The sequence below is a fragment of the Callorhinchus milii genome, unplaced genomic scaffold (genome assembly GCF_018977255.1).
Source record: "Callorhinchus milii isolate IMCB2004 unplaced genomic scaffold, IMCB_Cmil_1.0 Scaffold7, whole genome shotgun sequence".
NCBI classification, from domain to species: Eukaryota; Metazoa; Chordata; class Chondrichthyes; order Chimaeriformes; family Callorhinchidae; genus Callorhinchus; species Callorhinchus milii.
In genome coordinates, this window is record NW_024704748.1 from 7211285 (window position 1) to 7355463 (window position 144179).

The following is a 144179-nucleotide window of genomic DNA, read 5'->3' on the forward strand; positions in this document are numbered from 1 at the left end:
GGGATAAGAGGGGGGAGGAGTGATGAGGGGGATAAGAGGGGGGATAAGGGGGAGGGGCGATAAGGGGGAACGGTCCTTCAGATAAGACGTTAAACCAAGATCCCTTCTGCCTGTCCAGGCGGATGCCGCCACTCAAAAAGAGGAGGGAGTTTCTCTCTCCTGGCCAGTAATGCCCAGATAAAATTGTTCATTCACTTCACAGCTGTCCTTGGGGAATACTGCTGTGCGCAAATTGTTTGTCCTGCTCACCTACAAAACACACAGTTACTTCTCTTTATAAGTAAACTCCCTGTGAAGTATTCTGAGGCTTCCTGTTATAATAATAATAATAATAATAATAATAATAATAATAATCCTTGCATTTGATATAACGCTTTTCACGTCGGGAGGACGTCCCAAAGCGCTTCACAGAACACACTGTAAAATGAATTGACTGTATATTTGTGGGCGAACGCGGCAGCCAATTGCGCACAGCAATGTCCCACAAACAGTCGTAGATTGAAAATGACCAATTTAATTATCGTTTTTGGTTTTTTGGAGGGATTATTATTAGGCGTGTGGAGTAAGGAAACTTGCCCAAGGTTTCGCCCTGTGCCTGGAATTGAACTCAGGTCTCTCACTTGCAAAGCGAGTGCTCTAACCACTGAGCTACAGGACTCCACAAGCACTGTTAACACAAGCATAGACCCTCTAAAATAACCACAAAATACAATCACTCCACTTTACAGTAATTCTGGTGAAGCGCTTTGAGATGTCTCAATGACGTGATAAGACGCTATATCAAATACAAGGATTATTATATTTATTATCGCTGTTAATCTATGCTAAATTCATGGACTATAGTGAAGACATACATTTCTGCCACAGGGTATTTATTGGTTAGGGTTAGGGTGATTTAGTTGGACACATATGCTTTCATTATCCAAATGCTCAAATTAATTGGCTACTCACTGTTTATGAAATGTTGCTGGTGCAGACCAGCTGCAACATTTGCCTAAATAACAACATTTGATTTAATTTCTAGTCAAGTTTCTTCTGTAAACCCCTTTGAGATGTTTACTTTATGTGAAAGATGTTATATTAATACAAGCTACTGTTATTGTTTGTCCTTGTTTTTTGTTTGGTTTCTATTTTCTTTAGCTGCTACAATTGTTAAAAATTTAACAAGCGTTTTCTCACGCTTTTGCTGCTTGGGCTACATTTCCAGCAGTGGTTTGCTTTGCTACATTACCAACAGTAGTTGGCTTTGAGTCGTTTATGGTTTTCAGACGTTACTGCTGGAAATACTTTAGAACATTTGCATGTGCATCCACTTTTGTCCATTCAGGACCCTCAGGACATGTTTACTAGATAACTCTGTCTCAGCCTGTCTGTCGCATTACACTCTACTGTTTTCTTTTGATCTGTCTGAGTCTTCCTATTTTCTCCCCATCTCTCCTACTGCCTCATCATCACTTCCCATCTTTCACTTGACTTGTACTTTTCTCATAGCTTGCTTATATCTTGTTAACTGCTTCCTCGGTGTCTATCAGTTTCTCAGTTCAGAGTTTCTATCATTTTACCTTGTCTCTCCATCTCGGCTTGTCACTTCTCCAGCTGTGTTTCTTCGTTCCATATGCAGCTCTGCAATCTGAATATGGAGCTCTGTAGTCCGAATAATAATAATAATGTGGAGTCCCATAACAAGCGAGAAGACCCGCGTTCGATTCCCGAGTGGACGAAACCTTAGGCAAATTTCGCATCTGTTTACCTTCCACTAAGTAGGAACCCGGTTGTTAGTCAATTGAAGGATCACTTTCTGGGGGTAATATTCCTTCAAAAAAAAATTGGTTCACTCGATCTGAAACTGTTTGTGGGACACTGATGTGCACAATTGGCTGTTGCTTTTCTCCCACAAAATACATAGTCAATCCACTTGACAATATCAATATATATATTCTACAATATATACTCTGAAGCGCTTTGAGACATCTCAATGACTTGATAAAGCATTATATCGCTATATTATTTTTTATTATAAAAAAGACAACCTGCAGAAGAGTCTTGACAGGATATCAGAAGGCTGAGATTTATTAAACATTTTGGAAGTCTGAACTCTTGGCACTGACCCTTTCTCACACAATGAAAAAACTCTGCTATACTCGCTGCTCAAATCTCTACTGCAGGAAGTAATCAAACTATACTCTATTACAGCCACTACGGAAAAAGTCAAGGTTGTTTGAGGAGAAAAGCTTAGCAAACAAAGGTGGATGAATTTTCAAGTGTTGTGTACACAACATTTTAGGTATCGCACAGCCGTTTGTAGTTACTGTTATGTGACTGACTGCACACAAACCCCTTGCTTTGGATCGACATACGAACACGGCACAGACTTTACAAATTGATCCCATTTATTGCATATGGTGCACAGAAATGATCTGCGTGTTACAATAGGCACAATAACACACTTATTAAAACTGTGCTTTTTCTGGAACTGAGGTCAATTTGCTCCATAATCCGCATTCACATCTCAGCTTTATTCTGTGAAAGTCATCTTATGATGTGGTTATTCCAATTAGAAAATATAAAAGGTTGGTGAACAACAACATTTCATATGACAACAGTGTATTGCACACATGGCTATAAGAGTGGTTGTGCTATCCTTGAATTGGCTATTTTTACTTTACCAGTTTTCACAACTTAGCATCCCGTTTTTGTGCGCCTTATCTTCCAGAATCAGTAGGATATTCGATTGTGGATTAACATTGTGACTGAGTCCAACCCTCTCCACACCCAGTTAAAACATAACACTCACCTCCAGCAAGGATTACTGGACTGCATTTTTGGCTGATTTCTCCATTCCCTTCTTTCCCCAACAGTGGCGCTGAGGCTATTTATTGAAGCCAAACTGAGATGAACTGATTCATTATACACCAGAGATCGAAACTCAGACTTTCTTACTCTGAATGGCTCCACTACCCGTTGAGCATTTGGGGAGTTATTAAGAAGTTGGTATAACAACTTTTACTTTATCACGGATGTACAAAATTACCCGTGAACAGATCGCTACTGTTTCTGGAACTGAAGTCAATTTGCTCCATAATCCACACTCACATCTAAGCTTTATTCTGTGAAAATCATTTTACAATGCGGTTATTCCAACTAAAAAACATAAAAGATTGGTCAAGAGCAACTTCATGTAGAATAATGTATCATTAAGTCGGAATTGCAGTGATTATTATACTGCAAGGACTGACTTGACATTGATAATTCGCTTGAGAGTGCAAACAAGTCATTCCAAATTACAATAACCTGCCCTCTGCTGATTCCAATTAAATCAGAACTCTGCACATTCTGTGTTAAATACATAGATAGTCCATTCCTTAGTAGTTACCAAATGTTAGCAATTCTACTGTCTTGTTGGCTATTTACCAATATTAAATATATAACGGAATATAGCTTACTGCCTAGGAATGTTTTAACATTAAAATTTTAAATCTTAACAGCCAAAGCAGTGTGAGGTGGTCTCACACTGTGAATGCTAACTTTTGCACCAGATTGTTTGCCTTAAGCTGTAGTTAAACTACAATAAAATCCTCAGCATAGCTGGCCCTTTTGATGCTGTGTAGTTGTTACTGGATTCATTTGCTGATGTGAGTAACGAAACTAGATGACTATGTTAGGAAATAATATTATTATCCTTGCATTTGATATGGAACTTAGTCATGTCATTGAAATGTATCAAAGCCCTTCACAGGATTTACTCTAAAGTGTGTATTTGCAGACAAATGCAGCAGCCAATTTGAACACTGAACAGCCCACAAACAGCCATGAAGTGAATGATCAATTTTATCTGGAAGAATGTTGGCCAGGACACTGGGAGAAATTTCCTTCTCTTTTCAAATAGTTGTATGGGATTTTTAATATCCAGCTGAAAAGCCCCCCGACCCCCCAAAAAAATTGCCTGAAGAAAATATAAGCATCTAGGGCCCAGCTCTAAATATGGAATAGTTGTGCAGATATTGGAATTATGAAAATGAATTTGCAAATTTACTTTCCTCAGATTCAGGTAAAAGACATGGTTTTGTTTCTAAATATTGGAACAAATCAAATTTGTATGTGTTCATTTCATCCCAGTTCAGGAAAGGTGAATGTTTTGGAGCACATTGTACGATTCTAGTACTCAGTAAAAATAAAAAGAACAGTTTTGATAATAATCATCTACTATCCATTGAAAATCAGAAGAAATGAAAATCTATTTCCACCAACACTAAATATAAGTAACAATTTCTTCATATGCATATCTGTCTTTCAGTAATACAATAGCAGAATATTCTTTCTCCATCATATGGTTATAAAATTAGGGAACTATATTTGAAATCTTTACCAATTCAAAGAAAAATAATTGAATAAAGAATATAATGATATAACAATAATAATAATAATCCTTGCATTTTGATAGCATCTGATCATATCATTGAGATGTTTCAAAGTGCTTCACAGAATATATTGTAAAGTGTATTTTGTGGGCAAACATTCTGAAGAATAGAAAAATCTAATGTAAGTGTGTAGCAGTCAGGTTATTTAAACACCAAAATAAAAATATGTTTGACAATAGTGTATTGGAAAGCAAGAATTATACAACCATATCTTCCCTCCCACCCCTTTTATAATCCTGCCTACATTCTGCCCTTCAATGATCCATTTAGAACAGTCTGTGCGGTGGTAATGATGATTGATAGCATTCAGCAGAGTCTGGACAAATGAACCAGATGGGGAAAGGAATGAAAATTATGTTGGGAAGAGAGATTATGCAGGATCAAGAAATGGCAGCTGTGTTAAAAGCTTGTTTCACATTGGTCTTCACAAATGAAGACTGGTCTGGAATTTGACCAGTTTTCATTCTAGTCCCAGTCATTCTGGCTCAGTAATCTATATCACACGTAAACATTAGCAAAGTATGCTTTATGAAGAAACTTAAAGAAGCAAAGGTGAGAAATTCTTCTTAGCACTAAGTATTGTGATTGACAATGGCTACTTATAAATGGGATTTTACCATTATAAGTACACATTGGGCAAAGTCGCTAAAATTAGTAGGAAGAGGAATTTCTCACCCTTAATGTCTGCAAGATGCCTGGCCAGATGGGATACACCTTCAAATCCTTAAGAACATTAAAGGTGGAACAACCAAGGTTGAGGTTTTAGAAACTCCAAAAAACTGGAGTTGTGCCTGAGGACAGCAAATATTCAAAAAGGGCGTGAGATACTGTATCAACTTAACAATTAATAGATCGCTTTGCTTCACATCTTTCACTGAAGAACATACTTAAGAGAATTACATAGGATTTTAGAAATGCATATCTAAAGGGCAAGACAGCCATATGTCTTCACTAATAACGTATTTGGATTCTTTGAGAAGGTTATTAAACTCGTGGATGAACGCTATCTACCCTCCTCTTCGAACGCGTCTTCGGTCGACCTCCTACCCTAACCATCCCTGCTCCACCTCTCCTGATCCCAACCCCCAGTTCGCGTCCAAATCCCTGACTGTCCAGTGCCTTGGAACAGTCTCCCGTCGTGAAAGGCGCTATACAAGTGTCATTTGTTGTTGTATCCTGTGAGTATCATTTACATGGTTTGTCAATCATTTACATGGTATTGTATTGCATTGTCAATAGAGAGCTTTCGATAAAATTTCACATGTGAAACTTTTGAAGAAGGTTAAAGTTCAAGGAATTAAAGGCAATTTGGTTAGCCAGATTGATCATTGGTTCAGCAAGACAAGGAATGATGGAAAAGAGGAAAGAGCTGTGATGAACCGGAGATGAGTGGAGCTTTGCAGGTCTGTTCTGGGTCACTTGCTGTTCCAAGTTGAAGTACTTGGAAGAAAGCATTTCTTTTGATATATAAAATCTGTTGGAGCCAAGCTGTGAGGCCAACTGGACGAAAAGGAGAATAATCAGTACTCAATCAAAAGTCGCAACCATTAAACAGATAAACTAAGGATTGATGGATGCCTTTTAATGTAAAATAATAAAAGATAATTGGAACAGGAAAACATACATGTGTGCATGATGAAAGGATGTGTTTTGGCAAAGACGGAGAAGGATTTAGGATGCAACTTTAAATCATTAAAAGTTTCTATTCTAAATATTGAGGCATTTAATTAAATCTTGTATCATTAAATTATTTACACTTTTTACACCATTGTAATCATTGTACGTTTGAATATATATTGAAATGTAGATATATACTGTGGGATCCTGTATCTTAGTTGTTAAAGCACTCGCCTTGCAAGCAAGAGGTCCTAGGTTTGATTCCCGGGCAGAGTGAAACACTGGCCAAGTTTCCTTACTCCACACACCCCTGTAAGTAGGAACGTGGTTATTAGTCGAATGGCAATCACTTTTACGGGGGTAATAAACCCTTCAAAACAAAAATAAATTAAAAAAAAGAAAAATAATAATTTGGTCACTCAATCCATGACTGTGTGTAGGACACTGCTGTGCGTAATTGGCTGCTGCGTTTCACCCACAAAATATACAGTCAATTCATTTTACAGTATATTCTGTGAAGTGTGATGAGGCGCTATATCAAATGCAAAGATTATTATATGTATTATATATTACAGAATGGGTACAATTACACAAAAAATACTCAAGTATTTTAAAGAGGCATTCACTTCACTGGCAGATTTTTGCAGACTCTGCTCTCGTCAAAAGCAGGAATAACCTGCTCAGAAAATTGGTATCATTTTTCAAGAAAAGCTAATGTTACATCTGCCATGTGCTATCTTTTACATTGTTTATTTGTTTTACATTCACCACTAAGTTTAATTATCTCACAAGAATTGTGCCACGATTAGATATGTGTAAAAGGCATGTTTCATTTATATAGCATCCTACTTAATTAAATTTGTCGAGATATTGACTTGCATTACGACTAGAATTAGAACCCTGAATATTATATTGTTAGCAGCTGGTAAACTATTTACAGTATGTGACAGTCAAAAATAATTTTGCCCGTTAACAGAAAGGATGTTTATATAAGTTGGAAACCAAACCAGAGTGAATTATTCCTTAAAACATATCTAAGATGCCTAATTCTATTTCTTTTTTCATAAACTGATCTGTATTTTGAGACCAAGTAAATCAAATCTCTGGCGCTGTTGCCAAACAGCAGCAAACAGTAGCAAATTCATTTCTATATTGCTTTTGAATTCTGTACGGCCCATTAAAACAGTTTGTTATTATCATCTGCTGGGAATCAGTTTATGAGTTCATTCTGTGTTAAGCACTGGGAGATAAGGACTAGGAAATTTTTACTTGCTTGCACGTAAAGCCTTTTAGCTTTGATGGGCAAAAATCAAAGCTATCATAACATTACATTAGGCTATCTGTTCCAGTGTCTCCAGTCCATTATTAATCTTTTTGTGCTATTCTGCTGAATTTGAAATGTTGTAATCTGCTTCAAAGAGCCTTCGTAACCCCATTAAGAAGCCTCTTATCGAAACAAAAGATATATTTAGTGTTTTTTACTAGGATTAATTTCCACTGGTTAAAGTTCAAGCAACAATATTTGATGAGTGAAAAGTTAATTGGGCAAGTTCAAAAATGTTCTATTCAACTATAAAATACTTTTCTACCACAGAACAGAAATAAGTTAAACCCTTACATTTTCTTGAATTTCAACAATGGCTCTCAATCTATTCAATCAGTCAAACAGCAGGTAATAATAATAATCCTTTCATTTCATATAGTGCCTTATATTGTTGAGACGTCTCAAAAGTGCTTCACAGGATATACTATAAAGTGGATTGACTGTGTATTTTGTAGGCAAACACAGCAGTCATTTTGCGCATAGTGATGTCCCGCAAACAGTCATGGAGTTAGTGACCAATTTTATTTGGGGGATTTGTTGGTCAGGACACCAAGAGAAACTCCCTTCTGTTTTTGAATAGTGCCATGGGATTTTTAACATCCACCTGTACAGGCAGACAGGACCTTGGTTTAGCATGTCATCCGAAGGATCTCCGTCAATGCAACACACCCCCAGCACTGCACTGGAGTGCCAACTTAGACTATGTTGATTCCAAGTCCCGATGTGGGGCTTGAACCCACAACCTTCTAATTCATAGGCGAGAGTGGTACCATTGAGCCAGGCTGATATACAAAGTAGTCAAAGGTACAGGACTATATCTTTGAATCTAGCAGTAACTATTATCAGTAGTTACAATCAGTTGTTTGTAAAGCCTGAGAAATATATCTTATATAAATACCTTTTCCATTGAAAACACTGTTCAATATAAAGTGTTATTATTTAGAAATACAAGTTTATTGGAACTAAATAAGTAACATGTAATGGTACACTTATCCTAGGGCATGATTATCTTATCTGCAATATTCCTTGGGATATATTAAAAAATAAAATATGCTCAACAAGCTGTAAAACTCCACCTCCTGCCTTTCACTGATTCCTTCCATTCCCTCTGTCTCAAAAACATATCATACGTAAGTGTGCTCAGTGGTCATAACTATTTCAATCTATCTATTACTCTGTGAAATCTAATAGTTCTACCTGAACATCATCATCGTGGAGTCCTGTAGCTCAGTGGTTAGAGCACTCGCTTTGCAAGCGAGACACTTGGGTTCAATTCCAGGCAGGGCGAAACCTTGGGCAAGTTTCCTTACTCCACACACCTAATAATAATTCCTCCAAAACCAAAACCAATAATAAATTGGTCATTTTCAATCTACGACTGTTTGTGGGACATTGCTGTGCGCAATTGGCTGCCGCGTTCGCCCATAAATATACAGTCAACTCACTTTACAGTGTGTTCTGTGAAGCGCTTTGGGACGTCCTCCCGACGTGAAAAGCGCTATATCAAATGCAAGGATTATTATTATTTATTATCATCATCATAATAATAATAATCAGTGCATTTGATATAGTGCCTTTCAGGTCAAGAGGACATTCCAAAGCGCTTCACAGAGTACCTAGCGAAGTGGAGTGACTGTGTATTTGTGGGCAAACATAAAATGGAGGCGCGCAAAAGAATTTTTCTCCATTACATATGACACTGAACCTGGCCATTATTTGACAATAGATCACTGTGTCAGAACTCGCTACAGAATGTTCAGAAAATTTGCCCCGTTAGCATCCACAGATAAAAAATCATGACCTATCTTAATCCTGCAGTAGGACGCTTAAGACTTTAGTTTTCTGGACATTAAAAATAAAGCTTGTTTAGTAAATAAAGACTTGCTGAAATATTATATTTTGTATTAAAGGTTAACTAGAAATTTTCATTGCCTTACCAACATTACTATTTATTTTCCCCCAACCAAAGTGTTATAGAGTAGCAAGAGGACTTGACCCAATGTCCAATTTTGTTTTACTTTTTGGAGCAACTACCAGACATTTTATGAAGGGTCATAAAATTCTGTCTGCACTGCTCTGTTCTGTGTATTCATGGTCTGCAACTCAGCTTGCTTTAGAGTACACTTAAAGTCACACTCAGAGAGTAACAATCTTTTTTTCCCAGTGATAGCACCAGTACAGTGTTGAAGTTTGGTCAAATAATTTCAAATAATCTTTTACTTCCACCAGCTTTAAATACCAATTTTAAATAATAATTTGTATGATGTAACGGCTATAAGATCAAAACAAAGTATACAGTCAATCCACTTTACAGTATATTCTGTGAAGGCGCTACATCAAGTGCAAGGATTATTATTATTATCTGGAAAATTGTTGGCCAGGATACTGAGAAGACTGCTTTCTCTTTTTGAATTATACCTCAGGATCTGTGACACCCACCTGAATAGGCGGACAGGACCTCAGTTTAACATTTCATTCCGAAGGACACTACCACCTTTGGTATCAGCATAAGCTATGGAATCCTAATTTGGGGCTTGACCTCATAGCTCAGCTGGTACCTAAATAGTGCAATGCAGAACATATTTTGATACAGTAAAGGTACAACAACAACAACAAGATTTCATTTATAGAGCGCCTTTCACGTCGGGAGGACGTCCCAAGGCGCTGGACAGTTGCTACAGCACAATTCTAAGTGCAACACAATCAGAAACTTAGAAACATCACAGATTTAAAATAGAAAACAGCTGACAGATTTGTTGTGCAATATTAGAGTCAAGTTGATTTAATAACAAAACATGGTAATTATTGATGCTGACATCTTGGCATTGATGGGGGAAAATAACGACAAATGGGTTTTGAGACTGAATGTCCCTTGGGATTTCCTCATATTATAGAGGACTATTGTGTCAGTTGTGTAAATGATAATTCATATAACTTGTTTAAATTTCACAATAAATCCCTGCTCACATTTAAGAGATCTAAATTGTGGAAGATGGATGACTTTTGCTTGTCAGTATTGGTTTGAACAAATTTCAGCCTCGGGCAATCTTGTACATTATTACATGTTTAATTGACAAGCATTACATTTTCAAAATTGTTGATATTTGCCCAACCTAAATGTCTTCCAGAGGTCCTTAGCTTGAAGCAGATGGGAAACTATCAGACAAAGACATAACAAAGTTCTGGGGAATCAGTTGGTACCACTTTTCATGGATGCTTTTTTTATATTGCAACCCAGACACTTTGCTGTGATTTTGTAACTGGAATTTCCGATATGATGTTAATTTTATTCTATTTGATTACTCCAAGCATTTTTGCCATTCCATTTCGATTTTGTCCCATGGAAGTAGTTTAATTTACAAATGTTCCTGATGCAGATTTTTCTAGTGTTATTGCAGAATGGAGTAACTCTGGATTATTTTCTGTTCCACAAAATCAAACTGGAAAGGTATGACACCACCAAAATATGTCTCGTTGACAGATACATAGTGGATTGAGTACACAATTCTATTGTTTAGTAAAGCTCACTGTGTTTTACTGTACAATCGAACTGCATGTCGATCAAATGAGCTGAAAACAAGATGATTATTTGCTATTAATAGATTCTCTGTCCATTTTCTGTGGTTCAATCCTGATCTTTAAAGTGCTTATGTCATAAAGAAGGCTTCCACTTTTGCACTAAATCAAATTTGCTCAGATTAGGTATAATATAATACAATAAGAAAAATGTAGATCATGAGATTTTGAATATGAGAAATTTAGCAAATGGTATAGTTTACTCTAAAAAGTTATAGAAATGTTCAGACTAAATTTGTGATTAAAGGAATTTAACATTTCATAGGGCTCTACTAAGAAATTCAGCTTTGGTTCTTACATAAGAAATGCCGACGAAAAAGACCAAGGTCCATCTAGTTCTCCTTCCACCTTCCTGGTGGTCACATGCACATGTGTGCCGAACTACCTATGCACTATATCCCAAAATGTTATATCCTAAAAGAAAAATATCTAATCTGTGTTTGAAAGAATCAACACTTCCTGCTTCAACAGTCTCCTGAGGGAGCCTGTTCCACAGGTTCACTGTTCGCTCACTGAAATAGTGTTTACGTAGATTCGTTCTGAATTTACCCCCCTTCAATCGCAGGCCGTGTCCTCTGGTTTTACTATTCTGGACAAGTTGAAATAGTCTGTTATGATCTATATTATCCAGCCTCTGATTATTATTGTTGTGTGTGGAGAAGCATCAGGGAGGAAAAAATCAACTTTGGATGGATAAGAGCTTGGCTCCACCCAGGGCTTGTAAGATTATTTAAGATACACTATCTAACTAGATTGGAATTTGAAAAAACTCTCTTTTACAAATACAAACATAACCAAATCATATTACAAGGTGGCATGATTGTTTCAGACCACTGTACGCATGATGCTAACAGATTTGAATGAAAGATAGAACTATAGAGATATACAGGACAGAAGAAGGCCATTCAGCCCATAGTGTCTGGGCTAGCTCTTTTAAAGAGCAATCATTTCTGTCCCATTTACCTGCACTTTTCCCATACCTTCTGTATCATGTAATTGGTTTGTTTAGCTGTATGCGTGCTGAAACAGACCTAATGATGTTTTTTGGCACGTGACCAACTTGAATTGATTGATTGCTAAATTAGCTTTTTTTGTGGCTCAGTAAAAGGTTTAATTTTACCTATCTACTGTATGTCTTGCATATCTGAACTGCATTATGTGAACTGATGGCATGTCTTGCATGTCTGAATTTCATTAAGTTACAATAGAATGGACTAGATGCATGATAAACCTATCTCTATTGTCCAACAATTTCTCAAGCTTCTTCTGAAGTCAGTTGTTAATCGAATGTTCGCCAAAAATGTCTGAAATTTTTTGATGGAGACACAACTAATTTTTCCCCAAACAATCCATACTCTCTGCTTTTTCAGCTTTTGGGGTATATGTGCATCCCGACCCTACTGATTGATGTGCAAATTGTAGCTTCATGGATGATCTCTGAAGCTTGCAATAGTGCATAAATGAACTCAGTGCAGGACTTTAGGATATATTCTTGGCATCAGTATTGCTCATTCGTTGCCGGTGGTCTGAGAATTAGCTATTTGAATCATGCAGTGAATGCTGAGAAATGTGCTATTGATCCACCTCAGAGGTGCAGTTGCACAGTATTTGGTGGGTGAAAAAATATTTTAGTAATCCCTAACTATGGGTCTTCACTCCTGCCATTGTGGGATAAAGTAATAATAATTCTTGCATTTGATATAGTGCCTTATCACCTTGTCTCAAAGCGCATCACAGAATATACTGAAAAGTGAATTGACTGTATATTTTGTGGGCAAAATTTGCAGCCGATTGCGCACAGCAGTGTCCCACAAACAGTCATGGATTGAGTGACCAAATTGTTATTATTAGTTTGTTCTGGAGGAATTATTACTCCTGGAAAGTGATCTGCCAATTAAGTTGATTAACAACCAGGTTATTATTATTATTATTATTGTAAAGTAGCTACTTTGAGGTGTTCACAATTTAATATTTTTATGCACTGTATCCCTCTTCCACAACTGCTGGACTCTGCTGCAGAGTGCATTTTGTTCCTTTGTCCTGTAGCTCAGTGGTTAGAGCACTCACCTCACAAGCGAGAGACCTGACTTTGATTCCCGGCAGGGCAAAACCTTGGGCAAGTTTCCTGACTCCACACGCCTTATAAAAATCCCTCAAGAAAAATAATAATAAATTGGTCGCTTCAATCCTCAACCGTTTGTGGGACACTGCTTTGCGCAGTTGGCTGTCGCGTTTTGCCCACAAATGTACAATCAATTCATTTTACAGTCTATTCTGTGAAGCGCTTCGAGACATTTAGAAGACGTGAAAAGCACTATATCAAATGCAAGGATTATTGTTATATTATTATTTCTGGCAGATGTTTTTCTTTGTACATTTACTTACATCAATGCTGCAGTATAGCATATGTAGTACAGTTGTGTACTCTGTTGAAACAAGCACAAAAAACGACATACTTGCTTACTTTTAGTTGTATAAAATCCAATTTATACAAGTTTGCCTGTAACTCATACTTTGCGTAAATTATATTAAATGTTGTGGTCCCGACTGGCATGACTTTGATGAGTTTTATTGTATCAGTTTGCTTCATACCCAAGACCGAGTTTTTAGTTCCACTTTGTGGCAGTGTTCTGAATAATATTAAATCATTCTCAGCTTTGTAGAACAATCAGTCTGGGCACAAGAATATGAATAAACCACGTATCCCATGGTACAAGCCCAGCTGTCATTTTGATCAGAAAAGTGCATGGCAGTTGAGGGAGATTGTGAAAATTGCACAGAGCAACAAAGGCTGCGAACAGATAAGGTGGAGAAACACAGCAAGAAGCTAGGAAAGGGTAAAAACAGTGAAAGATTACAAAACAAACCACTGCAGTTTGACTGGTCTGTCTGGAATGAAATTCAGATCACGAGTATGCATGCTGAGGCACAATACTATTGGGCAACTATACCTGCTCATTCATAGTTTCAGAAGAAAACGGAGCTGTCAAAGTGTGAAAGCAGTATCATCTGACAAGAACAACGAGGAGTGTTGAATAACAGATAGCCTTGGGGGCTTGGACTTGCAGCAACGGGTTAGATATATAACAGCATGAATCATGGATGGGGTAAAGGGGTTAAAGTGTTGCAACTGCAGATTTGTTTACTTTGAAGTATATCATCACTCCAGGTATTGCAATGAGGTTTGACGTTCATATATCTTACATTCTGCCTCATTTTAACCACCGATGTACCCACTTATCTATGCCAACATAAGCAGTTTGATTGAAATATACTAACACTTCTGACCACAGTGTTTTTGGTTAATCCTGCTATTTTCAGTTAATTGTATTATGTGCATAATGCAAAAGTACATTTGAATAGATCAGCGTTTGGGAGAGGGTGTGGGACTAATTCTTAGGCGAGGGTGGGAGAAACACTCAGGCAAGGTTCTTACTCCTGATTGCTTTCCTGTGACCCCTACTGGAAATTGCTCATGTGTGTACATTATGTGAGGACAGAATAGTGATACTGTCAATGATTAACCGACAATATTAACTGTATTCTCACACAGGAATGATACATATTTGGTGGTGTTCCTGAAGGCTACCAATGCCTATGTAACAAACCCAGCATACGTTTACTGCACCTGAAGGAGAAATAAATAGTATAACTACTTATATAAATTCGATAGTCTCTTTTGAACATACACATTATACCAACTAAAATATGTGTTTTCCATTGTAGAAATTGAATTTGACTCACTGGGAATGGATATGAAATATACAATTTCTTTTTGTCTCTGATTATTCATTATACTATGCATGGATGGTGTATAGAGTAATATTTTTCTCAGTTATGTGGATTACACTCTATATACAGTAGTTGCTCCTTTTGCAGTTACCCTCTTATCATATGTATATGCACATATATTAGATGTAAATGTTATATTTATATGTACACACACAATATCTGCAACTTTAATATTTTGGTATCTTAATTTTTTTGTGATGCATTACTGCATTTTTAAAAAATAATTCTCTGACTCCATCGCTCCGTTTGAATCCACTTATGTTGTACATATAATTATTTATGTGGATCCATATTATATGATTTTCCCAACCACTCAGACTTGAGTGCTTGGTTAGTTTTACTTATGGGAAGGGTAATTTCCAGTTGGGGTCACAGGAAAGCAAATTCTTTTTGAGATCTCATAAGTTATTTCTTTGTTAATCTATATATTGGGTACCAACCTGGGGAACTGCCAGTTAGTAATCTAATTTACAGAGAGGGGAATTTATTTCAAAACACAATACAAAAAAACAGTACATTTTCTAAAGAGCAGTGATGCAATGAGAACAAGTCAGCATGGTTTTAGAAACAGTTATAACTTGGGTGCCGTAATTCCTTAATTCCCCCTGGCTTGGTGTTGTGCTCCATCTCTATCAAGTGCTCTGGGACGCCACCCTGCATGAGGGGTGCTATATAAATGCAAGTTGTTGCGGTTGTTATTAATAATAATAATCCTTGCATTTGTTAAGGTACCTTACCACCTCGTTGAGACATCTCAAAGAACTTCACAGAACATATTGTAAAGTGGGTTGACTGAACTTAAAAGTATCCAAACCAAACACCATGTACCATGCACCTCACCTCTACACTGAAATTCCCAAGATATTTATTCGATATTTATTGTGAGCTAGATAAATTGTTACTTTGTAGTCTTCTTTGAAATATATTTGTCAAACCTAGTAAATTGATTATTTGTTGATATTTCCACTTGTAATTGTTTTGCTTTATTTCACTATATTCGATTTTAAAACATGAGAGAAACTTTCAGAAAAAAGCTTAAACATTTAGAATAATATTTGACCTATCACAGTCTTTGATAAAAACAGGCATTGATTGCTAAAGCTTCCCTTTCAATACAGGAAATATAAAAAAGCAGTACAGTATTCTTGTTGTTTCTATACAGTTTCTAATGCCTGATAATTGACATTTTCAGTAAGTTAGACAATACTGGACAAAATATTCAGTGTAAACCAGGTTTGTTCAACATATTAGAAATTGCATGTTATTTCTAAACTTCTGATAGTAATCCATTTCATAATAAGTAAATTAGCTGGATTGGACTCATTATTGATATGCTTGATATATCTGCAACAATTTGAATCTTTTGTTTCACTTTTAGATACACCACATACTTCACATCGTACTGTATGTCTGTGCCAAGCAAATATCCCTCTGTAGGTATGGTTGCAAATGAATACACGTTTCAGTGACGTTCAAAAACAGAAAAGGTGGTAAGGAATCTTCTAATGAGAGATACTTACATTGGCAAAATCTCACCTAATCCCGGAGAGCAAAATGCATGAGAAATGGGCATGTTAACACAGTTATACTGTGTTAACAGTGATGTACCTCATGTAAATCATACCAACAAACAGCTGAAACATTTAGGTTAACCTGGGAAAAGATCTATGTTATCGTAATTGGACTAGTTTCAATTTTTTTTGTAAATCCTACTGAGAGCATTGACGTCACAACACCAAAGGATTTATATTGTTTAAATGAAGCAGCTGTCTGACTTGAGACAGTTGTAAATGGATGAGATCCAGCTGTGGTGTGAATAAGAAGCTCTAGTCTTTACCAAATTTTACTCAAACCGCCCACAGTTTACCCCTTGAAACACAGCTGGGCATGCACTCTAGCTGCTAGCCTTCAGCAGTTTATAAACTACAAAGTTTCTTTCATCTCTACCAGTTGACTCTGTTTCTTTAATCCCAGGATGTGTGTACTCTGATAAAGTGTTAACAATTTCCTCTGTTGATAGCAAATTACGAGATAAATCTAGGGGCATCATTCACAAATCAGTAAACCACATGAGATGTTATTTGCATCTTTCTGAAGTAGGTCAAAGAATTACAAGAAAATAATGGATAGTTTGGCAGTAGTTGTACCCAGGGATTCTAGTGACGTCAAAATACTCAAGAGCAATGCATGGGTGGTTAAAAGGCGCTGAGTGGGATGACTTCCTGCCCCAAGTGACTGGTCTGCCCTTCCAGGTCCTTCTGATGAGCCAGGCTGGCTGTGGGGTCACCAGCAGTGCCTTGGAATACTGCAGACCCGCCTGACTCAGGAAACGGACTACCGAGACCACCACAGAGAGTTGGCTCAATTCGGACATTTCATTGCCAGGCATGTCACCTTGGAGCCAGTTCAGCTCCAAGAAGACCCCGCTTACCTGCCCCCCAACAGAGGATATCCCTTTCAAGGAGGACAAGCCAGTGCCCTGGTGAATGAACATCATTGATTAGTAAGCTTCATGTTGATTCAAGACATGGCAATATCCATAAAACCACAATAATTTATGACACAGTAGGTATCATTGGTCCATTTAAAAAAAAAAATTGTATCTGCTCCACCTATCCTAATCCCAATTCCCTGCTCTTTCCCTTGTGCTTGTCCCCCAATCCACTCTGCTTAAACAAACACCCATAGCAAAGTATACTATATCCCAATATTCCTCTGGAGAAGTTCTTCCTAATGTTCATAATAAAGGATTAAATACTCTGATGTAATTGCTATAATCATAATCGCCAGCTATTTCTAGAAATGACACAGCCATAAAGGAAACAAAACAGTTTGATTAACGTTTTAAGCAGTATCGCTTTATACTGTCACCAATATTCTTTTTTAATTTTTTTTCCCTGCCTTCACTGAAAGCTTTTGACTCCCCGCTTTATCTGGAGGACAGTTCCATGAGAACCAGTGCCCTCCAGTACATTGCCTGGATTGACATTACTAGATTTGCGACCATTGAGGTTAAACAGCAGCAGACAAATTTGAGCAGAAGCCTTGGCTGATTTCCCATACCCCGCACCGCCCCACCACCACCTCAATAATCATGACATTGAGGCAGTTGTAGCTGCCCATGTGCCACCGTAACTATGATTAGTTAATTCAGCAACAAAAAAACGAAACAACTTGGGATGTGGCTGGTCTGTTTGCCTTAGCTACTCACTGAATAAACTCCTTGAGCCAGTTGGAGGAAGCATGCAGTAAAATGCTAAATGGAAGAAATGTTAAGCAGACTGGGACAGACTTCAATTTACTACATAAAGCCTGATTTATATACCTGAATAGATTTTCTGCACAAGTAATAATAATACTTCTTGCATTTGATATAACGCTGTATCACGTTGTCGAGATGTCTCAAAGTGCTTCCACTGTAATATAAATTGTCTATTTTGTGGGCAATGTTCCACAAACAACTATGGGAGTGAGTGACCAATTTTATTTGAGGGGTTTGTTGGCCAGGACACTGGGAGAGAGAAACTTACTTCTCTTTTTGAATAGTGCTAAGGGATCTTTAACGTTTACCTAAACAGGTAAACTGTACAGGTGAATACCAATAAAGGCTATATTTAAAAATACCAATAGCATCCAATCTAGCTTTGAAGGGTCCAGATTAGCATTGAGGATATCGCAGCAGCAATATTACCTCACAGTTCACAATTGGATGAATGAGAAGATGTGCATTTCAAAACACGAAAAGTATTTGTTTTACACTAAATTTTAAAATTCTTTCGAAATAGGTTAGATTTTCCTATTCAGCTTGTTTGATGATGGTTTTAATATACTACTGAATTGAATGTGAAGAGTTCTGAGCCTAAAAAGAGTCACATATCCTACCTCAAAATTTGATATTATATTAAGTTAAAGAGAAATTTAAGTCTGTAATTTAACAATATAAAAATAAATCAAAAGCACACAGAACTCAATTTTCTTTGAATTTTTGTAATTACTGAGACAAATGATCACAAAGTTGAGTCTTTAGATTTAATCCACATTCAGAAGCAAAAAAATACTGTAAGGCATCATTGGAGTTCCTTTATGTCAGCAGAGACTAAATTGCTATTAACTTAGAGGAACTGAGCTATTCACTTAATCAGCATCTGAGATGGTTCTGGGTGATTCATGGTGGGCTCTTCCTGAATTTGATTGATGCAGTCAATATTTTAATGGCAAGAAATTATTTCCGAACATTTAAGCAACTGGGTGGCCACAAATTGTTTATTTTATAGTAAGAGCATGATAATAGCAAAGATTTGTTACTATACAAGTGTGCAGATCACAAAGTTCGTGAAAATAGGGGTCTGTTGTTAAGGCAAATTATTTAATTTTATCCTATGTCCTTCAGGAAATAAAGTGCTGGCACGTGAAGCTAAATAATTACCATGGGAAAGATCTGTTGGATCTCTGTTCCTCCCTCCATAGAGCCCTGACATATCAGATGGAATTTTTTTCAGTGTGTTTGAATGAATTAAGCTTTCTGCTCTGAAAGATGGTAGGTACACTTTATTTTCAAACATAAACAGGAATGTTGGATGTTTAGTCTGTTCTATAAGCAGCTTCGTCTACAGGTAGTTCTGCCAATGATAAGTCGCTTGGGTATAATACAAGCTGAAAGTATGGTTTTCTGGTCTGCAAAACTGAATCATGCCATGCCACCAAATTTTCAATACTTTACTTGCTGTAAGCACTTATCTTTTGGGTGTATTTCAACAACAACGTGCATTTATATCGCGCCATTCATGCAGGAAAGTGTTTCGGAGCGCATAACCTGACACGGAGCCAGGGGGAGGTGATGGTAAGCACGGTCGAAGAGGAAGGTCTTCAGGTGTGATCTGAAAATGGGAAAGGAGGGAGCAATGAATTGGTTGTTGTGGTCAGTGTTGTAATGGCACAGTCTTCAGAACCTCTTAGAAACAATTCTTTATAAGTTTACAAATGATTATAAAGACTTTCTTATCTACAATTGGCCGCTCAAAGAGAACCACATTTTTTCACAGAGCAACCCTAACTATTTGCAGCTCCTTTTATATTTACTGTTTAAATAATATTGCAAATGTCATATTGGAGGCATTTCTTTTCCTCTAAATCATGTCAATCAATATCAAATTAATTCTCTGAAACATGACGACCTCCTAACCCCCTACCAACCCGCCCGCTCCCTCTGCTCAGCCGGCTCTGGCTGCTCCACATCTCCCGACCCACTCACCCCACCATTGGCGGGAGAGCCTTCAGCCACTCTGCTTCCTCTGGAATTCCATCCCCCAGTCACTCCGCCTCGCCCCCTCCTTTGCCTCCTTCAAGTCCCGCCTCAAGACCCTCCTCTTCGACCATGCCATCGGCCACCCGCCTTCCCTTCCCTTATCCCCCCCTGACCCCAGCTCGGATCTGAAATGCTTTACACTGTCCAGCACCTTGGGACGTCCTCCCAGCGTGAAAGGCGCTATACAAATGTAATCTTGTTGTTTTATCCATAGCCTTTATTCATCAGAAGTCTGAGCCATTAACTAATATCAAAAATCTTAATTCTAAGGTCCAATGGTTAATGTATCAGTAAGTATTATAGCTTTTCCTCAGATAATTAAAAGGATTGAGTCATGTCTGCAATGAGATTGATGAACGTAGCAGGCTTGAGCTGAACGGCTTTTTGTTCTATACTTTATTCTTAAAAGCAGCTTGTGTCTAATTTCATATTATTAATCAAACCAAGTAAATCCATACTGAGCTAGACTGATTCTTGATTTAATTCCTTTCCCATTTTTGAATTATGATACAATAATTTGCTATGGCAAAGTAGTGAATATCCAGTTATAATCAGTGCACCATGAGTGTAGATATTCTAGTGAATCATTGTCTGATATTTTGAGCATTTAGGTGAACAAAGTAAATTGTAAATTGATATCCATTGAAAAAATAATTGAAGCTCATTTATGTGTTGGTGCATTGTGTTAAAAGACACAATTTTTATCAACAATTTATTTTGACTAGAAAATTGTAAAAGCAAACTTTTTTTAAAATCCGTTTTATTATCTTTTTGTGACAATATATTGAAACAAACAATGAGGTCTGGTTGCCTTGCTTATCAACATAGTTGTTTTCAGTTGAACACACCGAAGTTGCAGATCCTCTGTTCTTTAAATATACACTGTTTTTGATAGTGTTTAAGGGATTCTTCAACAAAACTGTGAGACAAAGTCAACCAGCTGAAATGTAACTCTTGGATCTTGTTTGAAAAACAATGGTGTGGCTGAAAATTCTACATTTTTGAAGGCATTATTCATCTTTTGTCAAAACATAACGCTTCTGCCGAAAGGTAAAAACTGAACAGAAAAAATTTGGCAAAAACATGAAAGCATAGTATAAAAAGTATAAAGTGCATGATGACAGATTTAGGACCATGTTGCTGATGAACATTTACCTGACTTAGCAACAAACTCTCAATTCTCTCACATTTCACCTTGTGTATCTGGTCTGGCACCAAGTATCCTGGATTCAGTGTCCATCTAACTTCCAAACAACAGTTGCACTTAAATTGCGGCTTTCACATAGTACAAATGTCTCAAAAAGCTTCATAGAAACAATGGATATCCATGGGCAGAAAAGGAAATTTAATGGTATTGATCAAAGGCACAGTAAATAGGATAAGTATTTTAAGAGGGCTGTGAAAGTCCAGAGAAAAGGTCCAAGGAGAAGAGGTTTTGGGAACGAGTTCCAGAGTGGGGTGTATAGTGGCTGAAGACTAGTCGCTGACGGTAGTAAGGGGCAGCAGTATCTCCAAAGTACATAGCAACCTGTTATCAACAGTCCAATATCTCAGAGGCCGCATTATAAGTGAAGCACAAAAAAAGCTGACCTTTGGGTTATTTGTCATTTATGTCACTACACGCGCTATGCACAAGAGCATCTGCTTTCTCAGCAACATTTTCTACGTTGAACACAACGGAATTGACATCAGTTGCAACCCGATGACTCGGACGTTGGCATTTTTTTTAAAGCATGAGAAAAGGGTGTACCGTGCTTCCAATTAGTGTGGCTCCACAGGACATCAGCACTGTAAGTGAACCCAAGGTAACACAAAGGGGTATGGGGGCTGTATATAGTCAGTACAACAACCCATTCTCTATCTCTGTTACTCTGCCCCTCTAGCACTGTGTTCCATTCCCAGCCAGTACTTGCTGTCAGATGCCTACATTACAATATCACTTGCTTTTTATTCAGGAAAAAAATCAGCTCAAAGTTCCTAATTGCTTTCCAGCGACCTGTGCTGGAACTTGCACATGTGTGGTTTCGAGTGAGAACAGAAATCAAGTCACCCATAGTAAAATAGTCTGCTAACAATCACCATCTATACTTACACATGAAAAATAGCCACTTTGTCAAGGTACTGATGTTAAATACACTCTGATGTGAGCTTGCATCTTTAAGAGGGGAGAAGGATGAGGATTTTAAATGTACACCCACAAATAGATAGAGTATATTCACAGCACTCAAAGCTTGGATAGACTGCCTTCAATAATATTCCTTTGGTTTCATATGATGACAAAGAAGAGAGGACAAGACTGAATTCAGTTGATGGAAAACGTAGCAAACTTTGCATACTTTGGGAGTGTTAACATAGCTTAAATAAACAGGAGAATGGACAAAAATAATCCCAATTCTAGATTCATTGCATTTGCATCTCCCTGGTACTGGGCCTAATGTACATTAACCATACATTTAAAAAGAACTGCTGTTTAAATGATAATTTTTTGTACATCATGAAAAAAATCTGATCAGTGATTGTTAGCTTCAAATGAAGTGACCCACATTACAGCGAAAATCCTAAAATCAGCAAAGGCAGATTCTGCATTTTGAAAAAAGCCAAAGTAGCACATTAAAGTTATTAAAGGTGCTAGGTTTTAAATACATAAAGTCTCTAAGAATAAACAACTATTCCCTTTTTATTTACATATGATTTCAAGCAACAAAGAATCCTCTAAATGCCTGACTTGCCCAAATTTTGTCCTCAAAGGGACACTCAGCCCTTTTATTTTGAAGTTAGTTACGTTATCTAATTTATGCAGTGTTTATGAAGCTCGTTTTGCAATATAAAAGTTTCAAGTCAGTTGAAAATATTTTGATTAAAATGTATATTTATCAAAAACACAAACAGATACTCTTTTTGAAAGGATAGGATAGCTCCATTTTAAAGGCACCACGCAGAGAAGCTTTGCTGCTGGGGAATGTGTAATGCAGAATGATACTCTTACCTTTTACAACAATGCAAAAAAAAGTCGGATCATGCTAAAACAAATTGTAACTTGATAAATTTGACTGGAGGGGAAGATGATGCAACTGTAATTTAATCTTGTTTCAGAATTTACTGATGCAATTCTGAACAAAACATTCAATTAGTTCTTTCTTGCCAATTTTTTTTTGCGGGGGGTTCAACACCTGCAGGTCTGACACGTGCATAAACCCATCAACATACCAAACCAAGTATCCAAACCAAGCTGAAACTTCTATGCATCCCACTTACACATGGAAATTACAGAGAGAGATTGTTGGAATGGAATGCGTAATCTCTCCCTGGATGATGCATCCTGCTTACCTAATTCCGGAAAGTATTAGGGGCAGGTTTGCAAGAGCCAAGGCTTGGAAACCCGAGAGTGTTCGTTGGGGTAACTGCTGCAGTCTAAACCAGCTAAAAACGCATATTTTTGCCATTGATATTGCTGTCTGGCAAGCTTTCCTGTTGCTTGTCCATTTGGACCACCCTACTTGTTCCTGTGCCAAATGAGTACAGTGTATTCGATAGAAAGAATGTCCCACAACATTTAATGTACAAAGCAAATATTAAGCGTTCTATACAACCTTATGGATCTGACATTTCCGCACCAACTGACAAAACATTTTGATAATAATATGACTGAGATAGTATTTTAAGTTGAACAGAACCTCTACGGTATAAATTAATGGTGAAAAATAAGGAAGATATTCAGCTGAGAAAGATTGAAAACTATTCAGTACTGAAAGGTTGTAGCACTCAGGTCATGAATGCTTTTAGTCTATTCAATAACCCATAACTACATATTTCTATTTATATTATGGAAGCACTGTTGAATATCTTAGGATTCACTAGTGGTGATTCCATTTTAGTTACACTTCTTTGAAGGCAGAGCGGTTTCTGATGATGTCCGATGGTGAAAATGGAAAAATTGGCAGTTTGCAAGCTATTGCATGTCTCAGCTGACTTTATTAAGTCGTTTTCTACTGAATGAAGTGAGTCTCCATACCGTTTTCATGGTGCACATCTGTAGGGCAGAGAGAATACTTGACACCTACCTGGCTTGTCATGTTTATCAGCATTTTGCTAGTAATATAAAAGTGTAAAAAGCAGTTTTAAAAAGTCTCAACAGAGTCAAACGGAGTCTTTTAGGACATAAAATGTACAACTACTGACCAAGGAGTAGGCATCTGGCAGCTCAATGGGAGGAAAAGAAACCTAAATGAACTCCCCTCGGAAAGGAAGTGAATTTGTACTCTGTTGCAGCCAACGGTAACGCAGTCCAGAAAGTGGTGTGTCTTGCGGGTCTTCAAATTCAAGGAAACCCAGCTGGTTCAGAATCTCATAAACGCCAGCCTTGGCTGCTACCTGAATGAATACATGCAAAGAACAATGTTTTTGTTATTAAGTCTTTCTTTAAATATTTCATATGCTAAAGACCACTTCAGTTGTTTTCGTTTTACAAAAATCATTTTAGAAATATTTACGAAAATAACAACTTTAGCCACACAATTGCATATTGTAAATATATTAATCCTTTAATTAGAAATCAAATCAAATTTAATCAAATAAAAGATAACACACCCTTTTGTGTGATTATATGAATATATTGATGCAAACAGTAAAATACCTAAACTTTTACATTAAAATTACCAAGCGTGGATGACAAAGCACAGGGGCTTTCCATATTTAAACCATTTAGTAAGACATTAAAGAGCCCGGTAGATGCAAGCTTAGATCGTCTCATCACCTTTTAAATGTGGATGACATTTTATGTTATGCAACAGATGTATTAGTATTTTAAAAGTATAGGGGCTCTAAAGCATGGTAAATTTTCAGTGGAGATTTGTTATTTGTTAGTACCAACAGCATTTGAAAAGTACAAATTGAATATCATTAAAATAATCCTTACATTTTAGATAGTACCTTTCACGTCAGGAGGGATATCTCAAAGCACTTCACAGTATCTTACTGTAAAGTGCAGTCAGTGCATTTTGTAATCTCCCTCCTTCTATAAGGACTCGGGGATTGTTGGTCTCCTGACTGGAGAAACTCTCTACTCTTTTCAAATAGTGCCATGGGATTATTAATGTTCACCTGAACAGGCAGATGGGACCTTGATTTAATAATAACAATCCTTGCATTTGACATAGTGCCTTTTGCATCAGTAGGATATCCCAAAGTGCTTCACAGGATTTAACTATGAAATGGAGTGACTGTGTACTTGTAGGCAAATGCAGCAGTCGAATTGCCCACAGCAATCAACCATAAACAGCCACAAAACGAATTACCAATTTTATTTGGGGGATTGTTGGCCAGGAGAAACTCCCTTCGCTTTTCAAATAGTGCCATAGGATCTTTAATGTCTACCTGAAAAGGCAGACGGAACTTCAGTTTAACGTCACATCTGGTACTGCTAACAATGCAAACCCCCGCCCCACCCCTAGCATTGCATTGGAGTGTCGTCTTAGACACTTAGTTCCAAGTCCCAATGTGGAGCTTGAACCCACAGCCTTCTGACTCAGAGGCGAGGGTGTTACCACTGAGCTGGGTTGACACACTCTGAGCCAGATTAGCACACATATAATATCTCATCCGATGAACGACATCTCCAGCAATGTCATGCTCTACAAGCATGCAATGGAGTTTCATTCTAGACTGTGAACTCCACATCCCAACGTGAGGGCTCAAACTCACCAACTTTCGACTCAAGAGGTAATAGTGCTGCTGTGAGCCAGTATGACATCCATTATTGAACAATTACTGATTTTTAAAAAATATATAAACCCTCGAAAAACACAATAACTAAACCAGTAATTTTAGGATTTGCCTCAGACTAAATTGTTTTCATAACACAGTTAAATCAGGACAGATTCAGAAGGAAGGAATAGTTGGGAATATTCATTCTTTGCTTCATATGCAAACTAAGTGGAAAAATCCCACTGTGACACACGTGTGTTTAGGAGATTTCTATTATTCTCCTTCATAGGGAAATGTATTGGGGGAAAAGATCTGATAGCAGTGGGGTAAATTACTGCCAGGATAGAGAGAGAGAAAGACCAATGATACCTCATTTTTACAATTGTCAGGTCAATCATCAATTTACCAACAATAGAATAAGACTACTGCAAGCTATCACAGCAAGCAAGAAAATCTACCCAACTATCGCTTAGCCCTAAGCCTAAAACCACACCTAATGTACCAGCACAGCATTTATTTTCCCAGATCAATTATAATTATTGTTCTTTCCGAGTGTGTGTTAGGTTCAATCAGTTCCAGACTGCTCACAGCCTGAGAACTTGGTTGAGAATGCTCAAACTGATTTCACCAAGGCTGCTTCACACCCAATAATGTGCAAAAACTTAACAGCCTTTTCATTCCTTCCCCCACTCCTAACAACACTCAATTTTCAGACATTTTGCAAATTTGCACACATGGTAAGGTGTTGATCCTCTATATTAGCATCATTTCCTGCTTAGTTTTATGTCAGATCAGTATGATTTACCTCATGCCAACTTAATCCTATAGTGGTCCATATAATTACATTTCAGAAAAACGTGCAACAAAAAAAGGTATAATAATAATCCTTGCATTTGATATAGCGTGTTATCACATCTTTGAGTTGTCTCAAAGCGCTTCACAGAATATGCTGTAAAGCGAATTAGCTGTATATTTGGTGAGCGAAATAAAAACAGACTGTTCAGCAATAACGATGTGATAATATTACTTGGCATATTCAAGAAACTGTTGAAAAACTTGTGGTCACACTTGTGTTTTAAACCCCTCCAAAATTAGTGATTTCTTTGTCAAGCATATAGATGGACTAGTTGGGGCTTGTTTCTGTTCTATGTAATTCTATGTAAGTAGTTATCCCACCACACACTCTGAGGTACCCAAGCTTTGACTCTTACCACTCTGCACCCAATGCTCTTCAGAATTAGAAAAGAAAGGGGCATCTCTCAGGGAGAGTGCACATTCCATTCCAGACATAAAGAAATTCCCAAGTGTAAGTGGCATACCCATATGGAATTCTCAGTTTGGTTTGAATGCTGCTAAGCATGGTGATGGATTTCTGCAGGTATCAATCAGAGGCCCAGGAGACCAATACAAAAACATCTCCTGCCTCAGTCTTTCTCTCTCCACATCCTCCTCCTTCAGTTTGTAAGATAAGACAACATGAACATACATCCATGACCACCATCACTGATGCTGCATAATTATACAGCGTGTAAGATGATTATTTTACCATTCCTGTGTGCCTTCGAGACTGACCATTCCAATTAGATGTGGTACTCCAGATGTGGTCCATCTAAGATCCAATAAAATCTACCAATAGAGGGCACCAGATTTCAAATCAAGTCAAGACAAAATATTGCTCTTGGGACCTTCCCAATGGGACTTATCTCCCTATATCTTTGAAGATTTTGGGCTGCCCTACTTCATTTTCTGAAAATATTATTTCAGAAAGTTTACTAAAATATTTGCAGCCACAATGGGGCAATGTCCCTTGGAAGTATCTTTTTGACCCCAGTTTTTACTCAGAGGAACAGCCTGAATTCTCGTTTCTGTACACCAACCACCCCAATGACTTCTTGGAGTGGGATTACAAATTTAATGCCAATTTTGGGCCAAATTAATTTTATACCGTGGGCCTGTATCCACAACCAATAAGGGTGAGATACCCACTTCACTTGGTTCCATTATATCTGCCAAAGTGAAAAGACCCATCTCATCAAATCATGTTGACATCAAATTCACTGTACAACCAGCTCCTTTCAATATAAATCCTCGGTAATGTCTGGCACATGGATATCTTACTCAAAGGTATTTACATTTGAATGTAGCTAGGCTCAACTCAAACTGAAATTACACCACTAAATAAATCTACAGAACATATACAGTCCCCCCCCCCAATGTCCATTAAAGACGTGATTTTAACAAACTTTGTTCACTCAGTTTTTGTAAGCAAACCGGCTCAAATACAATGGTGTGGACATTTTTCAAAGTTTAATTTGAATTATTTTATTTATGAAATGCATCATCTCAAAAACATTTCCAAGCAGGAGATCAACTGCACAATTCTAAAAACAAAAATGATTGAATATAGGGAAAGTGAGGAGCTGGCTGCAGTACAGTAGTTACAATGCTTAGATGGTAGTTTTCCTACGAACTCTTTAAGTGAATTCTCTACAATCTAAATTCATCAGCTGTGATTGTGACTGGACTTGGCAGGTGTCTCTTTCATCTGCCATTGAGTAGATCAAACTTGCCAATACGAATTACTAGGGCTAATGGAGATGCAGAGGGTGAATCTTTCCCACAGCACAATCATGGACTCTTCATGTATTGCACAGATGATGGGAGTGGGACGTTTACAATATCACAGATGCCTGGAAGTCCTGTATAATCCTTTGAGTACCACTTCTTTCAGGAGGGTGTTCTTCAAATGCTGGGATTCAAAAATGTTTGCTAAGAACCTGCACACATTGTATTTGCTGCAAAGGTTATATCTCCTATTAAGTCTGATGCTACTGTTAATATTAATTTTACAGATACGAATAGATGTAAAGCAAACTTCTATACACATGATCCGAAGCAATATTTTCAAATATGTTTGTTCCTCCATATAGTTCCCTTAATTCATTTTAATAGTCATAATAATCCTTGCCTTTGACGTAGCTCCTTATCACGTCATTGAGGCTTCTCAAAGCGCTTCACAGAATATACTGTAAAGTGAATTGATTGTATATCTTGTGGGCAAAACGCAGTAGTCAATGAGCACAACAGTGTTCCACAAACAGCTGTGGATTGATTGACTGAATTATTGTAATAATTTATTTATTATGAAAGGATTATTAGCCCCAGAAAAGCGATCCGTCAATCTACTAACAAACGATTATTATAAAATGAATCTCCTCATATATTTGTTAAAAATCTAAATAACCAAAGTGAACTACCTTTTCAGAAAAAATAAAAATCTCAAAAATACTGAAGATGGTTACAGTTACATCTGCAACCCATCAACATCAAACCTGGATTTCATAATTATCGGTCCAGTTTAAAATGTTAGTACAATCCTGACAAGATGCATGATATACTTGGATGGAGAATACTGGTTTGCAATTGTTGCTGGATCTGAGTCAACTGCACTGAACTATTTATGGTTGTGTGTCAGAAGAACAGGATGTTATAAAGATTAAACGATTACAGACAATATAAGCATCCATCACACCCAATGGAAGTAAACCATAACACCACTTCTTCGCATCAAGTTCAGTATTATCATCATGTTGAATAACAGAGACTGGACATTCACACTTGGTTACATCATCTATTTTACACAACAGCTGCTAAAATTCAATGTGCAACCACATTCAGATTGAAACAAAAATAACCGATTCATTGGTGGTGAGAATGTTCAGTAACTTAAATGATATTTGCAAGTCTTCAAATTTGTTGGACTATTCCCAAACCAGACTTTTTTCAGGGGAAAATAAATGTCTATCAACAAACTTTGATCTCACACACTCTGACAGAACAGACATGGTTTCACTCAATCTTTCACAATTCTTTTGATCTCTTTCCTCGAGGAATCAAATGATCTCACTGAACCATCTTGTAAAATGAAAACTCCACAAGGATAAAATGTGAAATTTCTTATATTATGGCTACAGACGTTACTTCTGTAATACACCTCTGGCACTACTGTTTTGTATGATTTGGGGCGGGAGAATCTAAAACATTCCTATATTACTAGGCACAACCAAGATCGATGTAAGAGAGGTCACCTTCCAAAGATCAAGTGGTCTTTCACTGATTTGCTTTTATTGCTAAGGCCAATGGTTTCAATATGCTGCCATTCTGTTGTTACTGATTATGAGGAGACAACTGTCCTGTCAGCTCTTCTGAGAATTCATCAGAAATGCTCTACACTCACAAGTTAACAGCAACATTTTATGGATGGATTTGAGTGTTCACACGCAGAGCTATACCCCTCCTCTCCCTCCCACTACTGCTCACTCTAACCACAGTGAAAGCAGACTTTTATAACTGCAGATTTGTGCTCATGTTCAATCTGCACCAGTGGAAGGCAATTACTCCAATATTAGAATTCTTACATGGGAGATCAGTATGTATTATATATATAATATATTGATATATAGTTATATAATAAATATAGATATATATCAATGCTACACCTATTGTATTAATTATATATGTAATTTCCATAATTTTATCTCACAAAGCACTATATAAGATATAAGCTGAGAGTGTTTAGGTTAGAATTGGGGTGCAGTCAACTTGTGGTAGAGAGACATGAAAGACAGAATTATACCAACCACAAAACAACAACAACAACAAGATTCCATTTATTGAGCGCCTTTCACGTTGGGAGGACGTCCCAAGGCACTGTACAGTTGGGTCAGGACCCGAGCAGGAGGGAAATGGTCAGGGGGAGGGAACGAGGAGGGGGTAGAGAGTCGAGAGGAGAGCTGAAGGCACGGTCAAAGAGAAAGGTCTTGAGACCGGCCTTGAAGGAGGAAAGGGAGGAGGCAAGGCGAAGGCACTGGGGGATAGAGTTCCAGAGCCTCGGGGCTGAGAGGCTGAAGGCCCGGCCACCGATAGTAGGGCGGTTGGGGCGGGGGATGTGGAGCAGACCGGAGCCAGAGGAACGGAGGGTACGGGCGGGTAGGTAGGGGTATAGTAGGTCGGAGAGGTAGGAGGGAGCGAGGCCGTGAATGGCCTTGTAGGTGAGGGTGAGGATCTTGAATTCGACAAAAAAACCCAAACCATTTGCTGGAACGAGCAATCTATATGGCGAACGCTTCCATGGGATTAAAAACTGTTTTAAAGAATGAGAGAATAATGGTCCATGTATCTTGCAATTTCTAACATCGAATCACAATTATGGTAACATCAAATTGATCAAAGTGCACTATTTGGATTCCAGCACATCGATTTGATTCCCAGACCCACTCTGGAAAACTCCAGCAGAAATCAGTACTATCAGCTTTGCTAGAGAAGAGATCTAATAGAAGTGTTTAAAATTATAAAGGACTCATTAAGGTTAACATAAATAGGCTGTTCTCACTAACTGGGGAGTCTGTAACCTGGAGACAAAATTTAAGATAGCGACTATGAGATAAAAATAAGAATTTAGGAGGAACTACTTCAGAGATTGTGGAACTCGTTGCCTGAAGTGGTGGTTGAATCAGATAGTGTAGACGCATTCAAGAGGAAACTAGACCTTCACATGAGGGAGAGGGGAATTGATGGGAGTATAGGGTGGAGACTCATGTGGGGTATAAACACTGGGATGGACTGGTTGGGCCGAGTGGCCTGTTTCCAAGCTGTACATTAATTTGTAAACCAACGTACACATTTTGTTCTCCTGTAGCCAATTCCAACAACCTTTTAAAATTAAAAATGAATGTTTAAAAGAATGGGTTGCTTAAGCTTTTATAACTCTATTAAAAAGCTGGCATTCTGAAGGTCTGTGAATGGAACAAATGCCAAGAGGATGCTGAATAAGGAATAATTAGGTTTTTCGCTCTGGTTAGCTCTACTGCTGGAAGCGATGTCAAAGTGTTCCTTAAGGACAAAAGGGATATTAGTTTGCTTATGTTGTGTACCAACCAACAGGGTTCTTTCATAACCATTGATACTGACTGATTGTTGTGTCCCTCATTTCCTGAACATGACTTCATCCCTTAAATGCTGCTGAACTTTGCCCTCACTTGTTTCAAGGGAAGCATTGTTTCGAGCCAATGAATGAGTCTGAAGATGTCCAAACTCTGGAGTCATTGGAAATCAGCAGATCTGTTGGAACAGAAGCATTGTATTCCTTGTTTGTGGAGGTTTGTTTTTTCTGTTGGTGAAAGAGGCACTGTGACAGAAAACACTAAGGCTCTGGAGTCACGTTCTCAATAAGTAATCAGAAGGCCATGAATTTAGCACTACTGTCAACAGCTGGCTATTATTTTGAAGAAAATCTTTTCATGGCTGGTTTCCGCACCGCTACACCCAACATGACATCTGACATGTGAAAGTTGACGTTTCTATACTGTGTGTGTGTATTTTAATTCACTCAAAGATGTATTAAACATGCTGCCAACTGACTCCAATAAAGGCTTCTCTCCCTATTCTTTTTCAAACAACTCAGTTAGCTAAAAGTTGCAATTATTTGTAAAATAACTATAAGCATTGAAATTGGTTAGAAAAGACAATGACATGATCTTTTAATTCAAGCACCGGACGAGAATCAAAACATAATTTCAAATGGAATCAACTTTGACTTTCATGTTTGTTTCTGTCCATTATAATCCATTTATTTATATAACACTTTTTTCAGCATTGTAAATGGCCTTCACCACTACAATTCTATTGGATTCTTAATCATTGTAATACATGGAGAAAATTATTTCAGCCCATTTAACTGATGCTACATACCAGCACATTTTATTTTACAAATCTCAAAATCTTCCCCCATTCTCACGTTACCTGACATCTGATGTAATGTAAGTGAATGGGTAATGACCTACGAGTAACAACTACCAATTAATTGACTAAGTACTTTCCAAAGTTTAAAAGAGCAGATAAAATAACCTCGAGTACAACATCACTTTTCCAGTCCACTTGTCCTCAGCATCAGTAGCAATCAAATCTATCACTTTTAGCCAATCAATTTAAAACAATCTGGCTGGATAGCCAGAATACATTCTCATGTGCTCCCTTCCTGCAGCTGCCTGTTGTCACTCTGTCAGTTAAATCTTCTCATGCACAGGCCGACAATTTCAGCTATCCAAAATTCCAAAAATATGCAGCCCTGCATTAAAGTGCTTAGCATTGCACTCTCGGCAACAGACACTAACCTCACAATGACCACTAATCTCAATTTCCCATGATAGGTGTTGATTCTGCCAAAGTAGTTTCCATAGTCCATCAATTCCCTATATGTATGCAAACATGCTCATTGCTCTTGCCTTAAATGTCCACTTCCTTCATTCTTCCTGCATCCTCCTCTAGCTATGTATATAATTTAAGCTTTTGAGCCCCATTATTTTCCAATAGCACTAAGTTCTTGTGTCATCAACCTCCATAGTATGAGGTTTTACATACAACAACAACAACAAAATTACATTTGTATAGCGCCTTTCACATGGGGAGGATGTCCCATGGCGCTGGACAATCAGTGTTTCGGACCCGAGCTGGGATTCGGGATTAGGGAGGGTGGAGGACAGGGAGGGGAAGGAGGGTCATCAATGGCACGGTCGAAGAGGCACATTGTTCTAGTTGTTTTTGCCAAATCATAAAAATTACTGTGGCGAAGCGTGAACAGGAAAAGGGGACGGTTTTAGATTCATCAATCTTGGGGGAATATTGTATAATAAATGTGCTGTGTACAAAATCACCAATAAAGTAGTGACCTATGTGTACTCTGCTAATGTTTGTGCCACATGTTCATTCACTGGAGAGCTGTAAGTCATGTACTTTTGTTTTATATTGCATAGGATCTGAAATTGACCAAAGGCTTTTTGGCTCATGCTTCAATCATACAAAGATCTTTCATAAAACAAAAGGCAAAATACTGCAGATATACTGGGGAGCGGAAAGTGAGTTCAAGTTTAACCTTGATGACCTTTCGTCAGATCATTCATGTTTGCCTACAAAATACCGTCACTAAACTTAACAATAAATCCTGTGAAGCGCTTTGAGATGTCCTCCCGACGTGAAATGTGTTATACCAAATGCAAGGATGATTATTGTCATTAATAGCCATGCCCCACAATTAGCCATGAGGCGAATGACTAATTTTACCTGGAGGATTGTTGGCCAGGACACTGGGAGAAATTCCCTTTGATTTTCGAACAGTGTCATGGGTTCTTTAAGTCCACTGAACAGCCAAACGGATCCTCAGTTTAATGTCTCATTTGACAGTCGGGCACCTCTGACAATGCAGCACTCCCCACCCCCAACACTGAGTTGGACTGTTAGCCTAGACCATGAGTCCTAACAATATCTTAATAACCTTTTACGTAAAAGAAATTGACTAACTTCTCCCTTTATCCCTCTAGTAATAATCAGTGATAGATTAAAAAAAGTCAAGTTGGAACAACATCCGGGGTGGGGAAAATTTGACAGCTGGGCTGTAATTTGTAAAGAATGCACAGAAATTCCAGTCTTTACTATCTGAGTACAGCTGACCAAACCACAGATAGCGATTAATGCACCAACGAAAACAAAACCCCCAGACTTTATTAAGTTTAACATGTGAAACATGCAGTGACAAAAGAAGCAGAATAAGCTTGTAAATTCCAGCTGAAAACCTTTCGAAACTGCAGTTACGGATCACAGCACAGAAAAACCCAGGCATTCAAATCCATTTCACAAACAAACAAGCCACAGTATCTACAGAATCCAATGTTTATGGACTGCTTTGTAATTTTATGCCACACAAACCAGAACTAAATACTGTAGTATTGCTGATCTATTAACTCAAATTAATTTCAGGAATTCTTATTCTATGTTAATGAAATGCCCAAATTCTTCAATTTATAAAAAGTTTTATTTAAATTTCTCTCATGAACGTCATGAACTTGAGGCAAAAGCAGAGCAGAGTTTAGTATTAGATGCGTTACATATTTATCTGAAAAAAATGTAGCTAATTTAAAATAATTTTCAAACAAACTCCCAATTAGGACAGGAAAGATTCATTAAAAATTCCTGAATATCTAATAAGTCGAAAATAGGAATAAAGCTGCTGGAATTGGTTAAGTTACTGGGTTTTGTTCAAATGTGTGAAAATTAAGTTTTCCCAAACTTACCCTTGTTTTTACAATAAATAATCAAGACTCACAAAGCCGAGTACCCCTCCGGTCCAACTATTATACATGCTCTATGTGGCAAGAACAGCCATATCACCAGAGGTGACAATACATCTTATTGTCACAGTGTATCTGAGTGCGGGTGGAGATACAGTAATGCAAGGAAAATGTAACTCTGCAGTTATCCAGATAAGTTGGAGTAAGCAATTTTCAAAGACAAAGTTCTTTTTGAACTTCAGCCTCTTGGGCGGTGGAATGTCCAGGATCCCATATCTATTTATTTATTTAATAATAATAATCCTTGTATTCGATATAGCACCTTATCACATCGTTGAGATGTCTCGAAATACTTCACAGAATATATTGTAAAGTGGATTGACTGTGTATTTTGGGGCAAAATGTGGCAGCCAATTGCACACAGTGTCCCACAAACAGTCGTAGATTGAAAATGACCAATTTTATTATTGTTTTTGGTTTTGGAGGGATTATTATTCGGCGTGTGGAGTAAGGAAACTTGCCCAAGGTTTCGCCCTGCCTGGAATTTAACTCAGGTCTGTCGCTTGCAAAGCGAATGCTCTAACCACTGAGCTACAGGACTCCATAGCCTGGTTTAGTTGGTAGCATCTTTGAACATGGAAGAATAAATTCCCAAAGTTTATCTCATGGAGCATTTAGAACAGCTAAAAAGCAACTCGAAGCTTCAAGGTTATGTTGACAAAGCCCTTATCAGCATTGATTACCGTACGATCAAGGTTATGTTGCCCCTCAGTAGACTGAATTTGACCAATATATGCCACCTGAAGGAAAATTAGCCTGCTGTTCTAGTTCTGGTTCCTAAGGAATAATCATAAAGCCTGCTCAATGTATTTTTCAGATATATGTCTGGTTGTATAGAATCAATGGAATTCTAAGATTCGTAAATAATTATAGTCTCTGTGCAGGAAGAAATGAAAGGAATGAATGAAGTTCGCAATAATCCTTGAGTGTCTGTGAAAGAAGCAATCTTCTCGAGTTTTTTCTTATTCCATACTTTATCTTGTTGGGTTATTCTTTTAGAATTAAGGAACTAGCCTGGGGATGGGAGTGAGAACGGGACGACCCTATGGTGAAATGGGCCTCTTTTGTGATCAGGAGTACACATTCTGATGAGCTGCAGAACAGAAAATGCTAGATTCTCTGAGGTTTTTAAGCAGTTGGCTGATGAATTGAGTGTACGATTGTTTCAATTGACCTTTCTGTCCCTGGCTTGGAAAGGAGATGGGGGAATAAAAATCAGTTCCCACTCCTTGATTGCAGTCCTGCCATTTCAATGATCTTGCCTGGTGTAAGTGTGTAGGCGTTTGTGTACATGACAGACGAGGACAGCATTGGGCTCTACCACAACTCGTCCCACGGTTAAATAGCTCTGCAAGACGCACCATCTTTGATCACATGTGGAGAATGGCAACTTGGGTGAGTTAGCAGGAGCCCGCCAGTCTCTGTGGAACCTTACCCACAGCAACACTGTTGCCTTGGGAGAAGTGAGAGCAACAAGAAATGGTGAGTGAGTCAGGATTCAACGATTTCATTCTTTAAATAAAAGTTAAAAATGTGACTTTTTTATGTGCAACTGTGATTGACAGCAGCCTATTCAACCAGTGGAACTATTGCAGCCAAACCTAATCCCATCCTCGTCCAACATCTGCACTGTGCTCTGATTAGACAATATTCCTGGATGGTGTTTGGGAACAGGAAACCTGGCTGATCTTCTCTTTCCTAGCCCAGGGCCACTGAAGTCATTTGTAGCGTCATTGTTGGCACCTCAGTTAGGATTAGTTAGCTTGGCACAGATTGGGAACTGAACCTTGGGGCCTTCCTAAATTCAATATGCTCGACCGCACAGACTGGAGCCAGTTATGACCTTTTACACCCAAATCACTTTCACACCCAGCTCTGCACCAATCTAAGCCCCACCTTCCCACCACATGATAAGTGGGGATTCTGTGCCACAGCAGGTTGAGCATCGTGACCCTGTGCTCCTGGAGGCCCAGTGCAAACTTTGGCACAGCTGTCGCAAGGAGATCAATGCCAGGCGGAAAATAACAGCTCACGGAAAAGGCAGAGCATTTCAATTTGGAAAATGACTTATCTTCTCTTGTGTGGAGGCTTAAGGTATCCAGGTGAAAATTGCAAAGTGTTAATTAACTCATCACATGATCCAATTTTCTCACACACACACACCATCCTGTCCGGTCGACATTCAGAAATCCAAAAGCAAACTGTATTTCGGGGCTTTAAAAACAGTTAAGTCCACGTCTAACAAAGGTCACTTCCACCCTAGCAACGGGATCTACATGGCATCATTTTGGAGTCACATAGCAGTCCCGCAACTGGGTGCTAACTTTAGTGGAAAGTGGCATCAAACTTATACTGTGCAACTCTAAGGCAAACTAGATGGACCTTGGACTTTTTTCACCTCGCAAATTTGTACGTTCTTATGACTCAGAAAGCACCTTCAGGACAGGACAATCTCCTGAATGGATTGTTCGTAGATCTGAGGTTGAACACTTGGTTTGTCGATTTACAGTATAGAGTAATAAAATAAACCTTGTTTAATTTATAAATAGCCCATAATGTCCAAACATCTCAAAGCATTTCATTGGTGCCAGGTGTATTGAGTGCTCTGTGACACTACCTTGCATGAAGGCTGCCATATATATTTCTGCAAGAGATTGTTATTGTGAAAGAATAATAATAATCCTTGCATTTGATAGAGCATTTTTCACATCTTCCAGAGGTTTTAAAGTGCCTCACAGAATATACTGTAAAGTGAATTGACTGTATATTTGTGGGCGAAATGTGGCACAGCAATATCCCACAAACATTGAAGTGGATTGAAGTGACCCATTTATTATTGTTTTTTTTCTTGAGAGATTATTATCAGGGGTGTGGAGTAAGGAAACTTGCCCAAGGTTTCACCCTGCCGGGAATTGAACCCAGGTCTCTCGCTTGCAAGGCGAGGGCTCTAGCCACTGAGCTACAGGAATAATAATTTAGTCAGTCAATCCACGACTGTTTGTGGGACACTGCTGTGTACAATTAGCTGCTGTGTTTCGCCCACAAATTATACACTCAGTTCACTTTACAGTATATTCTGTGAAGGAATTTGAGATGTCTTGAAGACGTGATAAGATGCTATATCAAATGCAAGGATTATTATTATTTATAGGCAAATGCAGCAACCAATTTGATTATAGCAACTGGATTTGAAGTGAAAGAGTAATGTATCTGGAGAACTGATTGTTGGGAGAATATTCAATTATTAATTGCAGTGAATTGCTTTGATCTCTTAGTCCGTAGAGTGTTACTTATTTACCTCGTACATCCAAGCACTGAAGGGCCGTTGCCAGGAATCTTTCTTTTCCAAATGGAGATATGTGTTGAAGAGAATGAGGTAAATGTATCGCTCCAGGTACTGGAGGCTGCGGAGCTGCAGAAGCTGCGTTTCCTTCTGGCTTTTCGCTGTTTTTATCTGTCGAGTGAAACAACTGCAGTCAAGACCAGAAGGTGCACAAGGGAGGTATGCAATGACGACAAACACAAAAGCCCCGATCGGAGTTCATAACACTGACAGTCGTTTCCTAGGAGAGCATCGAAGAAAGAGTTGATGAAACAAATTTACTACGAATCATTTCCTTAGTGACCCCAATATCGGCTGATGTCTGACCCCCTGCTGTTCAAGTAATATTCCTAGACTTTGCATTCCAGCACCTACCCTGGGAACCTTGATGCACTGAAGGAAGGGGGTGTGGAGGTTGGGCGAGTAGGAAGGAGGGAGACGGAAAGCTACACAGCAAACTCTGAATCTCAACCACCTCAGACAATAAAAATCACTTGAATTGCCTTGCTACATACAGCTGGAGACAAACAGTCCTTAAACGTGCTGAGGTTTTCACAGAGCCTGGATGTACATTAATAAAAATGACCCAATAGCAGCTTCCCTGGTCCTTTTCTCAATTTATCAGTCTTTTCACATTCTTGCTTACAACAAAGCACAGACCTTGTCCTCTTTATTTGCACAGCAAGTACAAAATGATAGCGATTCTTTTGCTTTCATTGAGGTCTGCTGTCTTTGCAAAACAAAAAAATATATACTGCACTCGGTAAAAATGTTATATATGCGAAATTTAAAAAAAACCCAGGTGTAAAAATGACGGGCTCTGTTTGAGACAGACAAGCTTTAACAAGTGAAACATTGCGCAAGGACTTTTAAACCTCACGGAACTGTATAAAAATGCTTTAGTGAACCCAAGGTCCCTTTACAAGGGTGAAATTGAAATTTGCGCAACTCATGCTTTCCTTTTCAGCGAAACTATTTCCCACTGAATCCGTAGAAATTCACTCATTTCATCCACTGAGAAGGACACAGCTCTGATTTATTAGACAAACGTACTACACGTAGACTTGAGCTGCTTTACACACAGACATAGAATCCACATTGATTTAAGGATAATTCCAGCATGGGGGAAAGTGGATTTTAAATGTGACACAAACATTTTGATATTTTAAAAATCCAGGTAGAAGCTCAAGAAGATACCCATTCATTCATTCAAACAGAATTTAAACTTTTGTAATAAAATGGTTACAACACGGGGAAATAGGAACACTCATGTATACCGCTATTCGTGCTCAATAGTGGCTTTGATGCACTGCCTTTGTCTCGTTTCCCTTCCAGCTTTTCCTGCGGTAATATAATTTATAGCTGCAATCTGAAATTGTCTGGTTGGTACAGGTTATACCTTGGCATAAAGGTGAATGAAATAGTTGTCTGGATTTTTAATGGGGGTTGAAAGCCATCAACCAAAAATAACACCAGTAGGTTAATAAACCCACTCACTGGAACAATAAATTTCCCTTTTACTTTGGCATCCAGTTATAGGAGCTTAGTTATAGCGAGCCGAGTCTAGTACTATTTACAAATGGAAGTCGAGTTGGTCTTATTCAGAGCTGGCATTGGACAAACATTCAATGTGCCTGATAAGACAAATGATTTGTAGCGACCCATTGTGCTCATTGTGAATGGCGCTTCTCAGGCCCCATAGATATAGAATAAACAAAGCATGTCTTTAACAGTGTTGATAGTAAAACGGGAAAATAGACATCACTGAAAAGCAAAGTGAACGCACTTTAGTAAATCGGCAATCCTCCAACTTTCTTTTGTGGCATTTAAAGTTTTCCAGTGGAATAATGAGGAACCAGTATGAAGCTGAACAGACTCCACAGAAACATTTTAAACCTAATAATAATAATCATCCTTGCTTTTGAGATAGTACCTTATCGGGTCATTGACACATCTCAAAGTTCTTCACAGAATATACGACAAATTCTGTATATTTTGTCGGTGGGTGAAATGCAGCATCTTATTGTGCACAGCAATGTCCCACAAACAGTTTGGATTGAGTGACCAAATTATTTATTTATAAGTTTCCGCGCTGCCTGGGAATCAAACCTGGGTCCTCTCAATTGCAAGGTGAATATTCTAATCAATACGCTACAAGACTTTATGTGCAAACTTCTTCTCAGCTATAGCTCGAGGGAAACCCTGTTACTAAGTCCTTCAATAGAGCGCTGCCTCGCTTATAGCTCAGGTCTACCTTCGACCCAGGTTAACCAGTAGCATGATACTGTGATTTGCTATGCATAGGAAGTGTGTAAACATCACGTCTCAAAACTTGCTTCAAAATTCAGATTCAAGTTAAGGATTGTCCAAAATTTGTACACTCTGAGATGCTGAGAAAAAAATCTGAGTCTACACCAAGGTGAAATTTCTGATTTGGACATTAAACATCTGATGAGATGTTAACCCAAGATCCTCCTTTCCTGTTCAGGTGAATGTTATTCCACGGCACTACTCAAAAAGAGAAGGGAGTTTTTCTCCTAGATAGAATTGGTCATTCCTTTCAATGGGTGTTTGCGGGGCATTGCTGTGCACAAATTGGCTACCAAGTTCACCTACGGAATTACACAGTCACGACACTTCAGTTTGTTGAGTGACCCGTGCTCCCACGATTTACTGTAAAGATTCATTGCCAACTACAGTGCGTAGCACAAAGCATCTAAAATTCATTCAAAAATGAGTACGAGATGAAGATTTCTGTTTCCAAAATGCTATGTATTTTGATAGTTTGGAACACTATTATGTACAGTCGTTGTACACACTATTCCATGAAATCTAGAGTAAAGAGGAATACAGACTTTCTGTTTCTGTTTGCAAACCGTAGGCAGTAGATACTGACCTCTGGCGATTCTTTGAAGAAGCAATTGCAGGCTGAAATCACTGTTTTTACAGTGTTGCTTTCTTTTCTACCTTCTTCCCCTAATCCCAACACAGCTAAACCCAGAGCCATCAAGATTAAAATCTTTCGAAGCTTCACTTAACCGAAATAGATTCATTCAGGCTCCTTAGCACGTGACACAGTTACAATTTTGCAGCCGAAGATATTTTCATTAAACAGTTAGGTGTTGCGAGCACATCAGTTGCAGAGATTTCTAATGGGAATTCCTTAATAACAACTCTGAGTTCTTTGGAACACTTTCCCTAAATCCCTCCGCCTCACATCCTCCTTCTCAGTTTTCAAAAAACTGTCTAAAAAGGGTCAGCACAACATACTTCCAGGCGCTGGAAGGAATCCCAATTTGCAACCTAGAGTCAATAGGAATCCAGATACAAATAGTTGCTATTTAGACATCCACCCCCATATTGTATGGATAAGCAGTACTCTGAGGCACTGTCCTGCATCAAGGGTATTGCATAAATGCAAGTTATTGTTGATATAATTTTGCACGCTCAACAAGCAAGGAAATTCAAGAGCTCAGCGGATGACTGGCATAATGGAACATTCATCATTGATATGTAAGGGAGAGAGGAGGATGAAGGAGAGAGTGAAATTACCACCTGGGATACAGAATCCTGATTGAATAGGTAGGACTCGAGGTATATTTTTGATATTGCGGTGCAGTTTCACAAGCAATGAAGTGCAGGATTAACAGATTGAATGAATGGAGAATTCTATTTGTGAGTGAATTATTTATCTCAAATAACTGCTTGGATTGCAGAGGGCAATGTGAATTACGATGTGCAATTTACTAATCCAATTTACAAAGTACTGCATTAATACAGTATATTCTTGAAATTTAGTTCAGTTTTTTTGGTATTGTTTGTACATTAAATTAGCCAACTCTGCAAGAAAGGAGGTAATATATCAATTTGGTTAAAATAAACATTGTACATAGTGTGTAGTTCAGTCTCCTTGATGAACCTTAAAGGTTGGACAGAGAATATTAAAGTGAAATAACTATAAGATTCTGAAGAGGTTCATTTGCAAAAGACGATTAGTCCCCAACACGGTCAATCCACGGTCATAACTTCTGAAAGAAGAAGCGAGCTGTAAAAGATCAGTCATCAACCTATCAAGTCCTGTGCACTCAACACCCATCTCAATTGCCCTTGCAGGATACCATACAAAGACAAATAGATTGAGCCATCAATACAATCTGCCCATGATGTCATCGACATCTTTATGCCTTTAGATCACACAATGTTCTTGGGCCAAATGCCAAACCTCCTTTTGGGAAACTCTAGGTCAGGCGCTGATATTGATTTCATTAAGATATTACGTGATGCAGTACTGAAGCCTTTCAGCAATTCATGCTCACTCTTTAGAGTCAATGTGCTTAGCTCACGTACAGAACTCAGCTCCTCGCTTATTCTGGGCATGAACAACTTGCCAACTGTTCTGTGAGAAACCATTAAATGTACTGAGTAGGTCGATGAACAGAGAATTTTGAATGCTAAATCTCAGCCAACATATGGGAATAATATGGCATCGGGAATCAGCACAGTGGTAATATGGAGTAATATACTACAGGCAAGGACAAGTTCTTTATTGAGAGTTTAAAGATTTTTGATTCAGCAGTTGAAGGATTTCTAATCCATTACATTGTTCCTTCCATTCTGTATTATGCCATGTGTACACAGTAATGTCTGTAAAATAGAACCAGACATCAGCACATTTGAAAAAGCACCCATGACTTTAAGAATGTATCTAAGTTTCTGTAAAGGATATTTTAGGCAAATGCAGTAGTGAGCTTGCACAAATAGTGATGACTAAAACTGACTAATGTTATCTCGGGGATCGTTGGCCAGGCCACCGAGAGAAACTCCCTTCTCTTTCCAAATAGAAATGGGATCTTTAATATTCCACCTGAACAGGCTGACAGAGTCTCGGTTTAACGTCTCACCTGAAGCACAAAACCTCAGGCATGCAGTGTGCCCCCAGCATTGAAGTGGAATGAGCCTAGACTGGTTTCAAAGTCACTACTTGGAGCTTCAAACCACAATCAAGAAACAAGAGGACTTCAAACCGAGCCAGGCTGACATCTAATATATATAATAATATTAGTCCTTACATTTGATTATAGCACCTTATCATGTCGTTGAAATATCTCAAAGTGCTTCACAGAATATACTGTAAAGTGGAGTGACTGTGTATTTCGTGGGCAAAACGCGGCAGGCAGTCAATTGCGCAGTGTCCCACAAACAGAGGTGGATTGAGTGACCAAAGTGACTATCTAAGAATTATTAGGTCAAGAAAAAATCCATCAGGAGAGCATAACAATCCAAACCCATCTGTGTCTCCAGAAATACCTTCACTGCCAACTTATTCTGTAAGAATATTACCCTTTACATAAAAATGTCCTGAATAACCACACCCAGCTAATCTTGCATATCAATGCAGCGATAAATCTCTACTTAAATAAAAGGCATTAGGTTTTCTTAGTCTAGTCAGACCTGAATCATTCACAAGCCACAAGCTGACTGATATTGTATACGTACATGGTGCATTTTGTATAAACAGATGGAAATTCAGAATTCAAATGGTTTAGTTTGACTAGAATAAGCCCAATTACTGCGGGAAGACAAGTCGAGAATTTAGGTTTCCAGTACGTACTGGACAAGACAAACCTGGTGTAGGTTAAAGTCCCATTATAGTGTGGTTGAGCATACTGTGGCTTGGATACAATATGGGAAATACAACTACATCTCAGCATAACGGGGGTCAGATTATATTTTCTTCAGCAGCTTTCACTTCTTTTCCTCTCCCATTGCTCAGCAAAACAAATCCTCACACTTCTCACTGAAACAAAGAGAAAAGGAAGAGCACATTTGACTGATTGTCATCTCGAACGCTCTCCCTGGAGTCGTAGAAAGAGACAAACCCAGACACAGGAGCATAGAGTGCCCTCACGTTAGTCTTCTTAAACGCAAGGCCTGTTTTTCTTTGATGATGCAGGAATATTTTCAACAGCCGGCGGAACAAACAGCTTAAAAGCTTTTGATCTGCAAGATCAGATGTTTGATTTGTGATCCCATTCAACACAAGGAGACTCCGTTAGTCACAAGCTATTGCAACCAAGCAGCATGCGTGGAGCACCTCAGACCAGACACGACAAGGGGCTCCAAGCAACCTGCTTTTGAGTCCAGAGGACATGACAGCTCTAACAAAGTTAGGTTAATCATTGCATTGTCAGCAGCCATTCCTCATTTGACCCAAATCCAGACCATATGCTCAGCTCTGCCAGTCTGCAGAGAATTGGTTAGAATAATCAGGAATCCCACGAAAGCAGACGTGGGGATCTGCTCGGGACTAAACAGTCACAGTCTCCTGCCTTTCTCAGGATTCCTTCACAGACGAGCTCGTAAAGTCAGTGACTCAGACTGAAGAACAATATAATTGCATCAACAGGAAATAAATAGATTTGAATAAAACTCTTGCGGGTTTTTCTTTGAGACGTTTTCCGATGAAAAACAATTATTGTACCAGGAAAATGAACCTCAAGCGGCCTAAAAAAAGATAAACCAGTTTTAGATGTTTGAACAAGTTTTTCTTTAAATGTCAGGAGCATAGTTTTACTGCAGTATTTATTTGCAGGATAACCTGACACAAGTGGTTTGGGTAAATTTAGAAGTCAAGGAATGTTTCAGATCGTGCAGTACTGAGCACACCATCAAGAGCCTTGGGACATACATTTTTAACAGAATTGACTCAACTGCAAAGCAAATAAGATCACGGCTGTTTGTGGGACACTGCTGTGCGTAACACCAATGTAGGGTCACAAGATCAGATCCACCCAGTTCATCCCCCCAGAACACCCACTCTAACACCCTTCCATCACAGCATCAAGCTGCTTTTTAAATGAATCCTGTGTCCTGGCCTCAACCACCTGGCAACCTGGTTCCAGTCGGCAATTGGGTAAAGAAACATTTCCTGATGGACGTTTTGCTAAAGCATTGTTTTGGATGTTCAATCCCATTTAACATTTTATACAGCTCTATAAATTACCCGGGCACATTTACACACCACATTATTTTTGTGAGAAACAATGTTTAAAAAGATTACGGTTTGACCAAATAATGTTTGTCACATAATATACTTGTAGATTTACTAGTTGGAAAAAAGTTTAAGTTTTCAAGAGGCATTCCATATCTTGAATATTAAAGCTGTTGTAACACCCATTATAACTTCGGACTAAATCCATTTGTTTTGGATTTACTCCTCATCAGGCAATAATCACCCCCTACTACATATTTACTGGTACATTTTTCTATAGAGTTTTAACACGGTTATTAAAAACATATGGAACCAGGTTGCATTGGATTGTTAATGTATTTCATACCATAATTAATATAATACTAATACTTGCATTTGATATAGCACCTTATCACATCATTGAGACTTCTCAAAGCGCTTCACAGAATATATTGTAAACTAAATTGACTGTATTTTGTGGGCAGAAAGCAGCAGGCAATTGCGCACAGCAGTGTCCCACAAACAGTCGTGGATTGAGTGACCAATTTATATAATTTATAACACCTTTCACCGAATGAACAAAGTACTGTACTTCAAAACAAATTTTGTTACTGAAGCTTGGGAAATATTTTCGGGTGGAAAAAATATAAAATATATATATAGTAAACGTCACTACAGCATAACTTCCCTGTGGCAAAGTAAGAGCCAGCAATATTCAAAGAATGTATCAGAATTATCTTTTTTCTTCATGATCCAAACACATGCTCAACAATCATTGCCAATTAGATGGATTACTGGAAAGATAATGTCTTTACCATGCATCAAAGCAATGTAATTTTAAAATATAGGTCACGGCTAGGAATCCAACACTAATCTGTGTGCCACTTTGGTAGCAGTGTATCTTCTGAATTAGAAAGTTGTAGGTTGCTGACCTAAGTCATTGGTGGGCTCAAAGTCTATGCCACCCCTCCAGCATTGTCAAAGCTGCCGTCATTCAGATGAGACACTAAATCGAAGTCAGAAATGTTCAGGCAGAAATGTTAAAGATCCCATGAAACTGTTTGAAAAGAGAAGGGACCTTTGTCCATTGGCCTGGAGAACAACCCTGCAATTGAACTGGTCATTCACCTCATGGTTTATTTGTTAGCTTTATGCTGTCTCAAATTTCTACTATGTTTGCCCACAAATGCAGTCAGAACAATTGACAGTAATTATTTGGAAAGTGCTTTGAGCTATTTTGACATGATCAGGCACTATAAAAATGCAAGCACCTCACACAAGTGGATTTAATATGTGTATTTAAGTAGATTTTAGTGCAAGTAATGATGATAGAAAATACATATAGTGTTTGGATTCAATGTTCTTTAAGCTAAAAATAATGGCATTCACTAAACAGAATTGCCATTACATGGGACGGGGGGTGGGGGGTTTCTATTGTAAATACTCAACACTGGCTAATGTTTTTAGTCACTTGTTATTATTTGACAAACTTAGACTGAGAGTCATTAACCACAGATGCTTTCCAGATATGTTGTGGTGATCTGGCTATGTATGGGCTAGTGGCTAATGTGGTCAAAGTCATTTTGCTTTTATGTCTAGAAGTGGCCTTTAAAACCGCTTCCCATGATGAGTAATAAGGTGCTGTCTGAGGGCCGTTCAAAACCAAATACTGGGTGACTCGAAGGCAATGATTTTTTTTAGCAATGCTAAAATCTGAGAAGCCCAGAATTAAAGATGCAAGCAATGATAAGGATATAATATAATAAAAGGAATAATAATCCTTTGCACTTGATATAGCGTCTTATCACACCATTGAAACGCCTCAAAGCACTTCACAGAATATATTGTAAAGTTAATTGACTGTGTGTTTTGTGGGATATCAAAAGGCTTTGGAAAAAGGACGTGGTTGTGTTTCTCCATCCGCCTGTTCTGGTGGGCAGTAAAGACCCTATTCAAAAAGACAAGGGAGTTCATCCCACTATCCTGGACAAGAACCCTTCAGGTAAATTGGCAATTCACTTCATGGCTGCCACATTTGCCTACTCTTACTCAGTCACTACAGTCAGTAATTACCTGTAAAGAGCTATGAGATGTTTCAACATTCGAGGAGCTGTATCAAATGCAAGGATTATTAAGTCACACTTCACTATTCAAAAAATATCTCCAGGATTGCAGTCTTATTGGAGCAGCTGAACTTGTAGGGCAAGGTTAATGCAAGACCTAGGGAAACAGAGGTTAGAGAGAGAGAGAAACACACACACCAAGAACCATTTAGAGAAACAGAAAGAGAGATACACACACATACACAGAGATGCAGAGAGAGAGAGAGAGAGAGACACATGCACGCACACACACACACATGCGCACTCGCGCGGTCAAAGGCTAATCTGTAATGCTTTCACGTCTAAAAAGGGGCCAGAACCAATTAATGCAGTTATTGGTTCTCTACTGCACTTATTTTTACTCCAATTGATCTGCAAGGAACACACATTGCTTCACTACAAAGTGCTGACTTTCATCTTTGCAACAGACCAAACCAATACAGCAATTTGATGAACATTCTTCAATCTTGTCACAACGAGCCCAACTGAACAGCTGAAGAATCCAACTGTCTGCTCTACAGTCCTTCCTTCATGTTTAACTGAAGCGCCTAAAACACAGGATTTAAACAAAAAGCCTCGAGAAACAGTAAAAGCTCAATATTCCATACATCCCAGAATTATTGCGAAGCTTTTGAGTCTTAATAATAATTCTTGCACTTGAAATAGCACTTAATCGCATTGCTGAAACGTCAAAACTTCACTTGGTTTATTTTTACCGAGAAGTTGTAGTGGCTGTGAATTTGCAAGAGAACGTGGCAACCAATTTACACACAGCAATGTCCCACAAACAGCCATGAAGTGAATGACCGATTTCATCTGGAAAACTGTTGGTCCAGATACTATGGTGGTGGTGGTGGGTGGGTGGGTTAAGGTGTTAAACTCCCCTCTCTTTCTAACAGTTCCACAGGGCTTTTAATGTCCACCTCAAAAGGCAGAAGCGACTGAAGGACAGCACCTTCAGCAATGCAGTGCTCTTCCTGCACTGTGCTCGAGTGTCAGCCTAGATAATATTATCACTCGTGATAGTTATCATCTATCAAACATATGCGGTCAAAAGCAGTCAATAGTTATCGCAATAACTATCTACAGCAATCAATACCCCACCAACCCCAAAGCTAGTCGTAATAACCACTGACCTAATTTAACCTTGGGTCAAAGTGAACGTGATCACATGCCCTGAAACAATTCTGACCCTGTTGTTCCTGATGGCCAGGCTTCCCGCAGGCACTTATGCTTCAAATGGTTGCTGTAACTAGAGCTAACCTGGGCAGCCTAAAGAACCCAGCGTACTGTCTGCATGTCAATGAAGCATCTACTGCACATTGTTGGTCTCAGGCTCCGAGGCACTTTTGCTGGGCTGGGAAAAAGGCTGGACTTGAAAACATTTCCCTCCCCCACGCCTGTAAACTTTACCTTCCCAAAGCACAAATCTTGGGCTGCCTCTTTAAACTGCTTCTGGAAAAAGGCTGCAGGTTTATGGAAGTGTGTGCATAGCATTGCGAGTTGACTTCAAGCCTTGAATGCCAAGAATCCTTCACAAATTCCCTTAGGATAAAGCTTTACAGGAGCAAAAGCTACATTTTTTTGGCATCAACTTTCAATGGATGTTAAGGGGGTGTTGGGGGTGGTGGTGGGGGGGAGATGTGTAGGTGAGCAAAGCTGCTGGTAGTTTCAATATAATGAAATTCCTGTGGTGATGATGTTTGAATTCTACCAGGATATACAGTGAAGGATTTTCTTACTGTATAATCACAGCCAGCTCCTCACATAGTCACCACCCGGCATTGGGTTGGAGTTGGATCAAATGATGCTTGGCTCAGCTCAGATGCACGGCTTCTCTGACAAACGATCAGCAATTCAAGAGAAATTGCTGAAGATTTCTCCCCCCCACTCCCTCGCAGATCCATTTAAGCCATGACGGAAAACGTCACAGGATATCTGGTCCAGCTGGGATCAGCTGTTCCTCTCCAGTTACAAAATTACTGCAAGAAACTGCAGCAAATCTAAGCATATCCAATTGGCCAGACTGCATTCTATTATTATATTTGATACAGCCCCTATAATAGCAGTCTCAAAACCCTTCACGGATAATCGCTGTCAAATGTAGTGAATGTGTATGGGTAGGAGGAGCTCTTTGCTCACAGCAAGTTCCGACAAACAGGGTTGGAGAGAGCGATCGATTATCTGGAAGATTGTCAATTTTGCTTCACTTGGATGGGTTCTTACAGTGGGAAGTCGACATGCTGCCAGAGGTAGGGCTTGGGGACTAAGGAGGCAAATTCCCAATGCTAAGCAGTAAAGATTAATCCCTCTCCAGTGTTAGGAAGAATTAATCAGAACTGGACTCAAAGTGATGGGTTCAATGTCAGACCGTGAGCTCATAGTCAGGCTGACATTCCAGGTGAGTGCTGGGGGAGCACTGCTTTTCAGAACCACATGTAGTAAATAAGCGATCACCGGCTTAGGCAAATTTACAACGATTGTAGAGGCCACTTTTTTTCTCTAACTTTGAATCGTCTTCAACTGCCAGGGTACAACAAGGAAGGAGGAACGGAGAAACAAAAAACAACATTGTGCTCAGCCCAAGTTCAAACTTTTCTCATTAAATTTAAGTCTGATTGCTCCGAGTCAGGTAATGATGTTCATTTCCCCTTGAAATCTCTAAATCTGCCAGATTCCATCAGCCTTCTTTTGCAATTTTGTTGCATCAATTTGGATTGAAGCCCACCCCTCTCACCCCCCCACCCCAACTCATTTTACTGCAAAGCCAGCACCTTTGCAATTGAACTGTACAAGGGAGCTTGGAATTTGCAGGCAGTTTACGGAACGCATCTGCTTGGAACTAGGAAGAACTTTTACAGTAAAAAGTTCAACCACTCCGATTTGATATGAAGCACAGAAACATCCTGTTATTTCTTTTGACTTGGGCTTGCTGGCAACTTCCGGGTGAAAAGTTCAGCCCTTGGGCCAGCCTGGGTATGGTTGCTATTATGAATGGGCGTGGAGACTGGATGCAATTCCGTGCACTTGATCAACAAAAGTGTGAACTCGGGCCAATTCTGGCCAAATGGATTCTGAGGGGCAACCCACTTTTAAACAGATGACGGTACTGACAAGTGTTATATACACCAGCAGTCGGTGTGTGTGGCTTTGTTGGAGGGGCCGTCTTTCGATTGAGACATTAAAGTGACATCCTGTCTGCCTGTTCAGGTGGACGTTAAAGATGGCACTATTCAAAAAGAGAAAGGAGTTTCGCTCTCCTGGTGTCCTGGCTTGTCGTGGCTGTTTGTGGGATATTGCTATGCACAATTGTGCTGCCTCATTTGTCTACGAATACACAGTCACTCTATTTCAAAGTAACTCCTGTGAAAAACTTTGAGACGTCCTTCTGACATGATGAGGCGCTATACCAAATGTAGGGATTATTATTCAGGTAGACATTAAAGATCCCATGGGAATGATCACACTTTCTTGAGCTGAAGCAATCTTTTCCAATCTGCTTGTCCAGTCAGGGAGGAGGCTCAATCTAATATCTAATGTTTGCTCTTGTGAAACATAAGGTAATCATCGTAAAAGCTAGAAGGGTTGGGAGGTGGTGACTACATAAAATCACTCGGAAGTCACCATCTCACAAACATTTTGGTGTTTGTCATACATCTGTCTGTCTGTCCGTCCCAACAAAGTCTTTGCCTTTTTGCTGTATGGACATCTACCACTCTGGCTCACTCAGTTAGTTCTCACCTCAAGGTCAAAAGGTTGTGGATTCCAGCTCCAAGACAAGACTTGAGCTAACAATTTTGGCTGAGACCCCAGTGCATTACGGAGGGGAGGGGGAGCGTTGCAATATGGGAACGACAAGCTTCGGATAAGCTCAACCGTCTCTGCCTGTTTAAGTGGATGCCGAAGATTCTGTGACATTATTTGGAAAGAGAAAGGAGCTTCTCCTGATATCCTGGTCAACAATCCTCCATCAAAAACTCGGTCATTTACCTCAGGACTATTTATGGGACTATTTATGTTAGCTGCTGCAATGACCTACAAATACACAGGCACGACACTACACTGTAATTCCTTTTTATGTTTGACATGATAAAACACTCTAAAGGTTCCTTGCTTTTCCTAATGGTAACCGCTTTAATAATATATAATAATAATCCTTGCATTTGATATAGCGCCTTATCACATCGTTGAGACGTCTCAAAGTGCTTCAAAGAATATATTGTAAAGTGAATTGACTGTATATTTTCCACTTCAAGGTGGCTCCGTTTACTTCTGCTTGCGGGCATTTATGACCACTCTTGGGACAGAGAAAAAAAGGTTTTTAAAACAAAGAGGAAATTTTGTCTCTCACCCCAAACTTCATTTTAACATGATCTTTCAAAATCCCACCAATCTGTCCCAAACAAACAGCAGAGCAGTCTCCCACAGAGGTGAGCAGAATGGATCTGTAACATTTAAGTGCAACAGAATTGTTCCTACAAAGCATATGTTGTCAATTATTAGTACATGGGAGTTGCTGGGGTGAAAAGGACAATTGAACTTACTGCCTAATTGTTCTCTCAACTAAGGTTACAGGTCTGTACAGGCAGCAATTCATCCGCATCCCATTCAGAACAAAAATGTGGTAATTGTCTTTTAATCAATGGGACTCAAATTCATGAACCGTTACACTGAGTTTGTCAAAACGCAAAGGCATCAATCTGCTCCGTGAAAAGCTAATGATGTGTCGATTGATAGCTTTTAACCTCAAAAGGCAGAAAACAGCAGCCTGATATTGAAATGTAATAATTGAATGGCGTGTTTTGAATCCAGTCTTGCCGCTTTTATATACCGTGGAGGTGAGATCTTTCAAAATCCCAGCTGCCTGTCCTTTGTGTGTCATGGCTCAGTTGATAAAGGGGCTCCATTCAGTAAGGAAGCGAGCCAGACAGAACAGGGAAGTTCCGAGCTCAGTCTGTGTGAGACCCAGCCTGCCAATAGTGGAGTCAAAATTTCTCTTCCCAGCTCTGAGTTAGGGACTGGAGTTTAGAATAACCACTGCAGAGTATGCACTGCTTGGTCAACCATTCCAGATTGATAACGCATTATTTTGTTGTATTGCATAGCCCCAGTAATATGTTCTCACGTCGGGACTTTGAACTCACATTGTCTAAGGTGACATTGCAGTGCAGTAAAGTGGGTGTGCAGCAGTGTTGGCGATACCATCTTTCAAATGACACATTAAACCGAGGTCCAGTCAGCCTGTTAAGGTGGACGTTAAAGATCTCATGGCACTATTTAAAGAGAGAAGAGCGTTTCTCCCAGACCACCAATATACATAATATGGAGGGTGGTCAGAAACCGTGGAACGAAGAACCAAAAGCAAAAGCTTCAGGATAAGAGTGGTGTTGGGGGGGGGCGGGGCGAAGGAAGAGGAGAAAAGGGAAATAAATATTTGTTTAAGAAAAATATTGCCATGTTTTACACAGAGACCTGGAAAAAACTCTTATTAATACTGTATACTAGCAAGACAGCTTTTGAAAGAATGAATTAAAATGATAAAGTTAGGGGAGATGGTACAGATTCCTTTAATATTCTATGATATTAATATTTGTGGAGCCCTGTAGTGTATTGGCTAGAGCTCTCGCCTCGCAAGCGAGAAGACCCGGGTTCAAATCCTGGGCGGGGTGAAACCTTAGGCAAGTTTCCTTACTCCACACGTCTCTGTTTTACTCAGCAGTAAGTAGGAACCCGGATGTTAGTCGATTGGCAGATTGCTATCTGGGGATAATAATTTCTTCCAAATAATTAATAATAATAATTTGTTTACTCAATCCATGACAGTTTGTGGGACACTGCTGCGTACAATTGGTTGCCACATTTTGCACACAAAATATACAATCAATTCACTTTATAGTATATTCTGTGAAGAGCTTTGAAACGTCTCAATGATGTGATGAGGCTCTATATCAAATGCAAGGATTATTATTATTGTTAAAAGCTAACCTTAGGGTAACCAAGGCAATAAACCCCCACACGCTCATTAACACAGCCCAGTGTTCAGGTACACTTGAAATTTTTAACTGTTGTTCTATGATATTCTATATGTGGAATTTGTATTAATTGTACAAATTGGTATTTTTTCCGGGATGGGGAAAGAGACATTGATCTATAGAGGAAATTGCTCTTAAGGATCAGGTTATGAAGTGGGACAGTCTGCGTAAATCACGTTGAGCCAGGCATGATTATACGGTGCTTTATTTGGTCTGGAGCATGCAACCCTCTCTTCAGTTCAGTTCTGTCCAACTGAAAGAGAGCTCAAATCCAGGTTGAATTCCTTCAACCAGCTCATGGCAATCAACCTCCATCAATCTTTTCAGAGACCCACACCGGCTGATTAGCAACGCTGTCTGACTGCCTGCCTGTCTGCTTTGTTTAAAAATTACCAGCAACTCTACCGACCCTCCTCTGGCCCAGTGGGAAAAGTTAAATATATTTCCTTCTTCCCCCCACTCATTGTAAATCACTCTGTGTAACACAAAACCAGTCTGTGTGTGTGTGTGTATAGAACTGAAGTTCTGCGGTGAAACTACAGCAACTCAAACTTTGTGGGATAAAACAATTAAAGATAGAGCTTAGATTTGGAACCAAGCACATGTTTGCTGCATCATTCACAGTCTTTACAGTTAAACTAAAATAATCAATAACAGAGGCAAAGTTTGTCTTTTTGTCTGCTTTGTGGGAATGGGCAGGAGATGGGGGAGAAATGTGAAACAAAATGAATAGGAATAACAAGCAGTTTGTGAACTATAAGCAAATCGAGAGCAAAAGCCACATAAAACAAGAAATCTCTATTAATGCTGTGCTTATATCATGCCCTTTAAAAGCAATGATCCAGGGGACGCTGAGCGTAAATGCTGGTTGACAGCACAGTCCCAAATGTGACCATAACTCTGAGATCACCTTGCGAAAGTGCTTTCAGCTACAGACAGAATAAACAGAGTTGATTGCCCACTTTACGGCAGTTTGTGGGACTTGACCATGCGCAAATTGACCACCAAGGTTTCCTACAAATACTCACTCTAGAATTGATACCAATTACCTGTGAAGCGCTTTGAAATTTTTGACATTATATAGCATTATATCAAAGGCAAGGATTCGGTCAGGGGGTTTAACACCAGCCCTCAACATATGCAGGAGGTAACATGTTTCTCAAATGAAAGGGCACACACCTGGACATTATAAAACTGAACTTGAGTCAACTTCAGTCAATGTTAACCATAGAAATCTACTCCACCATAGGAAACCCATTTCACCTATTATATCAGTGTCAATCAAGTGTTTGCTTCTCCAGCGAAACCATCAGGAATTCATGTCAGCTGAGACCTGGCGATCTGGAAATTGACCATTTTCTAACTGGCTAGCGAACAAGCTGCACATATGTGCAGTGATACTGCCTCATTGTAAGGCGGACTGGGATTTTGTGGATTCCAACCACGGAGTTACAACACAGCTCCATTAGGAAGCCTGGTTGTTAAAAATTGCTCACTTGGTGCTCTCCATTAAAAAGTCCTTTCATGTTTTCCCAGGAGATTTAAAGTTCAGGAAATGGGGTGTTGGTGTCAATCTTGACCCCAACCTAAGCGTCCAGAGCAGGGGACAAGTGATGCCCATTACAAATCGCTCATTCAGTTCCCCCAAACTAACCACTGTTTTGGAAGCATCTACATAGCCCTGGGAAGAAAACACTGGATACAGCTGGACTTACTTAGCTCCCATCTGTACACTAGAAATCATCACTTTGTACCAACTGAAGGACATCTTGAATGCATGTGTTCTCCACTTTTTTTGTTCAAAACCCTTTTAAAAAGCTCTCTCTTTGACAAAGCTTTTGGTCACTCTACCTCCCTTTACCCACTTTACTCAGTGCCCTACTGCCCACGTAAAGAGCTTCAAGATATTCTCCTGCGTAAAAAGTGCTGGGTAAGTGCAATTAGAGGTTGTATTCGTCACTCCCCATTTGAGCCACATCTCTGAATTGTACAACACAAGTGCTTGTGGTATGTTTACCTCTCACTCTTGCTATCCTTGTACTTATAACAATGATCCTTGAATTTTATATAGCGCCTTATTACGTTATCGAGACATCTCAAAGCGCTTCACAGAATATGCTGTAAAGTATATAAGACAGTATATTTTGGGGACTTACTGGGCATTGTACATCCACTTCAAAATCAACATGTTTTTGGCTTATACAATCATATATATGTAGTGGTATTCACGTTGGGAAGATGTCTCAAACGCTTTGCACATCAGCTTGGGGGTTGGGAGGGAAGCGATGAAGCTGAAGAGAGTGAGAGTTAAGATGACCAAAAGTGCAGTCAAACAGACAAGTCTTAAGGTTGCTTTATAATTAGGTGGTGGGGAGTTGTGGGGGGGGGGGGGGGGGGGGGGGGGGGGGGGAAGGTGAGTCAGAGATCTCTGTGATGGGATTCCAGAGAGGAGGAGCAGAATGGCTGAAAGCTTTATCAATCCTGGTGGGGCAGAGCAGTTGAGGAACACGAAGCAGAACAGTGCTCACTGAGAAGAATGAACAGCTGGTTCAGCAGAGTTGCTGGAGATCACAGAGCTATGGCGGGGGTGAGGCCATGGAGGGATTTGAATGTACGGGCAAGGATCCTGAATTCGAACCACTGGGGGATGTGGAGCCACTGGAGCTGAGCGCGGATGAGAGATGATAGGCTCACAGAGCTTGGTGTGGAAGAAAACACAAGTTTTGGATGGCTTCCACTACATTGTCCCAAACGCAAACAAAAATTGCAGATTCATTCAGGTGTCGAATAAGATTGAATAAGAAACTGGTTTAAACCAAGACCAGGTTTCCAAGTTGCTAAATTGTACAACTCTTCATGGGTCAATGCAGTAATGGCTGGAGCTAACCGCATGCATACTTTGGTTCCAAAAACAACCAAGCAGCTAGTTTTGAGCCAAGTGTATTTACTGTATAGTGCAAAACTGTTTCCGCTTTGGGGAAGGTAAAAGTTCAGTGAACGATCGATTGCTGTTTCAATGTCGTACACAATTGGCTCCTTAGACCTCAAATTCTGAAGATCTTATCCACGCTTTGCTGGCTGATGAGAAAGGAGTTTCGTGGAGATCAGCTCAAGCTTGCTTACACAGCCCCCACTCTGTACTGAGGTGGAACTGAGCTACGGAGTGTGCATTATGTTGAGCTGGAGTCGATCCAGCACGCCAATGCTTGGGTACTGGAGCCGAACAAATATCTCGCCTAGCTCCAAAACTCGGTCCACAGATGTTCTAAGTATTTGGCAGGCAGGATAATAGCACGTTGTGGCTATGTGTGCGGCATATGTAGAGTACCATTGTTCTTCTGTACCCGCTACTATCGGGGCATTTGTGAAGGGAAGAAGATATTAGTGGATTCTGCCGTTTCCTATTGAGCAAGCTTCCTCTCTCAGGTACATTGTGGCCAATTATCAAACCTGCCTTTGGGTCCTGCAGTCAATCAGAAGCCAGCGACTGATAAGTGGGAATCCAAAATGACAGCAAATAAGCCAGAGCCCACTGAACAGAGAACAAACAGATCAGTATGAATCCAGGCGGTCGATTCAGAACAGAATGGTGAAGCTCACAGATCATCTTGCGTACCTGTACTCTTGAGGAGGGAATGCCAGAGAGAGATCAGGAGAAAGTGGAAGAAGACTTGCTTTCTTTAGTAACCTTTTCCTACACAAACTGATTATAGGCTATCTGTAAAATGCAACACTTCCAGCAATAGAGGCCACCAGCAGTTGTACTGATGTCTGAAAAAAATGGTTTCTTTATACAACAACTCCTATTTATACAGAGCTCTTCACGTGAAACAGCGTCTCGGAGGGCTTCATAGTGGCCGAGCCAGGGGGAGGGAGGAAGTGACTGTAAGCACAGTCAAAGAGGAAGGTTTTCAGTTCTGATCTAAAAGAGGGGAAGGAGGGGGCAAGGCAGAGCAACTGAGGGAGAGAGTTACAAAGCTACGGTGCGTAGTGACTGAAAGTGTGGCCGCCAATGGTGAAGCGGAGGGAATGAGGGACAAGCAGGAAGCCAGAGTCAGCGGGTTTGTGGAGTGGGTAGAAAGGAGATCAGAAAGGTAGGGAGTGCCAGGGCAAACAACATAATGAAATTATAAAGGTGGGGCTGTTTTTCTTTTCCGTGTAGTGACTGTGTACTTGTAGTCAAATATACGAAAATGGGTTTGTAGGCATAAGGTCGGAAATACAATAATTGCAGGTCTAGAAGTAGTTATCTTTCATTAAAGATTTGCCGTTGCCTGAACCACCAAAATCCGAAATGCTAACTGATGTCTTGGGAGTGAGGCAGAGGGACTTGGGAGATGGGAGGCGGGTGGAAATGGGAGGAGAGAAAATAACCAGATCAATGAAAGAGCAGAGCAACACAAAATTATAAACTGCCAAGAGAAAGTGAAGGCATTTAATACAACTTTTCTATATAATGGGGAAGTTCATGTACAAGGTAGAAGAATAAAAACCTTTTTTGCTGGCCATATTTTGGTGTCTGTAGGTAATGTGCTGTGAATTCTGAAGAACTGTGACCCAGCGGTAGACTCAGAAACCCAGAACTGCCTCGAGGATCAGGCAGGCGATGGGAGTCTGACATTTCACACAGCTTCAGGAAGCGTCTGGTTTCGAACTGATAGCTCGACTACAGAGAGGCTTCTGTGCTTTTGCTTTCCTGCACGAGACATCTTGAGAGTCTGTTTCTCCGCCAGGACGCGCTGGGCCCTCTGTTGGGGCGGCTTAGCTCGCAAGCACTAAATCACTCCGTGCCTCAGCATTCTGGAGCAAACAATGAAACCCTGATGTAGCGTTTTTTTTAAAAAAAAGAAAATAGAGCACGTCTGGCTAAATAAAGAGACTGAAGCATATAATTGCATCCGAGTCCTGTGGCAAAAAAGTGCAGACAATCCTTTGGGCTTTTCTTGAAGCACCAGTAGAGGTTTCTAAAACGACAGTATTTGTACTGTGGTGTTAGGCCATCACGATAATTGATGCGGCAAAATGGACAGGAGACGCTGATATTGCCAGCGGTCTGATTTAATCTTCCTAGTGGCAATACAAAATGTGCTCAACCTCTGCCAGTCTGCTAAAGTTCTGCAGGGGCCACTTTATATACACACATTTTGGCAGACTTCACTCTCCTCTGTTGGGTGTATGGCACTAATAGCATACGGAGCAATTGAGATAAAACATCCCTACCCCCACCCCAAACCCCCCCCACACTATTTTTATAACCTACTACGGTTATAATTTCATGGCTCCAATTTCACTATAGGGAAGAGTCTGAATTTTCACAAAGCATTTCTTTCTTTTTTGTCAGCCGGGTGTCTGACACTCGCGGGAACCCCTCACCGTGCTTAAGAGTATCCGAACCAAGATGAGAATTCCATGCATCCCACCTCACGTGGAAATCCCAGAGATAGATTGATGGAATGGAATGTGCACTCTCTCTCCCTGGAGGGATGCATCCTGCTTACCTAATTCTGGAAAGTATTAGGTGTAGGTTGGCAAGAGCCAAGGTTTGGGGACCCCAGAGTGTGCTTTGGGGTAACTGCTGGAGTCTGACCAGCTAAAAGTATTTCAATTGGCAAGTAAACAAAATGTAATTTTCATTCATGGTCGAGAGAGATAAACTTCTCGCCCACACCAAACCTCACACGCCCGTCACTTGAGTCAGGCTCCAATGGATTGACTTTAAGATAATCACAAATCACCTCACACCTCCTTACCTCACACCTCTGTAATATTCCCCTACCACACTCTACTTCTTGTCCCTCTCCAATTTGCAGATTTTGTTCCACATTTGTCTACGAAAAAAAGTCACTACACATGCGGGTACTTGCTGATGAAATGCTTTGAGACGTTTTGAGCCGCTACAAAAATGCAAGTTCTATTTTGTTAAAACTTTCGTTACCATTTGTGGGCACAGCAGAGATTCAAAATGAATGCAGCTGCAATTGATAAAAGTGGTTAAAGGATCAAGGGGAGAAGCTCTTCTCTAATAAACTGAGGCTTTGTGGAATGATTACTCACAATTATAGTTATTTTCCTTCCTAGCCAACTGAGCAAAGCTGCTGGAGTCCACTGCAGAAACGTCAGTCCACTTTTACTGAAGTGGAAAAGTTTGTTTTTAATTTCAATTGTAAAGTAAAATAAAGTTCCCCCAGTAAAGCACTGTATTGCCAGATTATATTATGAACCTAACTCCAGGAGCTAAGCATCCTTGTCCTTCCCTACGCCCAGTGCCACAAAAGACACATATGGTATTTCTTAGATGCATAGAATCTTACAGCACAGGAGGAAGCCATTCGGCCCATCACGCCTGTGCCGACTCTCTGAAAGAGCTATCCAAACAGTCCCACTCCACTGCTCTTTCCCCATTTTTCTTTTCCAAATATATATCCAATTCCCTTTTTAAACCTGCTTTCACCACCCGCAGGAAGTGTCAAGATTACAATCGAATAGAACAATATGCAAAAACTCTGCAAAATCTCAAGTGAAAGTCAATGATCTCAAGGCCACGACCAACAGAAATGTCTGGTCTCAGGAGTGCAAACCACAGGTTTTAACCTGTCCCCAAACCCAGGTAATACTTGGTCACATCAGTTTGTTTAGCACACACTGGGACCTGGGGAGCCACTCAAGTTCGTCACTGAAATGCCAGCGATATTTCACAGCCTGGTATCAGTACTCACTCTCTGGTATCAGTATTTTACAGGGTACATACTGTGTCTGCATGTTTATAATTAACAGCTATTACCAGTTTTACGAGAGTTCCATTGAGTTTTTGCATGTTGGCTCCATTACACAGTCTGAACTGAGCTCAATGATGCGCACGTTATACTCCCATCTGATGTCGCTACCACAGAGTTACCAGAAGGTGCAGTAAAGTTCAGGGACCCAACATTACAATAAGGATAAATTTTACAGACCCAAGTGCAGCAGGGTGAAGCCATTCTTTCCTCATCTGTTTCACCTTAAAATGTTGTTTTGAAGTCCACCTGACGTTTACAGACAATGGAACATTTTACTGGGACTAATTCACCAGCGTTGGGCCTGGTGTGAGCAAGTAGCACAGGTGTGATTCTGTTCAGCAGTGAGAACTTGGTCTTCAGAGTGACGTGATTCATTCATTGACAGGCTGAGAATTCTTGCACCTTCCAACCACCAACCCTATATGCCACCGGCATTTACAATTCATTGAATGACTCCACATTGATAGTACCCAAAACACTGTAAACACTGAGATCAAAATGCACCAAAGAGCTTTTTTTATCTGAACCTCCCTCGCAATCACCATTTTTCCCTAAATTCTCAGTCTGCTGAAGTCAAGACTTAACAACTTTCAACTTTTAACTCATTCTTTCCGAGGATCATAAGATTGCTGGGCAAGCAGAGGGAAAACTTGCCAGACGTGCTATCAATGGCAAGCTATGCGGATTTAGCTGGTTAGACTCCAGAATTACCTCAACTCATACTCTGGGGTTCCCAAGCCTTGTCTCTTGCCAACCTGCGCTTAATCATTTCCAGAATTAGATAAGCAGGATACATCCCTCCAGAGAGAGAGAGAGAGAGAGAGTGCGTATTCCATTCCAACAATCTATCTCTGTAAGTGGAATGCATGAAATTCTCAGTTTGGTTTGGATCCTCTGGTGATGAGTTTCCGCATATGTCAGACAACAGGCTGATGAAAAACAAAAAATCTTAAGACTGCGGAATTCACCTCCCTCACTCTTCCTGTCCTCCCACCATCTAAAACCAAACTCGGTGTCACTTAACCGTTAAGTCTCAATTTGTTTCAGTTTCTCTCTCACTCTTCCAACCTCAGTGGTGACCTGCACCTTTGGAAGAACATCTCTTTGACTGGGTTTCCTAACAAAAAGGACATCCAAAGCCACATCACTCCCAAACTGGACTGGGAATATTCACAGTGAGATCATTAACAACTTACATCACCCAACTTCAGCCTAAACAAACATGCAAACTGTCGCCCAGCTGCACTGGAACCAAACCACAAAGAAACTAAGATTCAAAGCCGTTGATGTTTGTGGTGGGATGGGAGGGTGGGGGCGGAAGGGAGAGAAGGAATGGAAATAAGTATCAGAAACTCCAAATCCGCATATTCTATGAAACTGTTTGGCTTAGCGCACTTGCCTCGGACCCATATTCGATTCCTGAATGGGGCGAAACCTTAGGCAAATTTCCTTCCTCCACATACCTCTGCTTACCTAGCACTAAGTAGGAACCTGGATGTTAGTCGATTGGTGGATCGCTTTCTGTGGGGAATAATCCCACAAAAAAAATGTGGTCATTCAATCCAAGACTGTTTGTGGGAGACTGCTGTGTGCAATTGGCTGCTGAATTTCAGCCACAAAATAAAGTCAATCCACATTACAATATATTATATGAAGCGCTCAATGACGTGATAAGACGCTATATCAAATCCAAAGATTATTATTATATTATAACCGTTTAAGATGGTACAGAATTTATAAGAAATATTATTATTACTTAATGGTCTTAAGGCTAAGACCATGAGAAGTTTGGACTTCAAGAGTTTTAACTCTAGCGTATTTTCCTTACAAACTATTCCAAAGGAGCTTGCAGTACCCCCATTCGAGTCTGTAAAGCTCAGGCATTACCCAATGAGCCATAAGAGCAGGTTTACAAATGCCCCATCTAAACGGCTTTGACACGACTTTGTAAATATTTCCTGTGGGGTGAATCAGGGCAAAGGCACTGGCTGCAGAAAGTTGAGTGGAACATCAGTGTTACCAGAGAAAAGCAGAATAAACACGCAGCAGAAAAAAATTGCAGAATGTGCATCAAATAAAGATTACTGTAATACACATTTTTGTTCTGGTAAGAGATGAAACCTATAATTTTTTCTAGCGTTCGATATTATGAAAAAGGAATTTGCTACTTAGACCACTCCCCCCACCGCCCCCACAGCTCTGCCAATTCTGAAAATGCCAGTAGGTATTCGGTTTGCGGTAATAAAACAGCACGAAAAAAGAACACTCCATAAAATCTCTAACCTCGGTATCTGAAGGGTACCAGTGCTTGCTGACTGTGCATTCACTGAGTCCCACATTGCCTTCATTACAGAACTGTAGACCAAAACCTAAGGCCTGCAATCCGACACGTCTCATTTGAAAGACGGCACCTCCGACATTGCAGTGCTTAAACCCACAACCTTCTGACCTGCAAGTGAAAGCGCTACCAACGAACCAAACTGACACACAAACATTTGCTCAGGAGAAAGAACGATGCAATCAGCGACAGGCTCTGTTCAGACGGATGAGAAGGCACTATATCACTCAAGATGGGCAATGGGTGGAATGGATAAGTATGGAATACAATAGCAATGAAGGTTCCCATTCAGTCTGTTCTGGACTGGAGCCCAGGCCCCAGAGCTGAGCAGATCTCTACCAAAGTGGTGAACTATCGAGGTACGTGTTCAGTCTCACGCATTCAAACAAGCTGGATGAATGCGCCAGAGTTGTCTAACTGATAGACAGAGTTCTACTGGTTAATGCAACAAAATCTCTGTGGAGCTGCTTCCTGGTCACATGGACTTTGCAGCTTCTGAAAATCAATCTGCGGCGCCTGGAGACTGGGATCTAATCAATGAGCCTTCCATTAACAGCGTAATGATATCATACTGACAAATAAATGCACAGAAAGCCATGGCAGAGGTAACACAAGGGCAAGAACATTGTACATCGTGATAACCTTCACTGGGCTGCTAATACTTGCCTTAATTGTCAGGTCCACCCCTGCCCTCACCCCACGTCAGCAAATACACCAAAGGATCGCTGAGCAGTGATCGGGAGCAGGGACCATAGCTGATCAACTAACTGCACACAGACTGGGATCCACACCTGTAACCTCTGGTTTGTAAAATCTGAGGTTAAGGTTGGTTAAGGTATTGGACTTGAAAACCAATGGGGTCTCCCCACGTAGATTCAAACCCTGCTCGCTGCGTTACGTTTTTTGTGCGTCAGTCTGGCACAGAGGTAGTGTTCTCGCCTCTGAGTCAGAAGATTGTGGGTTCAAGCCCATCATCAGGATTTGGAATGGAATATTTTGGATGAGCAGTGGGGAAGCTCCTCTCTCTATCTTTTTTTCTTTAAAAAATGCAAATTAAAACTGAAAAAAATAACTTGCATTTATATAGCGCCCCTCACGCAAGGTAGCGAGCCAAAGCGCTTGACTGAAATCAATAAATAAAGGAGTTCCGATGTTTGGAAATTCAGTAACAAAAGAACATAAACTTGGGAACGTCACCAGAAGAGATAAGCGGAGGCTTGAAGAAACATTTTCACGCGGAAGGTTACCAGAATGTGGAATTCTTTGCTCAAACAGCTACTGTTACTGAGGCCACAACATTTCGAATGGAGTTGGATACCAATTTCAGCAACAGAAATATAAAGGCTCCAGGGAAAGTGAGGGCGGTTAGAGCAGTTAGCTCCAGTGGAGAACCTGGCAACAGCTTAGGTGCGATGGGCCAAATCACCACTCGATTCCCGGGCAGGGTGAAACGTAAGGCAAGGTTTCTTACTCCACACACACGTTTCTGTTTTCCTAGTAATAAGTAGGAACCCAGTTGTTAGTCGATTGATTGGTGGATTATTCTGTGAAGCTCTTTGAGAAATTTCAATGATGTGATAAGGCGCTACATCAAATGCAAGGATTATTATTATTAGCATGATGAAAAGGATTCAGCACAACACCCAATGCAATGAGGTCCCTCCAATACTTTGGTCTTCAAACCATTGACTTTGCAGCTAGTGAAGCCAGGAGCAACTATTTTTAAGGGCACAGGCAATGCTGAAATAATTTTCCAGCTGAATCGAGGGCCCCACAGCAGTTGGCATGGGTTTGTTTCTGGTTTTGGCATCTGCTCTGCAGTTTGGGGGCCTTGCTTCGCAAATAAAAATAAGCAACACAGTTACTGCAGAAAGCGAGAGAAGAAAATGTTTTGCTGAGGCAATCGCAGGCTTGCTTTGACTCTCCTGCTTTGAGGCATCATCTATTCATTCATAGGACCTCCCTATGTCTTCAAACTGCTTACTCCCCAACCCACTACCCACTGCCTCTGCTCGACTGGTTCCAGCCTCCTGCTTGTCTCTCGTGCCTTCCGTTCCACCATCGGTGGCTGTGCTTTCAGCCACTAGAACTCCGAAACTCTGGAACACTCTTCCTCTATCTCTTCGCCTTGCCCCTTCCTTCACCATCTTCAGGTCGCATCTGAAGGCCTTCCTCTTCGACTGTGACTGTGTATTTTGCAGGCAATACGTGACAGCTAATTGCATGCAGTAGTGTCCCACAAACAGTTGTGGATTCAGTGACCAAATGTATTTACATAAGAACCGCAAAAAATTGACTTCTAAAGTAAGATGGAATTTAAGAATTTTCCACAATTCTGCACAATCTTAAAGTCTAAAGACAATATATGGTCTGAAGGTAAAATTTCAGACCTGAAGAACTGGACAGAGAGAGCTATTTTGTTATCAACAAGTTGCCTTTGTGACCAGCCCAATTGTTGGTTATATATTTGGGGAAGTTTTGTGGTTAAGACACACACAGACATGTAAAAGGATAGACTAAGCAAAGAAAATGTTACGCCAAGAATACACGCAACTTTCTAAAGATAGGTATTCAGAAGTTCTGATTGCAGGCCACTGAAACAGTTTATATTTCTCAATCGATGAGGAACAAGGACAGTCCAATAATACACACAGCACTGGTCACAGCTGTCTCCCCAAAGCGATCAGTTGCCTGCATTCTGAAACAGGCAGACGGAAACTAATGCCTTGAGGTCTGAGATGGTGAAATTGATTGTGCAGCGATTAAAGACCGTAGTTCCCTATGCCAATAAACCCATTTAACAAACAACAGTATTGTTGGAGGTAATAATAAATGAGAATAATAATAATCATCCTTTCATTTGATCCTGTGGTACTATTCAAAGAAAGAGTCCCCCAGATCAGATTTTGCTTTGTGGGACATTGTTGTGGTAAAATTGATTGCTCCGACTGACTACAAATACACAGTCACTACAGCAGATGGCAATTCCCTGTGAAGGGCTGTGAAACACTGACACTAAAGGCCCTACCTCAAATGCAAGGATTGTTATTCTATTGTACAATATTTTAATTCCACAGTGAAGCACTTTCATTTCTCCTGCTGGTCAGCCTCTCCATAAACAGGGTTTCCTGGGAAAAGAGACAGAAACTAATACCTTGATGCCAAGCGCTTTTCACCTGCTCACACTGAATGCGAAGCCACTGTAGCACTGAGCTCCCCGCCTGCTGTAAATATTTACTTTGGCACCGTGCAGAATGGCACAGGGAAATCAAACATTGAGAGAGAAGGGGAGAGAGGGAGAGAGAGAAAAAACACCTTTCCCCATTATTGGTTGCCCTTATTTAATAAGAGCGCAAGTCTGTCTGCTGGCACCGTCACTGCCAGAACTGGCTGGAGGATCAACACAATCTGCTTCCAAGAAATACGAGGATTCATGCACATAATACCAGAGGCATTGCACCTCCCGAGCCACGTACAGTTCAGCCACACAAAAGGCAGAAACCCGCGCAGCTCTGTACAGTAACAGTGCAGTTTGGAGGTAACACCCAAATGCCCATGTTTCCTGCTAAGGGCAATGCTTGGAAAAACATTCCTCCCCACACCCCCTCCCTCCTTACCCCACCCAGAGCAGAGGTCAGGGAATACTGCAGAAAAAAGCTTCATTGTATCCCAGGGTGCCATTAATGTTCCTCAGCCTGAGGTAATTCAACGGGGTTAAAGGGCCACATATGGCTATGATTGGCCTTGAAACTGGTTGAAATATGCTCCCTAAGAACACACAGATAAGAGCCTGTCTGTTCTGTAATGCAAGCAAATGAATAGGAGAGGGAGGATTTTGCTAAGCAAACGCAATAGAGAGGGGCACTATACACGTCAATTCATCTTCCTCCCTGTCACGACTTCTCTTTCCCCTCCTACCTCTGTCCGCCCACCTCCACCGCCCCCACCACCCCGCACCCTCCCATAAGGGATTGTGAATTTCCTCATTAGAAAGCGATGAGGAGTTCTGTAATAGACCCTGACGTACATCTCCATCATCGGGCTACTTCATTCCATTGCATTCTCAAGCAGCTGCTCGCATCAAAACAGCTGCATTCTCAGCCCCAACACCCGCTGAAAACTAAGCAAGAATCGATCGTATGTGCTTTGGAGCAACTGCCTGCCCTTCCAGGGCCTGATGACAAGCCAGGCTGGACAGTCTGTCATCAGCAGTGCCATGGAGTAATGTGTAGCCACCTGGCTCGGCAACCGAGACTAGCCAAGAGGGTCAAAGCCCTTCTGACATTTCGTAGCAAGCAGGTCAACTTGGAGCGAGTTCAGCCACCAATCCCCCACCACTACCCCACACCAGAGGAAGACTGAAGTTAACAAGAATAAGATCATGAGGAAATTTGGGCTTCTGATGCGGAAATTAAAGGATTGAGTTCATTGCCGAGTCCCTGCAGGAGTGACTAATCTGCAAACTCTCACTGTCTAGCTTCTCTCATGAAGAACAAGCAGAGGGACATCATTGCAGCACAAGGCGGCCCCTTCAGGGGAGGATGGGAGACACCAGACAGGGCCTTAAGCTGCAGTGTTGATGTACGACTCCGGAGAATAATAATTATCATCCTTGCATTTGGTAGAGTGCCTGATCATGTTGGAATGACGTCTCAAAGTGCTTCACAGGAATTACTGTGAAATGGAATGACTGTGTATATGTAGCAAACACGGCGACACAATTGTGCACAGCAATGTCCTACAAAACAGCCATGAAATGAACGAGCAATTTTATTTTTTGAGGGATTGTTGGCCAGGACTCCAGGATAAACTGCCTTCTCTTTTCCAATAGTGCCGTGAGACTGATCACCGTAATAGGCAACGGGAACTCGCAGTTTAATGCCTCATCTGAAAGACGTCACCTCCGACAATGCAGCACCCTGCACCCCCCCAGCAGTGCATTGGAGTGTCAGCGTAAATTACGTGAGTTCAAGTCCTGATGCACGATTTGAACTCACAACCTTCTGGCTCAGAGGCAAGAGTGCTACCACTGCATCAGGCTGACACACAGTCTATTATTTATTTATATTACTATTTATTAATAATATAAATACACTGAATACACCAAAGCTATAACTGGTTGACTAATGGGAATCTGAGAGCTGAAGCATAAGGCTCTCATAACATCAGCACAAGACCAAGCTATTATCAAAATAAGATCTTAAAGAGAAACATTGATTCAAAATGCTGACTAACCCATCAAGCACCTGAAACATTGCCATCATGTCCAGCACAATCAGGGAATCTGTATTGACATAACATTGTAGCTAAATATATTCACTGGACAATTTGTGAACACTCTGATATTGATGTAAAGACCAACTTACATGAACATCAACCAGCAAAATAAGACCAACTTACATGAACATCAACCAGACATCAAAAAATAACATCACCATAATCTGGGCCTCACAAATACATACACGTAAAACAGACCCTGTTAACCCTGCAAGCCGAAGCTCTAACAGGTAGGGTGGTCCTAGCTGGACAAGCATCAGGAAAGCTTGCCAGGCAGCGATGTCAATGGCAAGCTACATGGTTTTAGCTGGTTACATTCCAGCAGTTACCCCAACGCACACTATGAGGTCCCGAAACCATGGCTCTTGGCAACCTGCGCCTAATACTTTCTGGAATTAGGTAAGCAGGATGTGTCCCTCCAGGGAGAGAGTGCGCATTCAATTCCAACAACCTATCTCTAGAATTTCCATGTGTAGCTGGGTTGCATGGAAATCTCAGTTTGGTCTGGATACTATTAAGCATGATGATGGGTTTCCGCATGCATCATACACCAGCTGACCAAATGAAAATACACCATAAAACAGTCATCTGTAACAAAGCAGACACTAATCTGACAGTAGACTTGGTTTAATGCTGCACCTCCTCCATCTTTCCCATTTTTTCCCTCCCCAAAGATCAGTCTGACCTGGTACATTATAAATTGCATGTGCACTTAACGTCAATTGCACAGCAGAAACTCTTAACCTGAAAGTTTGGCTTCGAGTGAATGGGGAGAACATCTGTCAGCTTGTAACAGCAAACAAGTAAAACAGCTCCGACAAGGCTATCTAGGGCACATTGGAATGACTTGACAGGTAGGTGTGATGTTAAACTGAGATTCCCCATTAAACGATTCCGTAATACTATTGGAAAAGAGAAGGGAGTTTCTCCTGGTATCTTGGCCAACGCTTCCTATGCAGGAAGTCACAGGCTTCAGAAAGCGACGTTCTTCATTGGTGCTTCCTGAGCAACCTGCACAGGGCGTGACACGAATGATAATGATCAACCTGGAGGTTGGTCATTATTTCATGCTTTCTGTTCATGTGCTGCGTTTTCGCCCACAAACTGTACAGTCAATTCACTTTACAGTGTATACTCTGAAGCAATTTGAGACGTCTCAACAGCGTGATAAGGCACTATATCAAATGTAAGGATTATTATTATTATTAACGTGGGAGGGAATGGACCCAACTTTCAACAAAAAGGCATCAAAACTTTAACAAGCGTACATTCTGCTGGTTGGAAGCTGTTGGAAGCATAAGTTCCAATAAAACACTACAGGGGTAAAAACGGCAGTCTAGTCTCCCTGTTGCGCTCGGGAGAAGAGTTGATTTTGGCTGCATCCATTCCTTTTATTGCCTGCAGTTCCAATTTGACAAGAAGTGATCCAAGTATCAGAGCAGGTTTGCCCCCTACTGGTCAAATGCAACATTAGACCCAGTCTGCAGAATTTTCCCCCCGGCCCCCCCAACGTTCAAATCCGACTTAATCTTTCCATTTGCCTTTCGTGTCGGAAGAACGTCTCAAAGCGCTTCACAGAATTTACTGTGATGTGCAGTGACTGTAGGCTAACGCACTAGCCAATTAGCACACAGCAACGTCCCACAAATAGCAATGGAGTGAATGATCAATTTTATTTGTTGACCAGGACACCGAGAGAAATTCCAATCTCTTTACGAATACTGCCATGGGGTCCGTGACGTCTACCTGAACGGGACCTCGGTTTAACGTCTCATCCAAAGGATGGCACCTCCGACAATGTATTGCTCCCCTACATTCCGCACTGGAATGTCAGCTTAGACTACATGGGTTCAAAGTCCTGACTTGGGATTGAATCCATAGCCTTCTGACTCGAAGGTAAGAATGGCTCTGCTCACCACACATCGTGTGACGTGCGCTTCACTCTGCTTCTACTCTGACCAATAGTTCCCCCCATCGCGCAGTCTCATAAAAGACCGTGATGTTCAAAATGATGAATAATGAACATTTAGTGCCGCACAAAGCATATACATCCCACCTCTCCTTAACAGTAAGCATTCAAAACCAATTTGAAAGGGTGAAATACATTATTCATGCTACACTGGGCTGGTTTCAGTGTCAGAGCTCATGTGCATTGTCCTGGCCAGGACTCACCTGTCGGTAAGTGCAGATGATGATTTCGCGGAGGTGGTAATGCAGGGGGGTCATGGTTTCGCTCACAGAGTCCAACGCCATGTCAACCTCCTTCTTCATTCGATGGCCGTCTGGCAGCAGTCGGACCAGCTCCATCACAACCTGCGGGCAACAAGGTTCCTGACATCAACACGGGCATTCTGTGCTGCTTAAGTAACAATAATAATCCTTGCATTTGCTATAGCGCCTCATCACGTCATTGAGACTGATCAAAGCGCTTCATAGGACATGCTGTAAAGTGGATTGACTGTGCATTTTGTGAGCGAAATGCAGCAGTGAGTTGAGCACAGAAATGTCCCACAAACAGCCACGGGAGTGACCAATTTTATTTGAGGGCTTGTTGGCCGGGATACCCAAGGAGAGAAACCCCCTTCTCTTTTTGAAACTTCTCAGCTGAAGGACGGCATCTCCGACATTGCTGCACACTGCATTGAGGGTCAGCTTAAACTGTGTGATTCCAAGTCGTGACGGGGGGCTTGAACACACAACTTTCTGACTCAAGAGGCGAGAGCGCGACCACAGCGCCAGGCTGGCACAAGCCTTGCCAAAAGTAAGTGTTGAACAACAACAAATTGCCTTTATTCAGCGCCTCAAAGTTTCTGCTGGTCTCTTTAACCTCAGAGGGGTTCTGCAAATTTCAAGCCTTGGATTGTCAATTAAAAGAAAAGGTCTGAGAATTCCCCTTTCTTCCCTTGAGGAAAGCCAATGTCACGTCCTTCTGATAATATTACAATTTACCTGCAGTGACTAGCACAGAGCTGTGTGTTTGCAGGGATGGTGTAGACTAGTGACCACCATGGGAAACTGGACTCCGGAAGAAGGTCAGATCAAAGCAGAGTCGCAACAGGTCAGAGTGATGTACATCTGAAAGGGTTTCTGAAGGGAGTCTTCATTGGGTGCAAATCAATTGCTTGGATAATGAATCACGATAAGATGCACCATAAATTAGACCTTTCCTGTATCCCAAAGAGGAGTCTCACAAGAAAATATAGGCAGCAGCAGTACTAATCTGAACCATTATTCTGTGAAGCGCTTGGAGACCTCTCGTGGCCGTGAAAGGGGCCATATCAAATGCAAGGATTATTATAATGAAAGTCCCCTGTTTAAGGTAACAAATCCCGTCAGAGGAACCTGTAGTGAGCTTGAGGCCATCTGACATTGCGCAGTATGGGCTTGAAATAACTGAGCATGGCTTGGTGTCTGACCCAATGTTGTTACATCGCTCCCATTCCAAATGCGGCACATCTCATGTCTCTCAATCACTGGACAAGGCAAAGTGATGTTTGCTGAGCAAGCTCTGTCCGTACTGATTCTGTCACTTTTAAAGAATCCTCTATCCTTCCTCTTCTCCTCACTCCCTGCCCCCTCACACATGCCCGCTCGCCCGCCCAGCCAGGCACAGAGGATCTACAGCACCACAATTAACCAGAGAGACACTGAATTCAGTGAGCAGACAGTCGTTCAAAGCCACTTGTGTGTCGACGGCAGCACTGAGAAGGGTGAATGGATTTGTTGCCACAGAGCATGCTGGCACTCTGTGGGAAACTATTGACGCCGTGGTTTAAAAAGGTGCCCCTGTTCCAGCGCCCGATTTCTTCTGCTCTACGTACCTCAAACTCCCCCTTTGTATACTTGGCGTCAGGCACGCTCACCAGCTCGTCCTCACAAACCTCAGGAATACCCTGGAATAAAGACAAGGTTGTGTATGTGGGTGCGGTCACAGTGCAAGGCTCACACGGCGATGGGAGCAGCTGGTTGTCAATAACTCACTGAGTACAACAGCTCAATGAACGACTGTTGTCGGACATTACTTTGCGCAATTAGCTGCCGCGTTTCGCCCACAAAAATACACAGTCAATTTACTTTAAAGTATATTCTGTGAAGCGCTTTGAGTCTCTCGGCGACGTGATACGAAGGAGCTGAAATAAGCCGTCAGAGATTCATTTCTCTTCCGTCAATCCATCATGTTACGGAAGATATTGCATCGAATGTGGCGACGGATCATTAACTGCCATGAAAACGATGGCGCTCACACTCACACTGATCCTCTGGCTGTCTAAATAACGGTTAATCACTTGTACTGAATACAATGAAGTACTTCTAAATACAATCATCATCATTCTTCCACATGTTTTTAGTCGTTGGTTTGGTCACTAGTGCACTCTGGTGGGATGGGGAGGAAAGGAAAAAAACATGGAGGTAACGGGACTTTGTGGATACCCTGTACCCACGTATGTATAATATAAATACACACACAAGTCTGAGATATATACACACACACAAGCACATGCCTTTCAGTCTCTCCCTCTCATTCTCTGTGTGAGAATATCTGCTCTCTCTCATCATCAATATCATAGCAAATGAGTTAATCGATGCACACACAAGAAATATTGCATTAAAATCCTTCTGTCTAAAGCAGAAGGAATGTACCCACGTGGAAATGCCAGAGAAAAAGCACCGATATCACCATGGCCATCGTGGTCCTTTCTTTTCCGTTGTGACAATTAAACACAAACGCAGAACGAGAATCCTCAGCCAAAATACTCTTCATGGCTTTCATCAGCTTATCAAAGTCCTGAGGGGGGGAGGGAAGCAGGGGGAATAGGGGGCAAGAGACAGAGAGAAATAACAAGGACTTCAGACATAAGGTTCACATTAAGTGCATTGATTTGACACACAATACACTGAAACACTTTGAGACGTCCTCCTGACATAAAAGGCCATATATCAAATGCAAGAATTATTATTATTAGTCTATAGTCAAGAATTATTATTATAGCCTATAACCCGCCAGTATCCTGGCCAACAATCCCCCAAAATAAAAATGGGGTCACTCGCTCGATGGCTGTTTGTGAGACACTGCTGAGTGCGACTGGCTGCTACATTTCACCCACTAAAATAAAGTCACTCCAATTTACAGTATATTCTGTAAAGCGCTTAGAGACTCTCAACGACATGATACGGTGCTATATCAAATGCAGGGACTATCATTGTTGTTATAATCAAATAAGCAGGAGGTTTAAATGCTGCACGGTGTTGCTTGTAATATCTCAGGGCACCACGAGAGGGAACTATTGTGTGTCAATCTCAGCCAAGGTTTCAGAGTGGAATGAACAGTAGAGCTGGATCATCAAGTCTTCCATGTATTGATTTCTTATGAATCCTAAATACTTTCACCGCACTGCCGTGTGGGGCGAATGTTCTAACTAGCCAGACAGTGGTGAGACACCACAAGTTAATTGAACACAGAATAGGGAGGAGCATCTGAACCACAGCCCACGGTTCCCGTGTTGACGATGTGCAGGGGACACTTTGCAGGCTCACTCGCTGCTCCAGCAAAGTCGATGCTAAACAACAACTCTCCCGGACAATTACAGGGTTTATTAATGACACAATTAAGCATCCCGTTGCACAGGAGATTAGAGCCTGGGGTCTGGACACCGGTGGAGGCGTACACTAACATACGCCAGTGCTGTAACTCTGCGATCTCCTGCGGTCCCATTCCCTCGCCCACTCCCTCTGCTCTACAAACTCAGGCCTGCTTTATGTCCCCTCCACCTCTAACGCTGTCTCTGTCAAGCATTCTGAGGCGATCTAAAGGAAAGTGCCAATTGTTGTTGGAACAATACCCAAAGTGTAAGCCGGTGCTCTCTGGAGAGCAGGTTTGATGATTGTATTTGATGAAGGTAAAAAGAGCTCCCGTGTCACACTGAACCAAACGAGTGAAAGGTCACAGGATCAGCGACCCTGGGCTGGGAAGGAGCTCACGCTTCTTGTCCAGCAAACCTAGCAGGAGGTGGTTCAGAATAGTCTGGAATATCCCCTCACTGTGTAGGAGCCCTGTCATTCCGTCCTTCAGATAAGACGTTAAACCTATCTGCCTGTCGTTAAAGATCCCATGGCACTATTCAAATAGAGAAGGAAGTTTCTCTCTCCCGGTGTCCTGGCCAACAAATCCCCGAAATCAAATTGGTCACTCCACTCCATGGCGGTTTGTGGAACATTGCTGTGGGCAAACTGGCTGCCGTGTTTCACCCACAAAATACACAGTCACCCCACTTTACAGTGTATCCTGTGAAGCGCTTTGAAGCTCTCGCCGACGTGATAGGGCACTATATCAATTGTTATAGTTATTATTATCACCTTCTGCCAAAGATCACACGTGAATAATGGCCACTTACTGGATTGCATGGCGATACATTATTTGTACAGGTTACATTAATCATGCAAGCCAAAGTCCTAAGGGGTAGGCTGATCCTAGCTGGACAAACAGGAATAGTGTCCCTCCAAGGAGAGAGTGCACATTCCAACAATCTATCTCTGAAATTTCCATGTGTAGGTGGGATGCATGGAATTCTCAGTTTGGTTTGGATACTCTTAAACACGGTGATGGGTTTCCGCATGTGTCAAGACACTCAGTCATAAAAGCTTCTGCTGCTTCCATTTCTTACCTGCTCCCTGGGAGCGCAGCAGTCAAAGATGGGAATGCGCCTGTAGAGCAGGCCTTGGTGTGAGCTCTTGTGCTGGTTGAACATCTCCTGCATGGTCAGGCAGTTCTTGAACAGTTTCATCTTCTTCTCCTGATCCAGGCAAACTTCAAGCCATTTCTGCGAGTTCAGCATCTCTGTTTTAAGGTTAGATTCTAGTTTCTTTCAAAGAGGAAATAAATACGTGTTATCTATAATATACACACAGATCACCAAATACAAATGTGTATTGTTTATAATAATATCATATATATATATATACACACACAGACGACATAATGCAAATGCAAGGATTATTATTAGATCAGAAGAGGGGTTCAGATGAGGAAAGCTCTCAGCCCATTTTATTCCATCCTAAGGTCCATCGATCACTGCATAATAATTCTTTCATTTGATATAGCGCCTTATCACATTATTGAGGTGTCTCAAAGCACTTCACAGGATATACTGTAAAATGGATTGCTTGTGTATTTTGTGGGCGAAACAAAGCAGCCAGCTGCGCACAGCAATGTCCCAAAAACAGTCATCGAGTGAGTGACCAACTTTTTATTTGGGGGATTGTTGGCCAGGACACTGGGTGAAACTCCCTTCACTTTTTGAATAGATCGTTAACATCCACCTAAACAGGCAGATGGGACCTTGGTTTCGTCGAAAGGACGGCACCTTCAACAATGCAACACACCCCCAGCACTGCATTGAAGTGTCTGCTTAGACTGTGCGATTCCAAGGATAAATGAGCCCAGCGTCCTGGCCTAAACCAACCTGTCCCTGTCAATAATTATGCTCTGGGTAAAGAAATACTTCCCTGGCATCTGTCTAGAAATGCAAGCATAATTCGGTGAAGCACTTTGAGCCATCTGCACAACATAAGGTGCTATATCAATGGAGTCACATAAGACTATAACAATGGAGCCTAAATATGAAGTAGCCATTAACACATCTAAAAGAGAGTTTAGTTCTTTATATAGAGGGTGGAGAGAATGTGAAACTCGTTGCCGGAAGTTGTGGTTGAAGCAGAACATGAAACATGATGCATACACGAGGGAGAAAGGAACAGACAGGAGAGCGGTGAAATATAAACACTGGCACGGACTGGTTGGGCCGAAGTCCTGTTTCCGTGTTGTAACAAATCTATGCAACAGGACACGACTCAAGACACTTCTCAGGTGATTACAGTCATGTATAGTGACTGTGTTTTGTAGGGAAATAGTTGGAATCCCAGAAGGGAATGGGATGTCATCTAGAGCGCCTCAGTGTGTTGCACTCACCTCCAGTTGCTCTGGTAGTTCTGACGGCACAGCAATGGGCTGCTCCAAGTTGATGGGTTCCCGCAGGGTGTACACTTGGCCATTGCCTTCCACCACCACTTCGTCCCGCAGGTTAACCCATAGGACGCTGGAATGTTTCCTCTTCTCATCCGTCAGGTAGGTCAGGACGTTCCCACAGGCCTGTGGAAAACCATCATAAAAAAGATCACCGTCAGCATTACATTACAATTTATTGGTTGCAATAACGTTTGTGCAACGAAACATGCCCACACTCACTAGAGCTGGGTGAACACTTCCACAATAGAATCCTTACACAGCGTCACCCGAAGTATCTGATTTTTAATGCAAGTTCAATTTTAATTTAAAACTACAAGGAGCTTTACACTTCAGCAGCTAAGCCTACATTTCAGCCCAGATCAGAAGGTTGTGAATTCAAGCCCCCACGTTCCCTACTTTGAGCTCATACTCCAGTCTGACAATCCCGTGCAATATTGGGCGAGCACCGCATTGTCCAGAGGTGCCGTCCTTCGGATGAGACATTAAACTGAGCTCCCTTCTGCCAGTTCAGGTGGATGTTAAAAATCCCACGGCGCTTTTCGAAAAGCGTTTCTCTCAGTGTCTCGGCCAACACTCACCCAGATTTAAAATAATGTCCGTTCACTTCATGGCATTATGTGGGACTTGGCTGTGTTTAACATCGGCTCCCTCATTCTCCTACAAATCCAGTCATTACACTTTACAGTAAATTCTGCGAAATCATGGAGCTGTTTCGATAATGTGATAAGCTGCTATGGTATAGCAAAAGCAAGGGGCATGATTACCTCGGAACTTGGTTGTGCCATCCCATAGATTGGCATCTTCGGAACCCTCCTGAAATTGGCCACTTTCATCTCTTTAACTGTGCTGAGCACGTCAGGCGTGGAACCATCGTCTGCTGTCTGCTCAGTGAGGACAAGAGAGTAACGGGCGGTTACATTCACACAAAAAAAGAATTGAATAGGAAGCCATATCACATACATCCTTCTCATTGGTCACCCGACCTTTAAAGTGAATAACAACAACAGATTAGTGCCTTTCACATCGGGAGGACATCCCAAAGCGCTGGACAGTCAGGGATTCGCACCCGAGTTGGGGGGTTGGGATCAGGAGGGGTGGAGGGCATGGAGGGTGGGGGTAGAAGGATGACTGAAGGCGCAGTCAAAGAGAAAGGTCTTCAGACAGGCCTTAAAGGAGGCAAAGGAGGGGACGAGGCAAAGGGACTGTGGGAAGGAGTTCCAAAGGGTGGGGGAAGGAAGTAAGGAAGGCATCACAAGTGTAGCTCCCAACTGAACAACCTGAAACTGAAAGATGATGGTCTTAAGCCCGAGACCATGAGAAATTTCCACTCTGTGATCAGTCTCCCTGGCAGAGAGTCCAATGTAGACCATTTGTGCACCTCAGGTTTCAAATACAGAATGTTTCAGCAGTTAACCCCTGAAACCGCTCTGGGGTGGTCCTCAAGTCTTGGCTCTTACAGACCTGGGTTTTACACAATCCAGGATTAAACGAGCCGGGTATGTCTCTCTTCCAGAAGAAATATTTTCATCTGAATAAGTGGAACTTACACCAGTTTGGTTTGGATACTCTTAATCATGGCAAAGTGTTTCTGAGCTTATTAGACACCCAGCTGACCAAAATAAAATTGGACGACATTTCAGAGGGGAGAGCAACACCTCTTGATAGAGAGGAATGATGATAGTCCCTGGGGATTGGGGGAAGAGAGTTCCAAAGCTTAGGGGCGTGGTGGCTGAAAGCACGGCCGCCGATGGCGGAGTGAAGCCAAAGCAAGTCAAATAAGCACAATCTACAAGTTACGATTCGTTCCAAGTTGGATGCGTTTTCTGTGTCAAGTTGCAACTCACCAATACTCTGATTCCTCTGGTCACCAGATCAGCTGAGGCTGTTAGCTCTGAGGTATTCATGCAAGCTAAGATCCTATACATCCAGGGGTGCCTGCAGATCCATCGACTGAAGTTAAGTGGGAAGGCCAGTGGGTACTGCAAGCCAACAAACACATAGGGTCACAAGAGAGGTTTGGGATGAAGACACTTTGGCCCATTAAGAAAGTTAATTACAATGAAATTAACAATAATATTAACCAAGTTATTTATAGTGAATAATAATACCCATTAGTAGTCAATTCACTTTACAGTATATTCTGTGAAGCTCTTTGAGACGTCTCGATGGTGTGGTAACCCTTTTCTGTTTCTCGATCGCCCTCTGGGGAGTGGGACCAATTGGATAATAATAATCCTTGCATTTGATATTGCACTTTATTACGCTGTTGAGACGTTTCAAAGTGCTTCACAAAATATTGTGCAACGTAAACTGACCGTGTAGTTTGCAAACAAAACGCGCCAGCCAATTGCGGACAGCAGTGATCCAAAAGAGTCTTGGATGGAGTGACCACATTTTTAGTAATTTTTTTTTTAGCTCTTCAAAGAGCAGGCACAGGCACGATGTTTTTCATCTTAAAATGTTTCTGTGATTCAGTAAGTGGATGGTTGATTTGAAGTGGACCTCGCTTCTTTTGTAGCAGCCTTCCCGCTTCCTTCTGTGCTGTAAAATTCTATGACTGATCCGGGTTTACTTTCTCAATCCTACTTAAAAATCTTTTGTGTCTCCGCAAAGGTCCTCTCTGAGACGCTGTTTATCAAGGTGCAAGTATGGGCAACAAGCACAGAGCGGGAAGGCTGCTACAAAGCAAAGCGAGGTCCACTTCAAATCAACCATCCACTTACTGAATCACAGAAACATTTTAACATGAAAAGCAGGACTAAAAATAGCAGCCTGCACATCCCTAGCTAGTGGTTCAAGCTGAGTGCTTTAAAATAGCTTTCGCTGGAAGCTGGTGAGCTCTGTCTCAGCTGCGTGCCAGATATTCTAAATCCAGTTCTGTGGCTTTTATAATCATAGCACACAATGGAAAACTTCACTTCCAAGCAGCTTTATAACTCACCCAATAAGACAGTATTGTGTCTTGACGTTGATGGGTTTATTGTCGAAACACTGAGGCCCCGGGGAGGCAGACTGCCTATTAGCAAATTCAAGTGGGAACGAGACAACTATGAAGGGGTGGGAAACATCTGATTGAAGGGTATGGGATAAGCCACCAAGACACCGCCTTCGACTACTCAAATTGGTTCACAGTTGTTTGTGGGACATTGCTGTGCCAAATTAGGCCACGTTCACCTTCCAAATACTATACATTATACTTTATAGTAAGTGGAATGAAAAATGGTTTGACAAGTTCACGCTGTGATAAGGAGCTTACGCCAAGTGCAAGGATTATTGTTACGAATACTAAAGGATTTTCTTTCAACTTGGAGACCAGTTGGACTGAACGTGCAATGTATGAATGTGCTCTAATATTATGTTAATAATATTAATATAAAAATGAATCCTTGCATTTGATGTGACTTCTATAACATTAAAACGTCTCAAAGAAAATTGCCATCAACTATAGTGGCTGTTTTCATGAACGAATATGGCAGCCAATTTGCACACAGCAATGTCCCACAAACAGCATTGAATTGAATGCCTAATTTATCTGGAGGATCTATTGGCCAGGACACTGGTGGTAACTCTCTTTCCCTTTCTAATAATATCATTACGCAGTTCTATCACTCCTTCCTAGCAGCGATCGACCGGTTGAAGACCCTTGGCCTAGACTGTGAGCTCAAAGACCAGATCTGGGACTCAAACCCACAACTTCTGGCCCAGAGGCGAGAGGCTACCAAATGAGTCAAGTTGACACCACGTAAAACACACCCCAAGCAACACGTCACACACTTGAGACATGACAAGGATGGCCACAGATGCACGCACTCAGGATATACTTACCTGTTCGTGAAGATAGAAATTAAAAGCAACAAGGTAAAAGTAGCGTTCCGTACTCTGCAGCAGTCTTTGGAGGAAGTATTCTTTGGTGCTGTTTCCCTAAACAAAGTGAGAAAACCTCAAGATTAGACGGGTATCTGGCAGCTAATCTCCGGCTGTTGAAGAAATGTCCAATCGCGGTAAAAAGCTTAAAGGGACAGTGAGAGAACATCTCTTTAGCCAGAGCGTGGTCAGAATGGGGCATTCTCTGCCACAAACCACATTTGAGGCAAAGTCTGTAAATTTGTTCAATAGGGAATTAATTAGATACTTGGTAAATAGAATAGCATCTCAAGAGATCTTTGCAACAACAACAATGACAACAACAACAACAAGATTCCATTTATAAAGCGCCTTTCACGTCAGGAGGACGTCCCAAGGCGCTGCACAGTTGGGTCAACAACAACAACAACTTGCATTTACATTGCGCCCCTAATGTCTCAGAGCGCTTGAAAGCGGCGGAGCACAATGCCAAGCCAGTGGGGGGGTGGGACAGTGTGTCTGGAAGCACGGTCGAAGAGAAAGGTCTTCAGGCGGGCCTGAAGACGGGGAAGGAGGGTGCAAGGCAGAAGGATTTAGGGAGAGTGTTCCAGAGTTCTGGGGACAGTGGCTGAAGGTGCGGCCGGCGATGGTGAAACAGATTGTCTTTATAGAGACAAAATGCTGAAGTGAGTAGGGAGGAGAGGAGTGACCATAGACACAGAAGATGATGTAGGCTTTTAGATGTCCTCTGAAGACACAGAAATGGAAGGGTTCAAGGAAGGGAGTTCTAGAAGATAGGGGCTGTATGGCTCGCCCACACATAGTGGGACGGAGGGGATATGCAGCAGGTTCAGGTTTGCTGAGCTGAGGGATGAGCAGAAGAATGAGGCTGGAAAAAGGTCACAGAGGTAGGGAGGAGTGAGAGTATGAGGTGATTCGTAGGTGAGGAACTTGAAGTCAGTGGAAACAGTGGAGCATGGCAAGGACGGGTGCGATGAACGTGTGAGCTTTCGTGCGGATAAGGATATGGGTGTCCACTAAAACATCTCCCCAATTACCCTCTTAAAACAATTGATGCATTCTGCGTCAACTATAATTTGTGGCAGAGAATTCCACATTCTAACCACCCTTTGTTTCAAGACACTTTTTCCCCAAACTCCCCTTTAATTCTTCAGTAAGTAACAAACCCCCTCGAGTCCGATTGAACCCAAGGCCTGAGATTCCACCAGCACTTGAGAACATTTTGACTTAAAAATGTAAGATGGCACACAACTGTGCAAAATTCGTAAACTCGGTCTTAATTATTTTCAGAAAACCAAATTCCAAATTAAGATTGAGTTTAAGAATTTTACGCAGTTCAAGGCAATCTTAAATCTAGGACAAAATGGTCCAACAAGCTAGGACTGAGTAGAATTTCCAGCCTCGAGGTGGGTAGACTGATGCCTTCCAGACTGACCCTCCCTCATTCTGAGCAGCCCAGAACTTACCTGATCCTGAAAATCTTCCCCAATACCGTCCAGCTTCTGTTTACACTCGTAGATCGCCTCTTTAATGTTGTGCATTTCAGAGCAGAGGGCGATGGCATTGTCAACCTGTAACAAAGCAAAGGAGAAGCGTGAAAAAATGGGTTGTGTTCAGGGGTCAACTCTCTACCTTCCGAGAATGGCATCAACTCACCAATTAGAAGAGGCCATAAAAGAGCTCAGAGTATCAAGACTCTGCCTCTTTGACTTTGCATTTTGTGGGCGAAACGCAGCAGCCAATTGTGCAGAGCAATGTTCCACAAACAGTCATGCATTGAGTGATCAATTTTATTTGGGGGGATTTGGCCAGGACACTGGGAGACAGAAACTCTCTTCTCTTTTTAAATAGTGCCATGGGATCTTTAACATCCACCTGAATAGGTAAATATGACCACGTATGAAGGAATGAATGGCAGGCATTTTTTTCTTTCTTTAGGGATTATTACCCCCGGAAGGCGATCCGCCAATCGATTAACAACCGGGTTCCTACTTACTGCGAGGTAAACAGAGGTGTGTGGAGCACGGAACTTGCCTAAGGTTTCGCCCCGCCTAGGAATTGAACCTGGGTCCTCTTGCTTGCAAGGTGAGTGTGCTAACCACTACACTACGGGACCTCACGGGATATAGCACCTGCCATATTGGGTTGTGAAGGCAAATGTGGTGCAATTATCCACAGCAACATCCCATGAGCAGCCTTGACCAATTTTACCTGGGGAATTGTTTTCCAGGACACTGGGAGAAACTCCTTTCTTTTTTTTGAGTACTGCTAAGGTCCACCTGAACAGGCACAGACCTTCCCAGTTTTAACGTGTCATCCGAAAGATAGCATCTCTGGCATTGCAGTGCTTTCCCCACCTTAGGTGGAGCTTAACCTTTCAAATCAGAGAAGAGAGTGCTACCAACTAAGCCAGGCTGAATTGAAACCGCATGATACAGAGGAATGCAACAAGTTGATCCACAGAATTACTATTAGTCATTTGTTCCCTGTCGGTCCAACCTCTGTGTAGCCATTGCAAAGGGTATTTTGGGGTATTGCTGGGGACAGTCAATGTGCTAAATATCACAAGGTCCTAAATTAAATGCATGTGTTAATTAGCACATCACAATGTGGCCAAGCACAAACATCTCCCATCTCTTGCCCCTCCCCAACCAAACCTGGTTACTAAAATGATGCCTTGATCTGACAGACTGACTGACCTCTTCCACAATCTGCTTTCCCTGCTTTGGTAAAGCCTTGATAAAGCTTTGGATAATCTGTAAGTGCTCTCGCTTGGTGGTGCTGGTGTTCCGCTCAGCTCTGCATTGAAAGAGGAAAGAGAAGCTTTGATCAGAAAGTGAACACTAATGTTTCTACATCACATAGCCTACCACCCAGCCCCCACACCACCACCCAACAGGTTAACAACTTCCATACAGACCTGTCCTCTCCTTCCACTCAGCAGACTGTGGCCTGCTCCATATCCCCTGCCACGTCCGCCCTACCATTGGTGGTCTGGCCTTCAGCCTCTCTACCCCACCCTTTGGAACTCCATCCTATAGTCCCTTTGCCTCATCTCCTCTTTACCTCCTTCAAAGTCTGTTTCAAGATGCTCCTCTTCGACCGTGCATTTGGTCACTCTCCTACCCTCACCCTCCCTGCCCTCCACTCTGCCTGATCCCAAACCCCCAGCTCAGGTGCAAATCTTTGACTGTCCAGTATCTTGGGATGTCCTCCCAACGTGAAAGGCGCTATACAACTAATTTATCGAATGAGCAACATAGCTGTACACACGAGGAGTGTCCCAGGTTAGAATCAGATAACTGTTCTGTGTTAATCGATCTGAATTGAGACTACAATTGACCTCAGCGTCAGAAGGGGGAATGATGAGTTTGGTTTCAGGACTAAGTAGGAAACATCTCCTGCTTCTGAGGTCTCGGAGATGACTCCTGTGTGTCAGGCACAACATCAAAGGCCTGAAATTCCTCATGAATTTAGTAGTGAATGTTAAGATTAGTTTGCTGGTCTCACTCTCCACCCCACGCCAATCTCTTCACTCACCCTGATTTGTCAGGAGATCCTCTCCTATGATACAGAACGAGCGTTCCCAGGATCATTGCTAAGTTGGTTCTCCCGACTCCAACCTGACAGCTGAAGACAAGGGCAGGAGGAGGTTTTTTCGAACTCTGCACTGGCAACAGATTCGGAGTTTCCTATCAAACAGAATCGGTGGTTACAGGGTTTCTGACAAAAGGTACATTGAAGGTAATAATAATAATTGTAATAATCCTTGCATTTGATATAGCAACTTATCCTGTCTTCGAGACGTCTCAAAGTGCATCAAATCAATATATCATAAAGGAATTGACTGAATATTTTATGGGTGAAATGCAGCAGGTAAGTGGGGCTGAATGGATTGTTCTTTCAGAGAGACAGCATAGATATGAAGGGCTGAAAAGCCTTCTTACACGCTGTAAATTTCTGTGTTTTCTATGGGGGATTGGGGACTTTTTTTTAAATATATAAAACACGCACGGACCATCTGTACAAGTTGAAAGACTCGCATTCAGTGAAGACTAAAAGGGGAACAGTTTAAAAGATGTCAGTAGCCCTCATCCAAGTGATTGTTCTTAATGTGGCAGCCCACACAATACTCAGCCTTGGTGGGGGAGACAAGAAAAAAGACATCAAAGTGGTGCAGTTCAATAATCCCTTCAAAAAAAGAACAAAAAATGATAAAAATAATTTGGTCGCTGAATCCACGACTGCTTGTGAGACACTATTGGCTGCCATGTTTCAGGAAGCTGCCCGATCCCTTGCGATCTCAGAAAGTGGCAGACAACTTTGCGCACAACGATGTCCCACAAACAGCATAGAGTCAATGGCCAGTTTTATCCAAGGGATTGTTGGCCAGGATCCCGGGAGAAACTCCCTTCTCTTTCCCAAGAGTGCCTTGGAATCTTTAATATCCACCTAAACAAAAAGAATAGACCTTCATACATTTTTTTTAAAGAAGTGCTTCAGATCTAAGCACAAATTTATTTAAAAACACGTAGATTTAATTCCTTCAAATGACTGGCTTGTCTTTCCCCTACGCTGTAATCTGCAACTCATTCATCTTTGTCTGAAGTGCAGTGAATGCCTAATACTCTTGTTGAGGAGAGTTGAAAGCAGCTGTGGTGGTGGTGGGGAGGGGGGGGGGGGTTGAGGGGGGCTCTTTTTTCTTGTATTGTAACATAATGGTGTCTGGATTCAAATGCACACAAATCTCTCCAGGCTCTGGTGCTTTCTACAGGATGGATTAACCGGCACAAGGCAAAGAGGCCAAGTCTGCTCAACAGAACCTGCCCAAAAAAGGGAAGCGTGCGTGAGGGCAGAGCGTAAATCAGAGGGAGGAAAAAAGCCAGACCGTGCTTGCTGGCAGCGATGAAGATATGTCAAACTAGCAAGAAACACTCAGCAAGAACAATTTGCTGCTTTCATGTAACTCTTCCTAGCTTTCTGCAGATTTCGGAGCGAGACAATTGTACAGGAATGGCTGGTTTTAAACCCCTGTGGTTATGGAAGGCAAAAGGGGCTATAAATAGACCTCTGAGTCACCCAACAAGTCTCAGGCCTGTGCTGAGTAAACTGATCCGATCAACAGTTGACAGTCCCATGGTGCCTTTCACTTTGGGAGAATGGCTCAAAGTGCTTTTTAAACAACAACAATTTGCAGTTATAAAGCACCCTTCGTGCGGGGCAGCGTCTCGGAGCGCTTAACAGTGGCCGAGCCTGACGCCGAGCCGAGGGGGGGTGGGGGGTACGAGATGATCGTAAGCACGGTCGAAGAGGAAGGTCTTCAGTTGTAATCTAAAAGGGAAGCAGGAGGCAAGGCGGAGGGATCGAGGGAGAGAGTTCCAAAGCTTCAGGGTGTAATGGCTGAGTCGGAGCTCGAAGTGGGAGCGTACTTTGAAACAACTCAAAGCGCTTCACAGAGTATTGCTGTGCTGTGAGTGACAGACTTACCCTGAGTATGTTTATAAAGAGGTCAAACTGTGCTTCTAGAGGTGCCCCCTCAGCCGGCAGTGGTAACCGATAGTACCTGAAACACAGAGACATTCATTACTCTCTGCACAATGTTCACAGCACCAGCAGCTCACAAATCACTTTTATATTAAAAAAAACATAATAGTAATAATAATAATCCTTGCATTTGATATAGTGCCTTCTTATGTTGTTGAGACGTCTCAAAATGCTTCATAGAATATACTATAAAATGAATTTTGTGGGCGAAGCCCGGCAGCCAAGTACGCACAACAGTGTCCAACAAACAGTCATGGATTGAGTGAATAAATTATTATTATTATATTTAAAGGGATTATTACCCCTGGAAAGTGATCCTCCAATTGACTAATAATCGGGTTCCTACTTACTGCTAGGTAAACAGAGGAATATGGAGTAAGCAAACTAGGCTAAGATTCTGCCCCGTCCGGGAATCGAACCCGGGTCCTCTTTCTTGCGAGGCCAGCGCTCTAACCAATAAGGTAAAGGTCATATAGAGTTACACAGAATGATAGGGTGGGGAAACGGGCCTTTCGGGCCCACCTTCTTCAATCCCTCCCCCACCCCCAAGCTCGGGCTCCCATTCATTTCTGTGAAGAGCTTTCAGACGTCGTCCCAACGTGAAAGGCGCTGTAGAAATGTAAAATTGTTGTGGTTACCACAACAGCGAAAATGTATTTAATGGGTAATTGAGTCATTTTGTGGACCAGGAACGTGCCTTTCACAGAATGTTCATTAAACAGAGGTTCCAATCACCAGCTCGATGTGGTCGCCATGGCAATCACAGCATAAACCCATACGACCGACTGCTATTCTGCTTTTCTGATTACGCTGGTTTGCTGAATAACCAGCGAATTCCCGCTGACAGGCTGTGCTTGGTCTAATTTCAGACTGACCAGTGAGGCTGAAATTTATCGGCTGCATTGAGTTCCCAGGCGCAGTGGATCTTATTGATTAAATCGAATTTTCTACAATTTATACAGTTTGCCTGCAACTTTGTGTAAGTCACATTGCATGTTATGGTCCCGACCTATACGGCCTGTATGAGTTTTACTGTCTACCAGAGGGAGAAGAGATGTGTTCGATGGTCTGGGTGGCCCTTTCACTTCTCTGTCTAAAACTCCCTTCTTGTTAACTAATACCTGTCTCAGCTGATTGCACCAGGGACCCTAACCATCTTAGAACATGTTGTAAAACGTGTGGTCAATACCTGTATGAAGGCATCGTAAAGAAAGGTCTCTTGTAGACCTCGTCTGACACGCGGATGTCCTCATCACAGCAGATGCTGATGCTCTGCGGCTCATCGTCAAAGTGTTCAATGTCGTTGTAGACATAATAAACATTCTCCTTCAACTGAGCAAAGTCATAGAGCTGAAAACCAAAGAGAAATAACTTGATGGAATTACAAGTTAGGCTGCAAATGCTCCCCAAATGACACTGCTGTAAAGCGATGTCAATGGCTCGGTGTGAAATAGAGCTGCCCACACACACCAGCTATGCTCTTGCTTTGGTGCTCTGCATAAGCTGCCTTACAAATGCAGCCTGAAAATTGCTCAGTCCTGTCTTCATTTGGAAGGCGGTTATCTACAATTAAATATATAATAATCGTTGTATTTGATTCAGAATTTCCCACAATTTTGAGTGATTGTGAATCTTGAAGGATAAAATGGTCACACAGGCTGAGACTCCTTGGAGTAATAATAATAATCTTTGCATTTGATATAGCGCCTTATCACGTCATTGAGATGTCTCAAAGGGTAGAGGGTTATGGAGGATTAGAGAGTTCCAAGATGCCACCCCACATGAAGGGCGCTATATAAATGCGTATACAAGGTGTCGTTTTTGTAGAAAAGAAAGCAAAAATGATCAAATTAGACCTCTCAGACCAGAGGACAAACAACTTTCACATTTTGTGTTGCACAGTGTTACAGAGGAGAGTGAGGTGAAAAACAGCTGTAAACATGTACACAGGGTGAATGTTCCTTTTGCTGCCATCAATACCTCCTTCTTGATGGTCAGCTCCAGTTTCTCCACACGAAGACCCTTCCCCAAATGGTGCAGGTTCTCGTGCAGATTCTCTTTGGTTCTCGGAGTGTAGGGCACATAATCATCGTCCAGGTGTAGAAAGACAATGGGTTCCTCCCGGATACAGAAAAACAGAATTTCCTGCAAATCGCAACAGTGAAAATATTCACAATACAATTAAGATTTAGGTGACGCCTTTCATGTCAGGAGGACATCCCAAAGCACACAGTGCTTGTTGGGCTCCCAAGCTAAGAGTGGGAGCCGAGAGAGGTGGACAAGGGAAAGATAATAATAATAATAATAATAATAACAATAATAATAATCCTTGCATTTAATTTAGTGCCTTATGTTGGAAGGACATCTCAAAACGCTTCGCAGGATTTATTGTGAAATTAAGTAATTTTGTATTTGTAGGCAAATGCGGCAGCAAATTGAGCATGGCAATGTCCCACAAACCGCCTTGAAATGAATGACTAATTTTACTTGGAGGACTGTTGGCCAGGACCCCAGGAGAGAGAAACCCACTTCTCTTTTTGAATAGCACCATGGGATTTTCTTCACCTTAACCGAGGGACGACACTCACAACAGCGCAGGGTTTCCCCAACAAAGTGCGGAGTGGCAATAGCAACCAATATAGTAGCATTTAATTGTTAGTATTATGTTTTTAATCACTAATTTCTCCAAATAATAGCCTTTTTTCCCCCTTTATATTATTAACCTTGTTTCCTTCTTATAGATGTAAGAGGACAATGTGGCTTTCATCCTTACCCTCAAGGATCTTGGGGCAGGAGGGCTTTTACTGACTTTATAAAGTAAATCTGTGTCTAGGTCACTCTGACCCAGTCAGCTTCAGTGCTGAAGAGATCTTATTCAAGGCAGTATTCTGTTCTGCTGACAGCCAAGTCTGGTGATTAGCTACCAGGCTATCCATCATCCCATGGCATGATTCGTAAAGAGAAGAGAGTTTCTTTCTCTTGGCCAGGAATCCCCGGATGAAATTAGTTACCAACAATTGGTGAATTGACTGTATTTTTGTGGGCAAAACACAGCAGCTGATTGCACACAGCACTGTCCGTCAAACAGTTGTGGATTGAGTGACGAAATTATCAATATATATTTAATTTTAAGGGATTATTACCCCCAGAAAGCGATCTGCCAGTCATTCCTACTTACTGCTAGGTAAAAAGAGGCGTGCGGAGTAAGAAACTTGCCTAATGGGTTTTGCCCCGCCCGGAAATCAAACTTGGGTCCTCTCGCTTGCGAGGCGAGTGGTCTAACGAATACACTACAGGACTCAAATGCAAGAAGCAGTATTATAATCATCAACATTCACAGAGTGTTAACCATTCTCCCGTCTTCTGAATTTGAACCACATCCAGCTCCAAATGAGTCAATCATAAGTCATGAACTCTCTAACCAAAGAGCGTTGGTCTTCCTAAGCTCGCCTCATCCTCTTACTCAAATGTGCTGACACACTGCAATTTCCTCTTGTGATGGTTTCCTGTGACTGGAGGTGGCCCAATGCATCAACAGAGGAAATGCTTCACAATAGGAAGTCTCTCATCCAGAGGAAAGAGGCCCCTAGCAGCAAGGCTGCACAGACAGAGAGGCAAAAGAGCGCTGAAGGAACTGGATGTGCAGGAAACAAAGCAAACTGACCTCGTGACCTTCCTTCTGAAGAACTTGGAGAAGCCTTTTGAAGCCTTTGAGACTGGGCTGTCCCAGTCCGAACACCGGATAGCTACCCCGGGCCTGCCTGAAGTTGGCCACTCCATAATCACCAGTCGTGCTCAAGACATCGACCTTACTGTAGATGTCACGCACCATAAAATATTGTCCCTGGAACATGAATGATAATGCAATTTAATGACACACACAAATGATTACCAGCTGATATAATCCTTCCATTTGTTACAGCACTGCTAAAAACTGAAACGCCCTGGCAGCTCCCTACCTTTCTGACCTGTTTACTCCCCAACCCACTACCCGTTGCCCCTGCTCGACTGGCTCCAGCCTCTTTGCTTGTCCCTCGTGCCCTCCCTTCCACCATCGGGGCCGCACAGTCACGCTACTCCCCGAAACGCTGGAACACTTTCCTTCAATCTCTACACCTGGTCCCTCTCTTTCCCCATCTTCAGATCATGCTTGAAGACCTTCCTCTCCGCCACTGTCAAGGGCTCTGGGAGGCAGGCTACCCTGCGTGAGGGGTGCTATATAAATGCAAGTTCAAATGCCTCCAAGCGCATCATAGGCAATTGAGGTCAAGTGAAGGCAAACATAGCAGCTAAGTTGTGATCACCAGTTTACCTGCAGGTTAGCCACCAGGACAGGACAACAGGAAAAGTTCCCTTCCCTTTTCAAGCAGTGCCATGGGATCTTTAATATTCATGCAGAAAGTGTAACTCAGAGACCAGATCAGTCACTTTAATACTCTTTCTTTCCATTCAACTATCTCCCCTCAACTCCACTCCTGAAAGTGAAAGCCGTTGCTGGGGGGGTGGTGGTTCCATTTGGTTAGAAGTGTGTGAATGTTGAAGATTAAAATACTAATCCTTGTGTTTGATAATATAGCACTTTTCATATCAGGAGCCCACCTCAAAACGCTTCACAGAATTTATGTATTCATGTGTAGGGACTGTGTATTTTGACAATTTGATTCCATCAACTCCACTGGCACCCACTGATGCCTTACCCTGGTGGCTATTATTTATTTGTGAGCCTTTCACAACCTCCATGTTCAACTCTTACCTGCACCAGGTAGTGCTCCAGCAAATTAGGCGAGATTCTTCCAAGAGAATAATTGGCTTTGAGCAAATCATCATGAATCTGAAATTCCTCCTTACAGTTATACCTGCAGCAAATAGAACAGTGAGGTCAATCCTCCGTACTCTGAGTTATGCAAAGAGAGCGCAATTCTCTTACGAGCTCGTCTCATCCTTCATAATCTCGCAACCGTACACAACACTGGTCTATGTTAAAAAAAACTTGCATTTGATGTATTGCCTTATCACATTGTCAAGCCATCTCAAAGTCCGTCATTGTAAAGTGAATTGACTGTATTTTGTGGGTGAAGGCAGCAGCCATTTGTGCAAATCAGTGTCCCACAAACAGCCATGGAGTGAGTGATCACTTTTATTTGGCGGATTGTTAGCCAGTACATCGGGAGAGATAAATCCCTTCTCTGTTTGAACTACATGGGAATCATTTGACAATGATCTAAACAGGCAGATGGGACCTTGGTTTAATGTTTCACCCGAAGGCATTCTCAGAGGTGCCGTCCTTCGAGTGACATGTTCAACCAAGGCACTGTCTGCCTATCCAGGTAAACATTACATAACCACGGCATAATTCAAAAAGATAAAGGAGTTTCTCCCAATGCTCTGACCAACAATCCCCCAGATTAAAAAATTGATCATTCACTACATAGCTATTTGGGGAACATTGCTCTGCGCAAATGTAATAATAACAATCCTGCATTTGATATAGTGCCTTATGTCATTGCGACATCTCAAAGCACTTCACAGAATATACTGTAAAGTGTAGTGACTGTATATTTTGTAGCCGAAACACAGCAGCCAATTGCCACCGAGGTGTCCGACAAACAGTCATGGGTTGACTGACCAAATTAGTTTTTTTTGAGGAATTATTACCCCCAGAAAGTGATCCGCCAATCAACTAACAGCTATGTTTTTACTTACTGGTAGGTAAACAGAGATGTGTGGAGTAAGGAAATGTGCCTAAGGTTTCAACCTGCCCGGGAATCGAACCCGGGTGCTCTCGCTTGTGAGGCGAGCGCGTTAACCACTATGCTACAGAACTCCATAAAAGGCACGATAACAAATGCCAGGATTACATGATACTGTGTAGTGAAACAAGAGTAACTGAATAGCTATTATGAACAGGAACCCTTCCCAAGAACAATCTGTGGTGTGGGCGGTGGGGGTCTCGAGAGCAGCAGAAAATAAACCACGATCCTTTTGTGTTCACATTAATCTGGCCTCTTGGCCAGCGACCAACACAAACACTGGGAGTGTGCTGCCCAAGAGCTGTGTTATTTTTAAAACACGCTGCAGGCAAGCTCTCTGCACAGTCCCCTTGCAACAACTCTCCTGGCTTCAGTGCACATTAAAAACATTTCTCTTAAACGTGTTTGTTTAAACGCTTACTGCGGCCTTATTACTTCCTGGAGCTCTAGGGTCACTTTTTTCTTCCACCCGCGCCCCCAAGTCTTGCCCCAAATCCTCCAAAGTGTGTCTGCTTATCCCTGCGCTGGCATCTGGGGTGTGATGGAATGTTTGACTCTCTCAAAAACACATAACGGGATATGGGAAGGGAGCTGGAAAGTGGGATTTTATTTTTCAGGAAAGACAGGGAGGAGTGTCACGGTCACCACAGCCCTTCAAGGCAGAGATTTCTAGGAGGTGAAATTTGTGGCATTCTTTGAACCTGCTCTAAATTTGCCGGCCCTAAGTCAGGGAACCTTTCAGGAAACCCACAAATGTTTCGCCTGTGTTTCTATTTAAATGATCATCTCTGAAGCCAGGACATTGCACGATATTCACCAAGTCCTATTACTCTCTTTTTTTAAATAACAGTCATAATAATCCTTGCATTTGATATAGCGCCTTACCACGTCTTCGAGACGTCTCAATGGTGCTTCACAGAATCTACTGTAAAGTGAATTGACTATCTTTTGTGGACGAAACGCCCACAGCTGTGGATTGAGTGGCCAAATTATATATTTTTTAAGGGATCGACTAACAACTGGGTTCGTACTTACTGCTGGGTAAACAGAGGTGTGTGGAGTAAGGAGACTTGCCTAAGGTTTCGCCCCTCCCGATAATTGAACCCGGGTCCTCTCACTTGCAAGATGCGCTCGCTAACTCTTTAAATTGATATAGCGCCTTATCCCGTCCTCGAGACGCCTCACGGTAATACAAAATACACCACCTGAGGCGGCAGAGATGTCACTTACGTAATGAGCACGGGGGCCACTTTATTGGTGATGATGGATTTGGCCTTGTTGTGGATGCTCATGGCCTGGAAGGAGTTCACACTGGCCGACCTCCTGCTATCGGTTGTGCCGTTGCTGTGGACGCTGTCGCAGTGCTGGGACCCTGGCACCGTCTGTTGAGCGGCACTGGCTGTCGTACCCATACTCCACAGGCAGCTGGAAACAGGAAAACATAATGATGATAATAATAATAATCCTTGCATGCGAAATAGCACCTTATCGCGTCGTTGAGACGTCTCAAAGCTCTTCACAGAATAAACTGTGAAGTGGATCCGAACCCATCTCAAACCCTTCTTCTTCGACCACGCCTTCGGTCATCCTCCTACCCCCGCCCTCCTTGCCCTCCTCCTGATCCCAGCCCCCCCAGTTCAGGTGCAAATGCTCGACAGTCCAGCACCACGGCATGTGCTCCCGACGGGAAAGATGCTACGCAAATGTAATTTGTTGTTGTTGACTGACTATCTATTTGTGGACCAAGTTCGGCAGCCAGTTAAGCATTGCAGTCGTGGATTGAGTGTCCGAATTATTATTGTTTCTTGGGTGGGATTATTACACCTAAAAAATTATCTGCTAATCAACTAACAACCATGTCCTTACTTACTACTACGTAAACACAGGTGTGCTTATAAGGAAACTTGCCTAAGGTTTTGCCTCGCCCGGGAATCGAACCCAGGTCCTCTCGTTAGCGAGTGCGCTAACCACTACGCTACAGGATTCCGCGTTCCTTTGTGGACCTCTGCATTCTTGGAACTCGGGAAGAGTTAAAACTATTGAGCCTCGATCCCTGCTCCCAATCACTAACCAGTGACTAGTCCTCTCCTCACTTTTTCTTCCCCCCCTTCCCCCTCCCCACGCCACCTCCAGCTGGGAAACGCACACCATGTGTGGAGGTCAGATGAGGACAGGATCAGACTGAGCTGAACTAAGCTGAGATGCTTTCTCACTGTCGAATCAGCCTGCCTTCACTCACTGCACCGACTCACTGCGGGAGCGCGTGCATGGATAGGAAGGCACAGGATAAAGGTCTTCTTTCAAACAGGAGGGGGAAATAAAAACAACTTGTCAGCCAGAGCTGAGCAATGGTCTGGCTCCACTGAACATCTGTCATTTCACATTGCCCCATCTCTCAATGCACACAGTCAAGAGCAAAGTGGTTGAGTGTACCCCCCCCCAACCCATCCACATCTCCCTCCCTCTCTCCCAACAAAAGAAAACTACATTACTTCATCCTAGGAGTTAAATACAGGGTGTTCACAAAATCCTGTTAACCTGTTACATGGGGATAACAGGACTTGGTAAACTCCCTGACAGAGAAATTTAAGCAGCGAATACGTCAGATACCCCTCCCACTCCCCCATCCCACCTCTCACTGACGTACTGTGGGCTCTGGTTGCCAGGTCGCATTGCGAGGGTGAAAATAAAGGAACCTTCTTACTGAACAAGAGTTGAGCAACTTGAACAAGGCTCCTGGAGTCTGCTTTCAGCCATATTCTGCTGCTAGGGAAGCATGGCTCAGCTGCATCACTTCCTGCGAACCTCCTCCCCGCGCCCCCCCCCCCCACCCCCTCCAAAACTAAATGTGATTTTTTAGGGGGAAAAAAACTTTCACGCATGATCCTGCACTTCACAGAAGGTCAGACGATGCTTTGTTAGGTACTCAAAGGGGCTTCAGAACAAAATCCTTTTATGCCCCTCTCTCCCTCTCTTCCCACCCCGACCTCCTGTCCGGCTGTCTTCAGTGACCTTTCCTACACTCACCAGAAGCAACTGTGGCCTGCTCAGTGCAGGCTAGTCCCTGAGGCTGCTGCCAAGTGAATTGAGACAACATCTGGCAGCCAGCTGGCCTGGGACGTTCCTCCGATCCTCGCAGAAAGCCACTGGGGGAAAGGAAACAAAGCGAGAGAGACTCACTCTCTGTCCTCACCGCTTGCGACAGGCAGCTTGGGTCAGTGTCTCTGATTTCTGAACTCGAGGGGTTAAAAGTCAGTGACAGGGGTGGTTGGGTGGGATGGGGTGGGGGCAGGGAGACTTCAGAGGCTGCTTGGTCCAGCCGGCTTCAATGATGTGTTGCTTACAGTGGTGGGGGGGGGGGTGGGGGGGTTTGGAAACCAGAACGGTATCGTCAATGTTAAAATGTTGTGGAGTCCTGTAATGTAGTGGTTAGAGAACGCAGCTGGCAAGCAAGAGGACCCGGGTTTGAAAATCTTAGGCAAGTTTCCTTACTACACACTCCGCTGTTTATCTAGCATTAAGTAGGAACCCCTTTGTTAATCGAGTGGTGGATCGATTTCCCGGGGTAATAATCCCTTCAAAATAATAATAATTTGGTCACCCAATCTATGACTGTTTGTGGGACAATGCAGTAGGCAATTGGCTGCTGGCTTTTGCATACAAAATATCCAGTCAATTCACTTTATAGTATATCCTGTGAAGTGCTTTGAGACATCTCATATGATGTAATAAGGTGCAATCTCAAATGCAAAGATTATTATTATTAGTAGTAAAATTCCACACCTCTGAAACGGTTCACAGTCTTAGCCTTAAGATCGTCGTCGAGGGAGAATGCGAGCAGACTTTGGAAAACCCTTCAATTCACTCATGATTGTAGAAGCTAATTTCCTGCAAAATATAATGGTCCTTACATTCGGTACAGTGCCTTTCACTTCAAGAGGATATCCCATCACCACAGGACTTCACAGGATCTACTGTAAAGTGGAGTGACTGCGTGTTTTGTGGGTGGTTCTCATAAAGAGGTTAAGTGTTGAGCAAAAGGGTGTGTGGACAGAGGGGCAGGCGGGCAGAGAGGGCACCACCAGAGGAAGGGGCAGGGGGCCAGAGGGCACCTGAGGTGGGGAGGCAAACAGGTAGAGAACCCCATTGTAGCTTTTTCCAGTATAATAATTCTATAATAATACTTGCATTTAATATAGCGTCTTATCACATCATCGAGAATTCTCAAAGCGCTTCACAGCATATACTATAAATTGCAGTGACTGTGTATTTTTGGGACGAAACACAGTGGCCAGTTTGCACACAGCGGTTTCACGCAAACAGCCGTGGAGTGATCAATTTCTGACTTTTTTTCTTACTTGGGGGATTGTTGGCCAGGATACCATGAAAAATAGTGCCATGGGATTTTTAACATCAACTTGAGCAGGCAAGCGGGACCCTTGGTTTAACATCTCATCCAAAGAACGGTATCTCTGACAATCCAAAACACCTCCAGCACTGCACTGGAGTGACAGCTTAGGCTATGTGATTCCAAGTCCCAATGTGGGGCTTGAACCCACCACCTTCTGACTCAAGGCGAGAGTGCTCCCACTGAGCCAGGCTAACACACCAAGGCAATCAAGAACAGTTGAATATTCCCTAGGTCAGCAGATTGCTTGTCCAAGTGTCACACCGCCTGAGTTTAATCCACAAAATAGGCTGAGTATCCAACTTGGCACCTTCACACTGTTGGCAGGTGTGAATTAAGCCACCAGGGATGCCCAAGGCATAGCTTCCTCAGCCATTTGTTGCGACGTGAAGGAATTCGGCCGGTGGAAATGTGAGCAGAAATTCAGTCAAAGATAAAAATTAGAGTCAAATGCCTCCTCCCTGCCTCTGAATGAGAAAAGCTCTCAAGATTTCTCAGCAGTTTAAAGTGGGTCAACTCAAGAGAGATAAAAGATCACAAATTAAAGAGTGAATGAATGGTGCACTGCGATGCTGCTTTTAAAACCTTATCATACCAAAACACCTCAAATTACCGTCAAGTTGCGGCCTGCTTTTGCAGGCGAACGAGACAGCCTTGTGTGCCCGCCCAGCAAGCTGCCGCAAGCAGGCATGAGGCAAACAGTCAATACATCTGACAGAGAATCTCTCTGCTTTCTTTTGAATGGTTCCGTCCACACGAGACAAGCGGACAGAACCTAGGTTTAACATCTCATCCGAAAAATGTCACCTCCGACAATACACCGCTCCACCCCACCGCAAAAATGCCAGCATCCCACTTTCCGTTTCAGACATTGAGAACGAGGGACGGTGGGGGAGGGGGGGAAGGTTAATCAATAACCAATATGACACAAAAGTCAACCCACTGAGACCTGATACGCAGCTCCACACACTGCACACTGCCTGCTCGCACCCAACAAACACCTAGCCCTGATTCACAAAGGAAGTACCGAAAGATAGCATCTCTGAGATTTCCTGCTGAATTTTTGTTTTGAATTAATTTCTCCCCCCACGCACTCATTTACCCCAATCACCCCGGCACCCCGGAAAAAAAAAAGAGACATCACTTTGTCGCAGACAAACCATTGCAAGCTGGCTTCATTTAAATTTATTGGTTCCCCGCACAGCATGTTAACTGCACACCGGCGCACAAACACTATAAAAGTGTCTGATGGAAGAGGCGGCCTTGTGGAGCAAAGGTCGTCACTGTGGAAACGGCCAGCTTTCCTTCCAGACGGGTTACAGATAAAATTATGATCTGTTTTCGAGAGAAAGCAAGCGGACGTCCATAAAATCTTAAAATAAGATAAGACAAAGAGAATATCTAGGTTATTTGTCCCCGTGATCCACTTGGAGCCATAGAAATGTACAGTGTAGAAGAAGGCCATTAGGCCCATTGTATCCATCTTTCAAAGAGCAGTGCATTCAGTCCCATTTAATTACCTATACCTTCAAATTAAGGGGAGCGCTGCATTGTTGGAGGTCTCATCCTTTGATTGAGATATTAAACCGAGGTCCTATCTGCCTGTTGAGGTGAACGTTAATAATCCTGTGGCACTGTACAAAGAAAGAAAGGAGCTTCCCTCGCCCGAATCATGGTCAACAATTCCCCCGCCCCAAATAAAATTGATCACTCACTCCATGGCTGTTTGTGGGACGTTGCCACGTTCACCCACAAAAAACACTCCGGTTTCCAGTATATACTGTAAAGTGTTTTGAGACACGCACCCATGAAATTTCTTCCTTACGTCAAATGTAAAGATTGTTATTAATAATTTACTTCTTGTAAAGGCATCTCCACAACAAGGGACAATGGGGTGGACTTTCAAACTCGCAAACGCACACACGAGTCAAACTCCTGGATGCCGGTACAAGACAGAAGCAGGAAACTCCAAGCCTGTTCGGCTAACCGAACTACAGAACGGCTTGCTCCTACAGAATACAATACAAAATTACATTTGTATAGCACCTTTCACGTCGGGAGGACATCCCAAGGCGTTCCTACATGGATACTGTGTGTTTCAGCCCTCTACCAAAAGGTTGTGGGTTCAAGCCCAACATTGGGACTTTAAGCTCACAGTCTGTGCTGACACTTCAATGCAATGCTGGGGGTGGGGCCGGTCAGAGGTGCAATTGTTCGTATAAGACATTAAACCAAGATTTTTAACATTCACCTGTCTGTTCAGGTGAATGTTAAAAATCCTATTCAAAAAGAGAAAGCAGAGAGTTTTTCCTCAGTGTCCTGACTGACACTGGGTCAAATGCAAGGCAAAGGCTGGCTATTCAAAGAGTGGTTCATCTCTTACCTCCCGAAAACCTTTCCACCATCTGCAAGGTTCCAGTCAAGAGCGCTGTGGAATACTGACCACTAATCTCAGTGCGTGCAGCTAAACATTCACACGCTAGAGAGAAGCTGCAAGTCACAGCGAGAGCACCCCCTGAGACACGACAGATAACGTCACCTTAATAAAGATTCCACAGGTGGTGAAAAAACAGTTTCCATAGAAAAAACAGGATTGAATTGCACTGTGAGTACATGTGATTGTGAAACTGAGTCATGTGCTGAGCGAGATACAACACTTTATACACAATACATGGGAGGGGGGCGATTTCCATTACTTCACTGCTGCTCGAGGAGGAACGCTGGAGATTAGTATTCAGATTTCTGAGCTTCTGTTCCGTTATATGCTGAATGAGGTTTGGATAATGATTAGTGTCTTTACAGTGGAGATTCAGAGCATTTGGGCTCAATGGGCAAAAGCAATCTTTTGTCAATTTTCTACCCACTTTTCTCCTGAAGACAGAGCCTTTAATAATTATAAATAATAATGCTTGCGTTTCATATAGTGCTCTTTATCACATCGTCTAGTGTGCCCGTGTCCTCACCTGTACCAGGCTCTGCACCCCCATCACTCCAGTTCTTGCAAGCTCCACTTGTTGAGGAATGGATCGATTGCAAGATCCTCACTCCTACTTTCAAATTACTGCACAGCCTGGCACCTCCCTACCAATGCAATCTGCTCCCACTCCACTACCCACAGCCCTCTTTCAGCTGGCTCAGATCATGAAACAACCACAGCCAGTGAATGACGAATTTTATCCGGGGGATTGTTGGCCAGGAAAACAGGAGAAACTTCCTTCTCTTGTCGAATAGCACCACGGGATCTTCGACGTCCACCTAAACAGGCAGACGGGATTTTGGTTTAACGTCTCATCCAAAGGACGGCACCTCCGATAATGCATCACCACCTCCCCCGCCCCCCAGCACTTCACAAGGTCCTCAATAATCGAGTTATTTCTAGCATGTATCATGTGCTTTTCTCTGCCTGGTTTTACTCAGCCTCCTCATCCTCCCTTCTCTGGCAGCATCCTGACCCAAAGGCTATTTCAGTCAGTCACTCACTCGGTGGTAGAAAGCTGACTGGAGCTGTTGTGTTGCTAGCAGCTAATCAGCCACTTACTGACTGGGAGAGAAATGATCCAGTTTATAATAATAATAATCCTTGCATTTGGTACAGCCAGCGCCTTATCACGTCAGAAAGCGCTTCAATAATTTACTGTGAAACGGAGTGGCTGTGTGTTTTGAACATGGTAGCCCAATTGCATAAAGCAATGTCCCACAAACAGCCATGGAATGAGTGACCAATGTTATTTGGGGCATTGTTGGCCATGACACCGGGAGAAACTCACTTCTGTTTAATAGTGCCGTGGGTTTTTTAACATCCAACTGAACAGGGCAGACGGGTCCTTGGTTTAACATCTCATCCGAAGAACTACACCTCTGACAATGCAGACACTGCATTGAAGTGTCATCTTAGACCATGTGAGTTCAAGCTTATATGCCACTCTTTAAGGGTTTAACTAGCTTCAGAGGATCCATCTTGCACAAGATTCCAGGTTGTCGCAGAGAATGTGTCAATGCATCTACCGAGTGGAGGCAGAGATTGGACCAGTCTCTTCACGATTCCCCGCATCTTCTCACAATCTCAGACCTGGGTGGGTGCCAGCCTGGCTAAGTGCTCTTGCCTCAGGGTCAGAAAGTTGCAGGTTCAAGGTTACATTGAGCTCCCAGGCTAATGGTCTGGAACAATACTGGGGAGGAGGTGGAGTGTGGTGAGGGTGGCAAGGTGCTGCATTGTTAGAGGTGACGTCCTTCAAATGAGGCGTTCAACCATCTGCTTGTTCTGGTGGACGTAAAAGATTATGTGATGCTATTTCAAAAGAGAAGAGAGTTTCTTTCTTCCATGTCCAGGCTGACAACTAATTGGTTATCTAATTTCATGGCTGCTTGTGGGACCTTTGGGACCTGTGCGCAAATTAGCTGCCGTGCTTGCCAATAAAACTACAAAAGTCACTGCACTTGACATCAATTATTTTTGAAGACCTCTGAGATGTTTGGACATTGGAAACTTTATTGCAAGGATTATTATAATAAATTTAATTGCGCACAAATTGTGCCTCCATTCATGTTCCTTTCAACCCTTCAGTAAAAATTACCGTGTGACCCTCTCTGTTGTCAGGAGCGTAAACTCCTCACTACCAACCTCTGTCACAACAGCTCCCATTGTTAGATCGATGACCTGTTCCTTAATCAGGTTAGTTACCTCGATGGTCTTATCCAGTGAGTAGCTGAGCCATACAGACCATGTGGGGTTTAATACCCAGCCTCAATTTAACGTCTTATCCATACTTCAGATGAGACGCTAAACCGAGGTCCTTTCTTCTTGTTCAGGTGGACTTTGAAGTTCGCGGGCACTATTTGAAAAAAGAAGGGAGTTTCTCTCGATGTCCTGGCCAACAAACCCCCAAATAAAATTGGTCATTCACCTCATGGCTGTTTGAGGGACACTGCTGTGTGCAACTGGCTGCCGTGTTTCGCCCACAAAATCCACTTTACAGTATACCCTGTGAAGCAAGTTGAGGCATCTCAATAATGTGATAGGATGCTATACGAAAATGCAACAATTATTATTATTATTAATAATAAGTTTGCTGACCTTAACTGGGGCATGGTGTGTAGGGAGGGAAAAAAAATAGGTCATGACTTTCCCTCCTGTTCGCTCACACACTTTACTCCTCCAGTGGAAAGTGCACATGCGGAGGCCGGGCAAGGACAGAACAAGGCTCAGCCGCTACATTCAAGGAACGCACCGTAAAACCTCAAACCTTAACAACAGTCATACGTGAAGCTGCTCAACACCATCAACGTGAAACTGCAGCAAAAAGGGGTAAGAAATAGAACAGGGAAAGGGGAGGAAAATCGTTGGGAGAAATATCTAGATTGAGGAAGCCGGGAGTCTGACACATGGAAGCTTAAGCATATCTAAATCAGACTGAGAGTCCCGTGTCCACCAGTTACAGATGGACCTTCCCGTGTCTGAAGTGGAATGCATGCGCTCTCCCTGCTTACCTAATTCCAGAGAGCGTTAGCACCAATTGTCAAGCCCTAAGGCTTGGGGACCCCAGAGAGCGTGTTTACCCCAGATAGACTGCTGGATGTTAACCTGCTAAAAGCTGTGCAGAGGGAGAGAGAGAGAGAAAAAAAAATCAGGACAAATTGCTTGAAACCAGCCTCACAAGTGGAAGCCTTGTGGTGTTCTGAATAGGAAAGACAGTCACAGCACAGAGGGAGCTCAGCTTCCTCCGGTTAATGAGCTGCTGCTCAATGCATCCTGCAGCTGCGGGGCTGTTTCCGTGCCTCGGCTAGATTTACCCCTTTTGTTTTCCACAAGCTTCAGTGGCCGCCAGGTGCTTATCACCCTCACCCCTGACCCCGTGAGGAGCACCCGCCACTAACCGTGGTGAAGCGAGTGGGCTTTTCAACACGGACCATAGCATGGGGCCCCACACACACAGAGCCCTCCCCGTACCCTCCCCACACATGCACAGACCCTTCCCCAGGTACTATCCCCCCCCACAGCCCTTCAGGCTGACAGACTGAGATGAGAATCGTGCCATGCAGATAATAATCCTTGCATTTGATATAGTGTCTTATTAGATCATCAAGACGGCTCAAAGCGCATCATAGCAATTACTTTAAAGTGGATTGACTGTGTATTTTGTGGGTGAAACGCAGCAGCCAGTTGCGCACAGCATTGTCCCACAAACAACCAGGCAGTGAGTGACCAATTTGATTTGGGGTATTTTTGGCCAGGACACCAGGAGAGAGAAACTCCCTTCGCTTTTCTGAATCTCCACCTGGACAGGCTTAACGTCTCATCCGAAGGACGGCACCTCCGACAATGCAATGCAGTCCCAACGGGAGCTTGAACCCACAAGCATCTGACTCAGAGGCAAGAGTCCTATCAGTACTCCAGGCTGACAGTCCCACCAGATAGGTAAGATTTGGCTCTACATGACAAAGGCTCCCTCCCTCCTTCTGTTTGTATTTTAAGTGTAAACAATTCAGATTAAATCACCAGTTACACAATGCTGCATTGTCAGGGAAATGGAATAATACTAATACTGATAGCATTACTACTAGTAGTACTACTACTAGTGCTAATAATAGTAATACTATTGGTAATAATGGATGAAAATGAATGTGAACTGTAATGAAAAACAAGCTGGCACATAGTTGCACAGGGATTAACACAGAAAAATCGGGCGAGAGACGAGAAAGGAATTTCTTCACTCAGAGATTGTTCTAAGGGTTTGGAGTTCATTCCCACAAAAGTGGCTATTGAGGTCGGATCAATAGCATTGTTCAAAGCAGAACTGGATAAGCAACTGAGTCGTAACTACATTGAGGGATGTTAGGAAGGAGCCGGAAATTGAGATTTAATTAAAAAAAAGAACATTTGTAAAAACAGGTGTCAGTGGCTCAGACACTGTGAATATAAATTCCCAAACACCACTATTCATTTTTACACCAATAATAACAATAATAATCCTTACATTTGCTCCAGTGCCTTTCATGTTGGGAAGACATCCCAAAGCGCTTCACAGGATATACTGTAAAGTGCAAGTGACTGGGTGTTTTGTGAGCAAAAAATCTTGCACTTTTGTAGTACCTTAGCGCAGAGAAATGCCTCTAAGTGCTACATTGTAATTAATAACAATAATTATAATAATCCTTGCATTTACCACGTTTTCGATAATTCTCAAAGCACTTCACAGAATATACTGTAGTGACTGAATATTTTGTGGGCGAAATGACAAACAGTCGTGGATTGCCGTCAAGTGTAGCGACTGTTTTCTCTCAGGCAAAATCAGTGCAGAGAATATGGAACGACCACTGACAGTGTTTGAGAGGCAGTCGATGGGCCAAAACATTAGAGACCCTGCAGAGGCTGGGAGAGACATTCACTCACTCAGTTGAAGAAGAAGAATCCTTGTATTTGATATAGTGCCTTATCACATCTTCGAGACGTCTCAAACCGCTTCACAGAACATATTGTAAAGTTAATTGACTGTATTAATTAATTAATTGTGGGTGATTGAATAATTGAATAAGGAAAGCAGTGGAGAAGGGCTGGTCGCTCCTCTGTTTATTGTTGATCACACTTGGTCTTACAGTACAGCATTTGTCAGATCATGCCCACACACCAGCACACTATAAGATGCACAGTTAAAACCAGTGTTGATTATCGTACCACATGTTCATTGTTATAATAATAATAAATTGGTCATTTCAATCCAGGACTGTTTATGGGACGCTGCTGTGTGAAATTGGCCGCATTTCGCCCACAAAATACAGTCAATTCACTTTACAGTATATTCTGTGAAGCGCTTTGAGACTTCTCGAAGACATGACAAGGCTTTATATCAAAATGCAAGGATTATTTTTATCCCATCACAAACCGCATAATTATTGCGAGTGATAATTATCGCATAACAATAATTATCACAGCACAAACCGCACTATTACTAGTGACAATTATCACATCACATAATTATCACATCACAAACTGCAGAATTAGTACCAGTGATTATTATCACATCACAAACTGCTCAACAACTACCAGTGATAATCATCACATCACAAAACATCTTCTAGTACCAGCGACAATCATCACGTACGACAGCAAAACAGGCTACAAATGGTCATGGGTCAGTGCTTGTGGGTCATCAGGCTGCCCCGGACTTTTGATAAAAATTCCCACTCGGACACATTAGATGCCGGGAGACAGACACTCATCACTGGAGCCGACAGTGTACAACACTTGTGGTAAACCGCAGGATCAGGGTACACGACACGTTATCCCGCGCACGAGATTAAAATCATCACCAAAAGAGTGAAAGGGACACGAGGACGTTTTTATTTCTGCCAGAATATGGGAATGAATTGCCGGCCGTACAGGGAGGGCTGTTGGAGCAGTCAACTGGGGGCATTTAAAGCGTGATAATTACATGCAGAAAAAGGATACGAGTGAAAAAGGATACTCCAATACAGCGCTGGGGGAACGCTGAATTGTTGGAGGTGCCGTCCTTCGGATGAGAAGTTAAGCCTATGTTCTATCTGTCTGTTTCAGGTGGATGTTAAAGATCCTGAGACACTATCTGAACAGAGAAGAGAGTTTCTCTCTCCTGGTGTCCCAGCCAACAATCCCCCAAAATAAGACTGGCCACTCACTCCTTAGCTGTTTGTGGGACATTGCTGTGCGCAATTGGTTGCCGCATTTCACCCACAAAATACACAGTCAATTCACTTTACAGTACATCCTGTGAAGCGCTTTGAGACGTCTCAATGATGTGATAAGCTGCTATATCAAATGCAAGGATTATTATAAGATATCGTCAAGGCAGCAGGACAAGAGAGCAGAGGTTCAGGGCTGTGCAGGGCGAATTGTGGACTGACACTCTTGGGGGTTTCACCACACAGAGAATCTTTATTCCTGAAGTATTTATCCAATTCCCTCTTAAATCACTGGGCTTCAAGAGCCACTTATGGATGCATTCCGCGCCCTAATAACCCTGTGTGTAAAATCATTCCTTCTGACCTTTCGCTTCATACTTCCAGTAATAACCTTAATTCCTCGTTAAAGGGGGTGGGTGTGAGGGGGAGCAGCAAATAGCTTCTGAACATCTGCTGTTATCCACCAGAATCACAAGGAAGGAGTCAGTGAATTTGTTTTGAACACCAAATATTAAGAGATAAGATGCAATCATCGGAATGTGAGGGACCGGGAAAGACTGTTGCGGTCCATTTCCCAGAAAGTAAAGCGAATCCTCCACTTCTCTCTCCCTTTCATGCTCCTCAATTTATTTCTTCACCAAACAGCTATCCAGTTCCCCCTTGAATGCGTTGAACCATTCCATCTCCACAGGTGATAACAGTAATAATAATAATCATGCTTACATTTGATACAGTGCCATAGTCTTGTGGTTTTAATGTACTCTTGCTTGCAAGGTGATTGATCTAACCAATACACTACAGGACCCCACATATGCTCCAGGACTCCAGTATGCCTGTCTACTCAGTGAGAGGACCTTTATAATGCTTGTGTGGGGGAAGGAAATATTGCAGAGGCTCACCATGTGCCAGTGGTCAATGCAATACAGAGGTTTGGTGCAAGACACAGGGTTCCCGTGCATCGGAGCGAGCGTGTGACAATCAGGGGAGGGTGGAAAGAAAAAGAACTTGCATTTTTATGATGCCTTATTGTGTCAAAACGTCTCAAAGCGCTTCACAGTACAATGACTGTCAAGTGTCGTGACTGTTTATGTAGGTAAATGCAGCAGCCAGCAAAGTCCCACAAACACTCCACGAGTGAATGACCGATTCGTCTAAGCAGTTGGCCAGGCCAACGGTTGAAACTCCCTTCTCTTTTCCAATAGATATGGGATCTTTGATGTCCACCTGAGCATGCAGGTAGGACCTGGAGTTGCCTCATCCGAAGGGTGGCGCCACTGACAATGCAGCGCACCTCCCAGTACTGGGCTGGAGTGTCAGCCTGCACTGTGAAGGGGGTGCAAAGAGGGTTAAGACCCCCAACTGATGAACACGGCAGTGCGCCCCCTGGAGGCTGCTTATAGCAACTGTTTATAGGAAATAGCAAATGCAGGTCTGCATTTCCTCTCAGGCGGGGTTGCAATGCTTGACAGGCAAAGACAAGAGAGCAGGAAACTATTTTGTTCCTGCCAGGCAGACAAAAAGATGGAAACAATATACAAAAGGTTCCGATTTCACTTACAAACGTCGTGGTCGTCTTAACAGAACCTCATAGATGGCGGCAAATCGTAAGCAAACTACCTCGTGCACGTCCGACAAGGAAATTGAAAGGAAATGCACTCGTTTAAACAAAACAAGGCAGCAACCAGAAGAGCAAATGTACAATCTGAGCCTCCGCAGAAATTGACAGGCCAGAGTCTCACCGCTGCTTTTCGTTGAAACTGAATAACTAGCAGAACACTGCTGTGCACAATTGGTTGCCGCATTTCGCCCACAAAATATACAGTCAACCCTCCTTACAATATATTCTGTAAATTGCTCGGAGATCTCTCAACGACATGATAAGGAGCTATATCAAATGCAAGGATTATTATTATTAGTAGTAAACTTGGGTTTTGACTTATTTGTAAACAAAAGGGCTCCCTCACTGGAGCTTCTTGCTCTATTGCCATTCCCCTGCTCTCTTCCCCTCTGTGCTGGTGCTCGCTCCCCAATTCAAGCTCTCTATCGCATTTCCCATGCTCTTTCCCTCACTCTATCTATGGTGGTGCACACTTCCCCACTGCCTCACTTGAGCTCTCATTTCCCATTCCCCTGCTCTTTCCCCATCACGCAACTGGCTGTCGCGTTCTACCCACAAAAACATAGTCATTCGCTTTACAGCATATTCTGTGAAGAGCTATGAGACGTCTTGAAGACATGATAAGACACTATATCAAATGCAAGGTTTATTATTATTGTTATTATCATGCTTGTGCTCGCTCCCCACGTGAGCTCTCGAGGCTAATCCCATTCTGCTGCTTGTTCCATCACTGTATCCGTGCTGCTGTTCACTTCCCCATTCCTGTCAAGTAATCTAATCCGTCTCCTGCTCTCTCTCGAAAACGGGTTTTGCTTTGCTGCGTACATCCCATTCTCATCTCTTTTGAAACTGACGACTTGAAACAATGTTAATCACCTCACATCACACCGACGGCACAAAGCCAGATAAATCCCGCTAGGATTCGAGAGATGGTGACCCAGTGCGGACAAAACCTGGGTTCAGGACAAAGCTTCTGGTGTTAAGATGTGGAGGGGTTCACATGTGAGGACGAGGATCTTGAAGACAATCTGTTCGGAGATGATGAGTGAATGGTACCTGTGAGGATAGCTATGATGAAGATCCCTTCACACCCTGGCATCTCCTTACCTTTCCATTACCCTGTGCAAATCTCTCCCCACACCACTTAGTCTTGAGTAAAACTTGCCGGTTAACATAGACCCAAGTCCTTTCTGAAAGAAAGAGTCAGCCAGGGTTGGGGTGGGTGGGAAGAGAGATTGGTTATTGGTGGTGTGGGGGGTGGGGAGATGACCCTGTGATTCTTGCTGGGTTATGCAAGTGGATGGATGTCAATGAGGCCAGACTCAAATTAATAAGACACTTGGACCAGGTAACAGAGGTCCATTGACATTTCAAATAGAGAGAGACAGACACACACACACACACAGAGAAAAGGTGACCCACCGCTCAGCACAACCAACTCCAAACAGCATGCGATTTAAGGTAGATATTTAAGGGTCAATATTATACTTTACCGTGCGTTAAGTCTTTCAATTTCCTCCCTGTCCGCGTCCCACCACCCTCAGATTCCGCACAATCTGAGGGTCCCTTATGTCAAGCTGAGAACTTCCTCTTCCTCCCCACCACCACACACCCAACCACCCACCACCACCCCACCCCTTCCCCACACACCCATCTCAAAACCATATTCAGGCGAAACCAGCAAAGTGTGGCTACCAACACGGCGTACCAAGTCAAGATCCCGGCAATACCGTGGCTCCGTTTGCCCGTGGCCCTGACGAACAACCTGCGCCTCCGGGACGTAAGCCGGATACCGGTTCCTCGACCGGCGGAGTTTAACCCCCGCGCCGATACCCAAGATCAATCTCCATCCTTCCCAGCGGCTCCCGGTTCCTTCCAGCTAACGTGGCATCTGCAGCGCAGGGCGGCCACGGTGTCTGCTGGATGGACAACAGGGTGAAGGCATTGCCACACATCCTGTTTTTGAAGCCTCTCTCCTCCACCCATCCTCCCTTTCCTCTTGCACCGCCCTCTCTCTCCCTCTCTCTCTCTCTCTCCCCCTCTCTTTGCATTCCACACCGCAGTGGTTAACGGTCCTCTGTACCCTCTCTCTCTGCCTGTGGCACACACTCCCACAAGCTGGAGTTTCAGTGATCTTTTTTCTTTACAATTCCGCCTTTCCTTTTGTCTAAAAGGCATGAAAACCTACTGGAAGCAGATGTCCTGCCCCCATACTCCCCCCACCCACCCCCCACCCCACCACCACCACCACCACCCACCCCCCACCCATCCCCACCCACCAGCTGATCACCAGGTCCGCGGTCCCTTCCTTCACTCACCTCTCAGCCTCCGCTTTGCATTCGGTCCTCAGTGGCAACTCGCGAAGTTGGACGCGTGGAAAGGGCTCCGGAGCCGAGAGTCACAGCATCGCTCGGGGGTGAGGGTCGGCGAGTCAGTCAGTGGTGTTTGGGGCCGGAGCTGCTCATGGCCAGAAGTGAGCACTCCTCGAATAAATTGCACTCCCTCTCTCTCCCTCTCTCTCTCTCTCACACACTGTGTTGTGTGTTGTGCGTAAAAGTGCTGCGGGGTTCAAGCGGTGCGCACCGCACACAGGAGGCAGCGCTGAAGGATGTGAGGGGCGGACTCTGCAAACGGCAGCGGAGTCACCGCTCGGCGCTGTCATTCAAAGGGCCGGACCGCCGGCAGCAGCCAATCTGATCTGCCCACACCGGGTCCCGGCGGCTCCCGAACCCGCACACACTGCATTTCCCACCCCCCCCCCCCCCCCACCCCCCCAAGGCTCGGGGTCCCGACCCAACTGTCCGGCGCCTCCGGACGTCCGCCCCGACGTGAAAGTGAAAGGCGCTCTGTAAATGGAATCTTGTTGTCGTCGTTGTTGTTGTTGTGGTGGTGGTGCGCTGAGAAAGCGTCTAAATGTCCCGGCGTTGTTGCTCGTTCTCTCGGGACGGTCCCAGAACAGCGCAGCGCAGCGCAGCGCAACGGGCAACGCCAGCAGCGCTGAGCCGCCACGGTTCAGGTTGGTGCTCGCGGTGCAGTGCAGTGCCGTGCCGTGCCCGGGGGGGGGGGGGGGGGGGGTGGGGTTGGGGTCTGTGGGAGCACTGCATTTGCTGCCGTCCTTGGGATGAGACGTTAGTCCCCAGGTCCTGTTCAGGTGCAAGTTCAGGTGCAAATGAGTCCCGCAGTGGTTAGAGCGTTCGCTTTGCAAGCGAGACACCCTGGGGTTCAATTCCACGCAGGTCAAGGGCGAAACCTTGGGCAGGTTTCCTTACTCCACACGCCTATTCATAATAATCCCTCCAAAAAAAACAAAACCAATAATAAATTGGTCATTCTCAATCCACGACTGTTTGTGGGACGCTGCTGTGCGCAATCGGCTGCCGCGTTCGCCCACAAATATACAGTCAATTCACTTTACAGTATATTCTGTGAAGCGCTTTGGGATGTCTGGAAGACGTGAAAAGCGCTATATCAAATGCAAGGATTATTATTATTAAGTTAAAGATTCCCTGGCACTATTCAAAAAGAGAAGGGAGTTTCTCTCTTCCGGTGTCCTGGCCAATGATCCACCAGATTAAAAATTTTGCGGGAGGGGAGGTACCGGGGACATTGCTGTACACAATTTACCTGCAGCTTTCACCTGCGAAATACACATTCACTACACTTATGGGATAAATCCTGTGCAGTGCTTCGATACATTTGGACAAAAGGTTCTGCACCAAATGGAAGGATTATTGTTGTTATTTAATCCCTGTCCAGTGACCCCAGTTGGAAAGTGGGTAAAAATGATGATCCATAGTCCTTGCATTTAAAAATGGCCCTTTCACGTCCTCTCAAAGCGCTTCACGGGATCTGCCATAACATGGATTGACTGTGTATTTCGTGAGCGAAATGCGGCAGCCAGTTGTGCATAGCAATGTCCCAAAAACAGCCATGGAGTGAGTAACACATTTTATTCGGGGGATTGTTGGCCAGAACAACAACAACAACAAAATTATATTTGTGTAGCGCCTTTCACGTCGGGAGGATGTCACCAGGAGAGAGAAACTCCCTTCTCTTTTCGAATAGTGCCACGGGATCTTTAATGTCCACCTGAACAGACAGACGGAGCCTCGCTTTAACGTCTCACCCACAGGACGGCACCTCTGACAATACAACACGCCTCCAGCACTGCACTGGACTGTCAGCTTAGGCAATGTCCTGACGTGGGGCTTGAACCCACAACCTTCTGACTCAGAGGTGAGAGTTACTACCGCTGTGTCAGGCTGACACACTTCTATTATTTATACACATAGTAAGAGTCAGGAGCACCCGTCTCCTTCCTTTTTTTCATTTCAGGTGCCCCTCAGTGGGAAATGCCTACATTACTCGTTCTACACTGGCAGTGAGTTTGCCCCGTTCCACCTCGAAGCACTCACAACCAGAGCACTCTACCGGGAAGCAAACAGAGTCCTAATGGCAACAATCTCGCAAGCGAGAGACATGGGTTCGATTCCCAGCAGGACGAAATGTTGGGCAAGTTTCCTTCCTCCACACTACTCTGTTTACCTAGCAGTAAGTAGGAACCCGGTTGTTAGTCGATTGGCAGATCGCTTTTCTGGGGGGAATAATCCCATCAAAGAAAATAATAATAATAAAATTGGTCACTTCTGCTGCCTTTCGCCCACAAAATATACAGTCAATTCACTTTACAGTACATCCTGTGAAGCGCTTTGAGACGTCTCGAAGACATGATAAGGCGCTATATCAAATGCAAGGATTAGTATTATTATTACGTTGCACAAATGTGGCAAAAGAATGAGGAAACTGCTGTTCGATAGGGTGTTTCCTCAAAGCAGAGCTAGACTTCCTCAGAGAGACGAGAGGTAATCAGATGAAGAAGGCTCTTCGGCCCATTTGATTCTCATCCTACCAGAACACTCATCCCTACAATCTTCCTGTTATCATGTCAAGCTGCGTTATTAAACTGAAACCCAGTGTCCTGGCCTCAACTCATTCTTCCTGGTAACCTGTTGCAATTAGTTAATTTGTGCGTAACAAAGAACTTGCTGGCATCTGTCCTGAAATGGCCCTTTGCAATTCTAAACCTATGTTACCTTGTTCCAACATCTTGTTTCAAACAATGGATTTTCAGATCTCCATCAGATTTTTTACCCGAGTGAAATAAATGGGGGGAGGGAAAACAGAGTGCGAGGGTGTTGTGTGTGTGTGTGCAAACGAAACAAGGAAAAACAGAAAAATAGGTATAGGCAAAAATAAAAAGAGAAATACAGTGAAGGAGACTGTGAGACAGAAAAACAGAGTGCAAGTGATCAAGAAAGGAAAAAGACACATACACAAAAATAGAACTCAGATGTGTTGCTATGGGGGAAGCTAAATGATATCTAGGGGTGTTAGTTGACTCATCGCTCACTGTGTCAAAACAGTGCGAGGCAGAAATAAACATGACAAACAGGATGCGAGGTTGCCAAATCAGTCAAGTCGGGCTCCTCAGACGTCAAACTCAAGCTGTACAGTGTTTGTTGGTCAGGCTACACCTGGGGGGGGGCACTGAGGGCAGTTCTGGTCACTGTGACATAAGTAGGGTGCCCTGATTCTAGAGGCAACACACAGGAGAGCAAAGAGGATGATCCCCACTGTTAGCCAAATGAGCTATGAGCCACAATTAGAGAAACAATTTTGAGAGAAGACTGCCTCAGAGGGGATCACATAGAGGTGTATAAATGTTTAAGTGAGATTGTTCAAGTAAACCAAGAACAGTACTTTGGGATGTACCAAGAGAGCAGAACAAGAGTCTACGGTATATTCTGTGATGTTCTTTGAGACGTCTCAAAGACGTGATAAGGCGCTATATCAAATGCAAGGATTATTATTTTGAGATCAGATGGGCCAAACAGCCTTCTTCATCTAACCCAATCCTGTGACGTGACAAAAATCACACTCTCAGGCTTGGGAGGTTACAGAAAGATTATGTCACTGAATGAATCACACTCAGGCAACAAAGTAAAGGAGGAACTCTGATTCCACCTCACCCCCATGAGGGAAAGTAACCTTAACCTTTCCCTCTTTCTCTCTTGGGGGGCAGGGGCACAGGGAGGGTTATACTCCATGACAAATGGGCATGACGTCACCCATGTGACCCAGTGTATTGCATCTGTGCCCTGCCCTCCCTGTCCCCCTGAATGTGTATGAATGAGTGAATACACTTAATGGTTGCGAGGGAAACTAACCAGAAAGGTCAAAGACCTTGTGGTGGCTGCATTAACCTGTCACCCGATCTCAGCCAAGGCTGGAATAGGTGAAGCAACCAGAGGCCCTGGTCTCCCTCCGGTTGGGACAAAGAAAACAGTCAGAGTCGTTGCTCCTGAAAGGGCACCAATTTAAGACAATCAAAAACAGAGGAGAAAAACACCGGAGTAGACTGTGCCCAAAATTCGCTACAGAGCTCGCACAGAAAATACAGTCACTACATTTTACAGTGAATAATAATAATCCTTGTATTTGCTAATAATATTGTTGAGATGTTTCAAAGCTTTTCACAGAATATAAAGAACACAAAGACGTTAGGAAAGAAGTCAAAAAAACAATTAGGAAGGCAAAGAGGAACTACGAAATTAAATTATCAAGGAATAGAAAAAGAAATAGTAAAATATTCTACAGACATGTAAATAACAAAAGAAAAATTAAAATAGGAATAGGGCCACTAAGGGATGGACAAGATAAGCTCCCAGGCAGCGACAGCAGAAATACTGAATAATGACTTTGCCTCAGTATTTACCAGGGAGAGTATTTATCAGGTGGAAATGACAGTAAAAGAAGAGATCAAAAATGATATAAATACATTTAAGAAAAAAAGGGAGGAGATAATCGATAAACTAACCAAACTCAAGGAGGATAAAACCACTGGTCCAGATGGTTTGTATCCACGTATATTGAAATAATCTAGGGAAGCGATAGCAGAGGTACTATTACACATGTGTATATTATATTTATATATAATTAATTAGAAAAGATAGTGCCAGAGGATAGTGCCAATTTCGCACAGCAGTATCCCATAAGCTTATCTTTTTTTTTGAAGGGATTATTATCCCCAGAAAGCGATCCACTAATTAACTAACAACCGGGTTCCTACTTACTTCAAGGAAAACAGAGGCGTGTGGAGTAAAGAAACAAACCTAAGGTCCTGCCCTGTCCGAGAATCGAACCTGGGTCCTCTCGTTTGCAAAGTGCTCTAATATTATATCTATATTTAAAAAGGGAAATAGAACAAACCCAGGGAACTATAGACCTGTCAGCTTAACATTGGTGGTAGGAAAGGATTCCTTACTGAAAGAGGTAATAGAAAAACATCCAGGAACTGAAAATATAATAAACACGGATTTCAAACGGGAAGGTTTGACCAACTTCATTGAATTATTTGAAGAGATAACAGAAAGAGTAGACAATGGTAATGCAGTAGATGTCATATATTTGGATTTCCAAAAGGTGTTCGATAAGGTACCGGATAATAGACTAATAAACAAGGTCAGAGCATGCGGAGTCAGGGGCAAAGAAGCAGAATGGGTAGCAGAGCTGGCTACAAGACAGAAAACAGAAAGTAGGGGTAAAGGGTAGCTACTCAGACTGGTAGAGTGAATTGACTTGTGTATTTTGTGGGCGAAATGCAGCAGCCAATTGCACACAGCAGTGTCCCACCAATTTATTTATTTTTATGAAGAGATTATTATCCCCGGAAAGCGATCCACCAATCAACTAACAATTGGGTTCCTACTTACTTTTAGGAAAACAGAGGCATGTGAAGTAAGGAAACTAACCTATTTTGCCCTGCCCGAGAATCGAACCTGGGTCCTCTCGCTCGCAAAGCTAGTGCTCTAATCAATACACTACAGGACTCCACAAGTTGGTTTGGAGTCCTGTAGCTCAGTGGTTAGAGCACTCGCTTTGCAAGCGAGAGACCTGAGTTCACTTCCAGGCAGGTCAGGGCGAAACCTTGGGCAAGTTTCCTTACTCCACACACCTAATAATAATCCCTCCAAAACTCAAAACAATAATAAATTGGTCATTTTCAATCTACGACTGTTTGTGGGTCATTGCTGTGCGCAATTGGCTGCCGCGTTCGCCCACAAATATACAGTCAATTCATTTTACAGTATATTCTGTGAAGCGCTTTGGGACGTCCTCCCAACGTGAAAAGCGCTATATCAAATGCAAGGATTATTATTATTATTAATATTATTGGTGTTGGAGGAGCAGATTCTGCAGGACAGTGACGTCCACTGCATGTTTGAATTGCCCATTCCCCGCCAATTGGCAAGAGGCTCAGAAATAGAAGAATTCTTCACTGGATAAAAATGCACCATAGCCGTTTATACAATACCACACGACCGTTATTAATGAGCAACAAGTTAGGAACTATCTGAGGTTGTTTGCGTTACCTCTTCAGGCAGGCTCGTCCAAAGCAGGTTCAAAGCCAGATTTCTTGCAATGAAATGTAAATCTGTCCCCGTTTCATGTCTGGGAATAAATTGGCTTTGAATAAGAACAGGTTGACAATCACCAACATGGTCTGTCGTGTCTTTAAGAGTGGGTTATTTAATCCAGTATTCATAGGAATCAATTGAGGAGATGACTCTGCATTCGGACCTCCACAATCCAGCTATCACTTTAGTGAAGCTACTGGGGGACTTCGTCAGAGATTTTGTTCTCCAATGATGCAGGCTCAGTGTGTATCAGCCTGGCGCAGTGATAGCACTCGCGCCTCTGAGTCAGAAGGTTGTGGGTTCAAGCCCCACACAGGGACTTGGAATCACATCATATAAGATGGCACTCTAATGCAGTGCTTGGGAGTTGATCTTCGATGGCTCAGAGGGTGAATGCCACACAGCCCAGGAAGTCCTTTGCTGATCTGTAAATAGTATGTTAGGTGTCAGCCTTGCTCAGTTGATAGCACTTTCACCTCTGAAGCAGAAGTTTGCCGGTACAAGCACCAGGTAAGGACTTTTAACTCACACAAGTCTAGGCTAACATTCTGGTGAATTGCTGGTGGGGCATTGCAGAGTGAGGTGGGTATTCAGAAATAATGAGATCAATTGGGCTGAAGGCCCTTCTTCATTCAAGCTCCCGTTATTTTGAAGGCTTTCACTTTAATGATGATGGCTTGCCTCAGTTGGCAGCACTCTTGCCTATGGATCAGAAAGGTTGTGGGTTGAAGCTGTTAGGACTTGAGCTCATAGTCTAGGCTAGTCTAGTAATGTGGAAGCGCTACATTGTCAGGAGGTGCATCCTTCAGATGAAATGTTAAATTGAGGTCCTGTCTGCCTGTTCAGGTAAATCGCCAATGGTGTTATTCAAGAAGGGATTTCTCTTGGTGTTCCTGGTCCACAAACCTAGAGAAACATTAACCTGGAGTCTACCTGTAGCAGCTTCCTGGAAGCAGCATGGGTGCCACATGTGCTTACACAGACAGTCAGTCACTATCATAAAATCATAGAATTTTACAGCACAGAAGGAGGCCATTTGGTCTGTCATGTCTGTGCCGGCTCTTTGAAAAGAGCTATCCAATTCAATCCCACTCCCCCGTGCTCTCCCCATAGCCCTGCAAACTTGTCCTCCCCAAATAATGATCTACTTCTCTCTTAAAAGTTGTTATCGAATTAGGTTCCACTACCCTTTTGGGCAATGCAATCCAGATCCGAACAACTCGCTGTGTGAAAAAGTTTCTCCTCACCTCCCCTCTGTTTCTTTTCCCAACTATTTTAAATCAGTGTCTTCGGGTTACCGATTTCCCCTCCCAGTGGAAACAGTTTCTCCTTGTTCACCCTATCGAATCCCCTCAAAACTGGACCCTAATTGGACCCACCGTACCTTTGACTAACCTTTTATTCTTTATATCCTTACAAAATACTTTAGGGTTCCCTTTTATGTTATCCGCTACTCTTTTCTCATACAATCTCTTCGCCCCTCTTATTTCCTTTGTCAGTTCTCCTCTCACTTTCTATATTCATTTGATTACCTTCTGTATTTTGGACCTGACATTTATCATAAGCCTCCTTTTTCTGTTTTATTTTAATCCCAATTTCCTTATTTATCCAGGGAGGTTTGGATGCCCTACCTTTCACCTCTGTGGGAATGTATTTGTTCTGTCCCCAAACAATCTCCCTCTTGAAGGTTTTCCATTGCTCCTGTGTCCCCTTGTGCATCCATTTGCTTTTGACTCCCAACCCAGAGGTGTCATCATCCTGACCGGTATTCAATACAGAGAACCAGTTTTTGAGTACCACATTCTCAAGGGATTTCTGCACTGCCCGTCCCCTCTTCCTACCATGCTGGGTGGTCACCCACTCACTCTCCTTCTGAACCCGCTGTGGGTGACGGTCAATCCATGAACCTTTCAGTCTCCCGTATGCTATGTAGTAGCACTAGCCTCTCCTCAAACTCAGAAACTCAAGCTCGAGCAGCCAAAGGCACTTCCTACACACGTCTGTCCAGGGCACACAAAGTATCCTGGAGTTCCCACATGGCACTCAGCTGCTCTGCCATAGTCCCAGAAATGTTTTATATTATTTTAATATGTTATATATTTTATAATTATGCACCTCTTTCCCCCTCTGCACCAAATTCCCACTCTCACCAAATTCCTTAACAGAATTCTCAATCTGGTCCACCTCACTCAGTTCCCACCTCGCGCTGATGGGCTCGCTACTCAATAGTAACTACTGCAAAAGGCGTTGAGGCTCTGTGGCCTTCTGAGTGCTATAAAAATGCTTTTTTTCTTTCTTTCATGCTGACCAGCAGAGAACAGTCTATTGGTTGAGGTGCTTGGGTGGAACTAGACATCCATTGAGATAACCCCCACCCCCCCACACCTCCAGCCTGAGATAGTACATTCAAGCAAGGAGGTATCATGGGTTCAATTAAGGTAAAGCAAAGCAGCTTTGATAGCACTTAAGTTACCAACTAACATCCCCATGTATTCTGCACTGAAGATGGATGGGATGTTAAACAGAACAGGTGAGAGCATATTTCTCTTTATGGATAAAAGGCCTCACAAGGGTTTCTGTAAGTTTACAATAACGTTTCCAAAGTAATTCATCGAACTGTGCCTGAATTTACCAGCTGTAAATGTTTATAAGAGTGCAACAATTCATCACTTCCCCCGAGATAAATGAAAGCTAAGTTTAGACTCTCTGGAAGTTCCAAGCTTTGAGCATTGACTTCATCATAATAGACGACATCCAGACTACATGACCAGTGGCAGCCTGGCTCAGTTGATAATACTCTACCATCTGGGTTTGCGCCCCACGTCGGGATCTCCATAAACTAGGCTACCCCTTTGGTGAAGCTCCTGGGGGACTTTGCCAGAGGTTTAGTCCTCCAATAATCCAGACTTGGCCTGTGTCAACCTGGCAGTGGTAGCGCTCTCACCCTGGGTCCGAAGGTTGTTCAAGCCCCACGTCGGGACTTGGACTCGTATTGTCAATGCAGTGCTGGAGGTTTGTTGTATTGTTGGAGATATGGTCCTTTGGATGAGACGATAATCTGAGGCCCAATCTGCCTGTTCAAGTGGATGTTAAAGATCTTATGGTACTATTTGAAAAGAGAGAGGAATTTCTCCGGGTATCCTAGCCAACAATTCCCCCCGGATAAAATTGTTTCCATGGTTTGGTCATTCCCCTCGTGCATGTCTAAAGTACCCACCGCAAAATGGCTGTCGCGTTGGTCTATAAAAACAGTTCACCACACGTTTATTACCGCAAAGCTCTGGGAGAGGACTTCAGCATTATAAATTGCTATGAAAATGCAGAGTATTGTTCTCTCAACAATCTGGTAGATTTCTGTGCAGTACACGAGATCTGTTGGCTTTTCACACAGCCCTGGGCCACGATTTGGCTCACTCCCCTGGTTTATAAATGGCACTGTCTCTTCCAAAAGATTCTTTCCATGCGTGGAGCTGAAAGGATCGACTACAGGGAAACTGCGGACAAAACAACAGCAAATCACGGTAACAAGGAGAGCATAAACACCATCAATCCGAAGCTGATCTGAGGTTCCATTCACCAGAAATGTTTATTCACATCAAAAAATTTAGGTCTATTTTAGACTCCGACTGTCCAAGAGAGAAACCAGATCTGTCACTTGTGGGAAAAATAAAATGAGACGGGACAGTATTTTGTAGCTTGATATCAGCACGGTGAGCCACTCGCTCAGTTATACATCACAGCTTCACTGTTCGGTAAACTGAAAGCTTTGCGTAAGTTTGTTTCTTGGTTGTTTCCAAGCAACCAGAGCACAGATCCCATCACTCCAAACCCTTAAAACCCCCCACTTCAACCCACACGCTGTATTATTTCACAGATACACTGAGATTCCAGGAACACGTGGCAAGGCTTGATGTAATGGAAGCTATTTCTAAAGTCAACCAACACATGTCACATAATGAACTCATCTGCCGTGGGATTTATCTAAACGTGCACATACTTCTGTCACAGGACAGGAACAAGACCTTCCTGCTCTTTTGATTCATTCAAATGCAAATTAGATATTTATTTTTGAAAACAATATTTTGGCATACAGTGTATGAGTAATTTGAGACTTGACATATAGTAAGTGTAATATGATTGGGAGAACCTGGCAACTGGCTATGTGTGGAGCGTATTTCATTGTATTTCATTTCAAATACAAATTAGATAAGATTTCTTTCAGAAAATAGTATTTGAGGGATTATAGCATATGAGTAATTTGAGACAGGACAGATAATAAATTTCGTAAATTTGGAAGAACCAGGCAACTTTGTATCCAAGGTTCTCAATGTTTTCCACTCTGTTGTACCTTGTGAGATCAGTGTACATTCCCCAAAAGCTGTACCGCGCTGAGCGCAGGGAATCTTTAAGACCGTGGGCATCTCGCTGGATAGCCTCACGCAATGGTTCTCTGATTGTCCGTTGTGCTCCTTATGGGAGGTTGGAACATGTCAAAACCGGAACTTCTAAAAGGTGGAGCAAGACCCTTTGGCAGCGGTGCTCTCTGCTTCCGTTATGAGGTTCACCAATTACGTGGCATCGGTGCAGAGTGTAGAATGGAACAGCAATCGATCACATGGGGGTGAGTGGATCGACGTGCCCTATTCTCTCCAATTAAGTTGTTTGACGTCACTGTCTTCCAGGGCGGAGTACTGATCCTGTGACACAGGGCGATTGTCAGGTTGGAGCCGTAGGTGTGCCTTGTGCTACGATTGATACTACCAAAGTACTCCAGCAAGCGAGGGATGTTGCCCAACATGAAGCCTGAGACCGATTCTGTGTGAGGGCTGACTTGACAATTGACGATGTAGCCAAGGACTTACTTGCTTCTGCAGCTGAGGTTGTGTAAAAATAACTGAAGCTACAGCCATCTCGGAAGCAGGACCCAGTCAGGGTAACAACCAAGGGAAGAAGGGAGAGAGTGCGGATTCCATTCCAACAATCTATCGCTGGGATTTCCATGTATAGATGGGTTGCATGGAAATCACAGCTTGGGATGGAGACTCTTAAGCATGATGAGTTTCCGCACGTGTCAGACACCCAGCTGTCCCCCACCCAGAAAATTGTAAACTAATCCATACAGAATTAATCCCTTCGACATCTCCCTTATTGTATTGTGCGACTACCAGTTTGGAGAAGGCAAACTGGATGGACCTTGGTCTTTTTTCGTCTAGCAATTCCTATGTTCTGTATGTTCCTACGTCAATCGCCGTATCCACCCAACCAGAGAGGAAACGAAGCCAACAACGCCTCAAAGGGTTAGGTCCCACCAGGAGACAGATACTGGAACACCTCAGGTACCTCGTCCAAACAAGCATCCTTCACAGCCCAGGTCAATGGGAGTCTCATCCAACCCAACACAATAGAAGACAACACCTGCTCTCGTCTGATATCCTCAGACCCCAGGGTCTGTTCTGCAACAGATTTGAAGAACGTCACAACTCCTTTCAAGGTGTCAGTCAGGGTTACTTGGTAGCACTCTCACCTCAGAAGGTTGTGGCTTCAAGACGCAAGTGAACTGTCCATTCTGACCCTCCAATACATTACTGAGGTGGGGGTGCTGTTGCATTATTAGAAGTGCCTCCTTTGTGTGGGATGATTGACTGAGGTCTATCGGACGTGAATGATCACATAGCACTATTCGAAGAGAAGGGAGTTTCTTCCCATGTTCTAGACAAAATTACCCAAATAAATTTGCTCATTCGCTTTATGGCTGTTTGTGGGACATTGCTGGGGCAAATTAACCTGCGGAATGCACAGTCACTACACTTAACAGTTAATTCTGTGAAGCACTTTGAGATGAGCACTAGATTAGATTTGAACAGTCCTTCCACTCTTGCTCACTGTAAAGAGGGTTAAACTACACCACCTAGTGGAATAGATGCATACTGCATCTGTAACCAGTTTGCCACGAATGTTATATTTGTGATTACATCAATCTTTTATTAAACATGATCAATTTCAGCTTGGTAAGCCACTCCCCAAGCAACCTCTGAATAATTATAACCCTTGCATTTAGCATATAGTGCCATTCATGTCAGGAGGACACCTCAAAGCACTTCTAGGATCAAACAATAATAAATTGGTCATTTTCAATCTACGACTGTTTGTGGGACACTACTGTGCACAATTAGCTGCCGCGTTCGCCCACAAATATACAGTCAATTCACTTTACAATATATTCTGTGAAGTGCTTTGGGACTTCTAGAAGATGTGAAAAGCGTTATATCAAATGCAAGGATTATTATTCTTATTATAGGATTTATTGAAGTGGAGTGACTGTGTATTTTGCAGTGAATGCAGCAGTCAATCTGCTCACAAACAGTCAACAAGTGAATGATCAATTTTATCTGGGAGATTATCGGGCAGGACATCGGGAGAAACTCCCTTCTCTTTCGGAAATAGTGCAATGGGATCCTTAAAGTGAATTTGAACAGCAGACGGAACCTTAGTTTCACAACTCATCTGAAGGATGACACCGACACAATGCAGCCCTGTACTGGAGCATCAACCTAAACCAAGAGCTTAAAGTCGTGAAGTGGGTTTAGAATCCACAACCTTCTGATTCAGAAGTGAGAGCGCTCCCAATTGAGGTAGCCTGACACCCGTGTTTTTTTTAAAAAAGGCACTCTTTCCCAGAAGCAGTATTGCTGAAGGCAAATGGAGTGACTCCTCTTGGCATCCCTACAAAATCACAGTCACTGCACTTTACAAAAATCCTGCTTGAAGCTTTATGAGACGTCCTCCTTACATGAAAGGCGCTATATCAAATACAAGGATTATCCGTTCCACCATTGGTGGCCACGCCTTCAGCCACTATGCCCTGAAACTCTGGAACACTCTACATCTATTCCTCCGTCTTCCCCCTTCCTTCCCCATCTTCAGATCGCGCCTGAAGACCGTCCTCTTCGACTGGGCCTACGGTCACCTCCGCCCTCCCCTGGCTCGGCGTCAGGCTCTGCCACTATCAAGCGCTCTGGGACCCTGTGAGCTGCGCTATATAAATGCAAGTTGTTGTTTAATAATTTTTAAAAATTGATCACTCAATCCACGACTATTTGCGGACACTGCTGTGTGTAATTGGCTGCCATATTTTGCCCACAAGATACACAGTCAATCCACTTTACAGTATATTCTGTGAAGCACTTTAAGAGACGGTTTAACAACGTGATAGGGCACCATATCAAATGCAAGGATTGTTATTATCCCGGCTGAGATCAGGAAGTAGCACCAATGGAGGGTTCTACCACAGGACATTGCTCAATTACCACAGCACCTACTATCAGGCACCACCCACATAGTGAGGCTTAGGTGGGGGGGGGGGGGGGGGTGTGGGGGGACAGGTTGTCCAAACAAAGGACTCGTAACTAGAAGATACCAGACGTCTTGTGTCCCCATTCTCTGGAATTCTGCTCCCATATCCAAGATGTTGGCATCCAAGCAGAATTCCAGTATGTCAGTCACGCCCTGGCATCTCCCTATCTCTCCAGAATGCGGAATTTGTTAGTTACAAGTCCCACTGCAACTCACTCAATGTAAGCTCCCACTATGGTGGCTGGTCAGAGAACTTGCCCACCTTGAGAGCAATTGTCTAGACGTTGATGTTCCCAGTACAGTTTTAACATCTCATCTGAAGGACAGCACCACTGACAATGCGACACCACCACCCCAGCACTACATTGAAGTGTTAGCCTGGACTATATGGGTTTAAAGTCCTGACAACCTTCTGACTCAGAGGCGAGAGTGCTACCAACTAAGCCATGGCTGACACATGTTATAGCAAACAGTCTACTGCCCGGACGACACTGGGTTTGGTGTTTTAACAAAATAAGGAAGGTTACCAAGCAGAAGCTAACACCTTACACCATCGCATCTTCATAAACTCACAAGTGTTTCTTTGTACCCTGGGCTGCACAGTGCACTCCTGCAGAAATGCTCTCCGAGTGTGGGCAGAAGGATCCTCTCTGTAGTAGAGATCAGCGCTGATACAACATCGATCTTGCGATCTGAAAATAATGGTCAAAAGGTATGAGGAAGGGCAGAGATTTTTTTTCTCTGACGCTTGATATCTGATCAGTCAAGTGAAGCACTGTTCAGCACATCGACCCTCGGAAAGAAATAGCTGGCCCAAAAAAATAAACTTAAGACTCTGTGATAAATAAAAACACCCGATTCAAGATTTTTTACAAACCTAGAAGACGATGCCAATCAACTTGAGGCTTGCGACTTCCCTTCCCGCCCTGGCATCCCCCTATCTCTCCGACCTCCTTTTTCCACACTCCACTACCCGCTGCCTCTGCCCGGCTGCCTCTGACCTCCTGCTTGACCCTCGTCCCCTCTGCTCCACCATCGGCGGCCGTGATTTCAGTCATTATGCCCCCAAACTTTGGAACTCTCTCCCTCAATCCTCCTCTCCTCCCAGCTCAGTCACTGTTAAGCGCTCCGGGACTCTACCCTGCATTGAAGAGCGCTACATAAATGCAAGGTGGTGTTGCTGTAAATCCTGTCCTTTGCCCCCGTACTCGGCGCTTTCTATCCATCAAGTGTTCCTGCTTTGGAGAATGGCACACAAATGCGAGGCATTGTTGATTTCCGCCTCGAGATCATGCACAACGAATGTTCCGATTGCAAGCTCGAGCGGTTTTAGACCTTATTTAAAGTGTTTGATACTCACGGTATCTAAAGCTCCCAATACTCACAGGATTTTATACTGAAGGGCAGTGCAATGTGATTTGCACATTGCTGTATTCCCACTGGGTTGGAGGTTGGTGCGGGGGGGGGAAAGAGGGAGAATGTTGAAATGTGGCATGTTTAACTGAGGCTTGCAGCCCTGCTTTCGCAGCTCTAGACAAAGAGCTGACTGATCCACAGGCTGCCATTGCCCTTTCACTGAACTCTGTGAAGGTGGTGAAGAGGTGCAATTTGCATTCCTTCTCAACGTGTCGGTTCCCCAATTCCAATACACCGATCCTGGCGAATTTCATGGGGAAGATGACAGAGTCACACTTGAACCCACTAAGTGACAGTCACTCTGCTGTTCCTGTTTATTCAACAGTTAAAGGTTAAAGGAACTAAAAGGAAGAGTTATTACAAGCATCTGGTATGTGAGTATGTTTCCTCACTGCTCTGCCTCTCTCTCCCTCCCCCATCCAGGAGGTGGGGGGAAGAAGAGAGGTAGAGCCTTCACATCCACTTGAACTACAAGGAAGCAGAACTTAATTTAAGATAATCCTAACCCTGGCTCAGTCGAAAGCACTCTTGCCTCTCACTCAGAAGATTGTGGGTTCAAGTACCATGTCAGGACTTTGAGCTCAGTCGATGCTGAACTCAATCTATACTAAGATCACAGGGACATGCCTGCCTGCTCAGGTGGATAAATATAAAATAATCCTTGCATTTGGTACTGAGCCTTATCATGTCGGAAGAACATCTCAATGCGCTTCACAGAAATTAGTGTGAAATGGAGTGACTGTGTATTTCTAGACAAACGCGACAGCAAGCACAATTACGCACAGTAATGTCCCACAAATAACCATGGACCGAATGACCAATTTTGTCAGGGGGAATTAGTGGCCAGAACAATGGGAGAAACTCCCTGCTCTTTTCGAACAGCACCATGGGATCTTTAACATTCACCCTGAACATGGAGACGGGACCTTGGTTTAGAGTCTCATCTGACGGATGTTCATCCATTTTAATACATTTTACATCCAGCATAGTGCTTAGAGATGCTGCCACTTTAAGGGCACTGAATCAATGCAAGGATGATTATTAAATGAATCCGAAACGGAGTGACACTCTGGCGAGTATGGAGACTCTAAGAGGTCAATTCCTACTGCAATACGACAGCCAGGATATAGTCGGATAGGGGGAAAAATGGGAGTTTTGATGATGTGAATTGGGATACGGAAGGACTGGTTATAATAATAATAATCCTTACATTTGATATAACACCTTATCATTTCGTTGAGATGTCTCAAAGCTCTTCATAGAATATACTGTAAAGTGAATTAACTGTATATTTTTCGGGCGAAATGTGGTAGCCATTTGTGCACAGCAATGTCCCATAAACAGTCATGGAGTGATTAAGTTTTTTTTGTGTGTAAAAGTTATGAGGGTTAGTTATTTCTGTATTCGGGAACGAAAAAGGGTTTTAAAGAGCAAAGTTACCCTGTCAAAGATTCAAGGGGGGGAGAGGGAGCAGCTCAGAATGAGCGGGACAGGTGCACTTGGTGAGAATAGAAGTCTTATGTTGCCAGACAGAATTTCGGAGTGAGGAGCAGCTGACGGGGGGAAGGGGGGCGCAGGGTGAGGGGAGGGGAGAAGAGAGGAAGTGGGGAAAAAGGAGGGGAAACGAAGGGCAGAGGCTATGCGGTTGCTTCATAGGGTTTCCCAGCTTTGTGAACAGAAGCAAACTCCATGGCGAAGAAATTAATAACAATAATCCTTGCATTTGATAAAGGGCTGATCATGTTGTTGAAACATTTCAAAGCTCTTCACAGAATGTATTGTGAAGTGGATTGATTGTATTTTTGGGGCAAAACGCACAACAGTTGCCTCACAAACATCGTGGTTTGAGGGACCAATTATTTTTGAGGGATTATTACCCCCAAGAAGTTATCCGCCAATCAACTTTACTACTTACTGCTAGGTAAGTAGTAAAGAGCCGTGTAGAGTAAGGAAACTTGCTTAAGGTTTCATCTGTTGGGAAATCTAACGCAGGTCCTCTCCATTGCGAGGCGAGCGAGCTAACCACTATGCTACAGGACTCTAAATCCATCTGGATTTAAATTTATTATATTTTCAGAGCCTGCAGAATTCGGCAAAGGGTCGAATTTAGCCTTAATTTTGAATACGGTTTTCTGTCGTAAGAAGTGTATAAATGACTTTTTAAGAATTAGACAACTTCTCTTGAAATGTAAAAGAATAGTGTAAATATACATCCATGTAAAATTTCACCCCCTGTGTTACTGAGGTGACATGAGAATAATCCTAGCAACAAAAAGCAGAAGTCACTGGGAACACTCAGCAGGTCAGGCAGTGTCGATGGAGAAAGGAAAGTGAGTCAATGTCCAGGACCCTTCATCAGAACTGGGATGTTGGGAGGGATTTCCAGCATCTGCAGTATTTTGCGTTTAGAATAACCCTAGCGTTTGGTACAGCGCCTTATCACATCATCATGTCTCAAAGTGCTTCACAGGATTTTACTGCAGAGGTCTTGAACCCACAGCCTTCCGACTCAGAGGTGGAAGTGTTACGGCTGAGCCAGGCTGACACTCAGGCAGGTTGAAGCCAGATGGGATCCTTCAGACAGTCATTGTGTATTGCTTGCTTCCTCAGGCAGCATAAACCAGACTATGCCACACACCAAACATCAGAGACCCTGCATATCAGAGCCCTGACCACTACCCCCCCCCCCCACCCCACTCCTCTCTCACTACAAATCTCTCAGGACCGGACCTCCAAGACCTCCTCCCAACCAGAGACCCCAGGCAGTATGTGACCTAATACCTTCCCCATCCCCAATATCAGAAAGCTCCCCCCCACCCACACACACACACACAATACTAGAAAGCCCCACTCCACACAGTACCAGGTATTATACCTACCCCCGAATATGTTCTCACCCAACACCCACTCCCATGCTCACCAGCCTTAAGCAATCAGACCAATTCTCCTACCTTCCCCACGGACCTGGAACTTGAGCCTGGGAACCATTCAGGTTTGTATTATGGTTCAATTTCACACCACATAGTGGGTTTACCCACTAAGTCAAAGGAAGAGTGTTAACATGATGAGGTTACATCAGGTCATATCTACTATCATCTTCCCCGGGGAACAAATTCAACATTTATCAGGTGCACAAAATTCAGCGCTAACCACCTGAGGTTAGTTAGCATTTGTAACTTCACTGCACTCAGTTAACACATTCCTGGGCAGTGACAGAGGGAGTGAAGCTGCCAGCAATGAGACGAGCCGATGTTTTGCATTGGCTGATTGACGGGAGCACACGAAGCAACCTTAGCTGAGCCCGAGGGGAAATCTTAACGTGAGGCTCATGCCCCACAACCTCCTGATCCTGGGCTCAGAGTACAGGGTGTCCACAAAGCGCTGTTACCCACTGTAGTGAATACAATCAAGTACTTCTAAATACAATTATGATCATTCTTGCACATGTTTCAGTTGTTGGTCAGTGCGCTGTAGGAAGAAAAAACAGAAGTATAACAGGACTTTGTGGACACCCCGTACTACTAACTCACCAAAACTGACTCCTAACCAGCATGAAGACGAGTTACAGAATAAGTTAGCACAACCCACTCCGGGAGAGGTGGTTCAATGCTTAGACAGAGCTCAGTCTCCACTAGTCTCATCTCTTACCGGTGTTAGACTGTGACCGGACTTCAGCGTCCAGTTGTGTTGACAGCTGCATGGTCGCTTGCAAAATACACCGTCACTACACTTCAGAGTAAATGCTGTGAAGTGCTTTGAGATGTCCTCCCCAACGTGAAAGGTGCTATATCAAATCTAAAGATTATTTATTATTATTACCTTTAAACTGATAGCAGAGAGAGCGTCCAAAGTCAGGCAGAAAATCAGACTCAGCAATTAAGGATTACGCAGCATATCTTGTTTCTTATTATCAGAGGTGCCTTCCTTAGGATGAGACTTTAAACTGAGGTCCCGTCTGCTTGTTCAGGTGGACATTAAAGATACCATAGCACTATTCGAAAAGAGTTTCTCTCTCCCAGTGTCCTGGCCAACAATCCCCCAAATAAAATTGGTCACTCACTCCATGGCTGTTTGTGGGACAGCGCTGTGCACAACTGGCTGTGCTACAAAATATAGTCACTGTCCTTCACAGTATACCCTGTGAAGCGCTTTAGAATAATAATAATAATAATCCTTGCATTTGATATAGCGCTTTTCACGTCAGGAGGACGTCCCAAAGCGCTTCACAGAACACACTGTAAAGTGAATTGACTGTATATTTGTGGGCGAACGCGGCAGCCAATTGCGCACAGCAATGTCCCACAAACAGTCGTAGATTGAAAATGACCAATTTATTATTGTTTTTGGTTTTGGAGGGATTATTATTAGGCGTGTGGAGTAAGGAAACTTGGCCAAGGTTTCGCCCTTCCTGGAATTGAACTTGTCTCGACGAAGTGATAAGGCGCTATATGAAATGCAAGGATTATAGTATAAGTGAAACTAGCAAAAAAGGAGCAAGTGAAAAAGGTTAAGGAAAGTAGGTACCTTTAATTTTATCCTGCCCTTTAATCTTTTTAGGCATGGTACCTAGAAAGATTACAAGGCAGAATAGAAGCATTAGAATACGAACCAAATACCTTCCGAACTCTATACCAGCACTCAACCAACTGAGCTCAGATACGTGTTGTGCAGCTGGGTTACAGCGCAGAACATGACCTAACTTGACATCAGCTGAAGCCCTTTCAATTCTGAACAGCCTACAGTGTGCACACTGCTGTCTTGCAACGTATGAGCGAATGCTATCGGTCAAAGCCAGTTGATCCGTTTGTTCCTAGAATCCATTTGCGAAGTAACTTTGCATTCCTTTCTTGTGCAGAAGCCATTAATCAACCCCCCGCAGCCCTGTACCAAGACAACACAACGTGTTAACAGCCTGTTCTCGAAGGCCTGTAGCATGTGTGATGAACGATTAATAATAGAACCACAGGGGAGGAAGCATCCTAACTCCACAAGGAAGACCTAAAGTTACAAGAGCCCAAAAGAATTTGGTAACCGGTGAATCCTGGATGTACAACTAATGACCCTCTGGAAGTCCGCTCTGAATCCGGCTTCAGGAATAGTAATCATAATAATCCTTGTATTTGATATAGCACCTTATCATGTCATATTGTATATTGTAATGATCTGAAATGCTGTACACTGTCCAACGCCTTGGGACGGCCTCCCGATGTGAAAGGCGCTATACAAATGTAATCTTGTTGTTGTTATGTATAAAGTATAATTATTATCATGTATAAAGGATAGCAGAACTGGACCAGAGTTGCAAGTGGAATTTCCCTGGTTCGACAATTTCGGATCTGAAATTTCATATTGACTACTCCTTTTCCAATTTAAAATACACCACCCCTTCCCTCCCCAATTGTGATGGCCTCTCTATTTCAGGCCGTATTTATACAAGGTGACCAAAATGTTGTGATACCATTAAAATGTCTAATAAGTCTTAAAGAAATTATGATTTCTTTTGAGGGATTATTAGCCCTGGAGAGCAATCCGCCAATCGACTAACAACCAGATTCCTACTTCTGCCAGGTAAACAGAGGCTTGTGGAGTAAGGAAACTTGCCCAAGGTTTCGCCCCACCCAGGAATCAAACCCGGGTCCTCTCACTTGCAAGGCAAGTGTGCTAACCACTGCATTACGGGACCCCCACAATATTGGGGATGGAGAAAGGCAAGGCTCAGGAGGTAGCTAAGCGACCTTGGAGGACGTCTCTCTCACTGCTGACTGCCGCCAATTTTTTGCCAGTGATGCATCTCACACTGTCAGCCTGCACAGATCTGTCGTTTGAGACGATAGCTCTAGCTTCGCTCTGTGCTCAGTTGGAGGCTCAACTCCTCAGCGGCACTATTCGTAAACTGACAACAATGCCTCTCAGCCAACCTGCTCCCAGATCAATCTCGTCACTAATGCAAAATGCTGCCACGTTTGCCAACCAAAACGTCGTCATTTACACTTGCCTGTAATTACCGTGAAGTGCTTTTGAGATGTTTCCACAGGATCAGGTAAAGATCCCTTGGCACAATTAAAAAAGAGAAGGGAGTTTCTCCCACTGTCCTGGCCAACAATCCTCCAGATAAAATTGGTGATACCTTTTACGGCAAGCTCATGGGACATTGCTGGGCACAAACCATCTGAACAATTGCCTACAAAATACACAGATGTGCTCTAGACATGCAAGCACCTTTCACAATGGGAGGATGTCTCAAGGGACTTCACAGGATTTACTGGGAAGCGGATTTCTAGGCAAACAAAGTAGCCCAATAGCATACAGCAATGTCTCGCAAACAGCCAATTTTATGACCAATTTTATCTGGGGTGGTTGTTGGCTACGACACCAGGAGAGAGAAACTCTCTTCTCTTTTCAAGTAGAGTAATGGAATCCTTACCGTCCACCTGAACAGGCAGACGGTATCTCAATTTATAAAAATAATACAATAATCCTTGCATTTGTTATAATGCCTTATCACATTGTTGAGACATCCTAAAGTACTTCACACAATATATTGTAAAGTGAATTGACTGCATTTTGTCGGCAAAACTGTGCACAGCAGTGTCCCACAAACAGTCGTGGATTGAGTCACCAATTTAACATCTCGAAAGTGCTACCAACTGAGTCAGGCTGACATAAAGAGAAAAGTCACTGCGCAGAACAGGAGCTGGCAGCGTGAATGGTTGGGAAGCAATTGGAAAACTCAGAGACCATTGTTTTGTCCAGCCTGGTCTAAATGGGAAAGAATTCTCACTGGGTGTGAATGTAAGCAACAGATACATACGTAAACTGCACTAATCTAATATACTTGTCAAATAACAATGTCAGTGGATAGCAATCAGGACTTGACAGATTTCTATCCCCACCTCACACGAATACAACTGTGTACTCAGGGAGAGGGAGATATCAGGGCGCAAAATATCTGGGTAACACACAACACACCCAAAAAAACGGAATAAACAAGTGTTTAAACATGTAATGTACTGGGGACACTCAACGTGTAACCAAAGAGCATTCCAACAATGTATGTATGTCTGCCTGTCTCCGCCACTCCACCCCCACCATAAAGGGGGGAGCAGTAGGGAGTGAGGTAAGGGCTCACCGTCCTGTAAAAGGTCAGCAGAGCCAGGACTAGCCCACCCGTGTGCTTAAAGCGTCCCCAAAAAAATGCGCGCACATCCTGTGTGCTGTTAACCTGTCCGCACTCCCCATAAGAGAGGGGGGGGGGGGGGGGAACAACGTGTTGCGTCTTTTTTTCCTGTGACAGGTTTTGCTCCTTTCTGAGATAAGTGTAAATATATATCTACCAATAAATATATATTTTGTAAAAAAAAGAAGTGTTCTCGGGCCAAATGCAATTGTAGCTGAAATCGGTTGATAGTACTCGCACCTTCAAGTAAAAAGCTTGTGGGTTCAAGCCCCCACATCCGGACTCTGACCTCACAGTCGAGGCGGACACTCCAATATTGTACTGCGGTGTGGGCTGCGTTAACGGAGGTGCCGTCCTTTAGGTGAGTTTGATTAAATCCTAATCAAGTGGAACGTTAAGACGCCAAGACACTATTCAAAAAGAGAAGGCAGTTTCTGCCGTACCCACCACGGATGTGAAGCAGGCCAGTGCCTGCCGAGTGGAGGGTTGGGGGTGGGGGGGGCAGGTTGAGAACGACCCGTTTGCAAATAAAACCTGTCCACATCACACAACGTACGGCTGAATTACTCCCAGAAAGAGACCCGCGAATCAACTAACACCAGGGTCCCTACTTACTGCTCGGTAAACAGAGGCGCGTAGAGTAAGGAAACCTGCCTCAGGTTCCGCCCCACCCAGGAAACAAACCCGGGTCCTCTCACTTGCGAGGCGAGTGCGTTAACCACTACGCTACAGGGCTCTACATTTTCCATGCAGGGTGGACATCCCAAAGTGCTCAACAAAGATAACAGCATTACCAAGCAAGGAGCAATGGAGGAGAGGAGAGCTGGAGGCTGTTGACCAGAGGAAAGTGAATCAGGAGATTCAGAATGGAGTGTGTGGAACTGCACTGGTCACAGCTCACATCACAGCTGTTCCCATTGCTAATCACCTTCTACCTCTCATTAATCTGCTAAACCAGATTCAATCCAGCTGTCAGTCCCATTGCTTTACGTGAACCCACCCGAGACTGACTTGCAATCTGAGCAAAATAAAGTGACTCCACTGTCACTAAAATAAGGGCACTTCCACCTGAGGTTTAACATCTTCTAATATAATAGCCCTGCGTGTGAAAATTATCTCTTTTATTTGAAATAAAAAAGCTTCCTGGTAATATGCAACAAGCTTTCAAAAACGACCCCAGTGCGGTTTCTGGGTTTCCTCGTGGCTTTATCCACAACCTTAAGATAATCTCTTTTTTTTGGTGCCTTTAACAGAGGAGAATGTAGTCACACATTAACTCACCGGGTTCCGCTGCTAGTGTCAGGGTTTGCGTGTAGAAGTTGCGGGTTGTTGATGATCCCGGGAGCTGGGGGTGTGCACAGTGCTTCCCAGTGACTGTGTTCAGCCTGGGTTCTCCTGGTCCAATCACCCCGCATGCGCCCGCACACAGTTTGGAACAAAATCTAGCACAGCAGGTGCTGCAATAAAGACCTGATTGATATGTGCCACCTGCAAAATACACGCAATATAAAGTGCTTTATTTATAAAAATTGTCCCCCTATTCACCAGCATGGAGGGACCCAGGCTATTCAGTGTCTGTGAGTTCACTTGTTTTAAAAGTCTGGCTTGATTATTCCTTCCAGAGGCGTGTTGGGGAGCAACGACAACAGCTTGCATTCATACCGCGCCCTTCATATGGGGCAGCATCTCGGAGCCATGCTCCACATTGTCGGAGGTGCTGCCCTTGGGATGAGACATTAAACCGAGTTCCCTTCTGCTTAAGATGCCAGCCCACTGCTCGAAAAGAGAAGAGAGTTTCTCTTGGTGTCCCGGCCGACAATCCACCATATTATCAATAATATAATTATAATTAATAATAAATTGACTAGATTAAATGATCATTCACTTCATGGCTGTTTGTCAAACCTTGCAGTATTCAAATTAGCTGCCACATTTGCCTGCACACTTTGGAGCAATAATCAGTGAAGCCCTTTGAGACATTATGACATTATATATCAACTGCAAAGATTATTATTTAGAAAGCTGATTCGTTCATATGCTCTTATGTAAAGCATGTTAAGACGTTCCACCTACTAGAAAGTGCAAATTGTTGATGTTGTCTGCTTACCATTGTAAGAGACCATTTGGTGCAAATGTCCAAACTATTTCAAACGTTAACATGCCAACCTGTGTCTTAAAGTCCAAGCTTAGCTGTGGTTTACAAGGTCTTTTGTTCTGCTTGTCCACCCAATAGCACGCCGAGACATTACCCTGTGTGAACAGCGCTTTAATAAATGCAAGTTGTTGATGTATCAAGTATTGCAGTGTTATCTGCCATCCAGTCTACTTCGGGAACCCATAACCATCTGACTCAAGAGGTGAGAGCACAACTAACCCAGCAGACAGGTTGGTATTTAAGACTTCACTAAAACTTTATCAACTTAACTAAAAAGTTACTAACTTTGCTGAAGGACGTTTAAAGGAATTTTAATTCACATCCATTTGGCGGAAAAATTACTGTGTAAATTAAATCTCAGGTTTAATGTAATAATAATCCTTGAAATTTGATTTAGCCTCTTTCAAGTCGTTGATGAGATGTCTCAAAGTGCTTCACAGGAAGTGTAAAGTGTAATGTTTGTGGACTTTGTAGGCCAACTTGGCAGTCAGTTTGAGTGCAGCAATATCTCACAAACAACCATACAATAAATGACAGTGATAATACAATGTGAAACAATTTTTATAAAAATGCTTTAACATGCGGTTGTTGGTATTTTGTTTACAGGGAAGCCAACTTTGCGTTTAAATCCTTACCCGCACTGTTGAATTTAAAGCTTATAAAATACAAGGAGCAGCGAAGAGCATATTTCCTTTGAGTTTTAGTTTGTATTGGTGGCCAATTTTAAGATAATATTAACTTTTTTTTGAGGGGGGTGGGGTGTCCCACTGTCGTATCCCACAATCAGTCCTGGATTGAGAGACCAAATTAATATCATTTTATTATTTTATCAGATCGACGACGTGATAAGACGCTATATCAAATGCAAGGATTATTATCAATTATCATTATTGTTTTTATAAAACTACAAGCTGCCAGGAGGGCACAACATCAGAGGTGCATCGGTGTGTATGTACACCAGGGATTCTCAGAGTGGACTACGGGAAAGATTGCATCTCCATCGATCTTACGTACGATCCGGACCGCGTTCCTTTTAACTGCGCGCAAATTGATTTCAATTCACTTTCAGTTTTTGCTCCTTATTGCTGTCCATCACCCTTTGTCCCCAGTCTCTTATTTCACATTTCCACTATGTTTCCACAAGTTGACTGTGCACACTTGGTACCCCAGTCTGAATAAGGCTTTGCCCCCCACCATTGTTAGTCTTGTGTGTGTTTTTTTTTTGGGGGGGGGGGTGTTGTTGCAAAAAAAAAAAAAAACTATTTCCCTCCATCCTTCTCTCTGTCATCAAATACCCAGCAAATGAATGGGGCTCATTAGCAAAATAATGGGTTTCGATGTGTCTGAGCCAAAGTGTCGGGGATTGCCGTGAGCGGTACCTTTCTTGTGTGTGACCTGACCCTCTCGGGGGTATAAAGACGCACCGGCGTGGATGTGGGGAGGGATGGGAACCAGGACAAGATGCAGCTGCTGTGGGAGATGCCCCTCTTGCTGCTCAGCCTCCCTGTTGTGGCGGTGCGGGGGTACCCTGCCCGGCGACTGCTGGACACCGGGAGCCCCGGCACCGAGAGGGACGTCGTGGCTCTTCTTCTCATCCGGAGACTGGAAGCCCTGAACATCACATTGAACCCACTGCCCTCTTACATGGTCCGTCTGTACCGCACCTACAGCCCCGGGGAGCACAGCCCAGTCTCCCCCCCGGAGCAGCCGCTCCTGCCCGAGGCTGACACCGTCAGGAGTTTGATGGCGAAAAGTAAGGACTTTTTTTTTTTTCTTCTTCATTTTTTCGTGTGTGTTTCTGTTCCCATCCTTCCACCCCTCCCCTCCACCCCCCCACCCCAAAAAAAAATTTTTTTTTTTTTTCTCTCTCTCTCTCCCTTCCCTCCCTCTTCTCTCAACAGAAAAAAAAAGAAAAGACTCACAAAAATGTTATTTACTCTGTTATCGAGAGGAAGGGGAAATAATAATAATCTGTATATAAAAATATATGGGGAAATTATGTATATGTATATATATATCACGTATTCCCTTTTTATGGGAATGCCACTATATGTGTGTGTGTGTGTGTGTGTGTGTGTGTGTGTGTGTATAAGTAAGTATATGTGTGCATATATAATATATATTATTTTTCCATATATATGAGCCTAATTTCGGGACCTTAATGCTCTAGGATTTGATTATATATGTGTGTGTGTATATGTATACTGCATATGGGGAAATAAGGGGGAAATGTTAATTCCATTTTTATATATGAACACACACACACACACATATATATATATATAGGGGAATAAATTGGTTATATATATATATATATATATTGTGGGTATATAAAACCATTCTCTTTACTCGGTGTTTTGATCCAGTCAGGAGCTGTCAGACAGCCAGAAACTGCTGTAATCCACATCGCTTCCCTTTGAATTGCGATTGTCCAGAGGATCAAACGCGTGAAAAGGCTAATTTAGGGACCTTCATTCTCTGGGATCTGATCTGTCTACTTGACCCAATGTGTATTGCAGCATTTGGTTCCCTCCCAGTCTGCTGTCTGCCGGATCTTATTGGATACAGACTTAATAAGATTAAGTCTATATTGTTGCCCTTCTTCGCGTTTTGTCCTCCATCCCTTTGTTTTAATTTCAAACACACAAAAAAAAACCTCCTTCTGAGTTCAGTCCAACCAGAACCTACATCACAGCTCTTTACTGTCTTAAACCGTTTTTAACTAGAAAGAAATCCCAACTTTCAGACACTATGGCCCTATCTTTTACATGGCTCTTGCTCATCTGGTTCCCTTTTAAATGATTAATAATAATAATAATAATAATAATAAATCCTTCTATTTGAAATTGTGCCTGTCACATCAAGAGCAAGTTACAAAGTGGTTCACAGGATATACTGTAATGTTCAGTCTCTATTGATCCAGCCTCAATAATAACTTGTGTAGTTGAGTGGAGTCCCGCGGCGTAAGGACCCAGGTTTGATTTCAGGGCAGGGTGAAACCTTACGCAAGTTTCCTTACTCTACACGTCTCTGTTTACTAGCAGTAACTAAGAACATGGTTGTTAGGCGATTAGTGTATCACTTTCTGGGGATAATTAATCCCTTTAAAAAAACGTGGTCACTCAATCCACAACTGTTTGTAGGACACTGCTGTGCGCAATTGGCTGCCGCGTTTCACACACAAAACACGCAGTCAATCAACTTTACAGGGTATCCTGTGAAGTCCTTTGATATGTCTCAATGATAGGCGCTATATCAAATGCAAGGGTTATATTATTATTGTTGTGTTAATGAATTCCATTGCACACCACAATAACCTGAGTTAAGAAACTGCCTTCGAGTTGCTCCCTTGATACCCCCCCCCACCCTAGCACCCCCCCCCCACAATACTAAGATTGCCCTTTTCCAGTTCATCTCATACAAAGATAATAATTTCCCCCCTATTCCCTATTCATTAGCCCTTCAGAATTTCTGTCAAGTTCCCCCACTCCAGTCAGCTGCTGACTGTGATGTTGTTGTCGGTCAGTGATGCCATCCTTCGGATGAGACATTAAACCGTCTGCCTATTCAGGTTTTGACGTTAAAGATCCCACGGCACTACTTGAGACCCAATCAGTTAGGATGTTTAAACTGAAAATTAGACGTGTCAGAAGATTGTGGGTTCAAGACCCACTTTTTTTTAAGGCAGCTGGATGTCTTAACACACGCGGACACTCGTGCCATGCTTAAGAGTATCCAAACCAAACTTAGAATTCCATGGAAACCCACCTACACAGTCCATCCATTCCCATTGCAAGACTTGGAATCACATCATCTCTAAGCTGTACATTTTTGTGGTCAAATGGCTCCTGTGTGTTACTACTTTTCAGGTTTTCACCACAACGGCAATCGCTGGGTCATCACCTTCGACCTGTCCATGCTGCTGCCAGACGACAACCTTCAATTTGCCGAGCTGCGGATCAGCTTGCCGTCCTTCTCCGAGTCCTGCTCCATGCTAGACATCTACCACCAGTCAGAACGCCGCCCACGCCTCTACCTGGGCTCCTTCCCTCCCGACTCCGTCCTGGAAGATGCCTCCGACTGTGCCGTTTACAACGTCACCAGCATCCTGGGCGGGTGGGTGGGCCGGAAAGCTTCCGGTGTGAACGCCTCCGGTGCCGATTCCCGGCAGCCGGAGAGCCCGGTGTGCAGGCGGAGGCGATCGGACAGCACCGGTGTGGTGAGGGCACTGGAAGAAAGCAAGGCTGCAGCCAACGAGAAAGCATTGCTGGTCGTGTTCTCCAGAAAACCAGAGAGGGGTCATTCCAAGATCTCCTCGCTGCTGAAAGACGCAGAGGAGTCGAAGTACGTGCGGAAGCGACATCTGGACATCCCCTTGGGGAAAGAGCCTTGGCAAAAGCGGACCAGGAAGGTGGCACGGAGACCCAAGAGCGCCCGGGCTATGGGTGGCGACAGAGGTAAACGGCAGTACCGGCACGCTCGACCCACAAACTCCAGCCTGTGCCGCAGGATCAAGTTTGAGATCAAATTCGGTCAGATCGGCTGGGGCTCCTGGGTCATCTTCCCAAAGATCTACAACGCGTTCCGCTGCGAGGGAGAGTGTCCATCCCCATCCGGAGAGGCTGCCAAACCCACCAACCACGCTTACATGCAGGTAGGGTCCCTGCCCTTGCCCTCCCGTACATCAAAACAAATATTGGGTGTGGGGGGGGGGGGGGGGGGGGGGTTGGGAGTGAGAAGTGGGAGGGCTTGTCCTGAAGAAAGAACTTGCACAACCCAAATGTCTCGCAGTGCTTCCCGAGTAAATTCTATCATAATCATCATTGTCCACTTATTTCATGCAGTGTCTCTCAATATCAAGAACATCCCAAAAGAGTTTCCTAAAATTTCTGTATGGCGATTGAATTTGTTGGCAAACATACAAGCCAATTTGCGCGCTTGAAACATCCCACAACAGCAAAAATGATCAATTTGTCTGAGGGACTGTTGGCTAAGTCGTCAGGAAAATCTTTTCTTCTCTTTTCGAATAGTGCCACAGGATCTTTAACACCTACCTGAAAAGGCAGGCATGGTTTTACAGCTCATCTAAAGGACAGGTTGGATTTCCAGGCAGGGTAAGCCTTAGGCAGGTTTCCTTACTCCGCACGCCTGTTTACCTAGCAGTAAGTAGGAACCTGGTTGTTAGTCGATTGGCGGATTGCTTTCCGGGGGTAAAAATCCCTTTAGAATTTTTTTAAAAAATTTGGTCACTCAATCCACGACTGTTTGTGGGACACTATTTTGTGGAAATGGCTGTCACTTTACAGCATATTTTGTGAAATGTTGTGAGACGTCTCAATGACGTGATGAGGCACCATATCAAATGCCGTATCAAGTACAAGGATTATGATCATATTCCATGGCACCTTCAAGAGAGAAAGAGGAGAGAAAGCTGGTGAAAGAGAGAAATAAAACCCAAGATGAAATGTGCAACAAACTCACTTGAAAGCGTTCAGCTCACCTGACCCACTTCTGTTCTTGATTCGGTTTCAGAGCCTGTTGAAGTTCCATCACCCGACTCTGGTGCCATCACCCTGTTGTGCTCCAACCAAAATGAACCCAATGAGCTTGTTGTACATCGAGAAGGGGGCGGTTGTCCTGAGGCACCACGAGAACATGGTGGTACGAGAGTGCGGCTGTCAATGACCGACCAACCGATCGGCACACTTAACAGTGATTCAAAATCACTGTATGAAATTATGTAAAGTTGAAATGATCTGCCCTGTACTGTAAGCACATTTGTAAATAGCTTTTTTTTCTTACCTGAAGCATTTATTAAACAACATCTCGCCCTTCATGCTGTGCGCCCAACTTTGTCTTTCCTTTTGATTCTCTCGAAATTTTACATTTACAAACCAGAGATTAACGTTTCGGCCTTTGGTTTCAATACACTGTATTACACTTGCGTTGCATCACACAAGGAACGCTCAGTGACAGCATTCCTTTAGAGGGGAAAGGATTTTGGTGCTTTGTGTGAATGGTTCACTTGAGTGGAAAAGGGTTTGAGGACACAGAGCTGCAAAACAGCTGGGCATTTTTTTTCAAGTGTCTGACATGCGTGCAAACTCATCACTGTACTTAACAGTCCCCAAAGCAAATGGCCTCCATTTGCATCGTGTGTTGCACATGTTCTCTTCCCCCTGGAGGAACGAACTCTGCTTTGCGTAATCCCAGACACACTCACGCACACAGATGTATGCGCGCACACACACACAGTGTGCTTGACACGAACAAAGGCAGTGAAACAATTTTCCGGTGTGTTAGCGGAGGCTGTTTATTGATGATTAATTGCTTTGCGGTTTGAAACAAATGTCATGTTGTCTTTTCCTCGTACACAGCACGTAACATAACAGCACTGAGTAGGGACATCACTTAGTTACAATAAGCTATTTATCACTAAATCAACTGAGTTCAGGTCTCGAGACGATTAGACGCACTGGGGGAAGTGAGGGAGCGAGTCTGTGAGTGAGCGAGTGAGTGTGAGAGTGAGGGAGTGAGAGACTGAGTGAGTGGGTACATGAATGAGAGTGAGTGTGTGGGTGTGAGTGAGGGATTGAGTGAGTGTGTACATGAATGAGGGAGTGTGCGCATGAGAGTGAGGGATTAAGTGAGTGTGTACGTGAATGAGGGAGTGTGCGCATGAGAGTGAGGGATTGAGTGAGTACGAATGTGCGTGAGTGAGTGTGTGGGAGTGAGTGTGTGCGAGTGAGGGATTGAGTGAGTGTGCACGTGAGTGAGAGTGAGTTTGTGGGAGTGAGCGTGTGCGAGTGAGGGATTGAGTGAGTGTGTACGTGAGTGAGAGGGAGTGAGTGTGTGTGAGAGTGAGTGAGTGAGTGTATACGTGAATGAGTGAGTGAGAGTGTGTGAGTCTTGTATTTTTATTTAAGAAATAGGAAAGGGGGAGGAAGAGGAACAGAGCGAGGGAGGAGTGAGGGGGAGGGAAGCGAATGAGAGAGAGCAAGAAAAGGAGAGTGGAAGGGGCAGGCGAAAGAGGGAACAGAGAAAGTGGTGGAAAGAGGGGAGGAAGGGAAAGAGCGAGAGAGGGTGGTAGAGAGACAAAGAGAGGGGGAGAGAAGAGGAAGAAGGGAGAGAGGGGAGATGGAGAGCAAGAGAGGATGAAGAGAGAAAGAAGGGTGGAGAGAAATGGAGGGAGGGGGAGATAAATGGAGAAGAAGGGAAGGACAGAGAGAGCTCGACAACAGAAAGAGAGGGAAGGAAAGAGAGAAGTGGAGAGAGGGAAAGGAGAGAGAGTGCAACAGAGCTGGAGAGAGAGCTAGACGATGGAGATAGTGGCGTTGGAAGCTGTGCCCACCCACAGCCTGAACAGAGGGTAGACGGGGCCAGTGAAGTGGGGGGTCAGGGAGGCCATGGGGGCTGCAGACATGTCGCTGGGATTATAGAAGTGAAGTGTCCCAGACTCGGAGTCCAGCGCGATGCCCAGACGGGTGGCATGGTGGAGGAGGAGATTGCTGGTGCCTAGCGAGCGCGGTTGCCCATTCCAACCTCCGACCAGCTTGTGCCTCGCCTCATCCTCCATTTCCCTACCCTCTGCCTCCATCAGATTCCACAGCATCACAGCCCAGTAGCCCTCCTCTTTCCCGGCTCGGCCGAATTTCGTCAGCGCCAGGGGGCGCTTTGCCACCCCCACCGTCCACACCGTGCCTTCGTTTACCCACACCTCCCAGCGATGTCTGCCATGCCCGAGGGGTTCTGTGCCCCACACGCTCCAGGTCCCGTGTCCCTGCACTCTCCCTCCTCCCTTTCTCCCTCCTTCCTCCCTGCTCGCTCGTACGCCCGCTGCCCAGGCTGCAAAAGAGCCGTCCACAGACACCAGGAAACGGGGGTCAGAGCTCTCTCCGTCCAGCTTCACCAAGGCTGCGAGAGCAAAAATCGATCAATCAATAATCAATCGATAATTGATCAATAATTATTTAATCAGCCAGTCAATCAGTCAGTCAGCCAAGCAATCAACAACTAATAAATAATCAATTAATTGATTATCAATCAATAGATTACCAATTAACCAGTTGCCAGTCCTTCCCTCCCTCCCTCCCTCCCTCCATCCATCCATCAATCTCAATCAATCAACCAACCAACCAAGCAATCAATCGTCAGTCAATCAACAATTAATAATCACTGAATGAACAATCATTCAATAATTAACCAGTCAGTCAGTCAATCAATTAATAAACAGACAATTAATTGATTGTCAATTAATCAATTGATCAATTAATCAATCAACGAATCAAGAATTAATCAGCAATCCATCAGTAATCGACTGATCAATCAATTGATAATCAACAATACATTAATCGATGGCAGATCAACAATTGATTACAAGAGATCTTAAACAGTCACCTGAATCAACGATAACAGCAACAAGTAATTATAATAATGATATAATTACCTTTTTTCACATTCAGCATATTCCACCCTGAAAGCGATCAAATGTCACATCAAAAACAATTATCACACAAACTGTACACAACACCGAGACCTGTTTACTGATGTGTAGTGACTATACGTTTTGATTTGCGCACAGCGACATCTCCGAAAACAGTCATAAAGCGAGTGAGCAATTTTATCTGGGGGATTGTACGCCAGGACACCGGGAGAGAGAGAGAAACTCTTCTCTTTTCCCAACAGTGCCACGGGAGATCGTAACGTCCGCCCTGAACAGGGCACAGACAGGGAGGAAGAGAGTGAGTAAGGTTTGATGTCTCATCAGAAGGACGGCGTCTCCGACACTGTGGCACTCTCCGTCCCTCCACCCAGTACTGACTCAAGAGGCGAGAGCGCGAGCAACTGAGACACGCACGCTCACACACACACTCTCTCACACACATACATACACACTCACATTCACACGCAATCTCACTCTCACACACACACACGTGTGCATACACAGACACACTCACACACATACATTCACACACACACATACACAGACTCACTCTCACACACACACTCACTCTCTCACACACACACACACAGACGATAATGCGAGGAACTTATATACTAAGTCACATAAATCTTCTACCTATAGGGATGCCTGCAAGTTTTGACCCTGGAAAACAAAAATCTAATTTGTTGACGATCGCGAAGATCAATACATCACATTCCATACGAATCGTTGCAATATTAATCATAAATAATCAGAATCCTGTAGCTCAGTGGTTAGAGCACTCGCCACGCAAGCGATGATCACGGTGACGGCTTTCTGCGTGTGTACGCGTGTCAGGCTGATCACAAAATAAATCAACGAATCATCTGACATGCCTCACCATTGCTTCTTTTGAGTTCTGGAAATGATCATGAATCTGAATTAATAGCATCAACAGTGGTCCACTTCACGTGGCCAATTTTAACAAGCCTCAAAGCGCTTCGCGGGAAGCGAGCAAGCGATTTTATCTGGGGGACTGTCGGCCATGATACTGGGAGAGAGAGACACAGAGACAGACACACGCACACAGACACACATACCCACAGACACGCACACACACACATTGAATACCTTTCTCTGCTTGAACCAACTTAGATTCTGTTGAATATAAACACAATTCAGATTTAAGCTTGCAATAATAACAAGGGTTCATAAGAGGAACAGTTAGAGGAAGGAGGTAGCAAAAGTTTATAAACCTGTGATTTGCAGTTTCTCACTGAGATATCTCATCTCTGCCAAAGAGAATTTATTTCAAGTTCATTATTTACCCCACGCAAAATCTCGACCCGCTTTAATGTTCTCACTACATGTTTCACGCAAGCCTGATTGGCTTTCAATGTAACAACAAAAATACATTTGTAAAGCGCCTTTCACGTCGAGAGGATGTCCCAAGGAGCTGAACAGTCAGGGATCTGGACCTGAGTGTGGGGGTGGGGGGACGGGGGGGGAATCAGGGTTGGGATGAGAGAAGGCAGAGAGAGGAGGGCGGCTGAAGGCACAGTCGAAAAGGTTTAAAATAACCATTTAAATGGAGTCCTGTAGCGCAGTGGTTGGAGCACTCGCCTCGCAAGCGAGAGGACCTGGGTTCGATTCCCGGGCAGGTCAGGGCAAAACGTTGGGCAAGTTTCCTTACTCCACATGCACGTCTCTGTTTACCTAGCGGTAAGTAGGAACCCGGTTGTTAGTCGATTGGCGGATGGATCGCTTTTCCGGAGGTAATAATCCCTCCCAAAAAATAATTTAAAGATCATAAGGATTTGGTCACGCAATCCATGACTGTTTGTGGGACGCTGCTGTGCGCAATTGGCTGCCGCATTTCGCCCACAAAATATACAATCAATTCACTTGACAGTATATTCTGTGAAGCGCTTTGAGACTTCTCGAAGACGTGATAAGGCGCTATATCAAATGCAAGGATCATTTTTATACATACTATATATCATCCCATTCAAATCTCTCTCCCCCTTATGCTTGTCCACTTCCCTTTTAACAATTATAATCCTGGTGTTTGATGTAGCGGTTTATCATGTGTTCGAGATGTCTCAAAGCACTTCACAGGTTACACCGTAAAGTGAATTGACTGTATATTTTGTGGACGAAACGAGGCAGCCAATTGCGCACAGCAACGTCCCACAAACAGCCGTGAAGCGAGCGAGCGATTTTATCTGGGGGATTGTCAGTCAGGTCACCAACTGTGTCGCGGGAGATCTTTAAAATCTACCTCTGTCTTTCTCAGCAAAGGCTTCCTCTATTTTGCAACAAGAACAGATTAATTTCTTTGACATATAACATTCTCATGATAATAAGCCTCATTTCAAAGCGCTTTGTGGTATTTTTCACCGTGAAGTGTAGTGACTGTGCGATTGGTTTTGCGCACAGCGACACAGTCCCTGTGAACAGTCGTGAAGCGAGCGAGCGATTTTATCAGGGGGGGTTGTCGGCCAGGACACCGGGAGAGAGAGAGGGAAACTTTCTTCTCTTTTCCCGACAGGGTCATGGGAGATCTTTAATGTCCGCCCTGAACAGGGCACAGACGAGGAGGGAGTGAGCGAGGTGTAATGTCTTGGATGACTGAAAGTGCAATAACTTTTTGCAGACAGACTTTGAACCAGGTGAGAGAGGGAGGCTTGAGAGAGCGAGTGTGTGTGTGTATATGGGCAAGAGAGACTGAGAGTGTGTGTGGGTGAGAGTGAGTCTGTGCATGAGTGTATGTAGGCGTGAGTGTGTGCTTGAGATAATATGTATGTGTGTGTGTGTGTGAGTCTATTTAACGTCTCATCTGAAGGATGGCGTCATCTCTCTCACCCCAGCACTGAGCTAGAGCGTTGTCTTACAGTGTACGGGTTCCGTGTCCACATGTGTGTGTGTGTGTGTGTGTGTGTGCGCGTGTAGGGGGGGGGAGGGGGGTGCTCATTCCCACAACCTTCTGACTCGGAGGCGAGAGCGCGAGTGAAACTCTCTGTCTCTTACCCGTATTCTGTACATTTTCCATGCAGATTCTAAGTTCTGAGTTCACCCCAAAAAAAGAGAGATTCGTCAACATGCCAAGTTGTGTACAATTTTGACTGATGTCAGTTAACACAGGCGGGGACCCTAGTATTCCAGGGCACTGCTGATGCCAGCACAGCCCAGCCTGGCTCATCGGCAGGATCTGGAAGGGCAGACCAGTCACTGGGGGCAGGGAGTCATCCCACTCAGCTCTTGTTAACCATACAAGCCAAAGCCCTAACTAACAAGTAGGATAATCCTTGCTGGAAAAGCAACAGGATACACAGTAAAAAGTGTAACGACTATGTGTTTTGTGGGCGAAACACGGCAGCCAGTTGCCACAGCGGTGTCTCACAAACAGTCGTGGACTGAGTGACCAAATTATTATTTATTTATTTTTATTTTGAAGAGATTTTACCCCCAGAAAAGCGATCTGCCAATCGACTAACAACCGGGTTCTTACTTACTGCTAGGTAAACAGAGGCGTGTGTGTGTGTGCGTGTGGAGTAAGGAAACTTGCCTAAGGTTTCGCCCT

The 144179-nt window shown here is 42.9% G+C and overlaps 3 protein-coding genes across 5 annotated transcripts in view; 1 reads left to right on the plus strand and 2 right to left on the minus strand.

Annotated features, from left to right (window-relative positions):
• Positions 1 to 19578: 19578 nt before the first annotated feature.
• On the minus strand, positions 19579 to 108105 carry pald1a (phosphatase domain containing paladin 1a). 3 transcript variants are annotated; one of them, XM_042336998.1, is made up of 21 exons: positions 107915 to 108105; positions 92146 to 92340; positions 89919 to 90021; positions 88830 to 89009; positions 87146 to 87310; positions 86355 to 86515; positions 85109 to 85184; positions 83162 to 83313; positions 82321 to 82420; positions 81088 to 81192; positions 79583 to 79678; positions 77602 to 77736; positions 76522 to 76638; positions 75701 to 75880; positions 74397 to 74594; positions 72380 to 72520; positions 71556 to 71627; positions 69907 to 70047; positions 38216 to 38371; positions 24212 to 24403; positions 19579 to 19604 (listed from the first exon to the last, which is right to left on the minus strand). In XM_042336998.1, exons 2-20 carry the CDS (start codon positions 92325 to 92327, stop codon positions 24254 to 24256), a joined length of 2610 nt encoding a protein of 869 aa, XP_042192932.1. In that variant the 5' UTR covers positions 92328 to 92340; positions 107915 to 108105; the 3' UTR covers positions 19579 to 19604; positions 24212 to 24253. The 3 variants fall into 3 exon arrangements, with proteins under 3 accessions (XP_042192932.1, XP_007897784.1, XP_007897791.1); XM_007899593.2 differs by lacking the exon at positions 19579 to 19604 and having other exon boundaries at positions 23509 to 24403; XM_007899600.2 differs by lacking the exons at positions 19579 to 19604; positions 107915 to 108105 and adding an exon at positions 93548 to 93586 and having other exon boundaries at positions 23509 to 24403.
• A 25530-nt stretch (positions 108106 to 133635) lies between these two features.
• ndr2 (nodal-related 2) lies at positions 133636 to 137861 on the plus strand. The gene is made up of 3 exons (XM_007899910.2): positions 133636 to 133927; positions 136044 to 136828; positions 137707 to 137861. Exons 1-3 carry the CDS (start codon positions 133636 to 133638, stop codon positions 137857 to 137859), a joined length of 1230 nt encoding a protein of 409 aa, XP_007898101.1. The 3' UTR covers positions 137860 to 137861.
• A 1596-nt stretch (positions 137862 to 139457) lies between these two features.
• Positions 139458 to 144179, minus strand: part of LOC103182775 (nuclear-pore anchor-like) — a 168099-nt gene continuing 163377 nt past the window's right edge. Inside the window, exons 130-133 of the mRNA XM_042336810.1 lie at positions 141728 to 141754; positions 141254 to 141280; positions 140621 to 140647; positions 139458 to 140088 (exon numbers count right to left, since the gene is read on the minus strand). Of these exons, the coding sequence (XP_042192744.1) occupies positions 139487 to 140088; positions 140621 to 140647; positions 141254 to 141280; positions 141728 to 141754 (683 nt within the window). The 3' untranslated portion in view covers positions 139458 to 139486. The remainder of the gene's footprint in view (positions 140089 to 140620; positions 140648 to 141253; positions 141281 to 141727; positions 141755 to 144179) is intronic.

Bases quoted from the DNA above. Each gene is read 5' to 3' on its own strand.
- pald1a (XM_042336998.1), bottom strand. From the start codon at position 92,327: ATGGGTACGACAGCCAGTGCCGCTCAACAGACGGTGCCAGGGTCCCAG. The intron at 82,421-83,161 runs GTGAGTGAAGAG...CTTTCAATGCAG, and splicing joins GGATCTCCTGACAAATCAGG to AGCTGAGCGGAACACCAGCA. The intron at 77,737-79,582 runs GTAAGTATATCC...GTTGGCTTGCAG, and splicing joins ATTTCTATCTTCACGAACAG to TACCCACTGGCCTTCCCACT.
- ndr2 (XM_007899910.2), top strand. From the start codon at position 133,636: ATGCAGCTGCTGTGGGAGATGCCCCTCTTGCTGCTCAGCCTCCCTGTT. The intron at 133,928-136,043 runs GTAAGGACTTTT...ACTACTTTTCAG, and splicing joins CAGGAGTTTGATGGCGAAAA to GTTTTCACCACAACGGCAAT. The intron at 136,829-137,706 runs GTAGGGTCCCTG...ATTCGGTTTCAG, and splicing joins CCAACCACGCTTACATGCAG to AGCCTGTTGAAGTTCCATCA.